Source organism: Impatiens glandulifera, chromosome 7 (genome assembly GCF_907164915.1).
Source record: "Impatiens glandulifera chromosome 7, dImpGla2.1, whole genome shotgun sequence".
Taxonomy (NCBI): Eukaryota; Viridiplantae; Streptophyta; class Magnoliopsida; order Ericales; family Balsaminaceae; genus Impatiens; species Impatiens glandulifera.
This window is the reverse complement of record NC_061868.1, coordinates 39,827,815-39,971,993: the sequence shown is the minus strand read 5'-3', so window position 1 is coordinate 39,971,993 and position 144,179 is coordinate 39,827,815. Positions and strand designations below refer to the sequence as shown.

General features: G+C 30.5%; 14 protein-coding genes across 18 annotated transcripts; 9 read left to right on the top strand and 5 right to left on the bottom strand.

Annotated features, from left to right (window-relative positions):
* Positions 1–9,574: 9,574 nt before the first annotated feature.
* On the bottom strand, positions 9,575–13,326 carry LOC124910640 (uncharacterized protein SYNPCC7002_A1590). Its single transcript, XM_047451310.1, has 7 exons — positions 12,981–13,326; positions 12,709–12,899; positions 12,581–12,626; positions 12,019–12,101; positions 11,808–11,924; positions 10,266–10,361; positions 9,575–9,773 (listed from the first exon to the last, which is right to left on the bottom strand). The coding sequence occupies exons 1-6, from the start codon at positions 13,198–13,200 to the stop codon at positions 10,290–10,292; spliced, it is 729 nt and encodes a 242-aa protein (XP_047307266.1). The 5' UTR covers positions 13,201–13,326; the 3' UTR covers positions 9,575–9,773; positions 10,266–10,289.
* A 9,177-nt stretch (positions 13,327–22,503) lies between these two features.
* LOC124910526 (protein BTR1-like) lies at positions 22,504–27,337 on the top strand. Of its 3 annotated transcripts, none has more exons than XM_047451182.1 (9): positions 22,504–22,674; positions 22,759–22,874; positions 24,719–24,957; positions 25,037–25,140; positions 25,768–25,961; positions 26,383–26,444; positions 26,651–26,746; positions 26,820–26,881; positions 26,963–27,337. In XM_047451182.1, the coding sequence occupies exons 2-9, from the start codon at positions 22,778–22,780 to the stop codon at positions 27,048–27,050; spliced, it is 942 nt and encodes a 313-aa protein (XP_047307138.1). In that variant the 5' UTR covers positions 22,504–22,674; positions 22,759–22,777; the 3' UTR covers positions 27,051–27,337. The 3 variants fall into 3 exon arrangements, with proteins under 3 accessions (XP_047307138.1, XP_047307139.1, XP_047307137.1); XM_047451183.1 differs by having other exon boundaries at positions 22,505–22,674; positions 26,386–26,444; XM_047451181.1 differs by having other exon boundaries at positions 22,505–22,674; positions 26,323–26,444.
* A 1,675-nt stretch (positions 27,338–29,012) lies between these two features.
* Positions 29,013–31,828, top strand: LOC124946118 (probable small nuclear ribonucleoprotein F). Its single transcript, XM_047486683.1, has 5 exons — positions 29,013–29,150; positions 30,847–30,934; positions 31,028–31,065; positions 31,289–31,353; positions 31,572–31,828. The coding sequence occupies exons 1-5, from the start codon at positions 29,145–29,147 to the stop codon at positions 31,633–31,635; spliced, it is 261 nt and encodes an 86-aa protein (XP_047342639.1). The 5' UTR covers positions 29,013–29,144; the 3' UTR covers positions 31,636–31,828.
* A 1,006-nt stretch (positions 31,829–32,834) lies between these two features.
* On the top strand, positions 32,835–40,565 carry LOC124945866 (acyl-CoA-binding domain-containing protein 4-like). The gene is made up of 15 exons (XM_047486381.1): positions 32,835–32,933; positions 33,012–33,076; positions 33,992–34,132; positions 34,319–34,396; positions 34,473–34,583; positions 34,702–34,768; positions 34,849–34,910; positions 35,396–35,535; positions 35,619–35,745; positions 36,808–36,922; positions 37,007–37,095; positions 37,871–37,954; positions 39,073–39,399; positions 39,620–39,679; positions 40,219–40,565. Exons 3-15 carry the CDS (start codon positions 34,037–34,039, stop codon positions 40,381–40,383), a joined length of 1,521 nt encoding a protein of 506 aa, XP_047342337.1. The 5' UTR covers positions 32,835–32,933; positions 33,012–33,076; positions 33,992–34,036; the 3' UTR covers positions 40,384–40,565.
* Positions 40,566–43,221: 2,656 nt separating this feature from the next.
* LOC124945784 (NAC domain-containing protein 53-like) lies at positions 43,222–47,154 on the bottom strand. Of its 2 annotated transcripts, none has more exons than XM_047486278.1 (6): positions 46,910–47,154; positions 46,410–46,681; positions 45,877–46,083; positions 44,670–45,077; positions 44,464–44,584; positions 43,222–43,934 (listed from the first exon to the last, which is right to left on the bottom strand). In XM_047486278.1, the coding sequence occupies exons 1-6, from the start codon at positions 47,091–47,093 to the stop codon at positions 43,534–43,536; spliced, it is 1,593 nt and encodes a 530-aa protein (XP_047342234.1). In that variant the 5' UTR covers positions 47,094–47,154; the 3' UTR covers positions 43,222–43,533. The 2 variants fall into 2 exon arrangements, with proteins under 2 accessions (XP_047342234.1, XP_047342232.1); XM_047486276.1 differs by having other exon boundaries at positions 45,877–46,086; positions 46,910–47,153.
* A 6,056-nt stretch (positions 47,155–53,210) lies between these two features.
* On the top strand, positions 53,211–57,909 carry LOC124946137 (glycerol-3-phosphate dehydrogenase SDP6, mitochondrial). Of its 2 annotated transcripts, XM_047486703.1 has the most exons (7): positions 53,211–53,755; positions 53,828–54,301; positions 54,716–55,047; positions 55,519–55,679; positions 55,845–56,103; positions 57,146–57,444; positions 57,529–57,909. In XM_047486703.1, coding segments are annotated over exons 1-7 (1,905 nt in total). In that variant the 5' UTR covers positions 53,211–53,376; the 3' UTR covers positions 57,530–57,909. The 2 variants fall into 2 exon arrangements, with proteins under 2 accessions (XP_047342659.1, XP_047342661.1); XM_047486705.1 differs by lacking the exon at positions 57,529–57,909 and having other exon boundaries at positions 57,146–57,445.
* A 6,618-nt stretch (positions 57,910–64,527) lies between these two features.
* Positions 64,528–71,084, top strand: LOC124944744 (protein FLOWERING LOCUS D). Its single transcript, XM_047485082.1, has 5 exons — positions 64,528–66,431; positions 67,064–67,825; positions 69,818–69,863; positions 69,963–70,458; positions 70,711–71,084. The coding sequence occupies exons 1-4, from the start codon at positions 64,649–64,651 to the stop codon at positions 70,411–70,413; spliced, it is 3,042 nt and encodes a 1,013-aa protein (XP_047341038.1). The 5' UTR covers positions 64,528–64,648; the 3' UTR covers positions 70,414–70,458; positions 70,711–71,084.
* A 3,132-nt stretch (positions 71,085–74,216) lies between these two features.
* On the bottom strand, positions 74,217–76,756 carry LOC124910736. Its single transcript, XM_047451417.1, has 2 exons — positions 76,690–76,756; positions 74,217–75,857 (listed from the first exon to the last, which is right to left on the bottom strand). The coding sequence occupies exon 2, from the start codon at positions 75,855–75,857 to the stop codon at positions 74,400–74,402; it is 1,458 nt and encodes a 485-aa protein (XP_047307373.1). The 5' UTR covers positions 76,690–76,756; the 3' UTR covers positions 74,217–74,399.
* An 895-nt stretch (positions 76,757–77,651) lies between these two features.
* On the bottom strand, positions 77,652–85,473 carry LOC124944382 (2-methoxy-6-polyprenyl-1,4-benzoquinol methylase, mitochondrial). Its single transcript, XM_047484628.1, has 9 exons — positions 85,259–85,473; positions 83,743–83,869; positions 83,582–83,643; positions 82,261–82,419; positions 82,004–82,148; positions 79,108–79,179; positions 78,725–78,833; positions 77,907–78,012; positions 77,652–77,813 (listed from the first exon to the last, which is right to left on the bottom strand). The coding sequence occupies exons 1-8, from the start codon at positions 85,353–85,355 to the stop codon at positions 77,911–77,913; spliced, it is 873 nt and encodes a 290-aa protein (XP_047340584.1). The 5' UTR covers positions 85,356–85,473; the 3' UTR covers positions 77,652–77,813; positions 77,907–77,910.
* A 3,855-nt stretch (positions 85,474–89,328) lies between these two features.
* On the top strand, positions 89,329–91,110 carry LOC124909880 (ACT domain-containing protein ACR10-like). The gene is made up of 5 exons (XM_047450511.1): positions 89,329–89,482; positions 89,560–89,784; positions 90,077–90,182; positions 90,277–90,883; positions 90,958–91,110. Exons 1-5 carry the CDS (start codon positions 89,329–89,331, stop codon positions 91,108–91,110), a joined length of 1,245 nt encoding a protein of 414 aa, XP_047306467.1.
* Positions 91,111–99,523: 8,413 nt separating this feature from the next.
* LOC124945109 (protein SEEDLING PLASTID DEVELOPMENT 1) lies at positions 99,524–103,257 on the top strand. The gene is made up of 9 exons (XM_047485486.1): positions 99,524–100,114; positions 100,185–100,399; positions 100,628–100,778; positions 100,854–101,045; positions 101,691–101,853; positions 101,938–102,170; positions 102,247–102,423; positions 102,489–102,665; positions 102,820–103,257. Exons 1-9 carry the CDS (start codon positions 99,638–99,640, stop codon positions 103,066–103,068), a joined length of 2,034 nt encoding a protein of 677 aa, XP_047341442.1. The 5' UTR covers positions 99,524–99,637; the 3' UTR covers positions 103,069–103,257.
* Positions 103,258–104,469: 1,212 nt separating this feature from the next.
* On the bottom strand, positions 104,470–108,211 carry LOC124910572 (probable pectate lyase 5). The gene is made up of 4 exons (XM_047451243.1): positions 106,912–108,211; positions 105,702–105,893; positions 105,403–105,608; positions 104,470–104,770 (listed from the first exon to the last, which is right to left on the bottom strand). The coding sequence occupies exons 1-4, from the start codon at positions 107,776–107,778 to the stop codon at positions 104,533–104,535; spliced, it is 1,503 nt and encodes a 500-aa protein (XP_047307199.1). The 5' UTR covers positions 107,779–108,211; the 3' UTR covers positions 104,470–104,532.
* Positions 108,212–127,284: 19,073 nt separating this feature from the next.
* On the top strand, positions 127,285–133,736 carry LOC124945822 (amino acid transporter AVT1C-like). The gene is made up of 12 exons (XM_047486323.1): positions 127,285–127,499; positions 127,648–127,968; positions 128,383–128,684; positions 129,231–129,445; positions 129,907–129,930; positions 130,065–130,245; positions 130,333–130,552; positions 132,033–132,168; positions 132,249–132,414; positions 133,118–133,161; positions 133,269–133,331; positions 133,428–133,736. The coding sequence occupies exons 2-12, from the start codon at positions 127,766–127,768 to the stop codon at positions 133,521–133,523; spliced, it is 1,650 nt and encodes a 549-aa protein (XP_047342279.1). The 5' UTR covers positions 127,285–127,499; positions 127,648–127,765; the 3' UTR covers positions 133,524–133,736.
* Positions 133,737–134,791: 1,055 nt separating this feature from the next.
* LOC124946064 (thioredoxin-like 3-2, chloroplastic) lies at positions 134,792–136,167 on the top strand. The gene is made up of 5 exons (XM_047486622.1): positions 134,792–135,246; positions 135,487–135,561; positions 135,645–135,711; positions 135,797–135,814; positions 135,917–136,167. Exons 1-5 carry the CDS (start codon positions 134,936–134,938, stop codon positions 136,013–136,015), a joined length of 570 nt encoding a protein of 189 aa, XP_047342578.1. The 5' UTR covers positions 134,792–134,935; the 3' UTR covers positions 136,016–136,167.
* Positions 136,168–144,179: the final 8,012 nt, after the last annotated feature.

Below are 144,179 nucleotides of genomic sequence, written 5' to 3'. Positions count from 1 at the left end.
TCAATTTATAGTTTATAAAATGATTATTTTAAAATAAATTCAAAATAATTAAAAAAGGACAAAACATAATTAAATGATTAATTTAATTAATTATTATAATAATTAAATCTTAATTAATTAAAGATAATGGTCAAGAAAAATAAATAAAATGATTTGAAATAAATGTTGTATTTATTTTATCTCAAATTAATTTTGATAAAATCAAAGGGATTAAAATAAATAATTTAAAATAAATATTGCATATATTTTATCTCAAATAAATTATTTATTAAACCCTAAAAATATAAAATAAAATAGTAAAATAAATGTCATATTCATTAAAAATATTTTATATATTTTATATATAAAAAAAATAAAGTCAAATAAATGAAAGAAAAATCAATTTCAAACAAAATCTTAGGCTGAAAATGTAACGTGATCCTGTTTGGCCGAAATCCAAAAGAATTGATGCACCAGACCTTGCAGTTGCTAGATGAGCGCTGAATTTTCATCAAACGCTTAGAAGCCAACTGCGTCGCCCGTTGCAAAGGCGAAAGACGCATTCACGAAGCAGTGGATCATCAATCAGTCACTCCAACGTCGTCTCATCTAATGTGGACGGAATGCTTGAGCGCTGACGGAACACGGACGAAACATTTAGTGTTGCGTGTGCCCAAAAACATCATTGTTTTGGCCCTCCCTCGACACTCAAATGCAGAAGCTCGAAACGACATCGTTTCACCCTTCGTCTTCCTCGCGAGGACGAACAAATAATCATTGACAACCATCTTTGATTTTTTAAAGATGGAACTTTGTCGTTTCTCCACCTTTTGACTTCGTTCAAAAAGTGAAATGATCACCCTAATTCGGTGATCATTTCTCCTATACTTAAGCGTATCATTGTTCCTATATCGGTAACTGACCGGAGAATAGTCAAAATACCATCAATGGTTGTTTGACTTATTCCGATCATTTGTTTCACAAACCGACTTCGAGAGGCTATAAATAGTCTCCCCTGAAGGTAAGAGAATCACTCGCAAGCCCTCAATCAAGCTCTGAAAAAAAATTGTCATTAAAGCTTCAAGCTTTTTCTAGAATTTTGGAAATTTTGTGCAAGGCCTTAAGGCTCTAATTCAGGCATTCAATAAGCTTTTCTAAGAGCTAATGAGTGTTCTCTAACTCCATGTAAGCTTCCAATCACAATCTATTTTGAATTACCATTTTGAATTGAAATTTTTATATTTCAGTTTTAACAATTTTGTATACTTTTTGGTTATTCGATTTCTTGATCGGAAAACGATCCTAAGATCATTTATGAGCTTTTTGTTGAAGCCAAACCCGATCAACCACCTTAAATTAGAATCCCCTGATTCTGAATTTGAAAGTTTTCAAAATTGGGTTTTTTGTTATTAAGTTATTGCTCAAGAAGAACAACCTAGGAAGCTTCCCAACATGTTTATAATGATATTGAGAACATATTTGGATCACTTCAAATCCATCATAATCATGTTTGATCAAAAATTAAATTTTTTATAAAAAAATAAAAATTTCAGTTCGTGAATTGGTCAAAACGAAAAACCAATGTTCATATTTTGATTTCATTCAACCATATGAAGCATAATGAAGTTATTGACAAACTCCTTACTCTTCATTAAAATCTCAAAACCAAAATCACGTTTTTTTGTACCAAAATAGTTTGGTTTAAATAAAACCTCTTCCCGATCAAATGATACATCAGGAAAATGTTATAAATTATCTGGGATCTATTGAAAGCTTCTCATGCCCTTGGATCAAAGGATTCAGGCCTCAAACGAAAATATCAAAACTTGCAGTTTTGATGTTCTTGAGGACCGCAAAACATAGTCCAGGTTTAGCCTCGACCGAAGGGGTCTAATTGAGGACTCCAACGCCCCGACCGAGAATCTCTAAACCTTGACCGAAGGGGTCTGACCGAGGACTCTAGCACCCAGGACCGAGTGTTCTTCGTACCAAAGACTAAGGAAAGTCAACACAAGGCTAACCTAGTTATGAGAATTCCTAAACTTCGATCGAGGTACTCCAACACCCCGGTCGAGGAACTCTAGCGCCCCGATCGAGAATCCCCGAACCTTGACCAAAGGGGTTCCGCACCTGACCGAGAGTTTTAGCCTCGAACCAATGAAAATCACACATAGGACCGAGAACACCGGTCTTAGAGTTTGTTTGGTTCCACTTTTTAATTTTCAAAATGATTTTTTTTAAAACCCAAACCATTTTCTAAAAATCTGAAAAAATATAAAATGATTTCAAAATATTTTTAGAATATTTTCATAAAAAATATTTTGACAAGGCCTGTTTGAGATTTATTTTTAAACCCTGATGCCTTTAAAACTAATATTCTTTAGGTACATTTCTCTTTAATCACCCCACGATCCCCACCAAAGTAGCCTAGTGGTAAGAGTCGGCTTAAAAGACCAAAAGGTCCGAGTTCGATTCCATCTGAATGCGCTTTGAGTTTAAGCAGGGAACCATGAATGTGGTGTGTCATACTAGTTCTCTTTTAATTCCAAAAAAAATATTTCTCTTCAATCAACATCATCAGCTATAGGTACCAACATTTAAATATTATTGTTACAATTTTGAATATACGAAAATTTGTGCATGTTTAGGACCAGAATAATAATTGGTTAAATAAAATGTTATACAACCAATTTTCGAAAAACCAAAATTTTATAAAGTAGAGACCGTTTTTAAACTATCTTTCCCGAATATCATTAAACTATCAAAAAGAGACTCTAGTCAAAAATACGTTTGTATACGTATAAATTTTATTGATTTTTAACTAAAATTAATTGACGACTCTATATCAAATAAATAATCTCGTAAATTAATTATTTCTAATTAAATTAAATACATATTTCTAAAAATCAAATTTTAATTTGATTATTTCAATAAAGTATTATTTGAAATTTAATCATAAATTAATTTTAAAAAATCAGAACATATTTATAAAATTTTAAAAATGATATTTTATTTAAAAAGATTTTAACACGTAAATCGATGTTAAAATTTAACCTCAAGATTTTTCTGAGAATACGAGTGATAACTCCCTAAATTCAAACAAATTTATATGTTAAAAGAATTAATTAAAAACTACATAAAAAATGAATTATTTTGTTATTTTGTTATCACTTATATGTTTAAAATTAGTATAAACAAATGCTAATTAGATTGAATGAATACATTACTTCCAATATTTTTACATAAGATTCAGGTCCTTTATGATTTTAATTATTTTGTTTTACTTCTTGATGAATGTTGATGTACTTTCAAATTTTGTTTCAAAAGATAATTATTAAATAAAATAAATCAATAGAGCTTGAACTCGGGTACTATTAAATACCCCAAACAAACTATTGGGCCACCTCAGCTCAAACTTAAAAATATTCATGAAAATATCTAATAATTTATTAGTCTCATTATTATAAAAAGTTCATATTTACTATGATTTCTAGAGACGGGACATTATAATCTCTCCAACTTAGTCATGTGACGTTTTTGTTGCGATTTCATTCGTAGTCTCAGTCTCCCTCGGTTAGAACTCTAGAAGTGACTCACGTGTCACTTTGTTCCTGTAGGATTCAAGAGATGTTCCTTCGTGACACTTTGTTCTTACCACCTAGTCGGCTCTGACACTACCTATAATACCCCTAACCCGAGTAGCGTTACACGTGAGAAAATAGATTATAAATACATTCGAGCAAACTATTAGACCACAATACTCAGGAAGGTATCAATATTCAATAGTCTATTAGACTCACTTTTATAAGAATAATATAGTTACCGTGATTTTTCGATCGATGTCGAATATCAAAATTCAGATAAAATATAATTTAATAATAATGCAATTTAAAAGTTTTATCTAATAGATAAAAAAAATAATATAATGTTCGTTTCCAATTAACAACTTGTGTTGTTGAAATAAAGAGACACATGTGATAGTTTTAACTTCATATCCACGATGCCTTACCTTTGAAGACTTAATTACAATAAATATTTGGAATTGAAATTATAACTCCAATGAAATTGAATACTTGTAATTTTTCAATTTTGGTTCCACCCTTCTTACCTTATAATATTATAATAACAATTTTTATCTTTATTATAAAGATTGTGGTCGGATAAGTTTGTCCACATCACAACTAGTTCTAGTTAAAATTGTAAATATTTGTTTAATTTCTTACAAAGTTATAGATTTCTCAAATGAGACTAAATTGTCATATTTACTTTTTTTTCCCACTTATTTCACTATATTTAATTTAAATTAAGAAGTTAAATATCCAATTCACTTGGTTTGAATGACTTGATCATGTTTTTATAGAGCAAATGACAATTTTGTAATCAATATTATTTAAATAAATCAAGCTGCAACCCAACAAGCTATTTCTTAAGTAGAAATGTATTATTGAGTCATACATTTATGTCCACATCTTGAAGGGGATAGTAGACACAGTTATCTTCTAGTTAAAATGTATATATTGGTTCTTTTGGTACATCATTTTTTTAAAGAGAAAACAATTATAATTTCATATATCATAATAGAACGATTTGAAAATATGGTATAATATATTGAATACCGTCGAATAAATTGGATATTACAAAGAGATGTGACTAAACAATAAATAGTTTATTTGGATTGAGCAAAGTTGTATATTATTTAGAATAAGTATCATTTGACTCTATTGTGTTAAATTACATTATTAAGGTGCTGATAAACAATAGTATTAATTGATGCATATATGAAGCATGGATCTTAAGACAATTGAATCTAGACTACTTGATTTTGATTTGACATATTGCATGTCTACAAATTAAATATTTGATAGTCACATGCATTAAAAGTATTAAAAGCTAATGAAACTATTAATAGGGACAAGTCAAAAGCTAGTATTAATTGAGAAGATGGCAAAAGAATGCATGGTAAGATGTCAAAAGTAAGAATTAAAGCTCAATACGATGCTTCGAGAGGTAAAATGTAAGAGTCGTGTTTTTCAATTCTTATTAAGAACGTCTCACATGGCGAATTAGTTAATTAATTTCTAATTATTTTGTTACTTTCATTTGTAATTCAATTAGATTAGTTTAATAATACAATTTTCAGTTTCAAGCCAAAAATAGGTGAAGAATATATAATAGCTTAGAAGTGTCCATCAACATTGTGACAAAGGCATTGGGATGAAGAAGAAGCATTCATGTATTAGGTTACCTGTCATTCCCCATTCAACTGCAATCTGCATCCATGTTTTTATGTACCCTCTTTTTTCTCACACACACACACACCTTTTAGGGTTCTTGAAGAAAGCTACAATCCCTACAAGTTAAAAAAACATCCATATAATTACATTAAGGTGGCCTACCAAGGACATGTAAAATTATACAAGAAACCTCATTGATACATTTGATGTATATACTCGAACTAATCAATCTTGATTGTCGTTAATTAATCATACGGTAAAAATGGCAAAACTATTTGTATGTGAAATCGTTGTTATACATAATTTCTAAAAAAACAAATTAGAACAAACTAAAATAAACAAATTAGAACAAACAAATTCATTTTTAAATTGAATATGTTGATTAACTAGTTTCAATGTATGGGTCATATTGTAATTTTTTTATAAAATGACATAAATCGTGTGCTACGATACGAGACAACTAGAGATATGTCAAAATTTGTTGGCATTTATGGAACATGTCACATTGTCATATGATTCTTGGTTTTGAAAAACTTACAAGATGGGTAATGGAATCCCATGTTGGACATAGGGACAAGGGTGGGAGAATGTTTCCAAATAGATTTTTCCAAGCATTGATGCACAATACATTATAATGTCTAATTCTCTTCAATTAGAATATACATCGAGTCGAGTCAAATAGTCATATTCTCACCTAAAATATACAACACTATTTTCTTCATATACTATCCGTCTTGTTGTTTTCTTCTTAAAAAGTCGTCAATTTGGATCCAACGAGAAGAATTGTCACATTGAAGTTTTCTCCATCACATGATAGGATATGATTACTTCTATGTGTTTTCGCTGTAACATAAACGAATTTGCATCTCATTTTTATATTGTTATTTTCTAAACTTTTTTCATGATAAACATAAGTTATCTTATCTATTGGTAGGCTTGTATTCTTTCCATTTTTTAGAGTTTAGTCATTTTTTTCTATAAAGCAATCAAGAATAGTTCTAAAGTGCATATTCTTCCAATTGATCAAACAACATTATCATGATAATGATAATAATAAATATTATATAATATTATATTATATTATATTATATTATAATTTATTTATTGTAAATATACATTAATGTCTAAAGATTAACTTAGTTCTTAAGAGATGAAATTTAATTAGTTGAATTAGTATTAAGTCTTTTTATATTTAAAATTTATAAAAATAAAATAAAATATTTAAATTGATAAATTGAGTGATTAAATCATTAAAAAAAATAAGATATGATACATTAATTTTTATAATAAAAATAATAACATCCCGAATTCTTAATCTTTGAAAATGAATTTGTTTAGGTCTTTATATGTTAATAAAAAAAAAAGTAAAGATATAAAATGTCTCATAATTTTTGGAAACTCCAAATCAAGATGTTTAAATGAATTAAAATCAACTTCAAAAATAACAATCCTTTATGGGTGCATCACATTCCTATATAAATCTAATTCTCTTATTCACAGTTAACTGTATCAGTATTTCACCGATTAATTAATCGGGTTTTGGTTAAGTTCGGTTTTATCTCTTATTTTACAAGCTGGTTAACCGACCAATATTGGTATCGGTTGACCAGTTTGGATTTAACCGGGACCGATAATTAAATTTTTTAAATTAAATATTAAAATTTTTAAATAATTTTTTTTCAAAATTTTTATTTGTATCGTCTTATTATTATGTTATTCTCCATATTTTTGTTTGTTATAATATATTATAACAATATAATATATTTTAAAAGTCTTTATTTTTAAACTAATATCTATATAAACTAAAAGAAAAAAAATTGTATTTAAATTATAATTTAAAATTAAAAAATAACTAATATATAAAAAATATTAAAATTATTTATAATATATCTAATATATAAAAAAATAACTAATATAAATTATAAAATATGAATATATAATTAAATTATTACCGGGTTAAATCATTAGAAAAATAAATCAACCGAAAATCAAACTTTTTTTACCGGTTAACCGGAACCGTTAGAATCGGTTAACCGATAAAATAAAACTGGTAAGTTATCGATTTTATGTGGGTTTTTTTTAGCTTTATTATTTTTTAGAATTTTATAAATTTTCTTTTACTATCATTCTAACAATTAAATCGTTCCTTTCATCTCTATAAAATTTTAATTTTAAATACAAAGGACGATATAATAACTTAACAAACTCAAATAACATGCTTTTGTATCGAATAATTTTTTTGTAAGACAAAATCCTCAAATAACCAAAATATAGAACAAGCCCCAACTAAACCTTTAAAATATTATTGTTCATTTTACATACAATCATCACCGTCCATTCTTGTCTATAAACTATTATTACATCAAGTAGTAGTAGTAGTTCCTTATTTTATACAAATTAACTTTAAGAAGGAAAAAAATAAAAGAGTTAAGAAGAAGTAGGCTATGCAATTATGCCTTATTTGTGAATGTCTATAATGATGTTAGGGCAATAATCCAATGCTTTTTTAAAAGGATATGTTAAGCTTATTAGTGACGAAATAAATATTGAAAAGTCTCATATGAATATTGAAAAGTGCATAATAATAATAATAATATATACAAGAATATACACTAAATGATTCCCTATAAAGAAAATGGAACTTTAAGGTCCCATTAAGAGCCTATAGCTTATCTTATAATTCAATTTTAAAAATATATCAAATTATATTTATTTATTTATATAATTTAATATATTAAATTTATTAACTAATATAATTAATATATTCGAAATATAATAGTTTTGTTATGATATTAATTTTAAATATTATCGATTGGTATTTTATTTAGTTAATTAATTTTCATCTTTAAATATTTAAGTTGTTTATAATTTAAAATTCAATAATGTGATTAATTAGGTTTATAAACTTAGAGCTATTTTTCCCTTATTTTTTTTAAAAGAAATTAATTTTTATTAATTAAAATAAGGAGTTACCTCAAGAAAACTAAATTATGAAATTATGTCAATAAATTCAAAATAATTAAATAAAATTCTATGGATTAAATAATATGACATATTTATAATAATTAAAATTTTAATGAAAAAAATCGAACATAATTATTTTAGTGTGACTCCAAAGATATGTAACGATGAATGATGAAGTAGAACAAATCGAACAAACTGATCAAACAGTGTCGAAATAATCTCTACCAAATATTGTCAGCGACAATAAAAATGATAAAGTTGATAAATAATGTGAGAAAAAGTTCTATAAAAATTGACTTTTTATTGAAAACTTATATAAAAAAATAATGATACTTACAAGGACCTTCAACTAAAAAAAGTTCAGAATTAATTTTGTTCCCCTTGTGTTCATTGACTTTTTATTATTGAAAAAAATATAAGTCTAAAACTAACAAATTTGATATCATTTATATTTTATAATAAATTTATATTTATTTCTTCTAATAATATAATATTTTAATATATTAAACTGTATATTATATAAAAAATAATTTTAGAATATAATATAAACTATCCCGCAAGAATTTTCTTAAACATCCGAAACTATACTAGTTTTGAACCCCTCAATCATTCCTCATAACATAGAATATAAATCTAATATTTTAGTTTACATTTTTTTAATATAGTAAATGACAAACCATAATAATGACTTTTAATTATATTTAATATGAAAATATTTTAGTTTAATTTATTATATATAATATTAATACATCAGGTTGTAAGCCTGCCTAGACGAAAACAAGAGTACACTAAAACAATCAAAGCTTGAATAAAGTTTAATTTATTATGGAAGCTGGTTTTGACTTATTTATAAGTTATATTTTTATTGTAAATGATTAAAGTGTTATTTAGATGAAATGAGGTTCTAAAATTTATTTTAATTATATATATATTAACAAATTTAATAATATTTGTTCGTTCAACTTCAACTCCAGATTTTTCCTAACCCGCAAATATATTATATAATGTGGATAGAACTAATTCGATTATTTGAATAAACTATATATCAAAACATTATATCTATATAAAACTCTATAACCAACAAATCAGATATTTTTCAGTTCAAATCAAGAATTTGAATAGTTACCCCTGGTCTCAACCATTCCTCAAAATAAGTTAACCAGTTGTAACTTTCACTTTTAATCAGAAAGGGTATTATAAAATCAATTCACAAAACCAAATAATCCAAAACGAATTATAAAAATAAATAAAGTAAACAATACAAAAAAATAAAATCCTAATTCTAGTTTTAAAATGATTATAATTATATGTATTATTGTAAATGAACTAAACATATTAACATTCATCAATTTAACTTTATAATTCATTTCTTAAAAGAGATAAGAAAAGGTAAAGCCCAATATTGAAAGGAAATTAACTCAAGTAAAACAGATAATCAAGACACAAGTATGGAATCGTGTCTATAACTTCACCATTTTGGATTTACACACAACCTAGAGTAGAGTTGCTAAATGGGAAAAGTAAAATAGTTCTTGTTCATACCTAGATTTCTTATGTACAAAATGAACACTTCAAATAAGGGTAGGTCCATTGCTCCTGCCCAAAAAATATGTAGTTTAATTCAATGTTGTCTAAGGTTAAGAATAAATAGATATTAATGAAAGTGATGATCGAATTGGAGGAATAGTGATGACAATCTAACATTCGTATTATTTGATCCACCATGCTAACTCAAGTGGAAAGAGTATTTCCTAAGAGACCAAAGGTGTTCGATTCTCACTAAGATCGCCATAAGTTGAAGTGATGACAATCTAACATTCGTATTCACACAAAATGACTTTCTATTTAGTCCACTATGCTAACTTAAATGAAAGAGTATTTCCTAAGAGACCAAAGGTGTTCGATTCACACTAAGAACATCATAAGTTAAAGTGTTAAAGTGAGGATCATGCTATCTTCCTAAAACAAACATATAAATAAATAAATAAACTTTCTATTTGCCAAATGAACATGCATTGTGAGATGATACAATACTACATATTATAGTCGAATGTGGCAATGAATAAAGATATGAGAAAATAAACATACTGAAATTGAACTCAGCCATATTATCTAGATCTGGCCAGTTCCAATTGGCTGTCGTGAGGTATCACCAGAAGCCCACACTTTATAGTCTTTCACCAGCTGCACAACCACCATAATAGCAAATATGTATTAAATATCCTATAGACATTATGAATTGACACTTTTTTTAAGTGGGGACAACAATTGAGATCTTGGCACACTGGAGATAAGGTTCTAGAGAAGAACCAAGCAATAAAGAAGCAGTTTAAAACGAGGCATGTTGAGATATAGCCTCTTGAGACTAAGCAATACAACTAGAGGTGGAGCTTTATTACAATCAAAATCTTTTCAATTGATTTGATGAAAAATTTCATGGTCCCTCTTTGTGATTTTTTAACAAGATTACCAACACCATCAACTTCCGCTAGCATGCTTTCCACTACCATTTGTTATGAATCCGATTGCTTGAAACAAGGCTAAAGTTGTTTAGAAGCTTAAGAGCGCTCATCTTAAAACGAAGCAGAACCTAAGCAAGATTGCATCCAGGCAGACAAATGTAATGGTTTTACGGAAGGACATAGAAATGACTCTAATTCAGAAAAGTCACAAAATCTGGATGGACATAGTCCTTGGTTCATTTTGGGCATTGTTTGCATGTCCAAAATACTTGACATCATCACTAGTAAGAGCTGCTAAGCAAATTTGGATAACTTAGTAATTAATCACCACGTTGAAGATACCAATTCATTAAGTGAGCCTAAAGGGATGCTTGTATTATTGATTGGACTAAGTCACATATCATATTACCTAGGTTCTTCCATCCATGAGATAACCTTGAGCATATTTGGTATGAAAGTTGGCATGAGGTTTACTCTTATATAAACACATTTCATAGCTTTAGATTGAATCTGAAGATGGTTATTACACATGATGTTAATATATCATGTAGCGCTTTAATTCAAATTGTGGGCATGAGATGATTATATTACCAATAAGGCCCATTTTAGCCAAACTACTAAGTGTGCATGTGCTAGAGCAAAAAATAATAATAAATAATGGTTTTAAAATCTTGAGAACCATCTGCATCATGGTTATATTAGATCATTAATGAATTATGAGAGAATAAGAATTGAAAGGCAGTTTGCTTGTTTACTATGAAAGAACTGAAAACTAGTACATATCATATGGGACTCTCTAGTTCAACATGAGCATTGGAAATCCGATGCATCATCAAATCCATTATGTTTAGTTCAAGATTAGTTAACTGCTCCACATTTGTCCGTCAAAGAATCTATAAGGATTATAATACAGACAAAAAGATCTGTCCATGTTCACAACTAATAGGATAAAACATCCACCAAGAGGATATTAGGATAACCATATTAATCGCACATCACAGAAAAAATAATCTACTAGAACATCAAGCAAGTAAAAATTTGCAGCTTTTTTTGGGCAAGGGGAGCTTAGTCAAATTTGATTATTAATCACAGAAAATCATAGGAGTAGCCAAATTCCCTGAAACAACCTTGTAGATTGAGGATGCAAAGACCAGAAGGAATTACAAACCTGTGCCATGAAGCGAGGAAGCATAATCCTCAGTATTTGGTCTAGGACCTGGGTTCCTGCTGACTCAATTGCTTGGACTGGAAGTGCTCGGAAAGCAAAAGGGATATCAATGCTCACCTGAAATCAGTAGGAAAGATTGATCACGAAACTCAGTAAAATCTAAATCATTTGAGAAGGCATAAACCCATAAAGGACCCAAATTGATGTTCACCTCTATTACAGCATCAGAAACAAGTTCTCCCATCAAAGAATCACCCACTCTATTATTGCATGATATCCTATTCACCATTGAAGCTGCATTCCTATACCAAATCAGTGATAAATTACTACTGAAATCATCATTAGTAACTATATTCAAAATAGTTCTTCATCAGTACATAGAGAAAAGGCATCCTCCGCAATTTTTTTAGTATTCAACTGTGTTGTGTTTTCAATATTTATAAGCATGTCACAACATATAGATAATACAAGATAAACTAACAAATGAATTAACAATTTCCTAGGTAGAGATCAATGAATATTACTTGGGAAGACAAACAAAACTTGTTTGACGAGTATAATCATATTCTTGCAAGATAGTGATGAAAAACAAATCGTTTTGTGTTCTTATCCAAGCAAGCTCTTAACAAATTTCATGGTACTACTTAATAACAGTTATGGCATCCTTCCTATTTAGCTAGTAAAGAATCACCAAGAGAATGATACTGAAAGCTACTACAACCTTTAATTAAGCTTCTAAAACCATAGTATACAAACAAGAAGCTGGTTCTTACCACCAAACTTCTCGTTCTGTGCAGCGACAATTGGTGATCCCTCAAGCTGTCATAAACAGATTTAAACTACACTCAAGTAAGAAAAAAAAAGGAAATTTGAATACAAGTAAGAAAAAAAACTAAATTACCTTGCAGGACAAGAGCTTAATAACACAACCATTTTCTTGCTCTTCAACTTTCACCAACAAAACAGGACACACCTCAAAAGTGAAGAACTTGAATCTGTAAACATAACACCTGAATGTGTTATCATTAATCCTCTCAATCCTCTCAGCATCCAACACGGAGTATTGACTCGCCGGCAAGCTCATATAATCCACTGCAAGTATAATTGATTTATTCAAGAAGAAAATAACAAATTATACAATATGTTGTTACAGGTGATGTTTAACATACGTACCGAGAGGACGGCTGAGTTGTTGAACGGAGACGGACTCTGTTCGGCGAGCAACGAATCGAGCTTTTGGAGTAGAATCGGCGGAAACGCGAAGAGAAGGTTTGCGAGATTCATCAGAAGATGAGGACAAGGTGAATAGTACACGTCTAACGGAAACAGAGGCTATAGGGTTTTTTCTAAACTGAAACAGCAATTCTTTCGGAGAAGTTGAGACCATAGCCATTGTATTCTAGTACTGAGTTTGGATATCTTTCCTTCTCTCTTTTTCTTGTACGTACGCTACAAAGGAATCGTAGAAGTCATGACAGAGCTTGACGATGAAGTGTAGTCTCAAGATAAGTGGCTCAGAGAAGAAGAAGAAGACTACATTAATATCGGGTGTTCATTGCGTTCTTTAGTGAATATCCCTTACTCTTACTAACATACGCACTTACGCCAAATATGCTTACCAGTTTCTTTCTTCTTTTTTCACCAAAATTTTGTGTATTAGTGATTGAATCATATAATTTATCAATACAAATATTAAAACACGCCTACTTCATTTTTATCAATTTAAATTTTAAATAAAAAAATATTTTAATAATTCAACTAATTAAAACATAAATAATTAACTTTCTTATAAAGAAATTTTATTTTTAAAACTCAATAAAATTTCAAATAATCTAGAGTTAAATGCTTAATAGTCCTTGAAGGTTTGAATATTAGACTATTTGATCCCTGAAGCAAAATAATAGAACCCGTTAGTCCATGTCGTCCAAAACTGTTAGTCAAAAGTCTTTTGACTGTTAAATAATGACAATTTTGCTCTTACCTTTTTTTAAATTAAAAACAAATTAAATTAAATTAAAACCTAACCTAAATCTAATCTAACATAAATCCACAGTCGCCCAGTCGAGATCGCACAAAGAAATTAAGCTACCTTCTTCAATCAATATCCCCTCTGCCGGAGAGGAGCCCTTCAGTCGTCGGTGGTTCGTAGGAGCGTTGGATGTCTAATATGAGATGAAGAAAACCAACTCCATTACTTTCTTCTTCTTTTTCTTCATCACCACCTACGTTCAAGCTGAGAATGTAACACCAGTAGACCCATCTCTCTCCTTCGAAAATCATCGACTCCGAAATGCATACATTGCTTTGCAAGCTTTGAAGCTCGCCATTCTCTCAGATCCTCTCAATCTCACAGTCAACTGGGTTGGATCTAACGTCTGTACATACACCGATGTATACTGTGCACCGCCTCCAGACAATCCTTCCATAAGAATAGTCGCCGGAATCGATCTCAACCATGGTGATATTGCCGGTTATCTATCGAACGAGCTTGGATTACTTACAGATCTTGCATTCTTTCATATTAACACCAATCGTTCTCTTGCCTCAGTCGCCCAGGTCATCGTCAAATCCCGATTTGGGAGAAGGAGTTCGACTGGCTTCGACGGGAGATCTCTTTGGTTTGTTTGATTTTAAATCTCGATCGCTTGCACTGTGGTTAGGTTAGATTAGATTTAGGTTATGTTAGGTTTTAATTTAATTTAATTTAATTTGTTTTTAATTTAATTTAATTTGTTTTTAATTTAAAAAAGGTAAGGGCAAAATGGTCATTATTTAACAGTCAAAAGGCTTTTGACTAACAGTTTTGGACGGTAAGAACTAACGGGTTCTATTATTTTGGTTCAGGGACCAAGTAGTCTAATATGCAAACCTTCAGGGACTATTCAGCATTTAACTCAATAATCTAACAACAAACAAGCTTACAAATTTGGAAATGGATTCTTCTTACCCAAAAAAAAACTATTTAAAATAATTAATTAAAATTAATTATTATACTAATTAATCAAATTAATTAAGAGTTAGGGCCAAAATAAAAAAAAATAAAATTATTTGAGATAAATATTTTACATGTATTATCTCAAAATAATTTTAGAAAAAAAATTAAGGGACAAAAATAAATAATTTAGAATGAATTATTGTATTCATTTCATTTAAAACAATTATTTATTTAACCCTACAAATATAAAAAATAATTAAAAAAAATGGTAAAATAATTGTCATATTTATTTAATATTTGTATATTTAAAAATATCAAAATTAAATACTGAAGGGTGAAATAAAAATCAACTTCAAATAAACCCTTAAAGATTTAATAAAAATATATATTTGTGATCAAGTGTGACCAAAACTAAAGAAATTAATTGCAGCGCACATCAGGACCATCGGATGAGCATTGGCTCCTAGGAAATAGCCACGTAGTCGGTTGCTTTGCGCGCCTGGGCCACAGCGAAATGGCTAACGCCCCGTTAGCTAGGACGTTAATGGATCGCCCAAACACAACGGCGTTGGACGAAAAACCAACGGAACGCCCGAAGTGCTCAAAATGACGTTGTTTTGAGCGCCACCTTCGTCTCCAACGCGACGCCAGAGTGGATAAGCTCTGAAGATCCGTGTTAATCTTGTCTTTTTGAAACTCGACTATTGATCCACCAAATTGACCGATTCAAAGCCTAGAATGATCACCTTACAATGGTGATCATTCCCCTACGAAAGTAGGACTTGTCACTGCCTACTCCAGCTAGTTGACTAAAGACAGTCAAAACACCATTAATGGTTTTTGGCTGATTCATCCCACTTTGTTCCTCTAACTGACTTTGGACAGCTATAAATAGCTCTCATGTAGGGATGGCAATGGGGCGGTTCGGGGCGGGGAATGCATTTACCGTCCCCGCACCGTTTTAATTTCGGGAAATTTTTTAATATCATCCCCGCCCCGTTCGGTTTTTTTCGGTTTCGGGGAATCCCGCGGGGCACCGTTAATAATTATTTTTATTTAAAATAAAATAAAAATTATAAAATAAAATTATATAAACAAGTTTTTTAATATAATATATTATAATATATTAAAATTTATATTATTATAAAGAAATAACATTACTACTCTTATAAAATATAGTGAATAAATAAATATATTGATAATTTAATATATTTAATTATGTTTATGGTGTTCGGGGCAGATTCGGGGTAGATTCGGGGTGAAATCGGGGCGGGTCGGGGTGGGTCGGGGCGGGTCGGGGCGGGGGACACAAATACCATCCCCGCCCCATTCCCATTCGGTTTCGGGGAAAAACCATCCCAAACGGGGCAATTCGGTTCGGTTTTCGCGGGACGGTTTCAAATTGTCATCCCTACTCTCATGGATCATTTTAAAGCCAAGGAACCAACTCATACTCTCTAATCAAAGAAAATCAAAAATTTGCCATTAAAGCTTGAAGTTTTTAGATTTTTCAATTTTTTTTTTGAGGCCTTAAAGCTTGGATCTGAGCATCCAGAAAGATTTTATAAGAATCAAAGGGTGTTCTTCAATCCTTAGTAAGGTTCAAATCACCCTCTAATTCATATTTACAATTTTAATTTGAAATTTTTATATTTCAAATTACATAAGTTTGTATGTTTGCTATTTATGGTGTTTTATGGTTAAAAATTCATCCTTAAATGATTTAAAAACTATCGGGATAAGACATAACCGATTAATCAATCTAAATAACAAAAACTCAAATTTGAATTTTCAAAATAAAAAAAACGGGCTTGTTGTTCTTGGGTTAATTCTGTTGAATCACAGCCCATAAATCTTTCCAACATGATTGTAATGATATTGGACAACTGTTTGGATCATGTTTGATCCATCCCGATCATGTTTGCTCAAAAATTTCAAAATAAATTAAAAATTTTAGTTCTTGAATAGGTCAAAATGAACTGTCAGTGTTCTTATTTTGTTACCAATCAAGTATATGTAGTATAAGGAAACTATTGGGTAACTCATTGCACTTCAAAACAGCTTTAAATCAAAAACCCAATTTTTGATCACAAACTATTTTGAACAAATTTATCATCATTCAGGTCGATTGATACCTTGAGATGATGATCAACGTGTTCCTAAGAGCTTTGTGAAGTTACCCAAGCTTTTGGATCAAAGAATCGGAGCTAAAAAAATGAATTAAAAAAATATACAATTTAGTTTTCTTTAGGACCGTGGCTTGTTAGCTTAGGACCGAGGAATCTGACCGATGATCCTTGGTCCGGATCGAGAAACCAAAAATGAAAATCTTAGCCTAGGACCGTGGAGTTCGACCGAATATTTCATTAAAACCGTGGAGTCCGACCGATGTTCTTGAGTTAAGACCGAGAGGTCCAACCGAGGATTTCTATCAAGGACCTATGAACTTAACATAAGACCGATGACCCCTTAACTTAGGACCAATAAACTTAACTTATGACCAAGGATCCCTTAGCCTAGGATCAATGGGTTTATACACCCAGACCGATGAACCTAACCTAGGACCGAGGACCGCCTTGACCTAGGAACGATAAACTTAACCTAGGACCGTGAACCCCTTGACCTAGGACCTGTGAACTTAGCCCTAAGTTAACCTAGGACCGATGGGTCTATGCACCTAGACCGGTAAACCTATCCCCGAGCTAACCCGAGACCGATGGTTTATACACCCAGACTGAGGATTTAAGCCAAGGATCGAGCAATCCTTAACACCTCGATCGAGGGATCCCGGCACCTAGACCGAGGATCCCGAGCCTCGACCAAGAGACTCCTTAACCCGGATCGAGAGTTTTTTGACCTCGGCCGATGAAAACGAACCCGAGGCTTATGCCTCCGGTCCTAAGGCCTGTTTTATTCTACTTTTCAAAATCCAAAATTATTTTTTGTAATTTTGGGAATCCAAATCATTTTATAAAAATCTCAGAAAATTAGAAAATATATTTTAAATATATTTGAGATATTTTCACAAAAATATTTCAACAAAGGCTTGTTTGGTAATGTTTTTAAAAATGACTAATATTTTTCAGGTATTTCCTCCATAGTTATTATCTGCAACAGACCAGCATTTAAATATTCATGTTTCAATACTTTAAATAACGTTAAGCCTAGAAACATAGCTAGGACCAGAAGAATAAACGGTTAAAATTCAAACCTTATACAACCGATTTTTAAAAAGCCAACTTTATAAGTAGAGACCGTTTTTAAAACGGGTACGGAGGATGAAGCGTGAAAACTCTTTCTCGAGTATCACCAAACTACGAACTAAAATAAAACTCCGGTCAATACGTTTGTATACGTATGCCAAATTTTATTAATTTTCAAAAATTAATTGGCGACTATATTTCAAAATAAATAATATTTTAAATTAATTATGTTTAATTAATTTAAACTAAAAGATTTTCCAAAAATCAATTTGTGATTTGATTATTATAAATCTTCGATTTATTTAAAATTAAACTCTAAAATTAATTATTTTTAATTATTTTCAAAAAGTTGTCAAGAATCAGCAACATTTTTTAAAAATAATATTTTATTTTAAAAATAAAATCTTAACATGCAAACCGATATTAAACTTCTCGAACTTCGAGTTTTTTACCGACCCAATACAAAGACCTGATACAAAGGAGTTTTTTTAGGGATTACAAATTTAACTATCAAAATTATATCCTTTATTTTTTTAATATAAATTAATTATTAAATATAAATATAAAGAGGAAGGAAATTTTGGTAAAAAAAAATTAAAAATCAATTTTTTCTTAGTTTTAATCAAACAAGGTTTGTGAGAAAAAAAACAAACAAAACTCACATTAACCATTTCTTAAAAAAGAGCTCGATAGAATTTCGGTTCTCTAACTAAATGAGTTATTTGAAAAGTAATGATTTGTGAAATTTTAATAAAAATATATTTTTTTATAATTTTTTTTTTGTGAATTTATGTATATATGATAAAATAAAATATTTTAATTAATAAATTGTGTTAGGTAATAAATAAGGAGTGAAATGATGTTAGATTTTTTTTTTAGAAAACGACATATTATCATTAAATAAAAAGACTCAAAAAGGGTAAATGATTGTAAGAATTCATAATTCAGGTAGAACAAGTTTTTGTCAAAAATGAATTAACCAATAAGATGAAAATAGAAAAAACAATCCGAAAATAAAAGTGAATGACACAAACAACGAAGCTTATAGCGCATTTAAATCAATAGTAAGGGTGACTTCTCATATGCAATGCTCCATTTTTGACAAATCAACTAATTTTTTTCATAAGTGGAATTCGCATTCACGTTTGAATGAGTGAGTTTCCATCATAGATAATTCCATTCCAAACAAACTCCATATATCATTTTGAATCCTTAAAAATATTATTGCGTTCCTCTCCATCCAAATATGATAAGCAATGTTTGCAAAAAAGTACTTGAAGACATTTGAACTAAAAGTCATTACTATTTGTTTTGATAATTATAATTTTCTTGATATCAGTCCATTCTTTTGGAAAGTTAAGGAGACTCATTGATGTGGAGAATTTACCCCAAAACAAGGAAGAAAATGGGCACTCCCCAAAGAGATGGTCAATGATCTCCTCATTTTTTACAAAGAAGGTAGTTGGGATTCGAGATATTCATATATACTTCTTAATTCAATCACGCGTATTAAGTCTTTCACGGAACGTCAACCACAAAATGAATTGGTGTCTAGGAATAAATTTTGTGGACCACATTAAATGTAACCATGGAACCACCTCCCCTCTATTGCGAACAATATTCCATGTTAATCCCAAGTCAAACCTACCTTCATTTTCAACACTTCAAACTCGAGAATCCTCACAATTATTAAAGTGACAGGAAGATAGAGTATTAAGGATTTTTGTACATTCTGGAATTCCCCTCAAAAGGTTATTCCATCCCCGTTTTTTTATTTGTTGGACAGTAGTCAGTTGACATTTTCGTCTTATTCGAATAAGAGAGAATACACTATTATGAATAATAGGGTGATACTCAAATCAGGGGTCATGTCAAAATAAAGTTCGATTTCTATTTCTAATTTGAAATTTGATCATCTTATCCGTACTATCTTTGAGTTTCAAATTTTTTTTAAGAGAATATGTCATTTTCATATTGATCTTGTCCGTCCACGTTGGAAATGATATTAGATTAAGTTAAATTATTAAATAGTTTCAACCCAACAAGCCTTAAAGTCTTCAATTGACATAACCTATAAACTATTAATAGTTTATTCTAAAATTAATTGATTAAATTTATTTATAATAGTTGATTTTAAAAAGTTGTTTATTAAGAAATTGTCATATTTTGTTCAATAGATCAAATTTGATGGTCTGAAATTAGTAGACGACTGGTTAAAAGTTAAAATATGCCTCTCGATTAATAGACAGACTAAACCAAATAACTTATAACCTTAATTAAAGTGGTGAAAAATAATATACTAATAATTACTAATATATTAATAAAGTTAAGTGTTTCCTAAACACATATGTTATTGACATTATATAATAGATATTGTCCAATGGAGACCAATACCACTCCAACACAATATATTAAATAATTTATTTCAAATAACACACATTAAACAAGAAACATTAAATAAAATAAATAATTTATATCTCATTAAAAAAGACAATATCAAATTCCAAAATACTATTATTGTAATTACTATTTATTCATAATAAAATAAATAGGGGTAAAATGATTTTTTATCATAATAATAATAATCAATATAATATATTTACCAAAACAATATTGTATATTATAATTTAGAAATAATTTTAATTATCCAAATAACTTAAAACCAAACAAAGCCTAATTAGTTGTTAAAATTTCTTGAATCAGATCTAATCCTATAAAGTCAATGTTTAGGATAGGCTATATAAATAATAAGTAGCCATCAGTTTTGAAATCAATAAACTCTAAATAAAATTAAATTATTTATTTTGTTTCTAAGTGTCAACTCTGATTCCGTACATAATTTTCTTATTAAATTGTTTTATTTAAATTAATTTATTAATAAAAAAAATGGTCTAAAGATTTTTATTCAAAACCTATAAATTAAAGCAGAGGATTATTAATACTATGGATAGTGTTAATTTTTTACATTAATCTCTACACAAATATTTTGAAACAAAAAAAAATTACAAAGTAGATTAAATAATAATGTAGTGATTTCAAATATCTTCAAAACATTATGAATATAAATTAAAATAACAAAACTCATTTAATAGCTGGAGTGACAAAAATAATGTTTAAGAAATTAAAAATTACAATTTTCAATAAAGCATAAAGTATTGTAAACTAATATTTACTTGATGACTAATTATGAACTTTATCAAATTAAAACAAGTGGAATTAAACATTAAATGCTAAGAAGTATTAAAGTCTTATAGAGAGTTTGACTTTTTTTTAATATATATATTTCTTTTTGTATAAGAACGTGGTTAAAATTTATTTGTTGAATTATAACTTAAATTATAATATAATATTTCAATTAATATGATACACATATTATTTTAAATTATCATCTATTTTTTTTTTCAAATTAAAACAAGTGGGATTAAACATCAAAAGATGCTAGGAGATATTAAAGTCACAAAGAATTGTAAAAATAGTTTAGTGAATTTGAATTTTATTTTTGTGTAAGCACGTGGCCAAACCTTGTTTTTTAATTATAATATAATATTTCATTTAATTTTCTATACATAATATTTTAAATTATCATCTAAATTATTTATTTGACAAATATAATTTTTTAAATAATGATTCAGAGATCCGTGATTACATTTATAAAGAAGTTACTTCATTTATCATATATTATACAAATTGAATAATTTTTTTAACTTTTTTTTTGAAAGACTTCTAATTTGGTCAAATAAATAAAATTTAATACATAATTTCTTAAGGCAGAAGTGTGAAATTGGGAAGTTAAATTCAAATTTTATACATTTTTTTTAAATCTCACAATCTGAAACTCTTTATTATTAAAGTTATACAAAACAAAACTAATGGAGGGTTTTGAGTATCAAAATTTTAAAGAATTCATAATCACGATAAAATTATAGCTAAATTAGTAACATAATTTTTATTTATTTATAAATTTGGATAAAAAATAAATTAACGTTGTTTAAAACACTTAAAAATAAGGGTTTAATTTTGTATAATTTTAAAAATAAAAAGTCCAAAATGAAAGATTCAAAGAAGAGATCCAAAAAATCTTAACTGATGGAATACAATACAAAGTCTAGAAAACAATTTAGTGTATTGGTTTATTCTCAATTTAATTATTTATCAACTTAAACAAAAGCAATTAAAAAAATATTAACATAATAATAATATATATATTTAAAATTATTCTTTACCATATTAATTAATATATTTAAAGTATAAATATTAAAATTCTAAAATTCAGCTTAACATAACACCACATAGTAGTCATGGTCCCTGCTTCAACTCAAAATACGTTTTTAGATGGAATCAATGACATTTTTAGTTTTTTAAGTCACACTAAATTTTTATTTTAAATTATTAAACTATTTTTTATTTATTAAAATCCAATCTTCTATTATATGAATAAATGGTATTTTCTGTAGAATTTAATGTTTAGAGTATTAGATTATTAGAGTTTTATTTAAAAGTAATAAATGGTTTGAAAGGAGACGGATAAGTATTTAAATAAATTGAGCAAATTTGGATGAATCTGAAGTTTGAGATATTGAGAGTAGTAGTCAAAGACTCTTTCGAAGAGCAGGGGGTGGTTGCAGAAGAGAGAGAGAGAGGCTAAGAAAACCGGCACAAGAGAGAAGAGAAGAGATCGATCCAACCACATTACGCGGCACAAGCACCACCGAAAGCCGAACTCTAGCTTGTTCGTCATCTATCTCTATCTCTATATCTCTCTTCAGGCATTCACTGTGTTGATTTTCCATATAAACAGATTATTTTCTCTCAGGTTACCACCGATTGTTTCAATGGCAATGGAATCACCGGATTCACGTCAGGCGTCGTCTACCGATGCACCACCACCACCGCCTAAGCGATCTTCTCCTGTTAGTTCGCCAACTCGAGGTGACTTTACACGTTTCTCTCTTTCTCTCTCTCTCTCTCTAAGATCTATTGGTTCCTGATCTGTTGTATTCATTCTGTTCTAGATAAAATTAAGATGTATGTAATTCTGCATTGACAAGGAATTATTATTATATATATAGCGATGTTTGTTAGGAGAGCAGTGCAAATTGAGAGAAATTCCAGTATATTCTGTGACTATAGTGCGTTGTTGCGGAATTATCTGTATGTTCATTTCCACTTATGTTTCTCAGATTTGACCTCAGTTCTCGTCAAGTTTGATTCGATTGGTTGCGTTTTACTATTGACTAGTGCGATGATGCGTAATTATCTTCTTTCTGGATTCATTTGGGGGAAATTTTGTTTTTCTGTGTTTTCATCTATTTTCCTTTGTATTGAATGTCTCCCTTAGCTTCGATTAATGAAAACGATGTGTAAGCTTATTATTAGCCATTAGGTTGATGTTTTGGTGTGGTGGACCTTTTTTAGGGCAAATATGTCTGCATCATTTAGTATCAGTGATGGAGGTGGAGGCTAGATTATTAGATAATCACATTTGAGTAGTATGTATAGTTGGTTGGAACCTAACAAAGGTGATTTGTGTTATGATAGGTATAACTTTCAAAGCTTATACTAAGAAGCCTAGTTGGAATCTTTTGTGCTTGTTACTAAATGTGTTTAAATTTAAATTATAGAATACATTGATATACCTATATGATGAGGGTTTTAAATATGGAAACTGTACTTTAAAACAAAAGGCAAGGTCTAACCCCAAAATGTCTTCCTTTAAGCTGACATACCAAACATTTGAATATATTTGGCAGACAAGTACATCCACTGCCTTTTTCTGCTGATTTTAAAATACCTTATCTAGTTCTTAATCACTTTTAACATTCCTTTATTTGTTTTTAAAAAAACTAGAATTATCATTACAATAAGGAGAGTGGTTGTCATGATTTATATCACTTATACATCAGAAAAGAGAAATACAAGAGAAAATCAAACGATCAAAGATAAACTTGTATCATCATAAATTCAATGGTGGACCCTCCAACACAACTCCCCCTTGCGTAGTAGTTAATGTTTAAAAAGATGTGGCATTCCTTTCTTTCCTGTTTCAAGTTTTCCTCTTCTATGGATTTCTCATCTCCGTGTCATTCCTTCATGGCTTCTCCTACGTTCTATAAGTTTCTCTACCAAAAGTCTTGATATAATATTTGTTCCACATTTCTTGTACTTCCAAACCTCATTGCATAACATCACCCTACATTCTCTGTCTTATGATATAGGAGGACCCATCTGTGTATTATGCGTTTTTATGCACCAATGGTTGTATTTCCAATAGTAAATTTTAATTATATAGTTGCTTGGAATTTAATTTCTGCTGAGTGATTCGATGAAGTGCCTTTAATTCTATTGACGACTTCATAGACAAACAAATTAATTGGTTTTGTCTATCATTTAAGCATCTAAAGAACTAATGCATACCAAACAAGGAAATGTTATTGTTGAGGTGCTTCCACATTGTTCATTGCAGGTCGTGGCATAATTACTTTAGCATGATTTGTGGGGTGTGAATAAATGATTTCTCCTGAAAATATTGTTGCATAGAGACTTGTGTTTTTCTCCTGATTTCTCCTGACTTTAGCATGAGTTGCCCGTCTCAATTAAATGTAATCAAGTTTTTTGTGCTTTTCCTTAGCTTTAGGATTACTTGCAGATTGTGATATATATTGTAAGGTTCTCTCTAAGTGTTTTACTATCTTCTGCATGAGACCATTTCTTGTGAAGCTTGTATTGTTAAAACTGCACGAGTAAAGCTTGGATGTATTTCTGTTTGCTTGCAGAAAATGTGGAGAAGAATCTACATCTTAGGTTCCTTGTGTCTAATGCTGAAGCCGGGTCTGTAATTGGGAAGGGCGGTTCTGCAATTAGTGATCTTCAAACTGAATCTGGAGCCCGCATTCAGTTGTCACGCAATAATGAGTTTTTTCCTGGAACATCTGACAGAATAATTATGGTATCTGGAACATCTAATGAAATACTCACAGCTGTAGAGTCTATTTTGACAAAGTTGCTGAAAGAGGTAAGTCTAGTGTTATGGTCGTTAGTGACTCACACTTTTGATGTTGTATTAAATCATCTTTCCTGTACTTTTTGTCCAGTTCTATGTAGAAGAGGAAGAGGCTGACCCGCACACAAAACTCAGGCTAATTGTACCAAATGGATCTTGCGGTGGTATTATTGGAAAGGGCGGTGCTACTATAAAGTAAGTATAAGATCAACTTCACATTTTTGTCTTCTATTATGTGCTTAATTTGATATTTCTTAGCATACTTGCATGGCCTTCTCCATATTGTTACATATCTCTGTCTCTTCTAGCAATTGTATCTCCATGTTTTATTAGAGTTTCAAATAAAATGGAAAGAAGGGATGATCTTTTGCTAGATGCCAAAATTATGCCTATAAAATACAGTTTTGTTTTAGTTTAATATATAATTTCCCCCCCAAAGACTGCTATTTAATTAAATTAAATAGACAGTCCACGGGTATAGAAGACCATCATAGCCTTACATCCAAACAAAGCTTGATAGCTTTTTCTCTTCTAGAAAATCCCCCAAACTCGTTTAATCATCCCTCCCGACCAATGGTTTGATATTACTAACAAGCGGAATAATTCTTCAAGACCGATGGTATAGCTTAAATGGTTAGATAGCTTCCTATAGGAAAAGAACCATGGTCTAAAAAAATTAAGACATTGATTTTTATGCTTCAAAAGAAACCCATTATGTCACTAATCATTTCATTCTTTGCCTTGAAGCCAAATGATCTTGATAATGGTCTCATAAGATTCTTCTATTCATTTAATTTTTTATTGTTGATGTTTCTTGAGCAGGTCATTTATTGAAGACTCTCATGCTAACATCAAGATATCCCCTCAAGATATCAATTTCCCAGGGCTGAATGATAGGCTTGTAACACTTTCAGGAACCCTATATGAACAAATGCGTGCTAATGAATTGATTCTGTCTAAGCTGGCTGAGGATTCTAACTATATCGGCTCTTTCACTGTTCCATATCCTTATGCAGGTAGTGTAATAAGTTCTTCTCATTCAATCTTTATAATGTTGATTATGAAACACTTAAAACAATGAATGCGGTTCCAACCTTCATTAAATCTGAGGCTTTTTCACTGGCCTGTAATGTGGAACAACAATGAATTGTTGAAGCTTGGATTTGTCTTTCTCATATAGTATATTCTTCTTAAACTATTTTTTTCATTGCCAATGATATTAACCATCTCACGGGAAAAAGATTGTCTTGCCAGTACTACTAACATATTCTTTCTTTAGGTTAAGACTATGGTTATTGCTTGTAAAGGTGCTACATATTGTAGAATGATACTGGGAAAATTTGATGCCTTGTTAGTTTCTTTAACTTGAATTTTTAGGTATTTCCTTTGCTGGTTTTCATGGTGTTCCATATGCGTTTGTACCTCCTTTTGGAACAGCAGCATACCACGGGACAAACTATGGAGCGAATGGCAATGGTGGAAAGTTTCAGAATAACAAGGTTTTTTTCTTCTCCTAATCCTTATTTTAATAACTTGTAAATGCCCTGATTGCATCCATAAAATTCCTATGAAAATTCTCAAGACTCGTTTGATCTACCTGATTATTTCCAAATAAACGATGTGATTGTTGTCATCTCAAATAATCCACATCAAACAAGGCCCAAGATTTACAATGACTTACAACACTAGTGGACTATTGATGTAGGCAACTCCATCTACCACGACCACCATAGGTGTAGCGGATGAACATATTGGAGTTGTTGTTGGCCGCGGAGGGAGGAACCTGACAGAAATCAGTCAGGTAAAATAAATAAACCAAATCCCTAAAAAACGTAATTTAAAAGCAATGGAATCTGAATTGTGGTTTCTTGCAGGTTAGTGGGGCTAGGATAAAGATATCCGATAGAGGCGATTTCATACCTGGAACATCGGATCGGTAGGAATTAGACCTTTCTTGTTGCGAGTATTAACATAATATTATACTGAAAATGCTGTTATTTTTTTCCGTTATTGGCAGGAAAGTGACTATCACTGGTTCACAAAGGGCTATTCGAGTTGCAGAAGCTATGGTTTCGCAAAAAGTTGCTTCTGTTGTGGAAAGGTGATGGGTGCATTTTCTTTGCATGCTTTTGATGGTTAGGGGTCTGGGAGATAGTAAATTTGTTTTTTTATATTTAATTTAGAAAAAAAACCACAAAAAAAAAGTTAAAGAAGGGAGATTTCATTTTAGGGCTGTTTTATTTTATTTTAATCTTTTGTTGTTGTGATGCAAGTTTAACTTTCTTGGTGACTTTCTTTTGTTTGATCCAATGGAATAGTAAGTAGGGGGTAGTAGTGAAGGATTTTCATTTTGGATTTTATATACAAGCTTGAGATGATATGTTTTTTTTTTTATTATTATTTATATTTTATTTTCTGTTATGTAGCTTGTCAAGTTCATTTAATTGAATTATTGTTTCTTGAGGTTCTTCAAAACTTACATATTAATCAATGATAATGGAGAAGTTAATTTCCAAACATTTCTCAAAATTTTAAGCTATCAAAAAGGTGAAAACAAAAACATTTGAAGCTTCTTTGATTTTGTGTTATTGTGATTTTTATTAAAGGTTATTTGTGTTTTAATTGGTTAAATTATTATAATATTATTTATTTATTTAAATTTTATAAACTTAAATAAAAGTATATTAGTGAAAGAATAGAGTGATTAAATCCTTGGAAACAATAAAGATGTAATATTAAAAAATTTGGTGAATAAAAACTCAATATCAAACTGCCCTTTAATGATTTACAAACAAAATTCATAAAATTATTATATATTTTTAATATAATATAAAATTAAATAATAAATAAGAATAATTGTTTTTTTTAGACCCGATATTGTAAGCTTATAATATATATATATATATATATATATATATATATATATATATATATATATATATATTTTGAAGAGTAGTGATAGAGAACTAGAATTTGGTGTATACTGGGAATGATGTACCAACACGTGATTGAATTTAAATATATTATAAAAGATCAATTTTAATTTTCAAGTTTAACCATGAATTGCAATATCATTTTCAACACCATTTATAACATCAAATTTCCGCTATTTATAATTACTCATATATCAAATGTGTAAGTATGTCAAAATAAAGCTTATTGGATTTTATTCTTAGCAAATACGATAAGTTTGACAAATTTACCTATGCATGTTGATAGTCTCACATATTTGGGTCATGAGAAGATATTATGTCCAACAATTTCATCAATAAATCATTCCTCTTAATCTTATCTGGTAGATTTATTCAATGAAATTATTTTATTTTTTTTCCTACATATTGTATAAAATGGATAATGTATGTTAATATTTCATTGAAGTATGTCACATTTATTCAATGAATTGTTGTTTTTTATGTTACAAGTGCATTTGCCACCACCACAAGTAACCTTTCCATTTTCCACTCCAATTGTCAAACATAGTAACCTTAATGCTATTAAATATAGGATTATTATTGAGAAGGTTATATTATTTTGTACCAAAGATCTAGTCAAACAAATGTCTTTACCAAAATTTTACAAGATCAAACTAAAAAAATCATGTATTCTTAAACTTAAGGATAATACCAAATATAAAGTTGATATGAAGAGTTTTGATGTCATTTGTTTTAAAAATTGAAATTTAAGATAAAATATGTAAATTAATGATACTTTAAGGATAAAAAAAAATATAAGAACGGTAGACATTTCTAAAAATATAATTAATTTATTATTCAAAAAATTATAATCACAAGTATTTAATTTAAATTATAAAATAAGTGATGCAGTATATAAATAATGTCATATAAAAAAACTTAATGTATTTCATTAAATATTTATTTAAATCAGATAATCTTATAAAATATAAGTTAGACAAACATTTTTTTTTTCTTTTTTCTAAACAAATAATTAATTTAAATAAGGAATTATATATAAAAAATAAATTTATAAATAATAAAGTATGAATTTTTTTTTATTGATTATTTGTTTTAATTAATTTTTAAAAAGTAATTATTATTTTAGCAAAAAGAGGATTATTTGAAAATGAAATAATCTAGGTATGTGTCTGAAACACTTTCCCCGTTGATAAAACCCTAAACCCTGCTGTGCTTGAGAGGCGGCCCCGAAGATTTCCTCCGAAATTCACAAATCATACTGGTTGAATGGCGGTAAGTATTGCTAAATCTCTACGAGTTTTGTTTTCTCTCTTGATGATGCATTGATTAACCATTTTTTATCACATAAAAGCGAACAAAATCTAGTACGGCAAGATTTTCTTGGTGAATTTGTGAAATGGAAGTTCTTTTCCGAAGTTTATGGAAGATTGTAATAGCTATGCAGGGAAGTGCATTCAATTCAGGGCATAACTTTCTACTAATTTATCCCTAACATGTTGATTCTGCTCTCGTTTCCAAAATTTGGTATTAAGAACATTTGGACTTCCTTTTGCTACGACCTCCAGTTACTTTTGTTGTTCTTTGAACTGGGTGTTAGCCCCTTAGGGTATCACATGTTTCTTTGAACTGGGTGTAAATCATTTTTCTACAATCAATCCAAATTGGTGTTTTTCAACTATTAACAATTTATACCGCTAAAGAAGTCATGGACTTGTATATTTAGAAATACAATCCATTGTTTAAATTCAAACAGCCAAAGTTTATGGTAAAGGGCCTAAAGAAATAGGGGGGTAAGAAGACAATTTCCATACTTTAGATAAACAGAAATCCAGTTTTACAGTAGACTGTGATTAAATTATCAACACTACAGGAGCATAAATGAAAGCATCGAATTTTGGAATATTTGCGGTATTGCCTATGTTAATCATCTTAATGTGGTCATCCTATCCCCTCTCCTTCAGCTACCTGCAAATCTTTCACAAGAACTCATCTAATTTATGTGATTCTTTTATTAGCTTTGCTCTCCTCAATCTATATTCCTTAGACATTTGATTTGGTGGCGGTGCTTGATGTATATATACTAAGTAAACTCTGCACATTGATGGCATTTCCTAACCACACATTAATCTCCGCTGATGTCTTATGCTTAACAAACATGCAAGGTTTTTTCAGTGTGTTTTGATATTTCATTGTCATCATCTCTTCTACGAGATTATAGATAGGCATTGTCTTACATCAGTAGATTCAGTACTGGGTTGTTTTGTCCTTTCTGATATTTACTGTGTTCTCAGTAGGAAAAGAGAGAGTTTTTTGGTTGTACATGTGTAGTAAATTTTATTTCAAATTCAATGTTTAGTCAAGGTTTAATTGTGAGACTTGTTCAAATTAAAGACTATAATTTAATGTTGTTTTATATTTATGGCATGCTTTTAAACTCGAGGCAAGTTGAAGTGTTTATGTACTGTACTTGTGGGTTTTCTTATTATTTTGCTTCATCCTTTCTGATCTTAACAAGTGTTCTCGATAGGAACAGAGAGAGTTTTGTGGTTGTCCTAGTGTAGAAAATTTGATTTCAAATTCGATGTTTAGTCAAGTTTTAATTTTGAGACTTGTGCAAATTTAAGGTTATAATTTAAAGTTGTTTGATATTTAGGGCATGTTTTGAAACTCGAGGCAAGTTGAAGGGTTTGTGTACTTAGGGGTTTTCTTATTATTTTGGGTCATGTTTCATTTTTTTAGAGTTAGCTTACATCATTGTATGTAAGTTCTATAGCTTAACAGCTCATCTTCTATTTTTTTCACTATTCGTATTTTCTTTATCCATGTGGATATCTAATGGTGTTAAATGAAGAGTGCTAACTTCCATTATAGCTTTGCGTCTGGAGTCAGTTGATGACTCAACAATTCGTGAACGAATTCTCATAACATTTATATATATTTTTCTTACACAAAAACTACATAATTGCAGACTGTACCTGTAAACCCGAAGCCTTTCTTGAACAACTTGACCGGGAAGAAAGTTATTGTAAAATTGAAGTGGGGAATGGAATATAAAGGTGCTGCACATTTTACTTCATGTTTCCTCTTTCTTAATTTTAACTATCCCGTGTTATTAACATTATGTGCCATCTTTTTTTATGGTGTCTCAGGTTTTCTTGTCTCTGTTGATTCGTACATGAACTTGCAGGTAGTTCTGAGTTCCTTCTCTAATTTATTGCTACAATATTGCATATTGTAGTTTAGAAGTTTGTCTGGATGTGGCTTATATTCAATCTGAGTTGTGCAGGAGACTTGGTTCAATATATGATTCCCATTTGTAAATGTCTATATTTCAAATGTGTAGACTGTTTAATCATTTGACAATATTTGATTGAAGTGATAACCTTGAGCTAACTTAGTTTTATCTGCAGTTGGCAAACAGTGAAGAATATATTGATGGGCAATTCACTGGAAACCTTGGCGAGATTCTGATCAGGTAATGATGCTATCCACTGTAACCCTAGATTGTTTTACATCAACAGTCTGCATATTCATATTTCTTCGAATTTCTAGTTGTTTTCAAGAATGAAAGGGTTTATAAGATTTAACTCTGGTGATGAAGTAGTTTCTCATTGTGTTTTACCCACTTTTGTGTTTCGATAGTTGTAAGATGTAAAATAAAAAACTGTGTGTTTGTGGTGTCTATCTATCTAGATGCAACAATGTTCTCTATATGCGAGGTGCTCCGGAGGATGAAGAGGTAGAGGATGCGGAATGAGATTATTGATTGAACAGAGATGCTGATGATCTTCTTCCCATTCTATGTTTGATCTTAGCATGCATAGGTTGAAGATACATTATGTTTAAGCAAATAGATTATTGATTCTCAGTTCTGTAAAACCTTTAAAGCATCTATGTGATTTGAGAATGATAAATAATTTCTAATTATATTTGCTTCTTTTCTTTGTTTAGATCTCATTTATTTATTTTTCATATTTTATTAATGTTTTGCACAGTGTGGTAGTAAAAATAATCTTTCAAATAGAACAACAAAGAAATTGTCTCATTATCTTCATTCTTTTCCAATATATATATACAATATGTCATCCATTAATGAGGACATTTCTCTTTTATCACTAAAAGGAAATTCATTTTGTTAAAATAATTAGTGATAAATGTTTTATGAACACACCCAAAAAAAATTATTCATTCTGATTTTATCACTATAAAAAATTATTAATTGACACTTTATTTCTTCATCTCGTTATTAATTTGAAAGTTTGATACCTCATTAGTTATTTCTTGCATATTAATTCATTTTTAATAAATGCTACTAATTTTATTTTTGAACAGTAACACTTTTAAATCTCTTTTCATATTATTTAACTGTTAATTTATACTTCTTTTACAAAAAAATTATTAGTTCTTCTTTCAAAAAATGTTTAAACTTTAACCCATTATTTTTATAATATATATATATATATATTAATTCAAATTTAATTGTTTTATAGGACAATGATTTGTTCTTTTAAGTCTTAATTTGCAATCTAATCAATCTTTAATTAGATTAAAGAATTCTTCTAGATTTATTTGATTTGTACGGTTAAAAAAATATCTTATTTTAATAAGAGTCGTAATAGGGTCAACAAAGTTGAGAATGAAAACAAATTTACGAATATGACACGTCACTTATAAATGAGTGAGAAAAAAAATCATGCTCTTTTATGTTTGAAAAAATTGACACGGATACAAAAATGTTCCGAAGATGGTAATATTCGGGATAAAAATATCCTGAACATGACTATTTTCACCGATATTTTAAAATTTATTATTATTTTTTAGTTATTTATTTATTTTACGTACGTCGAATTTTGTGTCATTTCTATAGTTATATATATATATTTTTAAATGATTTCTCTTTTAGTAATTGAAGTATAAGTTGAGGGGGTTATTTGATCTTTATTTTCTGATTCAGAACTGAACTTTAAGTGAGTTGTAAACTGACGTTACGTTTGTTGAGAGTTTGAGCTTGAGCTTGAACTCGACAGAGCATCCCAAAGAGAACGACGACGACAGGTTAACTCATCTTCCTTTCTTCTTTTCTTCATTCATACATCTGTAATCCTTCCTTCCTTCCTTCCTTCCTTGTTGCAGAATTTGATTTTGCTATCGAACGAACTTATTCGTATTGCTTCTTCCTTTAATTCAAAACAATCGAGGTACACACACATCCTAAATCTATACGTCTTAGCCTTATGGATGAATACTTATTTCTCTTCCTATTTTTCCATGTTTGCTTCTTTTCTACTGCTTAATTCTCTTTACGATGTTGGCGATAGATTTTGTTTGTTTTTGTCGGAATGAATATACTGAATTCTGCTCATTAAAGAAGTGATAAACATCTTCAAATGGAGAATTCACTTTACTTTACTAAGGCTACTTGATGCTTCGGACAAAACTTCATATTGTAACTGTGATCAATCAATCTGATCTTCGAAAAAAAAGTAGATTATTGAATGAAAAGAAAAACTAGAAGTTGTGTTAAAATCTTCCTTTTGTATAGAATAGTTTCAACTTGTAAACTATGATCTGTTGATGCTTATGGCAGATATATTTGATCATATACTGCTATAACAAGTAGATTTTACCTTAACACCTTTAAGGATCAATTATGTGGGCATATTAATCGCAAAGTAAAATACATGAACTGGAGTGATTTTGTTGTATTACGAAAGCTCATTATTCTCTATACTGTAATTACTGTGTTCTGAAAGAGTGTTGTTGGTTGAGGCCAGTTTATAAATGAACTCGTCTGATTTTCTTAATGTGCATAATTTCTATTAGTGTATCTACTGTCATCATCTGGTGCTACAATGGTTTCCATGAGTCATTCCCTGCGGGAAAGAAGTGCAAGATTATGGCAGTTCTTTGGTCATTATGATTATACCTAGAAAAGGAAATTGTTTCTAGATGTTTCTGATTTTTTTTTTGTTTTTTTATTTCTTAGCTGATTGCTCCTAAGAGTTTGTGGAGCCAAATTATCTACTTTTTGTGTTATAACACTCTTTTCATTTGGGGCTTATTTGTATTCTTTTAATATTTATTTTCCTGTGTTTCTTTTGTTCCATTATTAGATATATAGGATCAAGTAAAGTCTAGGCCTCCATAGAGAAGCTGGTATGGGGGAAGAAAACAGCAGCTGGATTTCTGAATTATCCCATGATCAGTGGGTTCCTCTATCAGTTTCTGGTCCACGTCCATCAGCTCGATATAAGGTTTACATTTTGGTTTAATCTCATCATCCTCTACCCAATTTCCACTTACATTTACCCTAGGACCACGTGAAAGTGTTTCCTATGGCTATAGCCTTCAGTTTGTAATCGTATTCCCCCCTCGACATTCCATTTCCATAACTCGTACGAGTTCTCTTATATTACCCCACATATTGTCTTGTAATGTAGCATGCAGCTGCTGCAGTAGATCAGAAACTGTATATTTCTGGTGGAAGCCGGAATGGAAGATATTTATCTGATGTGCATGTAAGAAACATCTACCCAATATTATCATTCATATATTTTCTCGCTGTATAATTCGCTACTTGTGCTTTTTCTAAAGGTGTTTGATCTCCAAACTTTGTCATGGTCAAGCCCACCTCTTACGGTAGAATTTAATGCTGAGGCCAAAAGCTTGCAGGAAAATCTTCCAGCTGCATCAGGTCATAGTATGGTAAGAAATGAAATGAGTTTATGTCCCATTCTACTTGGTGCTAGTTCATTCCTTATGATTCTGTCTCCTTTTATTACCACTAACATATTCCAATTAAGCCTATAATTTCTAAATGCAGATTAAATGGAGAAACAGGCTTCTTTTAGTTGGTGGTCATTCGAAAAATGCATCAGACACTTTAAAAGGTTTGTCTAAATTCTGGTTTTTTATTTGTGTAGATTTCTCATCCATGGTTGAATATTACACCTTGTGGATCAACTTGCAGTATGGTTTATTGATCTGGAATCACTACAGTGTGGTGTGCTGGAAACTTCCGGAAAAGTTCCGGTAACTGACTTTAACTACCTCCTAATCCATTTTTTTTTGTTATTTGCATTCAGAAATTTTGATGTAAGTTGTTGGTTCATATGCATGTTGAAATTTGGTGTATTTTGTTGTTTTATTTATATTAAAGGTTCAAACCTAAGTTAAGAGTTGAGCTTCATGCTAACCACAACCTGTTTGATTTAGAGATTTGTGTTCTTTGTTTGGAATCTCCTCCTTTTGATGTTTGTTCATTCTTGATGTGTTTTGATTAACTAATGACAAATGATGTAATGACATTTTATATAAAGGTTTTCTTTTTTCCACGGTAAATGTGACTTTCACGTAATCGTGAATCAATGAAAAAAGTCTCACTTTTTCAAAAATATTGAAACCTTAAGTCCATCTGATCAATAAGCAGAAGTATTTTTTTGCATCATGCACTTATTCAATTTTGGGGGAACCTAATGAGTACCTGGTTACTTTTTTTACTTATCTTTTATTTTCAGGCATCTCGTGGTGGACAATCTGTAAGTTTGGTTGGATCTAGACTGATAATGTTTGGAGGAGAAGGCAAGAAACAACAATTGCTGAATGATGTCCATGTACTTGATCTGGAGACATTAACTTGGGAGGTTCTTGAAACTGTGTAAGTACACTGTTTCTTTGTGCTATTGTTATAACAAATTTGTTTTTCTACATGGTGTTCACTTCTCTGTTGTCCTTCTATAGGCAGGCACCTCCAACTCCCCGATTTGATCATGCAGCTGCTGTGCATTCAGATAGGTACCTTCTAATTTTTGGTGGCTGTTCTCATTCCATCTTCTACAATGACCTTCACGTTCTGGACCTACTAACAGTAAGTTCCGACTATTCCAGTTATAGTATATTGATACATCCTTTGTCCTACAAAATAAGTGGTGAAATTTTCTTAACCAAAATAATTTCCCTTTTCAAGGAACATTCTATTTCCTCATCCTCTTTGAACTGTTTGACAAAAATCTTTCAATGTTTTTTTTGTAATCAAAAGGACTCGCATAATTATGAGTTAGAGTATATAAACCATTGCCAATTTATGACACAAACATGTGTATAGTCTCACAAATGGGTCTATTGAAATTCTCAAAATTTAGTAGACACTATTTTTGGGCTTATTTATGCACTTTGTCAGCAATACAAATTATTACCATGACAAAACATGAATATAATTTAGAAAACAAATTTTCATTAATTATGTTATTTAAATGTTAATAGATTTAACATGATCTAGCACGAATAATTAACATGGAACACACTCCGCATGATATAATTAACAGTTAAGTTTTGAGGGTCTTGTAGTAAATGTCATAGAAGAAGATGGAATAGATAAGGTCATTGATTAAAAGAGAAACAATTGCTTGCTAGGAAAAATATGATGGCAAGAGTAAAACAAATGAGGATTATGTCTTGGCATACTACTCTCCAGCTCATCCAATCACTGATTGGCAGCGTGTTACTTTTGATTGCTTTGTTTGGATACTACTTTCTCATTTTCAGTCATTAAGGGTTTCTTCTTGTAGTAATAGATGTAGGGTTTCAGTCACATGTCCTATGAGAATGTCAATAAAAGTAACTATTTCTTCGGAACATTCTTTCACTACTGGTTCTTTTACCTATCCTATGTGTTATAACTTCAGAAGACAATTTCAAAGAGGTTGAATTCACTGGTATGGGTAGATATGCTTTGAGGGATATATTAATGCTTGAGTCAATAATACTCCAATTGACACTAATTGAGGAAGACTTCAAAGATTAAGTCTTAAAGGTTATGATATAAATGCTACTTAGTGAGGTTCATCCCTAAATTTTGTGTTAGTTTTTTTCTTCCTTTTTTTGAAACACGGAACTTTATTTTCTATGAGCACTAATCTTTATGTTGCAGTTGGAATGGTCCCAACCACAAATTCAAGGTGACTTGGTGAATGCAAGGGCTGGTCATGCTGGGATCAACATTGACGGGAAGTGGTACATTGTTGGTGGTGGAGACAATAAAACTGGTAGATGCTGTTAAGTTTTTCCATGATTTCTTTTGCTTGATCTCAACTTAATTAATTGATTTAATTTCATTGAATGTACCTCAGGTGCAACAGAGACTCTTGTACTGGATATGTCTAAGCTTGTGTTATCATTGTTGACAAGTGTGAATGAAAGAGATCCTATTGCTAGTGAGGTTACTAACGTGTCTAATTTTATTTGGATATTTTCTTCTTCTTTTTTGAAAAAAAATGAAAATTCATTCATAACCACCGACTATGATCGAAGATAAACCAAATAAGTACAGGTTATGACTTATGTAGTCATGAGTTCAGAAAGGACATTCAAATACATCAGGAATACTTTCGAGAAAACAAAATTATTTTCTAATGTCATAATTAACTCCTGAATAATTCTCTTTGCTCTGGTTCTAAGCTCGTCATCTCCTTCCTTTTGGCTTTTGTTTTCTCTTTTTTGTTCTTGTCCTCAATGGCAACATGGAGGCGTTGATAGTTTCTATTAGCACGGGGCTTGCATCAGTTTCTTAATTAACAAACACTTATTTTTAGGTCAAATCATTACATCTGACAATTTCCAATATACTCTTTTCCAATAATATATGGAACACTTCTCACATTATAAAAAGAAGGGCATTTTGTATCTCTCCTAATCCAGTTTATTAAAGTGTGAAAAGTAAAAAATGGGATGTTAAAAGTATTTATTATATGAAACTATTGAAGTCTAAGATAGTTCCTGAGGCATGTGTCAGTGTCATTGTGAAGGTGTGAGGTTGAACCTCATTTAAATGCATTATTTGAATTCTACCATATACAATATAAAGAATAATCTTTTCGGGTTTGTTTGTTTGAATGCATCTTATACCACTTTAGACTGTTCTTTCTTATTAATATCTTAAGTTAGTAATTATCTTTGTTTGTATGTTGATTATTATGCTTGCTTCTTGGAAACAGGGTCTTAGTCTTTCTTCAGCCTTAGTTGAAGGGGAAAATCTTTTGATTTCCTTCGGTGGTTACAATGGGAAGTATAACAATGAGGTATTTTCGAAAACTTAATTTTGTTGTTATAAATCCTATTGTTTCGACAGGGACTCTATGTTTTGGGTAGTCAATGTCCAAATTGTGCATAAAACTAAGTCATTCTTGTATTTTACTCGCACTTGTTCAATTCTCTAAAGTAGCATGGTTGCAAAATTTGTTCCTTTGTTACCCCACAAAATATGTATATTGTTTAGCCTCCAGTTAAAAAGATCATTATGATTAGCTTAATAGTCAATTTTAGAGTGGCTTAATCAATAACTTAACCTGGTGGAATTACCCAACCAAACTCTATGCTTAGAATGAATAGTTTGTAAGAGCTTGTTTGTTGTGGGTTATCAATTCTTCAATAAATCATTCAAATCTTCGATCAAAATATCAAAATACCATGTCCTTTATTTTTTATAATATTTTGGTCATTTTATCCAAATAATAAACTTTTACATCAAACAAGATTTTTTCCAAATAACCCAAGATCAAAAGACCTAAGTATTTCATGAAAGCATTTAGCCTGGTCTGGTACTGAAATTACTGGACTTGTAGTATAATTAAACTACAAGGTGCCAATAATTCACCTTATGGAAAATGTAAAGAAACCTGTTACTGAAAATACTGAGTGGAATTTTATTGATAGCGAACTTCTGTGTTTTACGTGTCAAATCCATGCTGGTATTAATTAGTGTGAGCTAATCATTGGTTAAGGAAGATCTTTCTCTCGTGGACCTTTTAAACATTCATGTCTGTCGACTGTCTCTGTATCTTCTGTTAACTTGTAGCCACTTTGTTATCACATTTTTTTTATCCGGAAAAATCTAAATTTATTATGTTTGCTAACAGTTGCATTAATCTAGAAATTAATCTAGACCATTATTCAAAGTATAATTTGCATAACAACCAAATGAAGCCGTTACAATCTCGCAATAATTTGGATCATGTTTATAAAATAGTTTGTATACCAAATGAAGTAAAAATAACACTTGAATCTGGATCATGATCCAAAATAATTTGTATACATAAACATTGTAGTTGTGAAGTTTCCAAATAGGCTATTAAATTTCCTTTGAAATGTTAGGTATTTGTTATGAGATCACATTACATTGTTTCCTTTGAAATGTTAGGTATTTGTTATGAGACCTTCAGAAAAAGGTGCTCCTCAACCCAAGATGTTGAAATCACCTGCAGCAGCGGCAGCAGCTGCATCTGTCTCGGCCATGTATGCTCATGCCAATTCAGAGAAATTGGAGTTAACCGAGAGAAACAACACAAGTATCAAAGTCTTACAAACCAATAGTAGCGTCCAAAGGGGTCAGTTAATGGAAGATCCCAAAGCTATTAGAGAAGAACTGAAGTTACTGGGGTCTGCCCTTCAAGATGCCCGATTAGAAAGTTCTTGTCTTAAGGAAAAGGTCGATGAAACTTCCACTATATATGCTGATTTGTTGAAGGTATGTATGTATCTTGTGCAATATAATACACTCGTACATTTTTAGTTTATACAGCGATTACCAACACAATCACTTTTGAAAATTGCCAAAACGAGACGTGAAAGGTGATTTTGTTTGCATTTGGTATGAAATATTTGATTCAAGTTTCTTTTTAAATCATATGTTTTGGGCGAAAAGTCTAGTACCAAAAGAACTTAAATATGTTTACTGTTTGCTCCAGGAACTCCAGTCAGTCCAGGGTCAGTTAGTTGGAGAGAGATCAAGATGTACTAAACTTGAGGTTTGTCTTTTGCTCTTTCTAATTTTGTTTTTTCAAAATGAGAGTCGTTTAAACCTACCACAAAAGCAATACAAAAACACCCGAAACACAACGGGATTAATAATCATTTGAGAAACAACAATTAAAACGCAAGTCAAAATGCTCATTAACGAACAAATACTCTTTCTAAATTTCTCAGCTAAAATCTTACTTTCTGTCTTGTCTTTCATTTCATATAGATAATAATAATGTTTATGCCAATTTTATCACTTCTTTCTAATCAGATCAAATTGTTTTCATCAGTTCTATATATATAGACCATCACTTTGTCAAGATCAAGATCTCATTGAAAATTATTCAAAGTTCAAATTGACAGTTATTTTTTCTAAATTTTGTTTATTATGAGTTCATATATATATATATATATATATATATGGTTTACTTTTATTGTTTCATTTGGTATACAAATAATACCCAATTTAGCCTTTGCATCCACAAAAAATTACGTTTGTATCGGGTAATTTAGAGTAAATTTTGGTGGGCATTTTGGGTACAAACAGGGACAGATTTTGGAACTTGAGAAGATGCTTGAGGCATTGCCATCTATAGAAGAAGAGGTTAAACTTCTTAGGAGCCAGAAATCTACTACTGAAAGAGACATGGATGTTGCGGCTCTGCACAAGCAGGCTTCGAGTGGTGTTTGGAAGAAGTGGATAGCCGGCTGATTTCAAGAAAAGATGGTAACTATTAATTAGCGTGTTTTAAGTATAACGATAAAAAAAACATCTACATAATAATAAAAAAAACTTTAATCAACTACATTATTAGAACTGTTGTTGTTTGTCTATGAATATTTTTGGACAAATTACTTTTTCTTTTTCATGAATTGATCAGATTAAGTTGATATGTTTACCTATTTAGAAACGTCCGAGTTAGACAAAAAAAAAAAAAAAAAAAAAAAAAAATTTAAAACTTTTTTTAACTATCTTATTTGAATATTGATTTTTTGAAATATACTTTAATGATATATATATTAACAAATTTAATAGTATTTGTTTATTCAAATTGAGCTTAACTCTAATTCGTAGGCACGGCAGAAGGATGGCAATGGGGCGGTTCGGGGTGGGGAATGCATTTACCATCTCCGCACCATTTTTATTTCGGGGATTTTTTTAATACCATCCCCGTCCCGTTTGGTTTTTTTCGGTTTCGGAGAATCCCCGCGGGGCACCGTTAATAAAATATATATTTTTTAAATAATAAAATTATCCAATAAAATTATATAAATGGATTTTTTAATATAATATATATTGTAATATATTGAAATTTTAAATTATTATAAAGAAATAACTTACTATTCTTTTAAAATATAGTGAATAAATAAATATATTGATGATTTAACTATATTTATAGTGTTCGGGGCATAATCGGGGTGAAATCGGGGCGGATCGAGGAAGATCGGGGCGGGGGACACAAATACCATCCCCGCCCCATTCTCGTTCGGTTTCGGAGAAAAATCATCCCAAACGGAACAATTCGGTTCGGTTTTCGCGGGGCGGTTTCAAATTGCCATCCTTAGGCAGAATGGAACGACGATTCGGGTACCCTAAGGAACCGATCGGTTCGGGTATTTATTTTGTAGTTTGTTTTCGGGTTATTTCGGGTCGGAATCGATCGGTTCCAGGTACCGATCAAAGAACCGAGACCCGATCTGACATTTCAAAGCTGAGAGAAATCGGATATCTGAGATTTCAATGCTGAGAGAGATCGCAAAAGCTGAGATTTGAAAGCTGAGAGAGATCGGATGATCATGTGATCTGTCAATGGCAGATTCTATCCATGGCGGATTTGTTATCACTTATCAATGGGTTTGGGTTTAAGAGAGAGAAAAATAAACCTGTGAATTAATTTTAAGTTAGGACTTGTTTGATTTTATTTTTTTATAAGTTTATTTTATTTTATAAATATAATGGATTCATATGCCCTAATATATAGAAAACAGCTACTCTCAAATTATAGAGAAATTAATTTTGTTGTCTCTGTTTCACTCTTTTCACATCAAAATATCTAAATTAATTTATTAAAGAGGAGTGATAGAGTAAATGAATTTAGTGAGGGAATTTGGTGAGGGAATGACGTGTCATCACCTTCATTGGTTGGAAAATGTAAAAGTGAAAGGAAAAAGAGAAAAAAGAGAAATTTTTTGATTTTTCAGCGAATAAGATTATGCCACATCATTCCCTCACCAAATTCCCTCACCTAATCATTTCTCTTTATTAAAATAGTTTAGTTAGTTGAAAAAAAAAATATAAAATTATGAATTGAATAAAATTAGATATATTAAAAAAACATAAAAAAATTCTGAAGTTCTAATTTTAAATTTCGGGTCAGTTCGGATACCCATCGGGTCGGAACCATCAAGTTCGGGTAAATTGTGGACTCGATTTTTCGGGGCAACTTCGGGTCCGGTTCAGGTCCCCTAAGACCCGGACATTTGCCATGCCTACTAATTCGGTTTGCTCAAGAACCGAATAATTTTTACATGAGAAGTTTCAAACCTTCAATTTAAACCCAATTTTACTATCTTCATTTATACAACATAGTTATAATACCTAATTGTGATATACTATAGAATTTAAAATCACACAATCTCTCAAATGTTTGGTTGTTTTTATATAATGAATTTGAGTAGATTTTAACTGTTGTGTTTTTTATTCAAAAATGTTGATTTTGATTAAAAAATAAAACCGGACCCAATGTACATTTCTTGCTCATTGAAAAAAAAAGTTGTGGATATAATAAAAATGAGGTGGGTTAATTATAACGACTAAAATTACATGAAAATACAAATAAAAGGAAAGCAAAAAGAGCACTTATAGTGTCTATTCTGATGTGAAAAAACTTTCAACAAAATAAAACCATTTTAATAAGAAGATCAATAAATAAATCATTAACACAAAACACCATAAGAATGGGAGGATATCTCATAACCCTTTCTTTTTGAATCGATCTATCAAACCGAACCAACAAATAAATCAAAACCCACTGTTTAAAACCGAACCCAACAATATTTATGGTTTAATTATACATTTTAATATGTAAACCATTCAGACTGGTCTTATTTAATCAGAAGCAAAATCTTCAAAATGAAGAATGTGTACCAATGGTCAAAACATTGAATTGTTATAGTAAAACAAACTTTTAATTAATTCTAACAAAATATCTTAATGAAAATAAAGTCTATATATATATGATACAAAAAATGTTTAAATAGTATATATATTCATTTTTATAATACTTATACTTTTTTCAAGACTACAAAAAAAAACCTATCAAAGTCTTTGAAGATAAAGATCATTCTAATATGTAAGACCCAAATCATAAAAGGAAGTGTAATAAAAACATGATTCATTCAATAATTATAATATTAAAATTGTGGAGATTAATATATATTAAATTTATTATTAAAAATATGAGTACCACTATACACCTTAATGCAATCTCATCCTAACAAATAAAGGCAGATTTAATCACATCAACATTAAAAAAATATATATCATATAATTTCACCTTTAGGATTATTATTATTTTCTACAAAAACGCACAATCGAGTTCAATTGATGCACAAACTGTAATAATCAGTCCCAATCTGCATTCTTAGTAAAATAATAAAAATAAAAATAAAAGTATTGATGATCATGAGTAGAGCTAGTGGACCAAAGCAACAGTTCATAAAACAATATGAACACTATAGCCAAACCCTAGCTACTACAATCGGAAACACAACTGCATGATTTCAGTCGCACATAACAATACCAAAGTTAATTTTTAGTTTGTTTGTTTCTTATACCCATGTTCTCTAAACATAGTTATTATTAAGCCTTACCCGAATAGATGCAGGCCCCAATCTTGAAGCTCATACTAATGATTATTAGCCAAACAAACATCAGATAGAACACACCCACATTCGATGATGAAATGGTCAATTGTTGTTTTCCTTGATTTAGTGGTTGTGGCAAATTGAAAGATATTAGAATGTTGACATTTGTTGTTTGCTGCTTTTCGAGTGACCAGTTTTCGTAAGACCCATCATCACTTGACATTGCATTTATTTGGATTATACCAGTAGTTACACGAACCACAGAGCTTGTAGAAGAAGAAGCGGAAGCAGCAGCAGAGTTTAGCTTTGTAGGGAACTCTGCTGCAAATGCAGGTGGTGCTGGGAAGCTCTCCAACATCTTACTTGCTTCATTCATAAATGTTGGATATTTAACTCCTATATAAAATAATAAAAAAATGTCAAAACAGATAGTAAATATTTGATGAAGTGGGTTATTTAGATTTAATCGAAATAACTTAACCCATTATCCCACTATTCACCACTTCATTGGTCAAACCAGAAACTAAAATACTATTCCTTTAGTGATATTTTAAATATTATATACAAAGTCTTTAGGGATTTTGATTTATTCAATACAGAACAAAGTTTTTATTTTTCACTATGTTAGCTTGATATGTATTCGGGATTGATTTATTCAAAGTCTTTAGGGCTCAGGGTCGTTTTGCTTGGTTCTTACTTTTTTTTAATAAAAATATATGTCACATAAAGCTTAACTTTTTTACAAAACATATTTTTAGTATAGTAAATGAAGTTTTAAAGATAACTTTTGGCAAACAAACATGTTCACCATTAACCAGTCAACATAAGGCTTTTGATTGACTTGAGATCAAATAGTTATGATAAAATTGATTTATTAACAATCACAGACCTGGAAAGTAAAACAAAACTAGGAAGAGTTTCGTACCATTAACCAGCTGCATTTTGGGGTTATATTTCTCTGCGAATGGATCAACATGTTGGTTATTAGGCTCTATCACTGACACTTGGCTTGCCTCAGTTTGTTCCTTCCATTCCCCATCTACAGGCTGGTCGAATTATAAGCAGTGCATTAGATTTCTCAAGACTTAACATCATAGGTATAAATAATATCAGATTAAAATATAACATTACTTCCTGAACAAACGATGATTGTCCAAAGAGGGGATTATCATCTGCCAGCATAGGGGATAAGAAGTCTTCATCTGCATTGAAGTAAGTAAGGTATTCTTCAATCATGTCAAACCCTGATGGATCCGCATCAAAATGGTTCAATAGATCATTAGTTTCCAAGAAGGATCCATCATCAGGCTGGAAAATATCAGAAGCATCCAAGAAACCATCGCCTTGTAAATTATTGTTGTTTGCAATCTTGCTTGATTCACCCATGTATTCATGCTTGACTGAATTTTCTTGAGTGTCAAGCTGCTGAGACAAATCAGATAGCTTCTCAACGGGAGGCTGCTCAGGTTCAATTATGGTATTGCTGAAGTTTTCTTCGGGAGCAGAAGAATTAACTGATGGAACTTGGGGAAGAAGAATCTGAAAAACAAAACAAGGTATCATCATTGTGCAGTCAATGCTTCATGAATGAGACTGGTCATGTTTTTATGATAAACAGAAGAAAGAACAGTCTATATGACTTCCAAAGTATGCTTCTAACTCAGGTTTGAGACTATTGTGGGCTGTTTGGTTATGGGAAGTTTTTCAATGTAGTAAACAAACAAACGAAAAAAAATCTACATTTGGCTGAAAATTGCGATCACTAAAATTTCTAGATCACAATCCAAATTTTGGTACAGACTTGGGCCCATTCTTCTAAACGTTCCTTAAATCCAGAAAAATGTGATTTGTCCTAATTACCCATCTTGTCATTACTCCACAAGCCTCAACCCTTTTATAGTAAAGGTACAATGCAAAGAAAGGATAAAAAGTTGGACAAAAAAATTATACAAAATGCCAAAAAAAATCACTTAAACTTTTTCCATTGGCCGTTTTCCAATATGATTGTGACAACATTCCAATTTCCAAATAAGCTAACATGTACCATATGTTGTGTTGCCTAGCATTAGCATGGCATGCTAAACAAGCTTTTAAGCTAGGTGCTTAATTTAGAACTATATAGTAAGACCCTATTTTAAGATTACAAGTACTAAAAGAGTGTATATAAACCTAAAGCATAATATGTTAAATATACACATGAACTTCTTAACAGAAGCATATATACATATATATATATAAATTTTGAGAGTAACATTGCTACTTTTGCAAGGAATGCTAAGAGTGTAGAACAACAGATCAACAGAACACCATAGACAGTCTACTAAAATAAATAACAAACCTGTTCGACATCATGTTCATCAAGATATGCTTCATCACCAGGAAATGCATTATCACTGACAGCCACAACTTCTGCAAAATCCATTCCAGGAACTACAACCAAGTCATCATCCTCCCATTCCTCCTCAAGGAGAGGTGCACCATACTGCTCCCCATTTTTGGGCCCAGGACCACTCTTTTGAAATATTCTGCACAATATACATGCATCCTTCTAGACAGAATAAAAAAACAAAGAGAACAAAAACATCAGAAAGTTATTCATGAGTGCAAGAACAATTGAAGCACCAAAAAACAAAAAGCTACTCTTTTAAAAATAAAACCCCGATGGCAGGGGTACCTCACTCAATCGGAACAGCCCCATTACTATCTAGGGAGGACAAGAAGAATTCCTTCCAGTGTTAATAGGGGCATTTCCTCTGATTTTTTTCCTAATTTCTTGCTGACAAGTCCAATGATGATAGATTATGATTGCTATAAAATACATGTAGACAAAGAATCATATGCATTAAACTCGCAAAGAGGATAAAAACTCACTTTTCCATTTTTCTCAAACTCTTCACCAACAAGCTTGTACTCATGCATAACCCAGTTTGTCCTCTCACCACGTGGAGCCCGTCCAAGGTGGTAAACCAGAGTTTTCTTCATGCCAACAGTATTTGACCTATGCAGGACAGGTCGATCTTTACCTGTTGTCTTCCAGTAACCTTTTTCAGTAGCCCTATTTGTCCTCGAACTAGTCCCATACTTTTTATCAAGATAACTAAAGAAGTACCATTCCATGTCTCTTGTCTTCAACCTAGACATCCCTAAACCATTCACACATAACAAATCCATCAACAAACCACATATACATCCAGAATCTCAACATTTCTTGAAAGCTTCATGCCCAAATGAGACAATTAACAACGAAAGACTCATCATTAACAACAATTCATCAAAAAGAAATGAAATTCAAACAGATCAACTCAGTCTAATCATTCACTCAGTAAACAGAATCATAGATATTCAACAAATCATAATATATGTAAAGAGACCTGGTAAGTCCCATGGCTCGAACTTGTAGACGTCAATTTCAGAGATGGCGTCGACGCGAAAAGCCTTACCGAAGACTTTGCGTTTCAGATAGTACCAAATAAGTTCTTCATCGGTCGGGTGGAATCGAAATCCAGGCGCAAGCGAAGCTGCAACTGGATTCTTAGAAGTTGATGCATGATCCATGAAAGATTCCAACTTTTGCAGACAAGGATTGATCGAAGGTCTGTCTGATTTTTCTGGGTCTTCTAATTCCTAGGGTTTATAAATGAGAAGAATAACATTACCACCTAACCATTTCCCTTCTGAAAATCTAAATTCACTCCTTAACTTATAAAACATAATACAATTTTGATTCAAACTTTATTTATGTTTTTATGTTTTTCATTTCTTAAATTTGTTATTATATATATAAATTGAAATAAAACTTTTTTTTAATTAAAATACAGGAAAAAATATATAAATAAAATAATTTGAGAAAAGATGCATACCTTTTATCTCAAATTAATTTTAAAAGATAAAAAATAAAAATAAATAATTTAGGAATGAAAAAGGTCAAGGAAAGAAAAATAAATAAATTTTGTAGCCGTCGAAAGAACTTAGTGCGTGCAGCAGATCCTACCGGATGAATGCTGGAATATCATCCAACACTCAGCAGTTAACCGTATCGTCCGCTACAACGGAAGAAACACGCATTCGCGAAGCAGCGGAACAACTAATGCGCGCCTTAGTGTCGTTAGCCCGAACGCTGATGGAACACCTAAACGCAACGGAACGCACAAGTGTTCGCATTTTAGCCCAAAACGATGTTATTTTCGTTCAGGTTTGTCTTCTTCCTCGCGACAAACATCAATGACGGCCAAAACTTTTAATTTTTCAAAAGTGGAACTAGGCCGATACTCACCAAATTGGCTGATTCAAAAGTTGAAATGATCAACCTAACATGATGATCATTTCACCTATGATCATAGAATTCATTATCGCTTGAACGATAAAGTTGGATGAAGAACAGACAAAAGTCATTAATGACATTTTGTCTAAAATTCAATTCACTTTATCGATCAACCGACCTAAGAGAACTATAAATAGCTCTCTCTAGACAGACCGAAGGGGAAGAGAATCTCAATCCCTCAATCCATTCCATATAAAAACCCGTCATTAAAATTTAAATTTTTTTCTTGAAAATTTTGAAACTTTGTATAATGCTATAAGGTTCTATTCTCGGTAATCATGAAACTGATAAAAGAGTTAATGAGTGTTCTCCAATTCACAGTAAAATTCTAATTATGTTGTAATTCAATTTATGAATTTAAATTCTTATATTTCAGTATGACTAGTTTTATATATTATTTGTGTATTCAATTTCTTATTTGAAAAACGATTATGAGATTATTTATAAAAAAAAATTGTCGAAACTAATTTGAATTTATCGATCAAAATCAAAAGTACCCAAATTTGAGAAGGATTTGAAAATACTTTATTGTCTTATTTGGATGAGAAATTAGAAATAAATAGGTTGTGATCACAATTTTTTTTTATGATAACTTGGAATAATTTATATATTTTTTCAGTCAGTGAGTTTTTTTTATTCTTTTGGGTCAATTATCTTGTTTAGATAGGTACATGTTAATGTTATTAATCTGATAACATCTTTAATTTATTAATTTATTGATTTTTTTTATATAATTTTATTACTATTAAAGGAGTGTTTGACAAGCAATGAGTTTTGACTTTTTTTTAAGGTTTGAGAAGTAGGGATACACTTGTCCTCATAAAAGCAGTCAAATGTTATCTTATTTGAAGATAAGACTAGACAAGAAAAAAAAACAGTGGATCTTGTTTAACTTTATATTAAACTAGTTGTGTTTTTGGTTATTTAAATAATTCAATAAAATTTAAATATTATTTTATTTTATTTTTAGTTTTTTAAATCACTAAATTCATAAATGAAAATAAAAAATAAATTTTATTTTAAATTATTATTTTTTTTTATTTTTAAAAATATATATATCAATTGTAAGTATAATAAAATTTTATTTTGATAAAAAAAAATCTTATTATCCTCACAATCAACATCAATCACCATTTTTCTCTTTCTCTAATATATTCAAATAATCACGGGCCTCGAATTGGGGTTATGGTATATCCTGAATTATTTAAAAAGAATGATTGACATTAATAAAAAGACCTAATAGTATTAATATATATAATAATAATAAAATAAAATTTAATAATTTAAAATAAATAGTATTTTATTATATTGTTTAATTTTTAACTAAGGAAGTCTTATTAATTATTTTTGAGATTCAAAATATATTTAAAATAAATGTAATTTTTTATTTTAATTTTTTTTTATCATTTTTTAAAATATTTTTAATCTTTTATTTAAGTTCTCTAATAGATAAATAAATATTAATTATTTTATAGTCCAAATTAAATTAAAATAGTGTATTAGTTACATTTTATATTAAAATTATCTTACTCAATTAATCGAATATTATTTTATTTTTCTTCTTACACATAACATTATTTAATTTATTAACTAAAATATTAAAATATCTTATATTTTAAATTATTAATTTAATTTTATCATTATATATTGATACAATTTTAAATTTTTTATAAAAAAAAAATTACCTCTTCAAAAATTATTATTATTATTTTTTAATAAATAAGTTATTTTAAAAAATCAGCAATACACACGTAAGGAAAGGATATGACGTGTAAAGATGATGAGTCATCAAATATCAGTTTGGCGATCTACCAATATACTGCTCTCCACGTGGACCAATTGTGTCGCTCAACTTGGCAATTGCTCATTGGTTGATTGCTTCCCCTTTGACCAGGCTGCCCAATATCTATATGAGCTGTTTAATTTATTTTTCTCAGCAAAAGTCACACGATGAAATTTATTTTTAGAAAATTTGAATGGTAATAAATAATAAATATTTTGTATTTAATAAAAAAAATTAATAATTGCATTTGAAAATATTATTTATCATTTTATTTGGCAAAATAAAATTATACACTCAACATTTATTTTTGGGAAGATTTTTTTTTTTTAAAATGCTAGAACAATCCCACCGTTATATATTCTATTTATTTAAATAAGTGTTTTGAGATGGAATTCAAATTTAATGGTGTCTTAGATAATAATATTTTTCACTTTCTTGAGCATTTCAACTTATGAATTGGTCATAAGTTATTCTATTTTTGTGTATAAATTTGACAGACAATTAAGTTAGTTACACAATGTAACGTATTTGAAAGTTGTCTCTTTAACTAATCTTATTTTTTATATCAAATTTAAATATGTATTAAAGTAAAATAATAATAAATTTTGATCAAAGGACAACTCAATGACTTAATAAATTTCGATTATATTTTTACAATTCTAATCTTAGGATTTTTATGTTAATTTCCTCTAAAGTAACTCATTATAGATGTTGTACCTTCTTTTAAGTGCATTTTTCATTTCTTGTTTTACTTAAAGATCGAACAATTACTTCTTCAATTTACTTTTTAATAGGTAAAAAACTACAAACTAAATTGAAGATCGACAAAGTTACATTCGCCTGATGACACTTCTATTGTCGTCATATACCTCGTTATGAAATTTGTATGCCGCCTTTATTAATTTAGTTAGACTTTTGACAAAAAAAAAAATCATTTTACCTAGATTAGGTAAACAAAATCCTAGATAAAATCTCCTCAACCATACTATCACAAAAAGTTACATAATACCCCTAATGCAAACCAAGTAATAAAATGCCTTATTGCATAGCCCAAATCAAAGGAAATTAGCTCACCATGAGCTGTACATGCGTGCATAAACATAACTTTTCAAACCTTACAACTATTCACTTCACGAGCCTATTTATAGCTTATTATATCCCATCCTTCTTTTAACTTCCATTCATAACAAACAATTGCAAACTCAAACCAATTCCATCTCTTCCAATCACCAAACAAAAAATGTCCAACAAAACTAGCTCTCTTAGCTTCACCATCATGCTCTTCGTCGTCCTCCTCCTTTCTCCGGTTCTTATCTCAAAGAAGGTTATCGCCATAAGACAACTAGAGCCGATAGGTCAAAGTCACACTTCATTCAAGCCTAATGTAGGAAAACATGACGCAATCTATGGAAGTGGAGTTATCGTAGATTGCTTACCTAAAGGTATCCGACGCTCTTCAGCTCCTAGCCGATACACAAATGATCATAGTTTTGTATCGGAGTTATGTTCTTCGCATAAAGATGTTTCCACGAATGGGCCTGCACCATGAAAGTTTCTAGTTGTGCAAGCATGTGGTGATGAAGATATACATGCCTCTTAATATTTTATAGAATATGTATTTGGCATGTATTCTAATGTAATTGTTGTTGATTATGACACTTTGAAAATAATACAAAATAGAATATACTTATATACATTAATTGGTATTAATTAGGTATGAAATTGAGTTGGAGAGTTTTCATTTTATTAATTTTAAAATTTAACTTGTCACAAACTAATTCATTGGAATTGAACCTATCGAAAACCATTATTGATCATAGTCTCAACAATAATAAAAATGACACGAAACAAACAAATAAAGCCATTTAATCCCTTTCAAATTTAGATTACATAATAATAAACCAATAAATTTTATTTTCAAATGTTTAAGAATTAATTTAGTAAATGTTTGTTTTAAATTAAAAATATATTGATAGTTTAGTTTATATTCAATTTAATAATCCATACTTCACTATTGACTAATAAACAAATAATAGAAAGATAAATAAAAGATAATAATCAAATAAAAGAAGTAAGTATAACATAATTTTACAACTAAGTATAAAGCAATTTTTTGAAATTTTATTTCTAAAATTTTGCAATTAATTACAACATAATTTAAATTTTGTTTTGAAATATCAATACTTCAAAGGAGCACATTTTGAGTGTTGTTAATCTTGTTCTATTTTTTTATGATCTTAACTATACTAAATTTATGAATCTCTTTCAAATTAATCTCATCTTTACTTGTAAGTTTGAAACAAAAGCTCTTAATTACATTTATATGACACCATCCATTTTCATAGATTAAGCTTAAGCTAAATATTCACAATAATGTAAGAATATGAAAAAGGGAGTTGGTGATTTGGTGATTAATGTTTTTTTTTTTTTTTTAATTTTGATACAACGAAGTTATTCTTGATCGAACTTGAATTTGCCAATTCAATATTTCTAAGACAAGATAGCAAAAATGTGAATAAGTTTTTATCTTTTGAATATTATTACTAATGCAAAATTAACTTTGTACAACTAATTGTTATGAGAACTATCTAGACCATTTTTTGAAATGATATGAGACAAGTGAGATTTGGATAATATGATAGTGCTTTTTTATAATTTATTGTTTGTTTCAATAATTTTTATGGGTTTCATGAAAATTTGGATAATGGAATGATTGGATTTGTAATTTGTTTAGGAGATATGATTGAGATTTTGATTTATATTATTATGATTAAGATTTTGGTTATATTATTATGATTGAGATTATTTAAATTGTATTGTTTGTTTGAAAAGTTATCTTGTGATATTTGTTATTTCACATTAATTATTATAAAATATTTAGTATAAATGTATTTTTATAGCCTTTATAATAATATACATTTTAAAATTAGTTCATATATAATAATTAATTTTAAAAAAATTATATATTTTTTGTAACTAATGAGATTTGAAGTGCATTTTACAAAATAATTGTTAATATGTTAAAAATAATCATAGAAATAATTATTATTAATAATAATTCTTAAATAAAAGTAACATCATAAAATAAAGATAAACACTTGGGACTAATTTCTACAAATAAATTTTATTAGTAGCATAAAATCGATATTTATCACAATCTTATACAAACAACCAAATATATATCTTTTAATTCTGATAATATTAATTATATATATACATTAAGATTATTTCATATGGGTTATTTATGATTATTATAATATTTTTTATTTTTACAATATTTTAAAATATATTATTAAGAATATTTTGATCACAAGATTCTTTTTAAATTAATTCTAAAATTATTTAAATAATCTTACTGGCCAAATTATTAAATTAGATAGGGTTAATTGTGATTTGACCTTTCTTTTAATATCATAAATAATTTTGAAGGAATAAAATAAAAAAGAACTTCACCGAATATGGCGAATATTCCGCATAGAAGACACTAGAGAGAGAATTATGAACGCCGTTATTATTTTCCGAAAAGTACTAACGCCGTAAGAAGACAGCCGTTAGCAAAATTAAATATGAGTGGCATTATATGTAAATATACGACCGCGTAATCTAAATCGAAGATTTTTCCATTCCCACTTCCCAATGCAAATCTCTCTCTCTTCTCTCTCTCTCTAGAATAATAAATAAAATTGAAAAAATAAAAATAAAAAAATCCCAAATTCCTTCACGTTTGTTTTCCAATGGCTTCCGCCTTTATTCGCTCCAACCGCCTTCGCGCCACTGCCGCCACCTTCGCCATTGCCGCCGGAGCAGGATCCTATCTCGCCTTCCGTGATTCCTCCGTCGCCGTCGCCGACCGCTCCTGTTCACCCGCCCTTAACGCCGTTCAAAGGAAGGTCGCCGATCCTTTAGCCACTGTTCCCTCGAGGTCTATCCAACAATCCGCCTTGATCGCTGCCAATTCTTCCAATCCCCTCGATGTTCTTGTCGTCGGTGGCGGTGCTACCGGATGCGGCGTTGCTCTTGATGCCGTAACAAGAGGTCTCCGTGTCGGTCTTGTTGAAAGAGACGATTTTTCTTCTGGAACGTCTTCTAGGTCCACAAAACTATTACACGGAGGTAAGAATTTCCTTAATTACGATAAAAAAACATCATTTAGTTAATTGATTTTGTATTTATTTTTGTGGGTAGGTGTTCGTTACTTGGAGAAAGCTGTGTTTAATTTGGATTATGGGCAGTTGAAGTTGGTTTTTCATGCTCTTGAGGAACGTAAACAGGTCATTGAGAATGCCCCGCATTTATGCCATGCTTTACCTTGCATGACCCCTTGTTTTGATTGGTTTGAGGTGGTGTATTACTGGGCGGGTTTGAAATTGTATGACCTGGTCGCTGGAGCGAGGTTATTGCATCTTTCAAGATACTATTCTGCACAGGAATCTTCTGAGTTATTCCCTACTCTTTCGAGGAATGGTAAAAATGGAAATTTGAAAGGGACAGTTGTTTACTATGATGGACAGATGAATGATTCTCGACTTAATGTCGGGTTAGCGTGTACAGCTGCGTTAGCTGGTGCTTCTGTTCTTAACCATGCTGAAGTGATTTCCTTTCTTAAGGATGAAGTTAGTGACAGGATTGTTGGTGCTCGTGTTCGAGACTGTCTTACAGGTTGATAAGTTTTTTTGATCCTTTATTATTCTTCCTTTTCGAGAAAAGGAAATTACTTTTATTAAAATTAGTAGTACAATTTATTCAACTTGATCCAAATTTCAACAATAGAAAGGCATTTCAACAGAAGATGTTGAAGTGTTTCCCTTTCACCTTTGCACAAGGGACATGAATCATCTTCAACCAATTTTAATGTATTAAACTTATCTTTCCTTGTGAACTTTTCAAGGAACGCTAGCCATAAGTTGAATGGGTGTGTATAAACCAGCTCCCACAACTTGAATGTTTCTCCCTTGTTTCTGATTAAGTCCCATGCTTTTGAAATTGAATTTATTATCATTTTTTATTCTGATTAAGTCCATGCTTGCAATCATTTTCCTTCTCTGATTGTACATTTACTATTGTTTCACATAGGTAAAGAATTTGATACTTATGCAAAGATTGTCGTGAATGCTGCTGGGCCATTCTGTGACTCTGTAAGGAAAATGGCGAACAAGGATGCAAAACCAATGATTTGTCCAAGCAGTGGTGTTCATATTGTGCTACCTGATTATTATTCCCCTGAAGGCATGGGGCTAATAGTTCCCAAGACTAAGGATGGCCGTGTTGTCTTCATGCTTCCTTGGTTAGGAAGAACAGTTGCAGGGACAACTGATTCCAATACTCCAATTACTATGTTACCTGAACCTCACGAGGATGAAATTGAATTTATACTGGATGCCATCCGAGATTACCTCAGTGTTAAGGTCAGCCCGTTGATTTATAACCATGTTTTGTAACTCTTTGTTTAACAGTTCATATGAAAATGTTTCTTTAAAAGTGAAAAAAAGAAACAGAGTCACAAGTTTGTATAATAATTCCCACTAAAACCTTTTTCAGTAGTTTGTTTATTGTCAATCAAAACCTCCCTGAATCATTATATAGTTTGATCCTCCAACAATGTAGAATCCTTAGAGATGAGTTTTAAGAAGAAAAAAGAGACTGCTCTACATTTGATTTATCTACAGTTTGGGAATTAAAGGAGAACTAGCATGACACTACAAAGTTCTGAGGTTCAATTGGTTGATAAGTATTAATATATACAAGTATTGTGTTAATCCGTCCTTTTGATGGTCATATTTCACGGGCATATTTGAGCACTTCTAATTTTATATTTGTCCATGGGTCAATTTTTTTTTTTTTTGCATTTTACAATCCTTAATCTGGTGTAAATATAGGTACGGCGTGCAGATGTTCTCTCAGCTTGGAGTGGTATTCGCCCACTGGCTACCGACCCTAGAGCGAAGAGCACCGAAAGTATTTTAAGAGATCACATAGTCTGTGAAGAACATCCTGGTCTAGTCACAATTACTGGTGGAAAGTGGACTACCTATAGAAGGTAACATATTTTTTTTTCACTACTCATCTTATCAATGAGTGTTTGATTAAGTTCAGTTTTGGAATGTGATTTCTTGATCCACATATTGTTGAGAGATATGACAGAATTTTTTTTTTCCAAATAAACGAATTTGTTTGTGTTACTTATAATAAGAGTTGATTACAGCATGGCAGAAGATGCTGTTGATACAGCAGTCAGATCTGGAAAACTGAGCCCGGCCAATAAATGTTTGACCCATAATCTACATCTTGTTGGTGGAGATGGATGGGAGCCTGCATCTTTCACTGTGCTTGCACAACAATTTACGCGCATGAAGAGTTCACATGGGGGTAAGGTTGTTCCGGGGGTTATGGATACTGCTTCAGCCAAGCATTTGTCGCACGCATATGGCACTCTGGCAGAACGAGTTGCCACCATTGCACAGGTTAGTTTTGTTAGTTCTTCGTTATTGCTAAAGAATTGGGGTATATATACTTTTTGGCTTGATGCAAATTTTATATATTGAGCCTAATTGAAAACTGGTATTTTGTCACAATATATTTTTTACATCATGATCTAGATTATAGCATATAAAAATCATGATCCAGATTATAGCGAATAAAAATCATGATCTAGATTTAGACATTTTCTTCTAGACAAATATGATTTTGAAAAGCATAACAAATGTTGATTTTTCTGCTAATCCAATCTATTAAAACTGCAAGCGATTTTTGTGGTACTTTCTTTTGTGGGTCTATTAAGTATTTACGAAATCAAGTCATCTTTATTTTGAACAATGTATCTGCTTTTCTTTCTCTGATTTGTATCACTTATTTTTAATTATATTGATAGAAGCTTTCCTGAAACAATTGAAGGTTGTTTATTTTATTTAGAAACACAATTATGATTAGATGTCTGTATCCAGATGGAATCACATTTGAGAACTTTTTCTGTCAAATCCGGATTCAGAAACAAAGTGTTTTTTATTTATAGATGGTACTATTATATAAAAATAATAGCAAATGCCTGCAAGACAAACCAGCTTACAATAATAAGTAACAAACCATGACCTTAACTAAGATAACACATGCCCTAAACCCTTGTACAATTTGTAGACCCGACATCTTCACCTCGATATGGTCGATCTCCACTCCTCCCAATATGATGCTAATCAATTGAATTTTATGACACAAAATCACTTTCATGTAAAACAAATTACAATGTGTTTGCGATCTTTTTTGAGTCAAAAGACCCAAACAAAAATGTTTCAAATAAGGCCAAATGACTATAAACCCCTAGAGACAAACTTCATAAATGCTTATCCATGCTCAAATACCAAGAGTCCTGAGGTTCGATTCTACTTAAAACACCTTGAGTCTCAAAAGAAAAAAAATGCTAATGCAATGGCTCTATCTTTTGTGTTTAGTAAAATGTGCTCTAGTTCTTGAATTTATTAGTAAGGATGTGTTGTATCTTGTAATTTACAGGCTGAGAACTTGGGGAAACGTCTAGCTCATGGATATCCCTTTCTAGAAGCAGAGGTTGCATACTGCGCTCGCAGCGAATACTGTGAATCTGCAGTAGATTTCATTGCAAGAAGATCTCGGCTTGCTTTCTTGGATACTGACGCAGCCAGCCGAGCATTGCCTCGTGTAGTGGAGATATTAGCCACTGAACACAATTGGGATAAGTCAAGGCAGAATCAAGAACTAGAGAATGCTAAAGATTTTTTGGAAACTTTCAAATCCTCGAAAAATGCTCAATTCCATGATGGAAAACACAGCTAGTGAGTTGCTACCATAAATTAGTTTATATATATATTTTAAAAACATGCATTTGATCGTCATGTGTTTTTCTTTTTTGGGGTCAGATCGTTAATGGAATACTTGTAGAGTGATGCTCGACGATGAACTACATTTTTACTTTAGATTCTGGAACCGAAAAAGGTACCTATGTTTTTTTAGGTTTATATTCGGTTTTAAGAGTTGTCCCAAAATAGGTTCTTAATTAAAACAAATAATTCAAACTGTTCATATCGGAACAGGTATAATTTCACTGTGTATCGATAAAAATAAATTTTGATTCGACTGTTGTTTATTGGCATCCTGAATACAAGGATAGACTATTTATTTAAATCTCGAAGGAGATCAGTCATTTTTTTTTTCTTTAGATTTTGAGTTAACTTCCATGGCTTGTAGTCTATTATTTGATCTCAATATTAAGTTGCATCTGATATATGGTATTCCAATGATTCTTGTTTTTTCTTGTAGTCCAGTTAATTTTTTATCTCGCAAATTTCTTCGAGTTTTGCATCTGAAATTTCTTATTTTATTTTTATTAAATTTAAATTTCAAATACAAAAATATATTTTAGTAATTAAAAATCTAAATAATTTAATTTTTATTTATAAAAAAAAGATTAAATAACTCTAATTATCATCTATTGTATCATCCAAATATATCTTCACCTAATACTATCTCAATATGCTTATTATTGAAATTATTAAACTTTTTAATTGGAGGATGCTAAAATTTACTTATCAATTCTACTTTTTCAATTTCCAATAGTTGATTTTTCAAATTTTCAATGGTAGATTGTTCCTTCAATAGAAGGATCAAAGTAATAATTCCTTAACACCACTAATAATTCAATTTTTGGATGTGAAGATTGATGAATACTACGAAGTTTATGTTCTTTTATATTTGTTAAGTTGTATGTGTTGTATTTTTTTTTTGTAATGTTATTGTATTTGATTTTTTATTTATTTTGTGTCATCTTATAATTATGCTAAAAATAATAAATTTTCATTTTATTAATTTATATAATTCTAAGGTCTTTTATTGATAATCACAAATATTTATGAGATTATTATACAAAATATTGTCAAAATCATTTGCAAAAGGCTCAATAAACAAAAAAAATAAATTATTCATGATAAACTTTTTCGGTTTAACAATACAAAAGTATATGGAACTGGACTGCAGAACTTTGAGCTTAGGTTTCGTTCGGTTTGGGTTATTAAAATAACTCAAACAAAAATTAACATCATTTTACTCCTCTCTCATTTATCACATTACTCAATTTATTAACCAAAATACTAAAATAAAATTTATTTTAAATTATTATTATTTATATATATACCAAATACTATTCTTTTTATCAAAAATAATCATTACAACCTCAAAATCATTAACAATCATTATTTTTTCTCTTTTCGAACAAACTCTTAGAGTTTAGAACCTAGAGTTTGGAACCAAACAATATTTAGGGTTTGAGTTCACGATCTTAAATAAATACATTATTTCACTATCTCTTGTCCATTCAATCAATCAATTCATTAACCAAAATATTAAAATACTTTCTATTTTAAATTATTATTTTTTATTTTATTTATATATATTAATAAATTTTACTAAAAAAACATCTCAACTCTTCAAAATTATCATAAATAATCATGTTTTCTTCTTCTCTAGATTATTTCACTAACCTCGACGAGACACGGCCGATTAATAATTCTGTTAAAGAACGTTGTCAAAACGGTGTCGTTTTAATAAGTTGGAACAGGATGTCCGAACCGGGTCGAGTTAATCAAAAAGGGAAATTTGACGAAATGACCTTGCAAACTTGTTTATTTGACCTGGTGGAATTTTATAATTTTTTTTTGCGCTCGTGGTGTTCTATTTTTTTTTATACGATTTTGCCCTTGTCACGAAACGCTAAGTCACTTAGCGTTTCGCGAAGTGGATTAGAGGTTTGTATAAATACCCAAATAATTTCATTTCCCTAAATTTTTTTCTCTCTCTTCCTCCAATTCTCTCCTTCACTCACGGTGGCCGGCGACGACGGCGGCCGGCGGCGACGACGTCTCCGTTTCCTCCAATATCCATACAAATCAAACCCGATCAGAGCTCTTCTAACCTAACTAATTCATTTATGTTTATCTATTGCCGATTTCTAACCCTAGATCTATTTTGCATGCAGGTTTCTTATACTAGGGTTTATGTGAGTTCTCCGATTCTAACTATTTGAACGGCGTCGATGTAGATCTTCATTCTAACAGTTATGTTCTTGTTTACATTTTCTTCATTTCAAAAACCTTTTCATATTTCCTTTATGTCCATCATTTTCTCCGTTTTGTTGATTCTTATTTCTTATATGGTTCATATTGGTTCATGTTTGAGCATTTCGTTAGGTTATTATTTGTTATCTGTTCATATTTGCAGAAAATCTCTGTCTGATAAGAGCGTATGTGTTTCCGTTTCAGATCTGCTTACCGTTTCGCTACGGACTTACCGTTTCGCTACGGACTTACCGTTTCGCTAAGTATACCTCGCGATTCGCTAAGTATCAAGATTTTTTGTTATTTATAGTTAATCATGAACTTCATTTGACAAGGTATTTACATCACTTCATGGTTATGAAGAGAACATGTGTTAACAAAACAAACCTTCTAATTTTACATTGGAAACATTTAGATTCTTCAGAAAATGTCTTTGAAGAATCTATCATTGACCTCCAGATAAGCAAAGATTGACTGACTTTGATTTCGTTAGTCGTTAAGCTAAAGAAATAAATTTCAAACAATTTTCTCTTATCTGGAGTTCAACGATCGCTTCTTCAAAGACTTTTTCTGAAGAATCTAAATGTTTCCATGTAAAATTATAGGGTTTGTTTTGCTAACACATGTTCTTTTCAAAACCATGACTTTGTTGTTGATACCTTGTCAAACGAGATAGATTACCTATGAAACCAATAAAATTTTTTGTACTTGACGATTCGCTAAGTACTACGAGCTCCAGCTAGGAGAATGGTTTGAATTCGATTTCGTTATTAAAATATAGTAGCGAAAATTGACGATGTCTACATGCCAGTGAATATTAACCAGAAACACTGGATTTTGTGTGTAGCACGTCTTCAAAAGTACCGCATTGAAGTGTACGACTGTGATGTCTATCTTTATAAGAATCTGGATCCTTATTTGAAACCCTTCTGCGACATGATTCCAATTATATTCGCCAAAACAATCACTCCCGGTGAGAGGGTAAGGTATCCTAATTTCAACTTCGAAGGCCCCATCCAACCAATGACTTACAAACGGTTTCCACACCCCAAAGTGAAAACCGCTGCTGCTAAGGTTGGAGAAGTCCCACGGGCAACAGAGAGCGGGGACTGTGGGGTCTTCACGCTAATGTACATGGAACACTTGACCGCTAATCAACCCGTGCACAATGTGACCTCAGAAAACATGGGGTTTTTTAGGCAGAAGATGGCGGTCCGGTTATTCCATCAGATTATGGAACCTTAAACATTATTTTGTGTAAAAGTGATAACTTATTTTGATGTATTGTAAACCTTGATGAATATTTTGGAAGTTGGATGATGTATTGTAAATTATTTTGTGTAAATTGATGTATTGTAAATTGACCCTTCAACCTACAAAAAAGATAAGTTAGTAGCCTTCGTTTCGCCAAGTATTCTTCGTTTCGCCTAGTACTCTTCGTTTCGCCAAGTACTTTTCGTTTCGCTAAGTTAGCACTTTTCGATTCGCTAAGTCCCTCCCGATTCGCTAAGTCCCTCCCGATTCGCTAAGTGCCTCCCGTTTCGCTAAGTTAATACTCATCGTTTCCCTACTCATATACTACTACTACTAGAACATACAACATAAACATTAAACCTGAATTAACAACATACTAGTACCATAGTTCAATTAACAACATATATTACAACATAGTATCTATCAAGCTAAAGGTTCATATTGTTGAGATGATGAGTCATGCTGCTTAGATGATGAGTCATGCTGCTTAGATGATGAAGCTCGTGCAGTAGATGGTGCAGGCATAACTGCTTTGCATGTTGCCCTATTATGTCCAAGCCCAGCACATGAGCTGCATCGTCTCGGGATCTTACGGACCTCACCCTGGGATGACCTATGCTTTGTTTGTGGCCTGCCTTTCTTAACCTTCACATTTGGTTTAAGACACGAACGTTGCTTGATATGTTCGGGAACATCCCAATTTTCTTCATCACCGGGAGGATAACATGTCTCGGCATATGAATTTATCCAACACTCAGTTGTGTAATACCTGTGTGTAGGGAAAATATAACGAATTATTAATTGGTTAAACAGAATGAACACGTGAGCTAGATATTAATACCTTGAACAGAAGTCATAAGAAACCAAATTCCGACTACGGGCAGCAGCCATTGCATGCGTACAAGGAAGTCCCGAAACTTCGAATACTCTACAAGTGCAGTTCATGTCTTTCAAATTGACTTTGAAATGAGACTGATTGTCATGCACATAAAACTCGAATCGGTTAAGGGATTGGACTGTATAGAATCTGGCCTTCTCGAATCCCTCACGTAACACCTTCTCATAATTTGGAGATAAAACTTCTTCGTGATTAGACGCTCTTTCTCTTCTATCGTTAAACCATTGTTGTATTGTGAATCTTAAATACTCAGCCATTTCTGAAATGGGATACTTTCTGGCTTCCCTGCTCTGACTATTGAAACTCTCAGCATAATTGCTTGTCAGTTGATTGTATCGCTTACCGGGAAAAAATGCTCTACTCCATCTTGGGAACCCAATTTCTTCCAAATAGGCAGCAATCCGGTGATCTTTAACCTTGATTTTCTCAAACCAACGATTAAATTCGTGGACAGTGTATGCCCTTGAAGCCGAATCAAACTCCGCATGACACTTATCACTTTTGAATTTGGCCACAATATTCATCTTTATGTGATATGTGCACGCACCGTGGTCTGCTTCTGGGAAAACAGCACACAAGGCATTAGCGATGCTTGGGTGTCTGTCGGATACGAAGACGAGATCATCAACTAATCCAATTGCGTCTCTCAGTTTTTGCATGAAATAAGTCCACGAGTTATTATTCTCTGAATCAACAACGCCGAATGCGACATGATATAGTTGCTCATTCGCATCCAATGCAATAGCCACCAATAATTGACCACCCACCTTGTGCTTAAGAAAACTAGCATCAACACATAATACAGGACGGCAAAAGGATTTGAAACCCCTAATTGAGAGGCCTAGGGACATGAACATATACTTGAAGTGACCGAGCTCGTCTGTCTGTATGTCAGTTATGGTACCAGGATTACACTTCTCCAACATGTAAAGGTATGATGGCAGTATTCCATAAGAATCCTCTACCGTCCCTCGCACCGCTATTAAAGCATTTTCCCTTGCCCTCCATGCCTTATTATAAGTCAAAAATATCCCATAAGTTGTCTGCATGTCTTCAATTATTTTCTTAGGCAAGTGGTTATGATGATGGTCCATGTACTTGCTCTTCACGCACTGCCCAATAACCCATGCTGGTGTTTGCATTTTTTTCTTGGGCCTCGACAAAGTTGAGCATGAGTGTTGATGCTCAAATGTCCGGATCTCAAACATCTCAGAAAACTTACCTTTCACAGCCCGCAAACTCCACTTGCATGTCTCATCCAAACATTTGAGTTCCCAAAGATTTTTTCTTGACTTCTCCACTTTGAATTCAAAATGATTGGCCATCGCATATTTATATAGAGCAAGTTGAAGTTCTTTTTTATTTTCAAAGAACGAACCAACTTCCAATACGGTTTCACTAGTTAATGCCATCGCAAATGTGGGGTCTGGCGGTGATGTGTCTGTCGGGTCTGTCGATGGTGTACCCATTGAAGATCGTCTTGCACTAGATGGTGTACCCATTGATGATCTTCTTGCACTTGTTGGTGTACCATTTGATGCCTTTCTTGCACTAGTTGGTGTACCCAATGATGATCTTCTTGCACTTGGTTGTATAGGTATTGATGCTTTTTCACCACTATTAACATGCAAGTCCTGAGTAAGTGGGATGTGAGGCAAAGAGGTTTCTCCGGCTTCATTTTGACTTTCAACAAAGAATTCCAAGGGTACAACAGGTGGAACAAATTTCTGAGTAAGTTGTGGTGGTAGTATACTTTCTTGAGTTGGGTATGTAAGTAGTGATATCTTTTCTTTAGTAAACGCTGACTTCTCCACTACAGATACACACAATGGTGACACTGTTCGACCCAAAATCAAGCGTGATAGATATGTGTTCAAATCCCCATCATTATCAATAAAAACAGGTTTTGGATTTCTGATATTCGGAATATCATACTTCACTTGGAGCACTAAATCGTATGCTGATATCTGGAGATTAAGTCTATCGTAGAGTATATCAAGTAATTCAGCATAACGAGTATTTTGGGGTAGATCAAATGTTTTGATTGAAGATGCATCAAAATACAGTATTACATTAGCATCAAGTTTCCACTCTCCATTATAGAAAACGAAAACTTCAGCTGCAATATAAAAACATGATTTGATTTAGAGACGGATAATTAATACTTCGCGAATCGCTATGAACTTAGCGAAACGGGAAGGCCTTCGCGAATCGTAAGGCACTTAGCGAAACGAGAAGTCCTTCGCGAATCGCTGGGCACTTAGCGAAACGGGAAGTAAACCCTAATCAATCTCAGAAAACGAACATCAATAAAACATGCTTCAAATAGACGTACCTATTGGAACAGTGCTCGTGCACGTCGTCGAGCTCATAATGGATTTCGAACGAAGTTCTCCGCCGAGATCTCCGACGAGATCGCCGCCGCCGCCGCCGGAGTTTAGAGAGGTTATATTAAATAGTAAGGGCAATTTGGACATTTCACATGTCGTCACTTCGCGAAACGCTAAGTGACTTAGCGTTTCGCGACAAGGGCAAAATCGTCCAAAAAAAATAAAATCACCACGAGCGCAATAAAATTATCAATTTACCGTCAGATGAAATAACCGCATCTTATTTGATCAAATTTCCCATCAAAAACATCCCCAAAATTTGAAGAACTAAACATGTCTTGAAGAGGGAGAAACAAAGCTGTTCCTTTTTTCTTCTTCTTCTTCAATTGATAACAAAAATTAGTACAGAGAAGTAAGCAACAGAGATTACAAGAAGAAAAGGGAAAAGATGAACCTTTCCGATCAACACAACCATCAATCATCTTCATCCACTCCTCACTCTACCGACCGTCACCACTTTCCTGCACTCGCACCCATCCCTGATCAACACTCTACTTTCAACCCTAATCCCTCTTCCGCAGCACCACCTTCAAATGCCGATACAAACTGGGATGACAATAATACGTATCACTTTCCTTCAGTTTTCGTTCCCAAAAGACGAAGACGCGGCAGGTCCCGCAACGCGTCTCAGAATAATAATAATAATAATACCCAGGTACTCAATTTTCCATCTTTTCTGAATGGTGTTAGAGGAAATGGACATTGGTCATCTATTTCATCATCGCCGGCTTCATTTCTCAATTCGGAGCCCACCCCAAACCCAGAAAAAACACTACCCGATGTTAGTGACGACATCATCTTGATCAACAAAGAAACTATGAACGAGGCAATGACTGCACTCTCAGCTGGATTTCCAGCTGATATCCTTACCGATGAGGAGAAAGATGCCCGGGTTGTATCTTCCTTTGAATCAATTGAACAGGTCAATTACATTGTTATAAGAAATCACATTATTACTAAATGGCGTGAAAATGTTACCAGTTGGGTGTCAAAGGAGATGTTTTTCGATGTTATACCTCCTCAATACAGGTCTATTTTAGATTCTGCTTACAATTATCTGGTTTCTCATGGTTACATAAATTTTGGTGTAACACCAGTTATAAAAGAGAAAATTCCATCAGAACCTACAATGGCTAAAGTAATTGTGCTTGGAGCAGGACTAGCCGGGTTGGCTGCTGCACGTCAATTGATGAGATTTGGTTTCAAGGTGACAGTTCTCGAGGGTAGGAAACGTGCGGGTGGCCGAGTTTATACAAGGAAATTGGAAGGCTCGAATAAGACTGCTGCAGCGGATTTGGGAGGAAGTGTATTAACAAGTACTTTTGGAAACCCTCTAGGGATTCTGGCTAGACAAATGTCGTATAGTCTTCATAAGGTGAAAGATAAGTGTCCTCTCTATGGAGTTAATGGGAAACCTGTTGACTCTGAAACTGATTCAAAGGTTGAAGAAACATTTAATAGTCTATTGGATAAGGCAAGCCATCTTAGGCAGTCAATGGGGGAGGTTTCTCAGGATGTTTCACTTGGTTCAGCAATGGAGACATTTTGGGAGGGAACGGTTGAAGAGACTAGTTTATTCAATTGGCATCTTGCTAATTTGGAATATGCAAATGCAGGTTTACTTTCTAATCTTTCTCTTGCGTTTTGGGACCAAGATGATCCATTTGACATGGGTGGGGACCACTGTTTTCTATTTGGAGGGAATGGGAAGCTGATCGATGCATTGACTGAAAATGTCCCAATTCAATATGAAAAGACTGTGCATACTGTCACTTATGGTACCGACGGAGTGCAGGTTATTGCTGGAAACCAGGTGTTTGAGGGTGATGTGGTGCTTTGCACGGTTCCTTTGGGAGTTCTGAAGAGTGGTTCTATCAAATTTATCCCACAGTTGCCACAAAGGAAGCTTGATGGGATTAAGAGGCTTGGATTTGGTTTGTTGAACAAAGTGGCCATGCTTTTCCCTTATGCTTTTTGGGGGACTGATCTTGATACATTTGGGCATCTTTCCGATAATCCAAGCGATCGTGGAGAGTTTTTCTTATTCTATAGCTATGCAACTGTAGCTGGTGGTCCTCTCTTGATTGCTCTTGTTGCAGGAGAGGCTGCACAAAGATTTGAGAATATGCCTCCGCCAGAGGCTGTGACTAGGGTTCTTCTCATTCTTAGAGGTGAATTTTACAAGTAATATCCAAATGTATCCATTATATATGTATATATCAACTTTCTCTTAGGCCTATACTGCCCTATTTGGAAACACTTATGTTTTTTTAATTTTGTACCCGGATCTGGATTTGAAAGAGAAACTGCCAATGGATTTATGAATCTGGGTCAGACTAAGTTCAAATACATCCTGTTTTCAAATGCGATCTCATCTGGATCCACACATTAATGAAAAAAATCTGATAGAAATGGTGTTTTCAAATGAAACCTCAATTGAAATCACATGAATACAAAAATTCTGGATCCGGAAATGAATGTGGTTGGAATTATGTTTGGAAATTAAACTTAGTCAAGCACATATTCACATATTTATTGGTTGTTTCTCATCTGGATCTGGATACAGAATAAAAAGTTATGAGTGTGTTTACATTTCTAATAAATTGAATGTACACTACTATTGTTTCTATTCTTGTTTCATGTTATAGTAAACTGCAGTTTTGTTATCTCAATGTTCAAATTGATGCAATCAGCATAAGTTTCATTGACTTGGTTAAGATCCATGTTATTTCTAAGATCAACAGAGTAAGTGTTATGATAAGTTCTGACAAGAATCTAATTGCATGTGTTTTATGCACTACAGGAATATATGAACCTCAAGGAATCCAGGTTCCAGATCCAATACAAACTGTTTGTACCAGATGGGGCGGTGACCCCTTTAGCTTAGGTTCTTATTCTAATGTTGCGGTTGGGGCTTCAGGAGATGATTATGATATCTTAGCAGAATCTGTTGGCGATGGAAAAGTTTTCTTTGCAGGAGAAGCAACTATGAAACGCTATCCTGCAACCATGCATGGGGCTTTTCTTAGCGGGCTTAGAGAGGCTGCAAATATTCTTCAGCATTATAGTGGTAAAGGTTCGAGGGTGAATGTAGGGAAGAACACCCTAAAAAATGCTCATTCTTGCGCTTCCCTTCTTGCTGATTTATTTAGAGAGCCTGATTTAGAATTTGGTAGTTTTGCTGTAATCTTTGCACAAGAGGATTCTGATCCAAAGGCTGCAGCATTTTTGAGAGTCACATTTGGGGATACAGCAAAGAGAAATAACGAAGGTTCAAAGTCAGATCAACGTCACAATAACAAATTGCTTTTCCAACAGCTCCAATCACATTTTAATCAGCAGCAAGAATTTCATATTTATACTATGTTGTCAAAAGAACAAGCCCTAGAGCTAAGAGAAGTGAGAGGGGGCGATGAGATGAGGTTGCATTACCTTACGGAAAAGCTTGGAGTAAAGCTGATAGGTAGAAAAGGTTTAGGGCCTAATGCAGATGATGTTATCGCTTCTATTAAGGCTGAGAGGGGGAAACGGAAGTCTTCTTCAACCTCTCAGGCTCTTAAATCTGGTGAGTCCTTGTTTCCAGACACATTAATATTAGTTACATGAGTTTGATTCTGAATTGATTTATCTCTCATGTAGAAGTGTAAAATCTTGAACATTTAAAATTTTTTTAGACCTTTTGTTTTCTTAAAAAGTTTACATGTTAAAAAAGCATCGTTTAAGCACAAACGACAAATATTATGAAACAGGGAACTCAAGAGCTTCTCTTTTGATCAAAATAAGGTAACCCTGAGGATCAAGGAATGTAGTATGCAGTCAATAACTTGAGTTATGTCTAGACAAATATCGAAGCATTGTATTTGTTAGTTGGAATGATAAATTAATTATGAACCGGTATACTTCAGAAATTTTGTTGGATTAATTACTACTTAGGACACAATCAGTTGCACCTTATCGTGAATAGGTTATAGAGGAAATTTGTTTAGAGCTTGTTATCCAAAAATAAAACCTACAACTCAACATCAATCACTTTTTCTATCAAATCATCGGCTTAAAGAAACTACACTCAACATCAATCACTTTTTATAATATTTTTAAATATTAAATACCAAGGATATTTTAGTCATTTTACCAATATAATCCAAATAAACCACTTTATATCAAACAACTTTTTCTTTTAAAAAAAATGATTTTATAAATAGAAAAATTCACATCAAACAAGCCCTAACTCCAAGATGCCATTCATTATTTTGTTTCTCTTACTCTTAGCCATTGAGTACCAAAATAATTCCCACCTGCAAGGGAATGAATCTTCCAATATCAAAATCAGCATCTTTCCATGCAAATAACTGGTCACTGTATGGTAATAACTGCTGGAAATCTCTGGCAGTTAAGATGGTATTTAGGGTTCAGTAACACTGTACCTTACTCTGGCCTCATTTTGGTGGAGACGCCAAGCACTATAGTGACTTTAAGAGATATTTTTATATGGATCTTGAAGATTGTAGTTTCTTACACTTGCTAGCTAGCAGAGTTAGTACCTATACTAATATGATGTAATTGATTATTGCAGTAAGATATGTAGCACTTAAAATTGGAATCGTATTTCATTTGGGCTTTGTTGTTTGATCAATTTACCCCTACTGAACTCAATGAATAAACTTTTTCCAATGAATTGGAGCTGTTTACACAAATCCTATATCTATTAAGTAATATCATGACATTTCTTTATCAACCTTTTGTATAGGCGTGAGCAGCCCTACCCGAACCAAAAACATTGGATTTGCTGGATATAGGGTCCAGACTCCAGAGTATAAACTAAACCAACCAACCCGATCCGTGACTACCCTAATTTGCACTCAAAATTGGCTGCATTCAAAATATATTAATGTTGAGATGAACAGATAATTTTTTGCACATATAAACCACTTGAAACTATTAAAGCATATAATATTTGTTCATATATGTTTATAAATAATATTCATTAACAGTTAACTTCTTAAATATTGAATACACTTTTTGTATAAAAATAAACATGCCCATTAATAAAAAAAGTTAGCTTAGGTATTATTACTATGTTATTGGGGAATGCTTATCTGCATTCAGTTATTGTACTATATTTTTACTTTTATGCAATTAGAAAATTATCCATTATAAGTTATTATTTGAAGTTAGTTCACAAGCATGTGTAATGTGAATTTGGGGAGGTATAAGGTCAGATATAGAATATTGACAAACAGACCTTATATATGATACATATAATCCTACGGATATAGGGTCTTGATAGAGTATAAACCGATCTATTAGGGTTGGATTAATAGCCAAATAACCGAACTAACCCAATCCAAAATATGAACCTCTACTTTTGATGTAATTTAGAATAAAATATAGGGGTGAAAGCCTAAACAATAGATATGTTGCTTGTGTTTAAATGCTTAAAGAAAAGTCTGGTTCTTTGTACTTGAATACTTCTTGAAAAATCTATGGAGTATATTTATATATAATAAAAATGCAGATTGTAAATGGAATTGATTTTTTGCATTTGTATTTTTTGCAGGAATGTCTATGAAAAACCCACCTAATCTAAAGCCAAAGTCCATCAGGTACACAATGTGTATATCCATAGGTCAATCCTCCTATATATATATATATATATATATGTCGATCATCTCAAATATGATTTTTTTTACTTGGGTTTTCAGGAAAGCTAAAATATTGCGCAATAGCAATGGATCTATTGTTCTTCCTAATATCGGCATGGGAGATAAAGTGGTTGGTAAATTGTCTGCCACAGCTACTGTTCTAAATACAGGACTTAAGAACAATATAGTTTCTAATGGTCACAACAATAATGTTGAAGTAGGGGTGCCTATTTGTGCAAATCTAAACATAGACTCTAAAGAGATAATTGATTCTGGGTTTTCTAATTTGGAGAGCTCTCTAAACTCCACTTATAAGTGGGATGAGATCATAGGTAGTAGTAGTAACAATGGCGGCTCTTTTTCTCCAATTTCAAGTTTGGCGGCAGAAGTGGCTGTCAGTGATATAAGTGTTTCTATTCCTCCATTGAATATTCAAGAAGACTCCATCCTGTTGCCTGCCTCTAGTTGGACAGACAATAATACCACAGCCTCAGCAGAAGAGCAAATGTAATGAAGAAGATACAATTGCTTGTTAGTAAAGGCGTGTTCATCTCAGGTGATTACTTTTATTTTTCAAGAAAAAATGCGTTAATAGATTTCAAGCAAAAGAAACAAACAGGAAAATAGAGAACAAAAATGACTGTTTGGATGAAAAAGTGGATTATTTGGGGGCGATTCGAGTTAAATGACTAAAATGTCATTTGTATTTAATATTTTAAAATGTCATAATGATTTTATTTCATTCATCACACTATCATTTTTAGTGGTCTCTAACTTTTCCATTGATTTCTTTTTTCTATTTGTTTAGATCACTCGAGCCACACCACAAATTGACATGGGGGAAGAATCAAGGACTGGCCAGAAACAAGGACTGGCTTATGGCATCAACTATTGTGAAGAATAAATCCTGTTTCGTGTCTTGCTTACACCTACTTCCAAGTTCTATTGTGAAGAAATTGACAAGAATTAGGTTTTTTTTTTCATTGAATTTTGGTGGTATCTTTGTTTTGTATTGATGTACTTTCCATATATGTTTAGGTTATAGGTGCTTTTCTTTGTTTTAGTTTTTCCCTGTGTTTTCATCATCCTTTAAAATTAGTATATATAATGTTACTGTAGGTTAATGTGTTAACATGCAAATATTGAGCTAGATAGATCTATGGTTTATGATGTTAATTGTTATTCTTCTATTTTTTTGGCTTAAGATTAAATCATCTCTATGCTAGAGAAATTTGTTCAAATGACCCTCAAAAAGAGGTCATTCCCATATTTAACCTTCAAAAATCCCATTTTTATTTTTAACCTTTTTAATAAAAAAATTTCAATTATACACTTACTATTTTTTTTCCTTTTTTTTCTTTTCTTCCTTTTCTTCCTTCCTTTCCCTCTCATTCACGGGTTGGTCCCCACATTTCTCTATTTCTCCAAACCCAATCACCTTTCTCTTCTTCCCTTTTTCCTTTCCACCGCGATCCCACCACCCAACTACCAGCCACCGAACTCCGAGGGAGACCCAACTGCCACCGCCGCCACCGCCGACGACACAGCTCCGCTGAGACCCAGCGACAATAGACCCAACTAAGACCCCGCGACGAGACCAACCGACCAGCATCTAAATGGTTACGTTCATTTCTTTCATTCTCATTTCATTCACGTTGAAATGCTGTCAAAATGTTACGGTTGAAATGCTGGGAAATGCTACGTTTGAAATGCTGTCAAAATGGGTATGTTACTATACGCCTCACGCCCCAAGCCCCACGCCTAAGCCTCACGCCCCACGCCCCACGCCCCAAGCCCCACCCCACCCCCAAGCCCCACGCCCCACACCCAAGCCCCACGCCCAAGCCCTACGCCCCCACGCCCAAGCCCTATGCCCCCACGCCCAACCATCACTTCCCCTATGAGGAATACATCCATCTATGTTGAGGAACCAATCCAGGTTGAAACAAATGTTCAATTAACCCTTGAAAACGGATTGGAAGTGGGTACGTTTTATAAGAACAAAAAAGAACTTCAATTGAGGGTGCATTGATATGCGATGGCTAATTATTTTGAATTCAAAATCGAAAAGTCAACAAAAGTTCTTTGGTTTGTGAAATGTGTGAATGAGAATTGCAAGTGGAGATTGCGTGCCGTGAAAGAGAAATTTCAAGAGATGTTTGAGATTCGAAAATTAGTAAATGAAACACACATGCTCAATTTTGACGAGGCAAGAGAATGTGAGGCAAGCACCATCATGAGTAATTGCGGAGTGCATCAAACGTAAGTACATGGACCATCACTATGACCACATGCCTAAGAAAATAATGGAAGACATGCAGACAAATTATGAGTTTAAGATACATATAATAAGGCTTGGAGGTCTAGGGAACAAGCCTTAATGGCGGTGCGAGGAACAGTGGAGGAATCATATGGAAAATTGTCATCATACTTGTTCATGTTGGCGAAGAATAACCCATGTACCATAACTGACATTTAGACGGATGAGCATGACCATTTCAGATATATGTTAATGTCCCTAGGCTGCTCAATCAGAGGTTTCAGGTATTGTCGTCCAGTATTGTGCGTCGATGCCAGTTTCTTAAACACAAGATTGGAGGTCAACTATTGGTTGCGATTGAATTGGATGCGAATGAACAACTATTTCCCGTTGCTTTTGGCGTCGTTGATTCGGAGAATAATAACTCTTGGACATATTTAATACAACAATTAAGAGTGACAATTGGATTAGTCCCGGATCTCGTCTTCGTATCTGGTAGACACCCAAGTATTGCCAATGCCTTATCCGCTGTTTTTTCCAGAAGCACATCACGCGGCATGCACATACCACATCAAAATGAATATTATGGCCAAATTTAAAACCGATAACTGCCACGATGAGTTTGATATGACTTCACGCGCATACATAGTGCCACAGTTTCATCAACATTTTGACAAGATCAAGACCAAGTACCCTCGGATTGCTGCATATCTGGAACAGATAGGAGTGGAGAGATGGAGTCGTGCATTTTTTCCTGGTTTTCGATAAAATCAAATGACAAACAATTACGCTGAGAGCTTTAATAGTCAGTGCAGAAATGCTAGGAAATATCCCATATCAACATTGACTGAGTATTTATGAATGACACTACAAGAATGGTTTAATGATAGAAGAGAAAAAGTTTCCAACCACATAAAACATTTATTTCAATATTATGAAAAGTTCTTACGTGAACAAGTCGAGAAAGTCAGATTCTACAACGTTAATCCACTTAATAGATTCGAGTTTCATGTGAATGACGGTGAACATGATTTTCAAGTTGATCTCCAAACTCGAACTTGTACTTGTAGGGTATTTGATATATCTGGTCTTCCTTATAAACATGCCTTTGCTGCTGCCCGTTCTTGGAAAACTATTCCATATGAGTACTGCTCAAGGTTAGAGAATAATTGCATTTTTTAATTCTAAGATTGAATTTATATAACTTAAATATTATTTTTTTTCAGGTTTTTCACAACTGAAGCGTGGTGCATGAAATATGTAAATACATATTATCAAATTTGCAATGAAGGTTGTTGGGATATTCTAGAAAATATCAAGGAAAGAGTTTGTCTAAAACCCCCGTCAAGGTTAAGAAGGGTCGGACAACAAAGCGTATGCCATCACAAGGTAAGTCTCGTAAGGAACAAAGACGGTGCAACTCATGTGGCGGTCGAGGACATAACAGGGCAACATGCAAAGTAGTGATGTCTGCACCATTTACTTCAAGACAACAAGTGTCACAACCTTCACAACCGTCACAGTTGGCCCATCCTTCACCATCTTCATCCTTGCCACATTCTTTAGACAATATTTTTTTGGTTAAATTGTATGTTTTTGCACCAACTGAATCAGTGACTATTCCAATGATGTTATATATATATATATATATATATATATATATATATATATATATATATATATATATATATATATATATATAGGTGGTGGTTTTGTGCAGGTGTTTGTTTTTTAATATATGTCATGTATGTGCAGGTGTTGGTTTTATATATGTGCATGTTAGGGCAACATGTGTGCAGGTATTGGCGTGTGCTTGGGCGTGGAGTTGGGCGTGAGCTTGGGCGTGGGGTTGGGCGTGAGACTTAGGCGTGGGGCTTGGACGTGGGGCGTAGGGCTTGGTGATTGAGCGTGGGGCTTTACATATTATTCTTTGAATTAATTTAAGGTTTTGTTATACATGGAAAATCCAACAAAGACAAGAATAATTAACTAATTTAAGAATGAAATTTGAAGTCAACAAATTAACTATTTATATTCAATTTAGATTAGGGGTCTACAATTTGATGGAATAACCTTACTGCCCATTTGTTTCTCCAAAAATTCATATTTTTAGTGACCACATTTGATATATTCAATGAGGCAATAAGGTATTCCAAATGCATAATAGTAAAACCCCACAGTCCCCACTTTTGGTTGTCTTTGGGACTGTTGGATATGGTATTATGGAATATGACATCCTATCTAATTTCAGCAAGTGCAACATCATTATTCTTCCTCTTCGTCCTCCTCTTCCTCTCAATATCAAGTGCAACAGTACCTGTCACTTCTTTTTCTTCTCCTCCACCATTCTTTTGTTCCTTTATTTTCCTCAATAATGTGATTATAAGTTGTTGATTCTCATTGATGAGCTTGATTTCAGTTTTAATCTCATTCACATCCTTTTTAATCTCATTCACATTCTTTGTCAGCTCATCAAGTTTAGCATCAGCATCAGTATGGGCTTGAGGAGACACTAGATTGGGTGCAGAAGATGTAGAATTGTGTTCATAAGTTGGAGGAGTCGTCGCAGAAGGGATATGATGAGAGCTGTCTTCGCTAGTTTCATCGTTAACTTCAAGGAACTTGGGAGTTGTCTTGGCTAGTTTCATCTTCTTGGCCGGCGACAATTTGGGAGTTCTTTCATGTTTTTCTTCTTCTTCACAAACTTCTATCTTTCTCTTCCTCTCATCAAATTCAAAGAATTCATCATAAATGTTGTTTGTCATATCTTCAAAGTCGTCCCCAGAGTACATCCGCTTCTCCTCCGCAGACTCATGAATTTTTCTTCGAACATTGCACTTCTGGATGGCTGTGGATACCTCAGGTCCGGTATAACTCCTCAAAGATTTATAGAGCACTATCCTTGGGCTTGTAGGATCATCTTGATCATCTTCCAGTGTCCTTTCAGCAAATTTGGGGACGAATGTATTGATAAGCTCATAGGTCCACACTTGGAATGCTAGTGCGAACCCATGTAAAGTATAAGCGACATCACATATGCCTTTCTTTTCCCAGCTTCTCTTCTTGGCGAGATATAACTCACGGAGGTGTTTCATATCTTTGTCAATACCCTGCAAGGTTGCTCTAAAGGACACCTTTCCCCATGGAAATTGGAGGAACATCTCCATGTCTTCCACCATGTGAAAGATTCTCAAACTTATCTTCCTCCTATTATCAGATGCGAACAAATACTGATAAATGAAAAATATGAGCCCCATCTTCCATGAATCCTCCTTATCAGAGCATCCGACGAAAATGTCTTCAAGCTCTTTCAGTCTAACATCCTTTTTACCCTTAAAATATTTGAGTACAAGGGGTGGACATTCTTCAACCTCCTCCACCAAAGGAAATCTGCCAAAGTTGAGGCCTGTCACCAATGCATAATCCTTCATGCCCCAACAGACCTCCTTACCATTGACCAAGAACCTTATCTCCTTCGAATTTGAGCTAATTTTTCTAATAAGCATCTGATGGAGTATGGTTCCCAAAAAATATAATGTCGGGGCTTGGAATATATACTGGAATTGGGTCTGCAAAGCCTTATCCAAAAGATCATGGTGAGTAAACCTCTCCTTTATCTTCGCCAAGCTGGAGCCGGTGGATTTCCATGAAACACGGCCATTAAAATCATTAATAAGGGGTTCGTTTGGTGCCATCTGCAAAAACAATCAGTAAAATCATATACACAATGTTTTGTGGATCAAAAACTGTAAAATTATATTAATAATTACAGCCACGCCCCACGCACTACCCCACGCCCAAGCCCACGCCCAAACCCACTCTCCACGCCCAAACCCACGCCCAAGCCCAAGCCCACGCACAACTCCATGCTCAAGCCCACGCTCAACGCACAACCCCACGCCCAAGCCCAAGCCCAAGCCCAAGCCCAAGTTCAATGCACAACCCCACGCTCAACGCACTACCCCACGCCCAACCCCACAACCCCCACGCCCAACCCCACGACCAAGCCCACGCTCAACGCATTACCATTCTCATCATTCACAAACTATTCTCAAACATTCTCAGCATTTCAAATATTCACAAACCATTCACAAACATTTTCAGTATTTCAAACTATATCATTCTCATCATTTCAAACCATAAACTTAAACTAAAATCCTAAAACCCTAAAACATTTCATACTCAACATGCAAATATACCATTCTCATCATTCAGAATAAGCAAAACATATACCAAATATTCACAAACATTCTCAACATTTCAAACTATACCATTCTCATCATTTCAAACCATTAACTTAAACCCTAAATCCTAAAACCCTAAAACATTTCATACTCAACCATTTGATCAAATTTCCCTTTGAAATCAGGATAAATCCGGTTCTTAGGCACCGCCACTTATTACTTGAACTACCTTAGGCGATTCAAAATCCGAAAGAGCATTTAAGTGTGCAAAGAGCATTCTTATCTATTCATAATATTAAACTAACTAAATCGAAAATGAAAAAGAAATTATTTTGAGAGGAACCTTGTGTTCGCCGGAGAAGGATGCGTCGGGGGCGTCTGGGGGAATAGAAATCTAGCTATCTGAAGAAATCTAAAATAGAAAACAGAACCAGTCTTGGCTATCGTCGGGGCTAGAAGCTTCGGGCTTGGGCGGGGGGAAGTGGGCGTGCGTCGGAGGCGTCGGGCGTCTGGGGGAGGGGAGAAAGAAGGAAGTGGAAGTGTAATGGTCGGGAGGACGGAGCGGGGGGAAGAATGGGGAGAAAGAAGGAAGAAAAGTAAATAAAATAAAAAAGAAAAAAGAAAAAAAAGTTATTAAGGGTAAAATTAAAAAAAAATTTAAAAAATATGTTAAAAATAAAAATTATTAAGATTAAAAATAGGAATACCCTATTTTGAAGATCATTTTATCAAATTTCCCCTATGCTAAGGTAACATCACATACCCTATTTTTTTTGTGTTCTGATTCTTAATCATAATGATTTTTTTTCATCTTTATTTATTTATTTTAAATTTGTACAGTTAGGGGATCAATTTGTTTTAAATCAAATCAATTTAGTTCCAGTTATAATTTTAAAATTTATCAATAACGTTATAATTTTAGTTAATATTTTGAACGTTAATCAAATTTATTTGGTTAATTGAATAGACTCAAAAGAATATAATGCGGACCATATTTTCACTACTTCAACATTTTTGAATAAACTAAAAAGTACTTGACAATTTGAAACACAACTAACTAAAAAGTACTTGACAATTTGAAACACAACTAACCGCGTTTATTTATTTTTTTAATTTAATAAATTAACAAACATTTCACAGTTTTTAGCCCCACTTTAAGTTGCGACTTCTTTGTGAGAATTGAATCTAAGAATTTTAATCTCTTAGACAAGACTCTTTACACTCAGCCCTTGAGAGTGCTGAACTAACCCACGTTTAGCTTCATTTGGAAACACAATTTTGATGGAATTTTTCATTTCTATATGAACCCAAATATAATAACATTTAGAAACTAAATTTAACTCCACAGTAAGATGTGTCGGAATTCGGGGAAGGTGAATTTGAGTTTTCACTTATGGATAGAGTATCATTCTCATCACCCCTTAATATGGGGACTACTTGTTAATAATAAGTTGGAAAAGCTGTGACCTGCAAAATTATGCAAAAAAAAAACCCACAAAATCAATACCAGCATTGTATGAGCACGATGATAAAACGTTAAAAACTCCAATTATCTCTTACGCTTCTAAAGCTTCAATCCAGAATGGATGGCCACCACACCGCCCACAAGATTTTCATATTCAACTTTTTGAAACCCAGCATCCGCGATTAATGAAGCGAATTTCTCCTGCACCAATTGAGACACAAGCACAATAATTAAGCCCAAGGCAGGTCATTTTCTCTCTTCTATTATTCTTAGCTGCAATAAATGAAATCTAAAACGAGAGAAATTCAAGTTATGAAACGACGATCAAGTTTGGAAGAATGTCCTCTATGAATTAGGTAAGTTTCCCAGCAGTTATCCCAATTGTTTACTTTATAAGGAGTGGGGATGATGTTACTTCAGATTCTGTTTTGCTTACATTTGTTTGCAATAAGTTGTACATGAACAGTTAGATTAGCAGCCTAAGGTCGAGTGATTTGATTTTGATCTCATCTTCTAAGGGTCGAGGTAATTTACATAATAAATTTTGACAAATATTATATAGAACCAGTCCTTGTTTAGCTGTTGTAAATAATTAGAAACTGACAAAGTAATTGTATAGAAAGTATAGTAGATATTAACAAAGGGCCTATACAGAATCACTAAGGGCTTGTTTGATCTAGCCTGTAAGTGGATTATTTGGGTCAAATGACCAAAATATCCTTAGTAATTGATATTTTAAAATGTTAGTTGATGATTTGAATGATGTCATATCATGGTGTGCAAATATGTGAAAACCGTATATAACTTTAAAACTACAATATCAGATTCCAAAAAGGAACTAAACTGAAATCTCCACCATGAGGTCGATGCAGCAAAAGTATTAGGGGTTACAGAAGAAAGCAAATGAAATAACCTGAGGTGGAAAACGACGAATACTCTCAACTAGATATTGATAAGAATCTCGGTCTCCAGCAACTAGCTCTCCTAAAGCTGGAATGACTGAGAACGAGTAATTATCATACCTGCACAAAGTACAATAATCCAACATCACGAGGACAGCAAAATCAAATATGAACACTTTCAAGTTTCAACCACTCTTAGTAGGACGCAAAATGGAATATATTTCACAAAAAAAACATATTTGGTAGAAATGCATATATGAATTGCGGAAACCGAATGTCCAATAATTTATTGGTAGATCAGAGTATCCTGCATTGTTAAATTTACCCAACAAAGAAGAGCTTAGAAAGGTCTGTATGAATTTTCTAAAAAAAAGGTTTGTATGAAGATACATACAATTCTTTAAAAACTGGAATTTCAACATGACTTAGTTCAAGACAAAGGAATCTTCCCCCAGGTTTAAGCACCCTGAAATGAACAAAAAATCAGTTAAATACAATTGGCATGAATAGAGTCTGAGTATCAACATTTCACAAAAACCAAGAAAAGAAAAATCACAGAACAACAAAACATTTCCAGTAATTTTTGTGTGTTTTGGAGATTAATAGATGTAAATTCTTTGTATGGGAAACACACAATGTTTTCACGGGCATGTCTTCTCTCTTTTAAGGGATGTCACATTCACCACCAGACATTTACATAATAAGATCAATTGATTTTTAATAAATGCCACATTTATGAAAAAAAGGTTAGCACGAGGCCTTCATCATATTTCTTCTTGTTTTCTCAAACTCCATTTATAACAAAGCTACAGTATTATGCATGCGAATTACTAAAACATTCCAAATGACGAGCTTGGGAAGTAATCAAAAAAGCAACAAGCTGTTTTCATCTATGGCTGTTATTGAAATGTTGCGAGCCAAAAATACAAAATTTGAGCCGAAATTCTGAATCAATATTTATCAGGAAGCTCCCTAGCCTTAAAGTTTATACTAGCATATTGGTTTTGAGGCAGGACATGTGCATTCATTTATAACGCTTTGGGAGAAAGCATCGCTTAGAGAAACCACGGAATTTGGAGGACATCACATGGGACTGGTATCCAAGGAGAGCTATCGCGTATATAAGGTTCCAGTACACTACACATATTTGGAGGTTGTCAATGGAGAATGAATGAAGTTCTGGCATCATGTCAGAACGCTTAACTTAGGTTGAAAGATGACATGTTTAAATTTCGGTCCCAATAAGTTCAGTTCATGGTTAAATTCAATTTCTCAGTTTACTGGTTTTTAGCAACCTCTTGGAGAATTTGGAACTTTCTTTTATGCAAACAAATATCTAAACTCAACTAGTATGCAGTATACATGACCTATCTTGACTAAATGAGAACAAAACGTGAGTTTATATATGGATATTATCCATTTCCCGTTGAATTTTATTTATTTGTACAAGACTATTTTTCTTAAAATTGAACTTTGTTGCGTTGAACAGTACAAAAAAGTAAGAGAATAACCTCTAGTATTAAGGGAATGCCGCATATTCATTTTACTATGTTCAGCTATGTAGTCCTCTATATATGTGCCATTATGTTGCTGCTAGTACTTCTACTTTTATTTTCACACATATCCATTGCAAACTTTTATTGACTCTAGTTAAAAAGCAGATACTCATAAATTTTAATTAAAGCACTTGCATATATTAATATCAATATTCAAAACTAATTCTCAATAAAAGTCTCATGTTTTCAAATAAGCTATAATTATCTCCAAAAACCCAAGGACTCTTTAGTTTGTCTAATATTCAAGAACAACCTGTCTATATTTTATAGGTTTGAAAACATGTGCTGGCATTCGCTTTTAAGGTGAAAAACAGTGATTTTTATATTTAAATCACCATTGCAGCAAAAAACAAACACATTAATTATCAACATTTTGCTTTGTGGGACTACAGTACAGTAATTCATAGTTTGAAGAGGGAAGAATCCATCGACCACATTCGACCTTGCCAAGAGCATGTGGACATCCTTCATTTCTAATGGGATGCTCCACCCAATATCACCGACTTTTGTGGATTCAAGCTCTAGCAACAACATTGTGGACAACTGAAAACCAATCCCTATCATAATGTGGTGGACGATTTGGAAATAAATAAATAGAACAGGTCTTCGACGGGAAAAACTATGGATTTGAACGACTCACAGGATTCATGTTGCACGCACTCGTTTCAATCCAGAGGGGACTTGTACAGGATGAGAATTCTTTAATCTTATTGGCATTTAAACTTATTTCTTTTGTTTTTGTCTATGTTTATTGTATTAGTCCCTCTTCCCCTTTTTGTAACGTTTGAACGCAACTTGCGTTCTTTTTAATGAAAAGTTGATATTTTTCAAATTAATTCAAGCTTTGTATTGACATATGTTTAGAGGTGTGTTCCAAAATTAAGTCTAAATCTAAAAGAAAATATGTATTTTACTGCAGAAAAAAAAGACTAAATCTAGGCCAGCTGTTATTAACTGTTACAAGTGGTTGTTGTTTGTATGTTTACTGTCCCCAAGCTTCATAACTCAAGACATCTTTCAAAGATTATATATAATAGACTCGTCTTAAATTCAATGAATGTTGTTCTTCTCATGCATTGGAATAAAAGATCTCAAAAGGGGTCAGTTTTTATTTTTGATATGTTCTATAAATCTATTAGTGTTGTGAGACTTATTCACTTTAGTTGGCTACCATGAGGATACTGTCTTCCTACTGAGAAACATCACATTTCATAAAGTGATTTATAATTTGAAAAACCCAGGTTTTTTTATGAAAGGTCTACGAATTTGGATTGGAGAGTATTAATAGATTAAATAAAATAATATCCTTCCAACTGTGAAGTTAAATTAGACACATATTGTTGGAGTATTAGAAATGATATCTCATAATGTAACATGATATGATTGTAAATAATCATATATGATTACATTTGATTAGGATATTATAACCTTAGGTTAATAGGTAGAATATCCTATTTATAAATGATATCTAACATGTAAGCACAATACATTTTCGATACTATTTCCTCATTCCAATTGGTCACCCTAAAACCTAATATTAGTAGTAAAGAGTATCAGCTTATCACCAACTTATCTGCTTTTTTTCTTTGAGATTCGAATGTCCCAAAATGAAGGTTTTATCATGAGGACCAAAAACCTAGTTATTTACTCCTTAGTTCAGTTACAAACTAAGTGAGGAACATATTTTGCAGCAAACATAATCAGCAAGTGAAATAATTATGTGCGAGAGATCACCTGTAAGCTTCAGCAAGAACTTTCTCTATATGTGTCACATTCCTGATACCAAATGCAATTGTATAACCATCCATTGAGTTATCTTCAAAATCAAGAAGCTCAGCATTTCCCTCCACCCATATGAGAGATCGATCTCCTCGAAGCCCTACAGTTTAAACAAGGATTTTCCACAAGACAAAAGCATATGTGCTTTCAGAGTCAAACCTATAGAGAGTAAATCTTCATAAAGGAAACTTACTTGAGTTCTTTATCTATACCTCTCTCCTGAGCTCTCTTTTTACCAACATTCAACATATTTGGATTGATATCACAAACGAATATCTTTGTTTCCTCATGAGTAATATCTTCAGGAAGAGTTTGCAGGGATCTACGGCTGATGCTGTTAATATTGTCTAAGATCCGAAAAGCAATATCCCCTGTATAAATAAATTAAAAATAAGGATTTAATACCAATATAGAAATATAAGCTAGAACATATGCAAGCAAGTCTCTCCTCTGACCGCGGGCAGAGATTACCATGCATATTTTCTTTTTGATGAATTTAGGAAGTTAGCACGAACCCTCACAGTCATGGTCCCCACTTCAACTTAAGACGTTCTAAATAAGAATCGAACCCGTTATTACTTATTACTATGCATATATATTATAGCTTATATTATTACCATGCACATATCTTATGGGACAACTGGAAGAAGCAATTTCTGAACCTCAAAGAAATTGAACTCGATGTCATTTTCATATATCATAGCTTGTATACTCGGTTAGAAGAATTTCAAATGCAAACTAGCATTTACTAAGGACATACTATTACAATCAGAATTACAAATAGACAAGATATTGCTTCTACCCAAATCTCATACTAAATGGTTGGCCACGTTTATTTTTCGTCTAATCGCCTCATGACAAATACCCAATATGTGTAATTGAGTAGATTAAGGCCAGCGCCTTTTAGAAATAAATGAAAACAAAGGTATCAAGTCCCTTCTGAAATCAGAAGAAACATAATAGAAGACCATAAACAATAAAGCTACTTAATATTCATTAAGTGGATTATCTATTTCATTTGGATTTGAGACAATGAATCTCAATCCTAGTGGCTGGTATCACCATAACTAGGCCGACCAAGTTTTCCTCCATCCCTGCCCAACTACATGATGAAAGAAAACATTTTTCACCTTATACTCAAATGGACCTTTATTTTAGTTTACACTCGTGGCACTATCCAAAGCCTTTAACTGCATTCTGGAGTACAATTTTAACCACCAACCAGGTAGTGTCAAAGATGCTTATAGAATATTTGATTTTGCTATGACGCCAAAAGATGTTAACCTAGTTAGCATGCTCCTCTTCTTGCCAATTTAATTCATAAATAGTGAAAGGTGTTTTTCCAAAATTTTGATTGCCTTGGCAAGGAAACCTACTTGAATTTGAAGGAGATGTATAAAATGAAGCCTAGGCATATTTACCATATAAACAAAGGAAGGAATATGCTTTGTATAAAGACAGTGTACCAACTTTCCTTTCCCGTTTCCACAAGAATAACTAATGAAATAAATTGATTTTACCTAACAGACTTACCAGTTCCACCAGCCACATCCAGATATTTCATTCCAGGAAATGGATTTAATTTGCAGACTAATCTGAGAATAGGCAAGACACCAATAGAACGCATTTTTATCAGAAGACTTCAAGAAATCATAAAATGTCAATGTTCAAATTGAATTAATACTGGGACTGGCCTATCCTTCCATAACCGGTGTAGCCCTGCAGTCATCACATCATTCATGAGATCATACTTGGAAGCGACGTTGGTAAAGACATTGCCAACCATTTGAATCTTCTCTTCTTCTCGTATTTGTTTGAAACCTGAAATTTACAAAAAAAAAAAACTAGGAATATCAAGATAAAAATGCATGACTCAAAAAGATCTTATGGAACAGGCAAAACATCTTAATGAGTTTACAAGTGGAAAAATCATCCATGAATTTGTCTACTCTTATTCTATCGATCTAGATGTGATATTGTATGTCATGAAACAAAGTACAATTCCATTATTCAAAAGGAGAAGTGGCAAAAAGGACTCTCCTTCTTCCATACACCTGTAGTTAACCATCTAATACTGGTATACCACTTTAAATACATCAGACATGATAAAGTTCTCCTATAAAAGTCTAACAATTTGAGAAGGGTAGAGATAAAAGTAATTGCTAATCAATGAAAAAAAATATCATGATTGACATTATTTCTTGCATCATCCACCGAAATAAATACATACTTTTTTATTCGTTAATTATCATTTTAATTCCACAAATGGGTGGAAAATCTGGAATGGGGAGGAAGTCACTCCAGTTATTTAAGATATTATTGCTCATCTTTAGGAGAGGATCCCTCACAGATATAATATAAGAACTAACAGTAGCTATTTCTTGTTTCCCTTTTCTCACGTTACTATCTTTATTGTGGTTAGGGTAAACTGCTCTAGCATAAGCTGACATGACAATGTTCATTCAGTTAGTAGTTAATTGCTTATCAATAAAATGGTTAGAGGACATATGAAAGGTCGACAAAGGCGGAAAAAGAAAGTTAGAATTACTTGAATCTTAACAGGTTCTCTTCTCTCTCTATCTCACCTCTCCAATTCAATCTGTCTAACCCTATCTCTTTCAATTGTAGGATCATCTACAATTGGAACTCTTTCCTTTCTCATCTCATACTCTGATCCTTCTACGACACAATTCATGTATTAATTAGTTGATTGATCTAGGTTTTGGCTCTTGTTCTAATTGCCATCATATCAGGTAGCTTCCTAGATTAAACTACATGTAAATCCAACAAACAATGCAAGTCAATAAAATCTGAATTATAGATTTTCTGAGAGTCCAACAATAATCGCATTATGATAATCATGCTCTATCCACAGAAGATATCTGACATCCCACGGAACACATACAAAATATTTTCACCAAGAAATGTAAAACTGTATTGCAAGTTGGAACTCCGACTAACTTAGTTATCAATTTCGTAAGCATATTAAGGAATCATGATGAGAATATAGAAAACTGAACTCGCTCCTCATCTTAATTGCAGCATTAGATGTTCCAAATTGATGCCTATAATTCATGTTCTCATTTATCCTAAATAATAGGTTATTCGTATGAGCATTGGAATCAATTTTTTATTAATAAATTTCGTAGGTGAACAGAGATTCATTATCTTCCATATAAATGAGGAATTTATGCAATAATTCTGACTAACCGAAGCTTGTAGCATGAGAATGTAACATCGATGCAGGAGAGAATGAAGAGCGTAAATTGCTCCTTAGAAGACGCCTGCTTATCGTTCTTAACGCCATGGCTACTGTTCGTCGCGGAAACCGTTCAGAGATCTAGCTAGCGTTCGTCGTGTCGTCCAGCCTTAGTTTCAAACTGGAGAGCTCGTCGCCGCTGGCTGATAGTCAAGTAGATCAAACAAAGAACCGAAACTGAAAAACAAAATAATAATAATAATAATTTTTAACCCAGGCCAAATCAGTCCGACCCGATCCGGATTTTAGTCACAGTTTCATAAATAATTATAAGTTTTTATAAAATTAAATTTCAAAATAATTTAAATAAAATTTAAATAACTAAATAAAAATTTAAATATTAAATAATATGACATATTTATAATAATTAAAATTTTAATTAAAAAATATCATACTAAGAGTATATATGGTTCGGTTTGGTTCTGACAGTTTTATAAATTTTAAAGATTTGAACTTTTAAAATATCGGTTTTAATCAATTGAAAATTTTATTAAAATATATTGAATATATATAAATAACAACATATATATTTTCAATGTATATAAACACATATCAATTTTATGAATAAATTAGGTAACATAATTCATATATCACCAACATAATTCTCAAAATACAAATATATTATACTTAACATTTGAGAAGTGATAGAGGGAAGAAATTGAGAAGTGATAGAGGGAAGAAATTTGAGGAATGGAATAGAAGAGGGAATGATATGTTAGTACATCACTAATTGAAAAAGGATAAAAGGTGAAATTTTGTTATTTTTTTGGATAATTAAATTGCGCCAATCATTCCCTCTCTCAAATTCCCTCTCCCAATCATTTCTCTTAACATTTTTCATTACACTAAAAATCTAATAATAATTAATATTTTTTTTTATAATCTACTATAACAAGTCTTAAGTTCAATATATTTTCTCATTATTATTAATTTAAATGTGTGTTATGACCTAATAGTTTTTTTAGAACATTGAGATCCGCATCTCCTTTAGAGTGCGACTAATCCACATGGGTTAAGCATATAGCTGACAAACACACTTGATCATATAACTAGACGAGCAAAACTTGTCACCTCGAACTTGAACTCAAACCCAGAACCTTAGGGAGTATGAGGATATCCACATTTTGTTGCCGCTAGACTAGAAGATAGAATTATGACCTAATAGTTATAATACATTACTCAATCATTGTGACCTAATATTTTATCGATTTGAGCGGTTTCAGTGACATTGAATTGACAAACCAAACCGTTAGGATCGACAAACCGAACAGTTAGGATCGACAAACTAAACCGTTAGGATCGACAAATTGAACTGTTAGGATCGGTTTGGTAAAAATGAAACCGTAATGAATTTGGTTTGATATTCGATTTGATTTAAGCAGTTTCGGTTCAGTTTGAATTGTTTGGTCGATTTACTACACCCTTATATTGAACAATCTTGTAATTTCTGGAGGGTGACTACAAAAGATCTATAACAATAATTGATGAAGTAGTGCAATTCAAACAAACTAATCAAACAATGTCGGAAAATCTTTATAAATATTTGAGTAGTAGTAAAAATTGTCTTTGACCGATAGTTGATAAATAATGCCAAAAACAATCGTTCTACCAAGTAATAACTGATCATCAATATATATACGGTAAAAATAAAAGTAGAAATTCATAAAAATAATGGAAATATAGTTTTAAGAGAGTCTTAAACTGAAATAATGGAAGAATACTTAAGAAAAAAACTCTAGATTTGATAATTTCATCTCATTTGCGACTAAGACGGGAACGAACACGGACTTGAGAAATGATCATCATTCACTAAGAGGATATGAGCAGTAAACGACCCACCAACTACTCAGGATATTATTCGGATTATAAAAATCCGAGATGAAAAATTCGATTCAACTAAATAAGATGTTGAATCGAATAAAACAAAATATCAACTTAAATCTGAGTGGTGTAAAGAAAAAACAAGACAATTTTCGATGCTTAAAAGCTATCCGAGTGAGTACGAAGAAGATAAGTTTTTTTTTAAAAAGACTTGAGAACTTTTGTAGAGTGTTTTTTTTAGAATTTATTATTTGTTTATTTAATATAATTTAAAATAATTCTTACTAAATTTATAATTTTTTTTTTGCATAGCATAATTGAATAAAATCATTTCTATTCTTTATTTTGACATTTTTTTAAAATAATTATAATTAAATTTTAGTATAACTATAAATTATTCCCTACACTTTAAATTATTAAATTCAGTTCAAACATTATTTTATGGATTTAATTAGTTTCGAATTTAATCTCTCTATATATAATTTGATCCATTTTATTCGTCTGTTCAATATACCATAGATGTAACTCATTAAATCCCTTAGTATTCAGACCAAAAAAATCTCTTGATATCATAAATTTGATTATTTAATTCAAAAAGAGTTGTAATAATATCGATATATCATATATATCTTAAAAATAAATTGTAAAGAAATTCAAATATAACAAACCTATTAATAAATATCAAAATAACTCATTCCTAAATTAAATATAAATTAATGTTATGCTATTTTTTACTAAATCAAATCTCTAGATCAAATTGTTACAAAATATATAAATATTATATATGATTATAAAAATATCTTATTGAGAATTATATTAAGTAGCATGTATCTCGTGCATTTTCACGAGTAATAATATAAAAAATCATGAAAAAAATATTACGGTAAAAATTTTATGGGCGGATCAACCCACAATCCGACCCAAGTATCTATTTACTCTCACATATATCCAAATTAACCACAGCTCTCGACCCGACAATCCGAACACTTTAAAAATTAAGCATCATTATATATATATAGATTAGTTAGTTAAAAAGTTGAACTTATATTGTTAAAATATCACGCGTTTATCAAATTTTGGGTTGAATTTAAAATATAAAGTGTTATTAGCCTAGTTTGTTAAAAGATTGTACTTGTTTTGTTAGGTTGCAAGTTCGAACCATACCTATAGCATTTTTTATTTTATTTTTAACGTTTTAAATTTATGGGCGGGTCAACCCACAATTCGATCCAAGTATTCATTTACTCTCACATATATCCAAATTAACCACAACTCTCGACCCGGCAATCCGAACACTTTAAAAATTAAGCATCATTATATATATATATATATATATTTACATATAATTGGAAGCAAATATATAAATCATGTACCGTTCCAAAGAGCTTGATCTTTGGGTTTTAGAGTTATTTTAAGTTATTTTATCTAAAATTTAACCGTCACTTCATGATTCATTTAATCACAATTTTATTTTTTTATTAAAATATTAAAATTATTCTTTATTTAAAAATAGAGAAAATATAATAATAGTTTATTATTTTTACCACAAAAACCTGGTTTTATAAAAAAAAATTATCAAACAAGTTTTTTTTCCATAAAATTCACTTTTTCAAACCATCTCTAAGTACTAGAAAATGCATCAATTACATTTTAAAACTGTAGTGACAAAGAAAAAGATTGTTAAAACCTAATTTAATATAAATTAAAATGACAGCACTAATTAGACTTTTTGAAAACGTCATTTTATTATAATTTTTTAAAGATGGTTAAAATTGAGTATGTTGTAAGTTATATTTGTATGAAAAATATGATCAGATTATATATAAAAAAATTAAGTAAATAATGATTTTTTTTAAAACAAATTTAGATCTAGGCATAAATATTTTTGCTGTAACAATATTTTTGCTAAATGGACTTTTATTTTTATATATTTGATAAAGTAAAAATATATATATATATATATATATATATAAAAAGGCTCTAAGTCAACTAAATTAAAACTAAAACAAACAAACTGCCACATCACATTCAAATGTTGAACAAATATCATTATTAGATCAATATTTCAATAAACATGTGCATTAATTGGAATAATTGGTTATTATTTTCATAATGCTATATATATATATATTATAATATTTTCAAAAATCTCTCTATAAATAGCTTATTTAGAATGAAAAGGATATATTATAAAGAAGATATGGCTATTGTATATGAAGATATGGTGTTGATTAAATATGCTGAGAAAGAAGGTGATAACACTTTGATAACTATTAGTTGTCCTGATAAAATTGGATTGGGTTGTGATTTATGCAGAGTTTTATTTCAATTTGGTCTCACCATTGATAAAGCAGGTATATTGGATCTCATTTTTTTAATTTATAAAGTTTATGCATATGATTTAGGTCGTTAATCGGTTGTTTTTATGTAGATTTCTCGACCGATGGAAGATGGTGTTACTTGGTATTTTGGGTTGTTGGTAAGCAAACAACACGATGGAGTTTATTGAAGGAGAGAATGTTGAATGTCTGTCCGATATGTTTACCGGAACTTTCTAAAATTTATTACTATAAATCACAGTTTGAGAAACCTACAAGTTCGAATTTGTTTCTTTTGAAGTTCTTCCTCAACAATGATCAAAGTACACTCTTACATGGTAATCTACAATTTCTATCTTGTTTCTTATTAATAATATTTTTTAGGAATAATAAGACAATTCAAAGAAAAAAGTGATAAATTTATTGTTTAATAAATTAACATTTAAACAAATTATTATAATATAAAACTCTAGTTGGACTTGTATGATATATTTTTTTTAAACATAATGATACAATATAAAATTGGCAATTGTAGCAGCTCCGACACCGATTGATTTTGCACCTTCTAACATATCTTTTTTAGAATTTAATCTTAATAATATAAATTTTCGTATTATAAACTATTTTTAGATGTAACAAAGGTTCTTAACGAGTTGGAGCTCACGATAAGAAGAGTTAAGGTGTCCACTACACCGGAGGAGAGGATCGTGAATCTATTCTTTGTTATTGACACTAGGTATATTATTATTATTAACATGAACTAGTACTCTTCTAGCTAGCTTGTTTATAATTTGATTGTCATATTCTAAATTTTTATTGGTTTATCTTAGAGACGAGCTTCACACGAAGAAGAGACAAGACGAGACAATTAGTCTATTGAACGACACAATTGGAGTAGACATGATTACTTGTGAAATCAAACCAGTTGGTGCTGAAGTTTCAACATCCAATTCATTTATTCCTCGTGAGGAAGAGATGTATTCTCTCTTTTGTCTCCCTAACGAAATAGAGAAGAACGACGTCGGTTTATTTGTCTCTAGTCCCGTTTCTATAACTTTGGATAATACCCTTAGCCCCTCTCATTCGCGTATTCAAATTGTTTGCCAAAATCGTAAGGGTCTCGTTTATGACGTCATGAGAACACTAAAAGACAACAATATTAAGGTGTGTCATGGTCGATTTTTCACAAAAGTGAATTGCGAGTTTGATTTGTTGGTGATGAGAATAGTGGACGAGGATAAGCAAAATGAGTTGTGCTCACGTTTGAGAATGGAACTCCTATGTCCTTTGAGGATGGAGACGATGAGACGTGGACCTAACAATAACACCGAGTTGATTGTAGTTAATCCGGTTGAGGTTTTATCTAACCGTGGGAGGCCTCTAGTGTTTCATGATATCACACATGGATTAAAGTCTCTTGATGTTGGCATATTTTGGGTAAAAAAAAAAATTAGTGTTTGTTTTGTGAACATGATGATTATTTGAATATCACAAATGTTTTTCTTTTTTAGGTGGAGATAGTAAGACATAGGATTCATGATCAAGAATGGGAAGTTTACAAGATCTTACTTGATGATCATGATGATGATGGGGATGAAGACATTCCTTTCAGTAGGAATGTTATTGAAGATTGTGTTAGGAAGAAGTTGATGAGTTGGGAATGAGATCAGTAATGAATATATGATGATGACGGATCCAGGAATCCGAGTTGGGGGTGACTTAAAATTTTTTTTAAGGTGGACTCAAAAAAATAACGAGAAAATTATGAATAAAATGAGAGTGGATAAATGTAAGTTTTGTCTTTTTAAAAAAAATATATATATAAGATAAAAAAATAGTATATATATATATATATATATATATATATATATATATATATATATATATATATATATATTAAAAAAAGGTTCATGTATATTAAAAATGAAAAAAATTGTTTAAGCACAACGACAAAGCATGATATAAAAATAACAAATAAAAAATAAGAAAAAAATTATTTAAAAAGTTATCGAGCTCGTAAATTCTCGAGAAAAACGATTAACTCTCCGACAAACTCTACTAATAATTTTCCTGAACGAATCTCATAAAACATCATAATAGTAGCATTATGAATGATACACATCAGACGACTATGGTCATTGAAAGTTCGTCGATTTTTCTTCAACCAGATAGTCCATCAAAGAATGATTGTGATGTTAACCCAAATATGTAGGCTTGTTATATCAGCCGCATTAATCCAAACTTTCTCAACAACTACCTAAGACTCGGGCACACTCAATGAATCATAGTAATACTCCACAAAATGTTCCAAATACTAGTCACCCTTCGACAATGTAAAAGTAAATGAGTTGTCGATTCAACATTTTCTTGACACATACGACTAGCCATAATACAACATTTTTTCATAATCATCTGTTAAAATTTCACTATTAATAACGCTCCATCCAAAGAACGAGATATTGGATGGAATCTTTGACTCCCAAAGTTTTTTCCAATAAAAATTATATGAAATCATCTCAACGGACAACTTGTAGCAATGCCCCTACATGAAAACTACCGTATATTAAATTTAAAAAATTAAGAAATTATGAGGTAATATCACACGTAATAAGTGTCGGACCTGAGATTTCGAGGCCTGAGGCGAGCACAAAACTTGGTGCCCTCAAAGCTTAATATTCATACATATATTTTTTTATCGATTTAAATATAATAGTATTTGTAACATGAATTCTAGAAATAAAATATCATCAAAACAATATGTCATAAATAAATACTAAAAAAACAAAGAAATCCAAACAAAATATAAAATTCATATTCCGAACTAGTACATAGTCACTTGAATATTACTCGTCTCGCATTTTTTGAAGCGAAAGTATTGATCAAGTTTGCATAATCAACTTTCTCAATAATTTTTTTCTCGATAGATAACATAGCTAACCTATTTAGTCTTTCTTGCGACATAGTTGATCGAAGATAAGTTTTAATCAACTTCAATTTGGAAAAACTTATTTTTGCAGATGCAACAGTAACTGGTATAGTCAGCAAAACTCGATATGCGATATAGGAATTTGGATAACAACCATCCATTGTTTTCAAATAATTCAGCACATCAATCGCTCTTTTTGCTTCTCCGGGTAATGAATGTCTTAACAACTTTAGTTCTAGAAATAAATCTGATCCATCAATATCGGAGTGCCCATCATGTGTTAAAGAATTTTGAAGATTGACACATGAGCTCAATAGACCATCATCATCAATAGACTTCAACTTCTCCAAACTAAATAAAAACCCAAAGGTTTCTTCGTACTTTTAAAATTGCTCAAACCAAGTTTGAAGTGAAGAAAGAGCTTAATCAATTATAAATAAGAAATAATTAACTCAAAAAGATTCACCATGTTCCCGATCATTCAACTTATCATCGATGTCATTCTGGTTCACTTGCTCTACTATTTGATCGCTTGTGAAATATTTATTAAGGGTCCTACTTGGCTTTGAATTAAAGAATATTCCTTTTGTTTTTTCTTTCTTTTTTCTGCCCCAGACAATTGTTTTCTTATAGAAGGCATGCTTGATAAAACTCTAAATGCTAATCTGCATTAAAAATTTATAGATTAACCAGCATTCTATGAATATATGATTAACCACAATGTTGCACTTCCGCTATGCAATAATGCAATATACAGATTGTGAATCCACCATTCCACCAGACAAGTCCTCAACAACAAAAAATAATCAAGTAAATCGAACCAAAATCTCACCGAAATCGGAGGAAGAACTCTAGTGGGCAGTTGCGCAGTGCTGAGAAACAAGGCTGGAACGAGCGAAAAAGGCCCAAGAGCTCGGGGAAGGAGACGACTGAGTTTTCTGTTCCGATTCCGGTAAGCTGGAGGATCTACGACGGGCTTGAGGTTTGAGGAAAGTGTTTCATTTTCTTTTTCCAAAATGCTTGTTCTTATTTTTTTTTCTCTTCCCTTGATTTTGTTGATAAATGAGAATCATGCGATTCTTTTCTCCAAGTAAGATAGTGTTTTTTACTTTTATTTTTTTGGATACAAATTAAGTTAGGGCTTATCATTGATAGGTTATCAATTATTATTTATGGACTTTTTAAAAATAAGTCCATGAACATATCATTATAATTTTTTTTTTTGAAGATTTTAGTGTCCCAAAATTATTTGGACCTGAGGCAATTGTCTCATTTATTACTCAGCAGGTCCGACTTGAACGTAATATCACTTTTTTTTTGGGCGGGCTACATATGATCCGCCATCCTGCCTATGATCATATTATCTCTATTATTTTCTTTTTGAATCATTTCTACTACATATACCACAAATATAAATATTTCGCGTACAAATTAACTTCTTTTAAAGTATATTGTAAATGTCGCAAAATAATTATGTATACAAGTTATTTTCTTCTTATTTTTTCTTTTTCATTCTTGGCTTGACTAGATGGAAATTGTTCCAAAATCATAGATAATAGTATAATTTAGCTGTTCATTGTTTAATGTATTCATCACTAAAACGTGATACACACTCTTAATTACCTTCTTCTATGTACCTTGACTCTTAACTATCATTAGTTTTGGCTTTATTTGAAATTATACGCGTTTTTTATTATCAAAATTGTACTTCATTAATATAATATCTAAGTTATAATTAGTAAACTTTAAGCAGTCAATAATGATATCTTTCATGTTTATATTAAATTCTGTTTAAAAGGATAAAATATTTGATTTTTTTATTAATGTTATGTCAATGTACATGTACATGATTGTGGTTAGGATAATAATTGGGCGATTCGACGCGGGGAATGCATTTACCGTTTTCGTCCCGTTTTTTTTCGGAGATTTTTTACTACCATCCCCGTCCCATTCGGTTTCGTTGATTCCCCGCGGAAAACCGTTTATACCATATTCTCAAAAATAAATAATTTTTTTATTTAATCAAATTATATAAACAATTTTTTTAATATAAAATATATTGTAATATATTAAAAATTAAAATTAAAACTCTTATAAAATATAATAAAAAATAAATATATTTGTAATTTTATATATTTAATTACATTTTTAATATTTGGGGCATAATCGGGATGAAATTGGAGTGGTTCGGGGCGGGGGCACAAATACCATCCCCGGTCAACTATTGGTCAAACCGGAGAAAAACCGCCACAAACGAGGCAATTCTGTTCGGTTACCGGGGCGGTTTCAAATTATCATCCTTAATTGTGAGACCATTATAATTTTACCAATTTAAAAAAATTTATAAGTAAAGTCATAAGCCATAGTACTATTTTCCTTTACAAAGACAATTTTATTAATTTAAAAAATATATGTAAAGTCATAAGCCATAACAACTATAATTAGAACTCTTAGTTCAAATATATTTATATTTACAAATTATCTTTGATCAATCAACATGTATTCTTAATTATTTTCATAAAAATCATTTTTCACAACATAAATTATAACCAACCCACATGGTTATAAGCAACCCAAGTGGTCCTCGTCTTCATCTTAAAAAAGATGAATAGTATAGGATCGACGCGTTATCTCTTGAATAAGAAAATGTTTTAAAAAAATGCAATAAACAAACGACTATCTTCTTCCCCCATTGCTTTAGGATTGTCAAGAAGCAAATTATGAACTTTTGTAATGAATTGGTACAAATGTGATCACAAGCATCCATTTCAATTCTTACTTGGTTTAAGGGTTTGTCCAGAAGCAAATTATGAAATTTCACAACTCACAAGCATCCAATTCAACATTGTACCAAATGGGTCCACTAAAGAAAATATAAATTTTCAATGTAAAATAATCAAACCCTTATTAATTTCCACTCATTGGATGACACCTCTTCCAACGTATAAATACTTAACTAATTTAATTTAAGCCATAATATATATATAGCCAATAAATCTCTAAAACTTATTCTTGATTGATTATAATTTCATTAAATCTTCCCAACGGATCATATAGTTTCATTTAAATTTATCAAAAACAATAATCACAAACAGGACTTTAAACCTAGAGACTGACATATATAATGATCGGTTTAAATTTTTTTTTATTTTTTGGGGGGAAAACTACCAATATAAATAAAAAAAAAAAACTACATCAGTTTGGTATTAAGGAAAAACAAATATTTGTCTTAATTTCAGAATTTAACAACAAATGAATAATCTAAACGCGGAATAAAAGAAATGAATACAACAATCAACCACTCAAACAACAATTAGTGTATAATCTCGCCTTAAAAATACTAGGTTGCATGACTTCATCATAATCCATGTTTCAATTTTGACATAAACACCAATTTTACTCATTCTTGGGAATTCGTCTTCAAGTACAGATGAGGGAGCTGCAATTAGGGGTGAACATAATTTGAGTTTACCCAAATCCAACCCTAACCCAAACCCAAAATATTAATTTGGGTTGGGTTGGGTTGAGTATGGGTTATGTTTAATTTGAGTTGGGTTAGGGTTACCCAAATTACTCAAATTATATAAATTTAATTTAATTCTCTATTATTAATCTAATATAAATCAATCATCTTACAACTTTAAGTCGAACATGATTTTTATTTTAACACGTTTTCACACTTATAACACGTTTTTTCAGGCATTTAACACGGTTTCACGTTTTTGGCACGTTTAACACGTTTTCACACTAATAACATGTTTTTCACGTTTTTGTCACGTTTAACAAGTTTTGACATATTTAATACGTTTAACACGTTTTTCACAAGTTTAACACATTTTTCACGTTTTTGGCACGTTTAACACGTTTTTGACATATTTAATACGTTAACACATTTTTAATAAGCTTAACACGGTTTTACGTTTTTGGCAAGTTTAACACGTTTTTAACATTTTAACATGTTTAACACATTTTTGATATGTTTAACATATTTTTTACACGTTTAACACGTTTTTCACACATTTAACATGTTTTTCACGTTTTTCGCATGTTTAACACGTTTTTGACATATTTAACACGTTTTTCACACGTTAACCCGTTTTTCACATTTTTGGCACGTTTAACACGTTTTTGACTCATTTAACACATTTTTAGCATATTTAACACATTTTGGTACGTTTAACATGTTTTTCACGTTTTTGGCACGTTCTTGGCACGTTCTTGACACGTTTAACACGTTTTTGACATTTTAACACGTTTAACACGTTTTTGCACATTTAACATATTTTTGACATGTTTAACATGTTTTTTGCACGTTAACACGTTTTGACAAGTTTTAACACGTTTTTGACATGTTGAACATGTTTAACACATTTTTGACTCATTTAACACATTTTTAGCACATTTAACACGTTTTGGTACGTTTAACACATTTTTCACGTTTTTGGCATGTTTTTTGCATGTTCTTGGCATGTTTAACACGTTTTTGACATTTTAACACGTTTTAACACGTTTTTGCATATGTAACATATTTTTGACATGTTTAACATGTTTTTTGCACATTAACACGTTTTGACAAGTTTTAACACGTTTAGCACGTTTTTGACATGTTGAACATGTTTAACACGTTTTTGACTCATTTAACACATTTTTAGCACATTTAACACGTTTTGGTACGTTTAACACATTTTTCACGTTTTGGCACGTTTAACACGTTTTTGATATTTTAACACGTTTAACACGTTTTTGCACAGTTAACCTATTTTTGACATGTTTAACATGTTTTTTGCACGTTAACACATTTTGACAAGTTTTAACACGTTTTTGGCACGTTTAGCACATTTTTGACATGTTGAACATGTTTAACACATTTTTAACTTATTTAACACATTTTTAGTACGTTTAACAAAATTTTCATATTTTTGGCACTTTCTTGGCACGTTTAACACGTTTTGACATTTTAACACGTTTAACACGTTTTTGCACATTTAACATATTTTTGACATGTTTAACATGTTTTTTTGCACGTTAACACGTTTTGACAAGTTTTAACACGTTTTGGATATGTTTAACACGTTTTCACGTTTTTGACACGTTTAACACGTTTTCACGTTTTGGCACATTAAACATGTGAAAAACGTATTAAATGTGAAAAAATGTGAGAAATATGTTAAACGTGTCAAAACGTGCTAAAAACGTGGAAAACGTGGAAACTATGATAAACGTGTTAAACGTGCCAAAAACTTGAAAAACGTGTGAAAATGTGTTAAACAAGTCAAGAATGTGAAAACGTGTCAAAATGTATTAAATGTGTCTTAATCGAGAAAAACGTGTCAAACGTGTTAAACATGTCAAAAACATGAAAAACGTGTTCAACGTGTCAAAATGTGTTAAATGTGTCAAAAACGTGTTAAACGTGTCAAAATGTGTTAAACATGTTAAACATGTGAAAAACGTGTTAAACGTGTGAAAAACGTGTTAAACGTGACAAAAACGTGGCAAAAACACAGAGAATGTGGAAAACATGTGAAACGTGTCAAGACGTGCCAAAAACGTGAAAACATATTAAACATGTCAAAAACGTGAAAAATGTGTGAAAATGTGTTAAATATGCTAAAAACGTGTTAAACGTGTCAAGAATGTGAAAAACGTGAAAAATATGTTAAACGTGTCAAAATGTGTCATAATCGTGAAAAAACGTGTCAAACGTGTCAAAAATGTGTTAAACATGCCAAAAACATAAAAAAATGTATTCAACGTGTCAAAAATGTGTTAAACGTGTCATAAACGTGTTAAAGATGTCAAAAACGTGTAAAAAACGTATTAAATGTATTAAAAACGTGAAAAAATGTGTTAAACTTGTCAAAAACGTGTTAGACGTGGCAACACGTGACAAAAACGTGAAAAATGTGGAAAACGTGTTAAACATGTCAAAAACGTGTTAAACGGATAAAAATGTGTTAAATGAGTCAAATACATGTTAAATGAAAAAACAATTTGAGTTACTCAACCTAACCCATACCCAACCCATATTAGTAAATAATATGGGTTGGATAAATTTAATTTGGGTTGAATATGAGTTTGGTAATACGGGTTGGGTTTACTCGTTTGCTTACCCCTAACTGCAATCAAACGTAATGCTCCTCTAAACTTCATCAACACTACATTGCACCCTAGAAAATGCTCTTGAATTTCGTTCCGTCCAAACATGATAAACAAATAACACATTCGAATGGAATTGATCACCCCTTACTTTCATAATAGCAACTTCTTCATGTTCATCCACCTCTTAAGAAAATTAAGGAGAACCATGGACTTAGCAAATCTACCCCACAAATCCAAAGTAAACGGGCAACACTCAATCAAATGATTCAAAGCCTCTTTACTACTATCACATAAAAGCACCTCGTATCTGAAATGTTCATAAATCTTTTAAACTTATCACGAGTAGAAAGTCTTTCTCAAAATACCAACCACAAAATAAATTGATACCTAGAAATAATCTTAGAAGACCATACAACATGAGACCATCAAACAATATCCCTTTATCCCGAATTTAATTTATCCGTGGTTGAAAGTAATATCCCTTTATCATGAATTTAATTTATCCGTGGTTGAAAGTTAGTTTCTAAGGTTCTGATTTGGGCTAGAGTAGTTAAATATGGAATTTATCATTTAGAATAATAGATCTTAATTATCTTAAGATTAGGGATGACAATGAGATTGCATTACCATCACTCTCGTTTTATTTTAGGGATTGTTTTTACTAACATCCATGTCTCCCGTTCGTTCTAGGAATTCCCGCGGTATATTATTTATACAATATTCTTAAAAGAAAAAATTATATTATTAAGAAATAATTAAAATCAGGATAGAGTCGAGTACACAAATATCATCCGATCAAATCGATAAAAAAAGCACTCTATTTTAATCGAAATCATGACACTATAAACTTTTGATGAGAGCTTGAAATGATAAATTTTAAACAAAATTAAGCACTTTTCAAAGTTTAGGATGAAACGGAAGGTTTTGTATGGTGATAGTCATCCAGCAAATTGTAGCCACGTGTTTAAGAGAATCGGCATCTTCAACGGTCATCGATAGTTAACTGTTTGTATATCTCTTCTTCTTCATCATCATCTTCCTCAAGTGGGCCTTCTTTTCCTCCATTGAAGGAGATCCGAATTTCAAAGGAATCTCCTCTTTTCTTCCATAATAAACTCAAACTATTTCAACAGATCTAACGAAACTGAAATCATCACAACAAAATGAGAGCTCTCAATTCTCATATTGTCCTCATTGATCATTCTCTTCAATCAGCTACGCAAATCGCTTCCTCAAGTTTTTCCTACCTCAAAACTTCCAAAATATTCCATCGAAATACTCATAGACGTAACAGTAACAGTAACAGTACTACTATCTCGTCATCCGCAGTTCCAGTGCCATCGATTCGATCCCCAAACGTTCGTAGGCCACGCGATCGAACATCGCCTGGAAATGGACAGACAGCGGTTTCGGTTTCGTGGAATTCATCTCGATCGGAAGAAGTATCTGAACTGGAAATGTTTCTAGATCTAGTACCTTTAAGGATGAGGAATGATCTGTTCACGCATCCGGATGTTGGACAACTGATTGAAGTAGTAATGGATTTAGGAAGAAAGCCTTTGGCTAGGTTTCCTTTTGGCGATTGGATGATTTCTGAACAGATAGTGAAACCTGAGGATTTAGATCATGCTATATCGAAGGTGAGATTTATGAAATACTTTATTATACTTTATTTGAAAAGTTTTTGAGAAAGTATTGTATATTATTCAGGTTGGTGAGTTTTCAGATGATAATCGTTCAGGAATTAATAGTTCGTTACATCGTATAAGTGCTATACGAAATCGAAAAAGTCAAATCATAGGTCTTACTTGTCGAGTTGGTCGAGCTATTATGGGTAGTGCAGAGATTATTCGTGATCTTATTGAAGGAGGAGACTCGATCTTGGTTGTAGGACCTCCAGGAGTTGGTAAAACAACCTTGATCAGGTTATTGGTTGTTCTTAGTCAATCTTTTAAGTTCTTTTCCTAAATTTTGTTTGTTTACAGCTTTCTTTTTGTGCATTATTTATATGTTGGTGTCAGTATCAACTGGTTTGGTAATTATTATTGTAGTGAAGATGAAGAAGAAGATTCAAAATGATATTATTGTAATGATCTTGATTCTTGAATACAAATTGTTGCAATTAACAATCTAATTTCTAGAATATTTATTAGGGAAATTGCCAGAATGTTGGCTGATGAGCGGAAGAAAAGGGTTGTCATTGTAGATACCTCAAATGAGATAGGTGGTGATGGGGATGTTCCTCATTCTGGTATTGGTTTTGCTAGACGGATGCAAGTTCCTAACGTAGATATGCAACACAATGTAAGTGTTAGAATCAAGCTTGGATTCTCTGTTATTCTAATAGCTGATCTCATTTCTTGACTGATTATTAATTAGGTAATGATTGAAGCTGTTGAAAATCATATGCCTGAAACCATTATAATTGATGAGATTGGAACTGAGCTTGAAGCTATGGCCGCCAGTACAATTGCTCAAAGGGGAGTTCAGCTTGTTGCTACAGCCCATGGAATGACAATCGATAACATAATAAAGAATCCATCTTTGCAGATTCTTGTTGGCGGCATAGAGGTAGTATAAACCTACATTCCTTTCCATAGTTTACTAACTTCTTTTTTTATTAACTAACTCTCAACCATTCCATTAAATGTTAGGGTTCAAAATGCAACTTATTTTGGACCAATATCTTAATTATTCATAAGAAATGATGAAATTTCATGAATACTAACCCAAGATTGACTTGTTTACCTAGCTTGTTTTGGAAGAGTCTAGAATACAATATAAGCCTCCTCTAAGTTATTTTGGACCTTAATTTGGTTTATCATGAAATAGTAATAGTCTTGAATTAAGAGACTCTCAGGATTGATGCCCGTTTCAAGGAAAATACCCTAGTCTAAAACAAACATCTTGTTTTAATTCTATTGAATAAATTATAAGTATTTTTCAATCACTTGAAATTATAATCAAAACAAACAACCAGAAAAAGTTTTAAAAGAAATGACTTAACATTGATAAGAACTCAATTTTTATTACATTGATAAGGTAAAATTGAGTAAGCTGATACATTGTTAAGGTATATTTTTTGTAAATTCTATCCGAAGTGGTTAAGTTAAGTATGGCTCCAATTGATTATTGGGATAATGCTGGATTAAGTTGCTATTATAAATGATTAGAACTGCATTTCGCTAAACAGAATTACATTATTATATTGTGCAGAGTGTTACTCTTGGTGACGAGGAAGCTAGAAAAAGGAAAGTGCAAAAAACAATCTTAGAAAGGAAAGGACCTCCAACTTTTTCGTCTGCAGTTGAGCTGATTTCAAAAACCGAGTGTCGTGTTCACCACCGTCTTGATGCAACTGTAGATACTATATTAGCTGGTTTGTAGTTACTACTGTCCATAATCACATACTATGTCATATTTTAGTTTAACCCTAATTAAGTTTCCATTTTCTTGACTATAGGCAAGTCTCCTTTATTTGAAATTCGTTATATGGATGCTGAAACTAGTATATCATTGGAGTCAACCCCCTCAACATCTGAGGAGAAGCATATAGATGATAAGCCAGACGTGAGTGACAAGGAAGAGGAAAGACCCGAAACTGAATCTGAAACGAAAAATAGAAATGAACATTATGCATACAGTATCAAGAAATCAGACAACCAGAGCATGCCAGTATATGTTTACATTTACAAGGTGAGATCTAAGCATATGACACTAAAACATTATGTTACAATGACAATAATTAACACTACTACTATTATTACTGCAGCAAATCCTTGAAATGGATGTTGTTCAAGTTGCAAGTGTAATGGGGCTGGAGGATGTAGTTGTCACTGATGATATTGAAGTAGCAGATGCCATTTTAGTCTGCAGCTCTGAGTTGAAACAGAACCCGTGGATCCGAAGAGTCTCTAAATTTCACCAAGTGCCTGTATTTGTTATAAAGGTAACTCATCCCACCCCCCATCCATGATGACGGTTGGATTTAAATTTAATTTGAAAATTTTGCAGTCGAATACAATGGCACAAATGGTGAAGGCATTGAGGATGATCCTTGGAATGGATTCCTTTGCTTCTTCGACAACAAAACCGCCTCTCAAAGGTTCTAATTCCTTGGACATTGAAATCGAAGATGATGATACTCCTCCAAAGAGGAAACCTTCACTTGAGGAGATTGATGCCTTAGAGGTAACTAACAAAACCAACCGAGTTTTGACTCAGACCAAAACCAAATAAAAACAGAATGAAGAGAAGATTGCGATTTCCCTCATTTAGAGCAATTTAGAATGGTTGATTTTATATGAATCATTTTCATATACATTAATTGTTAAATTTGTAACAGGAGGTTCGGCTTGCGATAGAGTATATAGTGATTCCGGGTGGAGAGGCAGTTGAACTTCTGCCAAGGCGGTCTGACATTGTAGCACGACAGCTTGAGCTTGTCGAAAGCTATCAATTGGCTGCAGAGTATTCTGGAACAGAGGTTAACCCGAGGTTACACATTCTTCCTCAAAAACTTCAAAGCAAGTCTTCCAAAAACGAGACTAAAATGGCGGGTAACGATGTTGGTAAGCTCCCGTTATTGCCTTAAATACATATATATTTTTTACCAATTTACGTTGAATTGTAAATATTCATTCAACAATTGATCTCGATTTCTTCAACCTTTGGTTGAGGCATGTTGTATAGTCTTGATGTAAAACAATTCTCTAAATTATTATTTGTCAATATCAATTCTTATAATGTGAAAAAGATTTCAATTCATCGTGTTTCTAATTGTTAACTACCTTCTTCTTTCCAAAATTAAAGCTTGTGTTTAAATTATTGTCACTACTATACAAATGAGAGAATGAGGAACCTTCTAAACACTTTTTTGGAGCCATGGACTTTGAAAATGCTTTTTTATTTTTAATTTCTGGTCTGAATTTTGAATTTCAAAAAATTTGTCGTCAAACCTCTTAATTCGTTAAAATCCGATAACTAAATTAGTGACATTAATTTTTTATTTATAAATATAATGTAAATAATAAATTAAAAGTGATTGAACAATTAAAAATAAAATCTCGTTTAATATAATTTTAATAATAAAGAAACTCAAATTTTGAAGTAAAAAAAAAAGATTGAATTTTATTTAAATCCAATTTGACAATCTAACTAATAATAGTCTCAAATATAATTTAATTAAACATTCTTGACTATTTTTTATTTAAATTAATATTTGTGAATTTAATTTGAAAAAGTTTTTTAAATTGTTATTGAGGATAAATTATTAAAATGAATTTTTGTACTTACAATTGTATATTTGATGTCTTTTTATATTTTGTAATGGGTGAAATAATGATATTTTAATATATATAATATATATATATATATTAAATTAAAAAAACTCAATACTAAATGTTAAGTTTAAGATAGTATAGGGCCATCAGAGTTTTTATTTTTTTTATAAAGGAATATATATAAGTACATTATTTAAATAAAAACAAAATAACAATAATAAGTCAAACAATTGGGCCTCCATGGGCCCACTATCCGCTCCATTACATTATAGACTCCTAGATAAGCCATTTTCATTGTAGGGCCACCCAAATTATTCAAAATAGGCTTACAATTATTTCTTTGCGTCATTTATATTTATATATATATATATATATATATATATATATATATATATATATATATATATATATAAATATAAATGACTTAATTAGAATAAATTAATTGATATATACTAATAACACTTTAGGTTGAGGAAGAGTTGTGTTTTTCTCTATAATATTATAGTTTTTTAATTGTGTAGAATATCTATAATGAGATTCTTAATCCACGAAGATGTTTAAGTGATTAAAATAGTCATTAAAAATTCAAAAGTTATTAAATCGATTCGGATTCAAATAGAAAACATCCTCCGTCTCTTTGAAAAGCTCATTCAGTTGAATTTTCTTTCAAATGCCTCTCTTAAAAAAAATAAAATGAAAATAGAAACATTCAATTGCATGAATAAATGATATTTTATAATAATTAGGATAAATATTCAACTCGTTTAGTTTCTTTCTTATAACAATATCCATTTTAACAATCCACCCGTTGTAATTTCCAAACTAAAACAAATTACGACGGAGAAGACAATGGTGATGAATTTTGTCGGAGTTTTCGACGATCCTCCGTTCCCGAATACCAAGCTAAAAAAATCACCTTGGTCATTACCATTATTATTGTTACTATGACTTTTCGGGCTGCTATCTATCCCACTACCCGTGTATGAAGGGTATGTTTGGCTCGCACTTGTGTCCCTATTTAAAAAATATACACACATATTATTTATCTTATAAATGTGACTTAGCATCTTCTTAAAATCAAACAAGATTAAAAAAAAGTGGTATTAGTTGTCCAAACGTATATATTCTATCTATTATTTCTAATGGTTAATTATAGGAAGAGAATATTTCCTAAGAAGTGTTTGTTTTGAGAAAAGTGTATGTTGAGATTAAAAAAATGATTTAATTTTTTTTTAAGACCCATTGGTTAAATTTCACTTAATTAAGTAACTATATTAAATAAATAATTTATTTTAATAAAAGTTGAATCTTGAAAATTGAGTAATATGAAAAGGGTACTTGATTGGTTGTGTGATGTCCACTAAACTAAAAAATATCTTATGTAGGACCAAAAAGCATATTTTCAGGAATATCACTTTTTTGAAAGCTGGAAAAATCAATTTGTTTTTATATTTTATTATTAATGATTTGTAAGTTGTAACTAAAATATATATTATCCAACAAGGCTATACAAATAAGTCTTCTTCACTTTATTATTATGCATGTGTTTCTTTAAATATGAAAGTGATTTTGTCTAATTGAATATTGTATTATTAAATAAATCATTAATGCAATTAAATTAAATTAAAAATAATAATAATAATTACCTGGTTCCGCCGAAGACACCTGCGCCTGAGGTAAGTCGGTCGATAAAAGTAACCGATTTTGGATCCAAACTAGAGGCTTTAGCATATTGCGTGCTAAACTCTTGTCCCGAAGGAACAAAATATGCCCCGTTTACTAAAATGTCCCCATCGGTCCTCCAATTCCAATTCGACCATTTTCCTTCATCCGCATCTAATCGTCTCGTCACCTACGCGTACAACATACACATGTCCTCAATCGTCATTTCACAACAATCGAAATCAAAATCGTTATTTTATTCATCTCATCTAAATATCCACACCTCCTTCGCATTAGGATCTGTTGGGGCCATGTAACGATTGCCTTGACTATTGATTGTCGGTGAAGCACTCCCGCCGATGGCGTACATTTGCCACTCCGTAAAATCATTGTTGACTACATGAATATATCCGAATCGACATCTCGGCATCCTTTGCACTAATCCCTTCCCAAAGTGATTGAATGCTATTGTCACCTATTAAATTGTGTTTTTTCGTATCATTCTTAGTATAAATGATTTTTTAGACATTTGAGAAGTGTAACTTACAAATAACCATAATTCTTAAATACTTGTATTACAAAATATGATAATGAATAATATTCTTAATGTTGGCCTCATTATAATATTCTTAATGATTGAGTTATGAGTACCAAGAGAAAAAGATATATGAAAATTAGAAACTTAAAAAGAAAACAATGTTGTATGATAAGCCTAATTATATAATTTTAGTTGTAAATCTACACTATTATTTAGATAAAGTGTTAAAAAGTGAAAAAAAAAATTGACTATCAAAATTCTTAGCTTGATCATCATTAAAAGAAATGCACAAAATTGAAGTGATTATAAATGTAGTCATCATTCATAGCTTTTTAAATAAAATAAAATAAATAAAAAAATTATTTAAAAAAAAAGTATATTATAAAAGTCAGTACCAACCAAAGCTGGTTTTATCTTGTTTTTTTTTTATAAAAATATATCTTTCATAAAATAAAATAAGAATTTTTAATTAATTTAATTATTAAATTTAATAAAATAATTAAGGACTTGTTTGAATTTGAGTTTTTTTTAACTTAAATTATTTAAAAAACAACATTTGTAAGTATGTAGTTTTTTTTTAAAAATAAAATAATTTAAAAAATATTAATATATAATAATAAAATAATAAATATTTTAATTAATAAATAATAAATAAAATAATAATCATTATATAAAATAATACATAATCAATTAAAATACCTTTTATTTAAAAAAAATAAAAATTATATTATTATTATGTATAAAATATCTTTCAAATATTTTTTTAAAAAACCAATCCAAATAGGTTTATCGATTTTCAAGTTATTCGAGTTTTTATATTCGATTTCTTCGAAAATAAAATTCGAATTCGGTTGAATTTCAATACAGACCAAATATTAAACACTCCTAAACCCGCCCACCAAATATTTTTTAAATTAAAAAAAAAAAAAAAGTTTTAGATGGATTAAAAAAAAACCTGCATTCCTGAGTCTGGAAAGTAACGATCATCATGACCCAACAACATAACTTCATCATGATTCGAAAAATAGCAATTCGAAATCGTAATCGCAGTCGACCCCATAATCGCATCGATTAACCCATCAGTACAACGAGACAAGCTACAATGATCAATCCAAATATTCCTCGATGAAAATATCGATATCCCATCTCCATCCGATCTCCCTCTATGTCCAACATGACTCGGACTCGATCGAATATCCGTATTCCCAGTCGGAACACAATTCCTAATTTCAATCCCATGAACAATCACATGATTCACATACTGAATCGTCAAACACCCACCTCCAGTAATCACAATCTCAGCCCCCCTACCATCAATTGTCTTATAACTGTTAATTATCAGTTCGTGTCTTAATCTGATTAACATATTAGCAGAGAAGATAATCCAGAGTGGTTCTTCTTGAATCACGGCATGTCGGAGTGTTCCCGGAGTTGGGTTTGCGGCATCTTTGTCGGAGGAATCTGTTACTACGTAGATTCGACCGTTTTTACCTCCCATTGCTGATTGTCCGAATCCGATTCCGCAATCGGCTAGATTTTGACGGTTGTGAGACCAGTTTGGGTCGCATCTCCAACAATCGTCAATTGGGTTGCCTGTTAGACAATCTGGAATGTTGGTATTGGTGATTTTGGATTGTTCTATGATTTGTCTTCTTGAAATTGAAGCGTTTAGTTTGTTTTGAAGATCTTGAACTACATGTTCTGGGTATGGGTGTTGGTGAGGGAGAGATAGATTGAATGAAGAAGAAGATTGAATAAGAATTGGGAAGAGGATTGTGATTGTGATGATGATGATGATGATAATGCATTGGGTTGGAAACATAATGGGAATCTGGGTTTGAGAAATGTTTGGTTTTAGTAATTGATATTGATGGGGGGAAGGGTATAAATTGATTGTGAAAAAAGGGTTCTTGATTTGGATAAAATTTGTGAGGAGAAAAGGAATGAGTAGGACAGAAAGAAAGGTTTTTTTTTATGGATAGAAAAGAAAAGGAGAAAAAGAGAGAGTTTATGAATGGAGAAATGTGTGTTTTGGGGTATTACTTTCTTCTTCTTGTTGAAAGAAAATTAGGGTTTTGATGGATATGGCTGATGGGGAGAGGGTTTAAAGATTCTTTGCGGCTGGAGAAGGTGGCTTTTCTTTCACTTTGCACGTCTTGGCTGCGTGTTTATGTTTGTGTGTGTATTGTGTGAGAGAGAAAGATAATTGATTGGTGATGGAAGCAAGTTTAGATTTTTGAAAGGCTCGCCAAGGAAGAAAACTTTTATTATTTTAAGTGTATAATCTTTTATATAAAAATTAATATAAAATAATTAAATATACACATAATAAAAATATTCTTGTCACTATTTTAACTAAGCTATCGTTTAAAGTTTGGGGTGTTCAAGTAGACGAAATGCCACAACCATGCCCGCCTTCGTATTCTTCCTTGACGATGGATAAGAACAACCGAGTTATTGGACAAGTCAATGGCTATCTCCGTGATTTCTCGACTAATAAAAAAAATTTGAAAAGAAAAATGATCATAATAGTTGTGTGATCATTTCCCCTATAACCCTAAGTTGTCTTACTAACTAAGAAGATGAAATTCAACCAATCAACTGGTCTTTTATCTGAAATTCGACCAATTTAGTCTGGTCTTTTATCTGAAATTCGACCAATTTAGTCAATCAACCGCCCTGACCAAAGCAAATAGCAAGAACCCAACCTCATATCATCAATAAACCTTCAACAAAAGTTTGTCATTGAAATCTCTTCAAGCTTTCAGTTTTAGAATTCTTTTTGTCTAAAATATCTAAGCTCGGTTTTGATTAATCCAAAAGATTTAACAAGAATTAAAGAGTGCTCTCCAATTCAGTTTATTCATGTTGTAATTCATGTTATGAATCAAAACATATGAGTTTGTGTGTTCTTCAATATTATAAGATTCATTGATTTTTTTTTTATTTAGAACTGATTCTAAAACCGTTTATAACTTTTTGATGAAGCCAATTTGAATCAATTCTTAAGCAAATTAAATTATATAATAAAAAAAATATAGTGGCTCTTCTTGAGCCTATCTCAAGAATGACCATTTAAAAAGCTTTCTAACATATTCTAAATAGTGTTATGAACATTTTTAAATAATTCCGAAGGGTTTGAGGCATTTTTTTTTCAAATTCAAAATCTTTCTAAAAATGCCTCGGGTTTGAATTTTAAAATGGTTAAAATATGTAACTAGTTGTGTTTAAAAGTTTGGTTTTAATTATAATGGATCATAGAAGCTTTTGGTAAGCTCGGAATTCAAGTTATAACCATAAATTAAAAATTGAATTTTCCAATGGTAAAATACAATTTTTTTCGGAGCTCCGTTGATACCCTTGTGACGAGTTGAATGACGACCTTAGAAGACACGTTCTAAATGTGGAGACGAAGCTCCCCATGTCTTTAGAATCACGAATGGAGGCTCCTAACATAAGACCAAAACGTGTTGAGGTTGAAGACGAAGTTAAACTCTGCTAAACCGACTTCGAACATGAGTCAACCGTGATTTACCTAGTTCACATGTGCGCGTCTTGCCCTGTGTTGACCAACGGCTGAATCGCATTGACACCGGCTCAGACCGCTCCAGAACTGAGGTCCGCAAACCGACTATGCCCGATTTGGGCCTCCTTAGTCATGTTTGTTTCATCTTTATTATTTTAAATGTTTTTTATAATTAAAAAGCTCTAAACTATTTTTAAAAATAGTAAACTCCATTAAATTATTTTTTAAATTTTGTTAAAAAAAGTATATATTATTAAATACTCATTTGAATTTATTTATTAAATATAACCCATTTAATTGACATTTCTCAGATACTTTTCTCCACAATTTTCGACCTCAAAAGAAGATATCAATATTTATTTAGTATTTAAAAAATTAAAATTTCAAACTTAAAGAAATGTCTAGAATTTGTAAAATTTGTAAAATTTATGGGATAAATAAAACATAATAATCCAATTTTCTAAAATAGCTAAAATTTGGTGAAGTAAAAACCATTATTTAACTGACACGGAGGACATAACACGTAATCCTTTTTTCGAGTTTCATCAAATATCGAACTCTGGAGAAGAATAATGCAAAAAAAGTCAAAAAAACCATGTCTATAAAGAGAAAATCTATTTGGACAATATATAGACAAAAGTGGAGGTACTGAATTCTTCATTTGAATTTAAATTGTCTATTAATGTAGAGAAAAACTGTATGTAAGAATGAGAAAATGTAGTTGTGGGAAACTACATAGGAAAAACAGAGTATCATTTTTAATTACTAAAGAGACATTCTTGAAGCAATGAGAAGGAAAAGAGCTGGAGAAGATTTCAGCAAATGTCCATGATCTATATTTCCTTAAATTCAAGAAATGATCTAATTTGGAAAAAATTCTAGGAAATTGACATACATATATAGGATCAAACTGTATGAAGTTGGAAAAATGGTCTGAAGACTTGAATCTATCGAGTAAGCCAAAAGAAATTGCACAAATATGGTTCAACCTCTGGAATATACCTGCACATATGTACAATTCTGAAGCCTTAGTCATTTTGCAGGTTTATTGGGTAGACCATTATACATTGACCCAATTACTGAAGGAGGAGAGAACTTATCATTTTCTAGAATTAACATTGAAGTGTATCCTAAAAGCACACTACCAAAAAGTATGACAGTAGTAGACAGAAAAGGAAAACCTACTATCATGGAAATTACTTATGAGTGGAGGCCAGACATATGCTCTTTCTGTAATACATTCCAACAAGCCCAAAATGTGATTTGACTAAGGAAGAAGATAAGAAAATTCATAAAGGTCAGAAAGTAAAGATGAAGGAAAATGAAACATAGGTGCATATAATCAAAGAGAAAAATGTGGTTAAAGAACATGAAATAAAAGATAAAGAAAATTATGTACACGAATAAAGTAGTACGAAGAAGGATGTGGAACCTTAACCTAATCATGTTGAAGGTATAAATGAGGAATCGCAATCAAATCAAGTTGAAGTAGTTGCTGATGAAAACAGAAAAAAAGATACTCAGACTAATCAAGAGGAAGAAGAGAATTTCAATGTTAATATAGAGGAATCCAAAGTTTTTTAGGATTCCAAAGCTGAAATTGAAGGAAATGAAAACAATGATCTAGAAATTCAATTTGAGAACAACAAGGTGAAGAACCCGGTAATTCTGAAAAATAATTATTTTTATCAAATCAGAACGAGTTCATATAAAGAAAAAAATCAAAATGAGAATAGCAGTATTCATCAACTTTTTCAGTTCATCCCCCTTTCATTACAAGAGAAAGGGGAAAAGGAAGGACAAGAGGAAGAGGAAGACAATATGATGGTATTGAAATAAAAATCCTAATTGGAATAATTAAGATTTGATATAGTTTATAATCTTTGTTTGTAATCTCTGTTTGTATATTTGATTGTTACTAATCAGGTTATTTAAGATCGTTTGATTGTCATCTTTTAATCATAGATAGTGTTTGTCTATCTTTGATATTTGACTCTCCCACTTTTGGAATGTTAATGAAATGTTTTAACCGTTTTCTCAAAAAAAATATCGAACTCGGAAAATATCTCTAAAATTACATTTGTAAACGTAAAATATTTTGCTTGATTTTTTAAAATTAAGTGACGACTTTAAAAATCAATAGGCCCGACTATTTTTAATTATTTTCTCAAAATTATTTTAAAATTTCTTTAGAAAAATCTATAATTTCGATTCCTATTTTTTTACAAGATTCGAGAAAAAATAAATTACGAATAATTTTTTTTTCTTCAAAACACCACTAAACATTGGTGACACGACTTCAAGACTCTTGAAGTTGTTAAAAAAAATGTCTTTAATCTTGTAGATTCCAATCAAATTAGTTTACATTCTCTTATATTTTAAAATATTAAATAGGTGTAAGCCTAAGTCTAATCTTCGAATAGAATAACTCAAGCAAAATAGGATATCACACTAAACAAAATATCAAACTAATACAAATATGAGTGGCTCTAGAAACAATGAAACATTATCAAACGGTTATGAGATCGTGATAAAGAAAGAAAAAAAAGTTGAACATATTTAGAAAAAAATAATCTACACCAAATATTCAAATAATTAGGATCCATGATTGTTACTGTTCCCTAATAAGGGAGGCAAAACATTAAAATTTATTTATTTATAATATGACTATTTTGCCCTTTTCGGAAATAATTGGGATCCTAACTTATACTCAAAATCCTTTATCTAGACCACCTAACCGAGGCAACTTTAAGATGGAACATAACAATGTAACCTCAAAATTGACTACTTTGGTGATTAGTTACAGTAATTATGTGGTCCAAATTGAGGAATAAATTTATAACATACATTGCATTATAGAATTAAAATAAAAATAATTTAAAAGTATTTGTTTCCTCGACCAAGAATATTCTTAGTTATAAGAATGGAAATGAAAGAACATTAAATTAAGTATGACTTACAAAATTACTCTCAAATGATAAAAATACTCAAACTATTCATATAATATATAATAGTAACTTCCTAACAGCTATTTCAAGTAATTTCTATTTTTTCACCACTTAAATTTAAGTTTGTTTATGTGTATTATTCATTGTGATATATTGTTTAGTTGAATCTAATTTGTTTTATTGTCACAAATTATATATATATAAATTGTCATTTAACAAGACAATTTTCGATGATACTTCAATCCTCCACTAAAGATAATTTTTTTTTATTGTTGCTCATCATTATTGTTAGGCAGAGATTCTTTCTAACATCATTTAGTTTATTCATTTATTTTATTTTATTTCATCATTAATTGTTATAAACTCAAATAAGTTTTTTTTTTCTAGAGCTATCATCAAGAATTTTCTTAATTGTTATTGAATCTTTTCTATAAATTTGATAAAGAAAAATCTACAAATTTATCATAAAAATTTTACCTTAATTTTATTTTTATATATTTTTAATCACAATTTTCATGCTAAACAAAAACAAAATTACTCAAATATTTTCAAGAGTGGGTGTAATTATTATGAGTAATGATAGGGGAAACGAAAAATTTGTAACAAAAGTGCAGCGAACTGATGTGGAAGGGACATGATGACTCAACATTTCAAATTTTTTTATTTATCTCTCCGTTCATTAATAATTTATCTCTCTTCTCTTTATTAATCATTTATTTTTTATCTTTTCTTTAATTTTTATTAATAATTTATTTTTATAGTTAATTTGTAAATATATATTTATATATTTTATTATTTATATATTTATAATTTATTAATAAAAAATATATATTATATTTGATAAATTAAGATAATAAAAAATTAAATATAAAAATTCTTAATTTTTTAAAATTAATTATTTCTCCTCTCCCTATATATAATTTATATATTTATTTGATTTTAAAATGAGTTATAATAGGGAAAATAAATAAATTAAATATATAATTTTTAAAAATATATATATTTTCTTACTTAAACTTTTTAGTAATTGTTTTTCCTTTTTTCTCTCTTTAATTATTTTTTTATATTTCATTTTCTTATGAATTATATTATAAACTTAATTAATTAACTCAAAACAAAATGTTATATATTCTTTTCTTATATTACCGGGTTAACTCTTATAAAAACATTTTTATTTACGATTGAATATTAATATATCATAGTTTGAGTTATATTTATTTTGAATATTAGTATGATAGTTTGAGTTATATTTATTTTGAATATTAGTATGATTTAATTTGAGTTAGTTTATTTTACAATTTTTTATTTTCTATTATAACTCATTTTAAAAACTAATAAATAAATTATATATATATATAGAGGAGTGATAGAGTGAGGGAATTTAGTGAGGGAATTTGGTGAGGGAATGACGTGGCATCACCTTCATTGTTTGTGAAATGTAAAAGTCAGAGGAGAATTTTTAACAGAGAAGAAAAATAATTAATTAAAAAATTGAGAATTTTTATATTTAATTTTTAATTCTCTTAAATATATATTTATAAAATATAATATATATTTGAATATATATATTTTGTTATTTTTTATTTAATTTATTATTGTCTCTATTATTATTTTAAATTTTATAAATAAGTTAAATAATAAAATATATAAACATATATTTACAAATTAACTATAAAAATAAATTATTAATAAAGATTGAAGAAAAAATAAAAAAATAAATGATTAATAAAGAGAAGAGAGAGAAATTATTAATTAACGTAGAGAGATAAATAAAAAATTTGAAATGTGAGTCATATGCCTAGTCAGCCTTCCACATCAGTTCGCTGCACTTTCGTTACAAATATTTCGCTCCCCCTATCATTACTCAATTATTATAGGGTCGAATTGTTAGATTGAGACTCTTATTGAGATTTCAGACATTTTCTTTTAAATCTTATAATTTGAGGCTTATTATTGTTAAATTATATAAAACGATCTTAACAATTACAAACATCCATGTTACTAATTTAACTACTAAATTTTAGAAGATTGGTAATCAAAACTATTAATTCGTTAAAATTCACTAGTTAAATTAGTGACATAATTTTATTTATTTATTTATAAATAACACGTTGATAATAAGTTAACGGAGTTTGAAATTGTTAAGACAAAACTTCATTGTGTATAACATTAATATTAATGAGTCACAAATTGTGACGTTTAAAAAAGATGTTTGAAATCTAAATTGCCCTAATAAGGCATCCCAATTTAACAATAGTTAGGGGTGAGTTTAAAAAAATAATGAATTTTTTTTTAAAAATTAGTAGATAAAGATAAGTTTTATAATTTTTTTAATAATTAGATAAAATATAGTGAATTTTATTAAAAAATGAGGTAATGTCACGTTTTTACAATAATTTTTTTTTGAGCTCATACATAAATCCGCCCCTAGTTATAGTTATAGTAACAAAATACTAATTTTCAAATAAGTAATAGTTTGTTTATAATTGCTCCAATCAAATTAATTTTCATTTCTTTTATATTTTAAAATATTAAATAGGTCAAAAATTTAACTGAAGGATAAATTTAGTGCAATCTAATTATAATATGTGGCTCTACAAAAAAAATGAAACATTATCATACAATTAAGAAGTCATTATAAAGAAAAAAAATGTTGAACATATTTAGAACAAAAAACATTCCAAACCCAATATTCAAAAGCTTTGGCAAATTCTAAGTTGGCTTCCAAATATCTGGACCACCTAACTTAGACAACTTTAAAGATGAAACATAACAATGTAAACTCAAAATTGGCTACTTTGGTGATTAATTATTCTAATTATTTGGTCCAAATTGAGGATCTTTATAACATACATTGCATTATAGATTTTTTATATAAATAATTTAAAGTGTTCTATTCTTTGACTTGGAATATTCTTAGTTATAGAAATGGAGATGGAAGAACATTAAATTTTGTGTCATTTTTTACCCATACTTTAATCTTTTATTGAGTCAATGTCTATCTATCATTGTTACAGTAACAGAAAAAATGAAATGATTTGAAGTTATTTTTCATACTATTAATAAATAGTCATGATAATTCATTTTTGTATCCTTTCTTGATCAATTATTATTTGTCAGCATTTTTGTTTTTGTTTTATTGGTTTTTAATAACTTCAATTGAAGATAATCTTTCGATATCATTTAATTAATTACTTCAATACTAATCGTGAAACATGAATAAATAGTCAATTTTAAAAAGATTTATTGATTACCTCAATTCTGCTAATTGTTATGAGTTTCAGGGTGACCGTCGTTTTTAGTTGTTATTGAATCTTTTTATTGAGATTTTTTTAATAGATAAAATTTAATATTTAGATTTTTTAATTAATTATTTTGATTGATAAATGTTATTTTATATTATTTTTACTAATAATAAAATTAAATACAACTATTCGTATATGTACAATTCAGGTCCCTATAATTTTATATTATTTAATATGTTCAAATAATGCAGAAAATAAAGGAAAACAAAAAATATCTAAATATATCCGTAGAATATACTGTAGAAAATAATATATATATATATATATATATATATATATATATATATATATATATATATATATATATATATATAATCTTTAATATAACTATCTTTCTTTTTAAAAAAATAAACTCTAGAGAGGTTTATAGATAAAATTTTCTTAATTCCTTCTATGATTTTTTTCTAGTATTCCGAAGTTTTATTTTTTTTATCCGTCACTTAAATTTGAGTTGATTCTGCGTTTTGTTTTGATCCGACATTCTATTTAATCAAATCGATTTTTCATTTCGAATTTTTATAGTCCGAATAATACTCTCAATCGTCGATAGGTCGTTTGTTGTTCATACTTCTAATTTTGTTGGTGATTTTTTCTCGAGTCTGTATTCGTCCCCTTCTTAGCAGCAAAGAAAATGAAATAATCGAATTTAGAGTTATTTTTCATTTTTTTCATTAAAAAACTACACGATTTGATCTTTTATATGGAGGACCTCTTACATGTATCTTCCCATTATTTGTATAAATTTCTCATTATTTCAGCCATATATGTAGATGATCAATTTTCATTTGGCATGACATTTTTTGGTATTACTTACCAACCATCGGGTAAGGATAATTTTAAATGTGGCTCATAATCTTTGGTAGATATTCTTCAGACACCGTTTCATTGGTTCATTTGGTTTGCTCTACTACAATAACTCAATTGAGTCCGTCTTTAGAGAAATACTCAACAAATCGCATAATCGTTGAATAATTTTAAATAAGAGTTTTATTCTTGTAAATTATTTATACAATTTAATATTTAGATTATCAATTTTCTTTTGTGGACAATATATTTATCTTGTATTATTTACTAATTAATTTTGTATATGTAATTTTTATTTGAATTTAATATAAATTAATTACTTGTAATTTTTTTTATCTTTATTCATATTAAAATTCCATTTTTTTTTCATAAAAAATGATTACGGTCAAATATAATACTAGTTTGAATACATTTTTTTTCATATTAATTTTAGTCAAAAATAATATTAAAATTTATAATTTATGAGTAATTGAGTTATATCCTAGACATAAACTTATAGAGCTAATATTCACACAAATAGTATTTTCCAATAAACTCAGTAATGTTTGAAATAATTAAATTTTCAGATATAAAATTAATTTATTATTAGTAATGATAGCATAATTAATTAAGTGATAATGGTAGTTGGAGCAAGTGGGAAGAATTATATTAGATAATTATGTTCGTTTAGAAAAATCAATTATGGTGGTTATCAAATAATGATGATAGAGACCACTCACTATTTTTGATTGGCAACTAATCGACAAGTCAAAACGCAGCCGCGGTGAGCGGCCGCGGTGGGCCTTTCTCCTCACTAAAATCATCAAATATTATTAATTAATCTATCTTATTAGGTCATGACCTAAGATTTTTCTTCAATTCAATAATATAAACATTTATAAATATCAAATAATATTATCTCCATAATTTTAATTAACTTATTATAAATTTTAATTAATAATTTTGACTTTTTTTCCTTAACAAAATTAGTTCTTTTACATTTTATTTTTTCAATTTCAAAAATATACATAAATTTGACATTTTTAATTTTAAAACATTATACCTAATATTGATGTCGAAAATTAAAAAAAATGGTACATGTAATTATGATATAAATAAGTTAAATTTAAAAATAAAATCAAACGGGTCCTTAATAAAATATTTTTTTTTTTGAAAATATTCTAAAATATTTTAAAGTCATTTATTTATTTTTTTATATATATTTTTAAATAATTTATACCCTTTAAATATTGAAAATCATTTAAAATCTAAAAGAATTAAACAAATAGCCCTAAGTGAATTGGACCGGGTGCCAGGTGGACCATCGGTCGAAGGAGAGTGGTCTGGAGTGCGTTGAGCCGACTTTCGATGCGATTTGAGTCGTGGTCAATGCAGAGCGAGATGCGCGCCAGTGGAACATGATTCGAGTTTGGCCGAGTCCACTTCATCTTCAACCTCTAGACAAACCAAAACTATAGGTTTTGGTTTTTGACTAGAAGAATTCTATCGCGATTCTGAAGGCATTGGGAGCTTTTGTCTCCCCATTTAAAACTTGTTGATGAAGTCGTCATAATTCAACTAGTAAGGGGTCGATGGAGCTCTGACAAAAAGTGACAAAAAAAAAAATGATTTGTATGTTTGGGACTTCCAATTTGAATTCTAGTTATGCTAAAAGCTTTCTATTGGTTTTTAGGGCAACTCCAACGGGTACGCAAATCATATTATGTGTGTCCTTTTTTTCTCCAATCGGACGTCATTCGCAAACGCATTTTGCGTTTGGATGTCTCTCCTCGGGTCAACGCATATGCGTATATGCGTTGACACTATTCATTTCCCATTTTGGTCATTTTTTCAAAATGGCCCTTAATTTATTTATTTTTTATATATATAAACTTATATATCTATAATGCAAATTGATCCTTTAACTTATTTTTTTTTACTTTTAAGATAAAAGTTATAATATTTTTAAATGTATAATTAAATCATTAAATTATATTATATTTAAAATTTTATCTAATTTATTTATATTTTATAATTTATTTTATATTTTTACGTTACGAATAAACATATATATATATATATTTTATTAATAATGTTTTTTTAATATATTATGTTTGTTTTTTTAAATGTATTATTGAATTATTTTGTTGGGTATGAATTATTGATATATAATTAATTTCATCTTAATTTTATTAAATGAATTAAAAAAGATTGAGATTAAATATGTGAAATTGATAAATATATAGATAATATTAATAGGTTAAAAAGTAGTGTAAGAAATGAATATTTTAAAAATATTTTTTTAGTTTAGAAATAGGTTTTGAGTTGGAGATGAATTATTGTTTTATGTGATTTTTACTGCATTTTGAGTTTAAAAATGAGTTTGTGGGTTGAAGATGGTCTTAAGTTTGAAACCAACACTTTAAACTCAACTACATACACATTTTATCCATTATTAAAATTAAAAATCAAAACTTTTTGGAAATTTTTAAATTTGGACAAACATGCCTTAAACTTCTTGGGATTGATTGAAAATAATCACATCATTTGGAAGATTATTAAGATCATTGTTATTGAACTAAAACTCAAGAACAAATACTTTTGCTTTTTTATTATAAAAAATCAAGTTAATTTCGATATAAAGTTACTAAATGATCTTAGGATCATATTCAAATTAGAAAATTGAAGAAGAGTGCAATATTAAATAACACATGAACTTAAATATGTAAGTTTCAATTTTGATTCAAAAACATGAATTACAACATAAATGATAGTTTAAAGTGGGTTGGAATAGACTTTTATGCTCTTGTAAGCTTTTGGATGGATCAGAACCAAGTTTAAAATCTCTATACAAAGTTTTTTTTTAAAAAAAAGCTTATAATTTTAATGGCGGATTTCTTATAGACAAGACGGACCCATGATTCGGAGGTGGGGAGAGCTTGAAAAAAAATTATGGTGGACTTAAATAAATAACGATAAAATTTTGGATAAAACGAGTGAATAAATATAAGTTTTACTATTTTTTTACTAATTGGATAAACAAAATATTGAATTATATTGGATTTTTTTAAAAATAGAGGGGTAATGTCATATTTTTACGGTAATTTTTTTTTTCGGGGTAAGCTTCCGTCCACTCGAGCCCGTACATAAGTCTGTCATTGCTTATAAAGATTGATTGATGACTTGAGATTGATTCCTTATTGTTCATCTTCGTCCGGGGGCGTCTTAAGTCAGTTAATGAACCAAAGTAGGCTGAATTAAAGGCTTTTGTCTTGCCACAACCGTAGGGAAAATGATCGCACATCTTGGTTAAATAATGATGAAGTTAAACTTCATCATTTTTCAAGGAAGTCGTCTATTCTTATATAAGTGTCGCGAGGAAGAAGATAAGGCATAAACAAAACGTCGTTGTTTCGTGCTTCCGTGCTTCCGTATTTGAACGTTAAGGAAGGTCTGAAACAACGTCGTTTTGAGTCAAGTACGGACGCTCCATCCGAGTTCTATTAGCACTTGGCGACGCACGTCTTGCCTTTGCAGTTAGCTCTCCTGACTTAGGCCATCTCCAACCCAAATACCTATTCTCAAACCCAAAATGCAGTAAACATCCCATCAAACAGTAATTCATCTCCAACTCAAAAACCCAAACTCAAACTCAAAAGAATATTCTCAGAATATTCCTTTTTATAATAATTTTTAATTTTTTCAATATTATCTATATATTTATCTAAAATTACAAATTGAACCCATAACTTTACAACAACTTATTAATTACTTTTAAATTCTAATTATAAACCAATTATTTATGCAATATTGTTTATTATTATAAATTTATAATATTTAAAAAATATAAAATATAAATGTAAACAAATTTAAATATAAATTAATCATATAAACAAATTAAAATTATCATGAATTAAACATTTAAATAAAGTAAAATATAAATAAATTATATAAATAAATTAAAATATAAATAAATTAAAATATAAATAAATAAAATAGGTAAACAAATTAAAATATAAATAAGTTACGTAAATTAATTAAAAACAAACTAAAATGACTAAAATGAAAGTTTTGAAAAGTTTTGAGTATGTGAACAGTGTCCCTACAAATTTGGGTATGGAGGAGAGAGAATTTGCAGAAAAACTCAAAATGCAGTTGAGTTTGCAGGTGGGTTGGAGGACTAAAACCTATTATGGAGATGGGTTTGCAGGTGGGTTGGAGATGATCTTATGTTGATTGGCCTAAGCTTTTAAGCCTAGTTTGATTTGGGTCAAATAATTTAGGCCATTACCTTTTTTTTATATACCTGCAAAATAAACAAAAATAAATTAATAGACATAAAAAACATATTTTTTTTTCTATTTTATTTATTATATTTTAGACTTTTGGGAGTTTTATTTTTAATAATTTTGAGATTTAAATGATTACAATATTTGTCTATAAATATTTTATTTAATTAAGTCTTAAATTTAATTAATTTGGGATTCATGGATACAACATTATTCGAAATAATTATTTAATTTATTTATGAACCAAAATTTTAACTATTTTGAGATATCTTTTATCAAAATTATTATTTAGTTGTGGTTCAAAATTTTGCTGCATTTACTTTAATTATTTTGAATTTTAATTAATAGAATACTTATCCAAAATATTTATTTAATTTGTGTTTAATCATTTTAGATTTATGAATACAACATTTTTCTAAAATAATTATTTATTTGAGAATATTTTAAATAGAATATTATTTAAAGACTTCAAATTTTATTAAATTACATGAATTAAATTTGAGTGTCTATAATAACATTATTTCATTTAATCAATATTCAAATATAGTATTTATATATATAAAAAAACTGTTTTCAAATAAATTTTTATTTGACAGAGCTTAATTGATTGTTTGGACAACAAAATTTTATCCTTATTATTGACAAAATCTTAAAGATTTGAATGAAATTTTGTAAATGTATTCTTATCCCATTAAAAGAATGCAATGAATATAAAATCAGCCAAAAGTTACAAATTTTATTCTCATTGAATGAGAACATGTAAATATATTCTCCTATTTAATAATTCAATGAAAACAAAAAACAAGTAAAATTTTCAAATTCTATTCTCATTGAACAACAAGATTTTGCGATGAATAGGTTCCAAAATTCAATAATATTTTTCATTGTTTCAATTATTATAATTTCTTAGAATTTTATACAAAAATAGTTAAGATGTGAATATGAGATATATTTTATTGTATTCCACCAGCATTGTAACAAAAATTGAAATAATGAAACAGTTTGAATAATAGTAATAATAATATATGTATATATTGTGACATTTGAGCTACCATATATGCAGAAGACAAATTGAATGACATAACACATGCTAAAAGGTCTCCCACATGAATGATGATGATGATTTTACACTAAAATATATATAACCTTTCATTTCAGAGGCAAAAAAACACATCCACCAAACTTTTCTTCAAGGTGAAGATTTCTCAAATTATTCCTTTTTATATTCGTCCTTCACGATTATATAATCTTTAATTAATTAAGTAATGTTATCAAATCTAAAATATGGATTATGGAATCGATAGTCCTATCCGGGTTATTTCTCTCCTTGTTTCATAAAAAATTCCTTGGTTGATCTGAACGGACACTCACCTCCCATTATAATTATTGGACTTTCAATGATCACGATTTATGTGTTTACTCCAATTAGGTATTCTCGGAAAAAAAAATCGGTGAAGACGTTCGATAAACTTATTAATCTTCTTGATGATATGTTTATTTAGAAAAAAAAAATGCGGAATTTATTTCGTTTTAATATTTTAATTTATGTTTTTATAGTATTTCTTAAAATAATCTCCTTGGAGGATTTTAGGTGTGTTTGATCATCGTTTGACTTAATAGTGCAATTTTTTTTAGGGGAGATCCATTAAGGGGCTACTTATTAGACTCACCTCAAACTTTTTTTTTTAACCTCTTAATTTTTTTTATAATTTAATTCATTATTTGTTTATTAAATTTTAATAAAATTGACAAAACTCACATTCATCCATTTATTTATTAATATTTTTTTAAGCTCACCACACATTATTTTAAGTCACCGCAACTCTAATTCTTGAATTCATACTTATACTTTTATATAAAGTAGATGAAGTTCGATAGGAAATTGTAACAAATATTAGAAACTCAATGTTATAAGTCAATGCTATAAGTTGAATGAAATTTATATCACATTTCTATGACTATATTATTAATTATAAATACTTAGATGAAAACACACAAATAAAAAGCCATCAACGGGTTACAAAAAAAAATAAAGGATCCCTTTTCATTTGTCTAAGTCCAGAAAACAATAAAAGATGGATTTATGAAATTCAAATTTTATATTTCTTGATTGACCCATTTGTTTCGTTTAATGGGTTCAACCATGTTGGCCCATGGAGCCTATCTAGAAATATTTTTTTTTTTAAATTATATGAAAAAACAAGATTTATGACCAAACAAAAATGGACAGGTTCTCTTTTGTTTTAAGAAAATGCATATATATATATATATATATTTTCATTCAAATAAGATACGTCAAAACAAATTAATTTTATATATAAAAAAAATATTATTTAAGGCATTTATGAAAATTAAATCTGAAACTTATGATTAAAAAAAGAATTTCTACCATCTTGATGAGTTGCTTATAATATATTTTATTTATTTAGTTTGAATTATTCTACACATTTATAACTCTCACTTCCACAAATGAAAAAAAAAAAAAGAAAAAAAAAGACTAATATCAATTATATATTTAATGAGTTTATTTTTATTTTGAAAATGATCAAATTAATAAAATAAAAATCCTTTACACACAACACAACAATAAAATCATAAATAAATAAATGTTTCAAAAAACGAAAAAAAAAAAAACATAAATGCAATTTAGTTAGCTCAAGGCCTTAAAAAAAGAGTAATAATGTATGCACACGAATCTTCAGATTTTCTGAATTTAATCTCAAATATCGTCGTAATAATGATATTATAAATAATCATTAACAACCTATTTTATTATTAAATATTCTCTGATTTATTTCAATCCGTATTTAATGAGTATTTAATGAGTTCATTAAGAGTTTATTTATAATAAAATCTTAAAAAAAACATATATTACTTTGAACTATATTACCTATGTTGTTAATTTATTAGGCAATTCTTCTTTACTCTATATACTCAATTTCAATTAAATATATTTTCAAATTTTATAATAAAAAAAACAACTTTCTTCTAAACTCTTTTGAGTTCTATTAAATATAATGATTCCTCTCGTGACATTGTTACAAAAGGGCAATGTCAGTTATTATTTGTTATACAGAGTCTCGATTTAAGCACTGGCATACTTAAGATATTAGAAAATAATTAGGTTTACATCATGGGGTTATGACTTGAGGATAAACATGAGAGTTGGCTAACATCTACACCACAATTTTCTTCAAAAAAATATTATTTTTGTTCAAAACGTTTGTATCTTTCTCAGTTTGTATTCTAAACAAGATCGATTTAAAAAGTTGACAGTTTTTCATTAATATTTAATGTCATGTCTTAGATTCATTAAAAAAAATGTAACATCATATAACATTAGCAAAATGAAAGAGTTTAAGCGATTATTAAACTAAAAAATGTTATATGAGTTATAATGTTTGATTGCTTCAATCAAACAAACCTAGAAATTTCTATTAAAAAAAAAGTTTGTGCTTATCAACAAAGATTGAGAAAAAAAAAATGAGCTGTCCTCCCTATTATATATAATATTAGAGACATTATTGATGTGTCCATCAAAAGATAGAGCTTGTCCAATTACAAATTAAGAAGATGGTGAAGCTCTAAAAATTAAATAATATTCAATTTGGGAAGGTTTGTTTAATACAAATTTGAAATCTTCTGCAATATCAAAATGTATTGAGAAATAAGAACAAACACACTAAGGTAACAAACACACTAAGGTAACTTAATCGAAAATAATGGTTTTAAAAAAACATTGTTAATACTATTAAATCCAACTACTGCAAAAGAATGTTGTTGATGTTTAGGCATCATCGACAATAATAAATCTCGTCATTAATACCTTTAAATTCGACTGTAAAAAATGTGGTTCCACCACCAAGAAGTTTGAAATTAGTCATATACCCTTAATTAGTTATAAGATGACAAAGTAGTTAAAGCTTATTATATAGATTGAGATGTATCATGATCACATGCTATATCATAGATTAATTAAGTACATTATGCTTTAGACAAGTGTGTGGCCTAATGTCACATAAATAAGATCATATATATAACTTATTAATAAATTGATATTTTGTTACAATTATAATGAAAATATTTAAAATAAAAATGATTAATTATTTGCTATAATTTTATTTTGTGTGAGATAAAATTATTTATCTATTTATGCATTAACAAATTATAGTTTAAGCAAAAAAAGAAAAAAAACATATACAAATCAAAAAAAATTATTACAAATCAATCTTTATTGATGGAATGATGTAATCATTTTATTGATTAATATATAAGTGCAATAGAGCTAGCATTATATGGAATAAAATACAATTCCAATTGATAGATAATTCATACAAATCACGACAAGAATTTTTATGAGTTAATCAAGAAATAATATAAAAAAAGTTACAAAATCATTCAACATTATGAACATGAACACACAAAAGGCGCTCAAACTAAAAACGATGACTAATCGAGTTTCTTTACAAACAAAATTCCTTCCTTCCTTCCACCTAACAATCTATTCACAATTTTCTTCACATCTTGTACTTTGCATTTCCTAACACTTACTATTTATGCCTTGATGAATCATATTCCTCAAACAAAACAAGCAATATCCAAATCCACCCTGAGATCACATCACATTCCTAACCTATAATACAACTAACCTTCCTCATGTCCTATTTTCAAAACATACTAGCACAAGCCTAAACTTCCTAACTATATAAAGCACTACCAAACTATTTACAAATTAAACATTTTATCAATACCCATAAAATACGATTTTATTCTAAACAATTAAAGTTACTATGATTTTTACGGTATCATACATTAATTAAAAACAATATTATTTTTTCAAGAAGTTACTCCATTCATACTCATTATCTCCAACATGTTATTTCCTCAATTTTCTTAATTTTAATTAAATATGTTATTTGCCGAAATTAACTCAACATTCGATTCTCGTTAATAACACTCTAATTCAAAATTTAAACATCAATGATCAATCTAGCAATTCCAAAAAAAATGTTAAGACAAAGTGGCCTCCTCGAATCTTGGATCTCAAGTCCTCCATTGTCACTATGCATGATTCCATTCATTCGATCACATGTCCAACAACATTGATTCAGTCAATTGTTTTTAGTGATTATAAATATTTTTTCTTTATTTAATCTTAGTATATATAAATATTAGAGGAGTGATAGGGACGGAAATTTAAGAGAGAATTAGAAAGGAAATGACTTTGTATCACTTTATTGAATGAAAAAAGAAAAATAGTGGAAAAAAATAGAGAATAAGAAAAAATTATTTGATTATTTAAGTCATTAAGTGCCACATAATTTTCTTATTCACTCAATCAAATTCGCTCCCTGTCCTATAAAATATTAGTTTTGTTTTTGTTTTAAAAAAAGTAAATTAAAGTAGAAATATAAAATTTATAAGATTATTTAAATAATATAATTTTTTTTATTAAATAATTTATTAATTAAAATACTAAAAATATTTTTAATTATTTTTAAAATTTTTGTTAAATAAATATCACTGAAAACCATAAAATACAGATAAATAGATAGCTATATAGAGCCTATTAGCTGACCCGTGAACCTAAGCTAGCTACTGGTTTTGTCGTTTAGAGGATGGACATATAATACTGATTTTATGAAGTACTAAAATAAATATTTTTTTAAAATTTTTATTTACACAATCCCATTAATCTAACACTCAAAATCATTTTAAATGATAATTGACAATATTATTACTTGTGAACTTGCAAAACAAAATCAATAAATTTGAGAAAAATAATTTGTATATAAATAAATAAATAAATTCAATTTTAGCCTTAAATGATGTGAAGCATATGAAGGGGGATTTTTTTTTCTAACTTTAGAGGTTTCTATTTGAGCTATTTTATGATTTGTACATAAAATTCATATATTTTGTAATATTTCTAAATATCACGTCATTATATTTATTAATTAAAATATATTTACATCTTTTTTTTATAAAATTTTAAAAAAATATTATAATAATTCAAACAATTAAAAAAAAAAAACTTAATTTCATAAAATAAAAAGTGAAAACTCATAACTATACTATAATAGAAATCCTCCTTACCATGAGTTAGAATTTTCACATATCAACTATTTACAACAAAAAGAATAATAAAACTCTATTTTCCACCGCAAATTAAAAGTATTTACTCTTCAAAATAATTTTAATTTTTTTTTCTCATATTTGATAGAAATTGACACTGTTCAATTAATTTAATTTCTTTTCTTTTGAATATTTACAATTTAATTTTCTATAATAACTTCTTATTTAAATTAAAGAAAAATTCCGCCTAAAAATCATGATGTTAGGGCCAAATTGAATTACTTTTCCTTTCGGTCCCGCGGCCGTATGAATACGGTTAAAGCCATCATTATCATCGATCATATCATACACTATCACCATATAAAACAATTGGGACCCTGAAGCTTTAGATATATGATTATGGTATTTGCACTAATCTCTTCTTCTTCTTCCTCTCTCTAGCCCTGTACTATACTCGCGCCATCTCACTTTTAGTTGAAATTCTACACAGAGCTCGAGCTTCACTGTAAACTGTAAGAATTTCATCTTTTCAAATTTACTCATCATCATTACACTTGAAGAAATCTTATCAGAATCCATGTTACCTTCTCAAATCGAACTGGAACTGCCTACGTATCGTAAGTACTCGGCCGATACTTTCAGAATCATTTATTTAAGTCGTTTTCAGTGTTGGAGAGATATACGTTTGTTGATTCTCTTCTCTGATCTGTTCTGCTAATAGACTGAGTCTCTGAGTTTTATTTTATATTATTTGTTTGCTTTCAGGTTTCCAGCAAGGCATACATAATTTGATTTGAACTTGTTGATTGATCATCTAACTAAATATATATATATCATATTTTCACCGGGAAGAGAGAAAGGAGAGGAGAAAATTGATCAGGAAATGAAGAAATCGATTTCAGATCATAATTTCTACATTAACAGTGAAGATGAAGATGCGGAGGAGGAGAGGGATTATAACAATGATGAAGAAGTTGAAGTTGAAGCTGATGGAAATGATTCTGATAATTCTTCCAACTATTCCAATGTTAACCGCCAGGAAAGCAGGCCAGGTTCCTTCAATCCTTCATGGCCTCAAAGTTATAGGTAAACATCTAACTTTGGATCTGGATTTTGATTTTGATAATTGATATGATGGCTAATTTTCTTGTCCTCTTTTAGAACATGTGGATGTGATTGACAGGGAAGAAAAAACTATTCATTATGAGGTTGTTTTGAGATTGAGAATTATTTATAAAATATTCAATAGATTGTTTTTTTTTTACTATAAGTATTTAGTTAAACAGTGTTATTGGATTTTACTAATTGGGTTACAATAATAAGGGGATTATTTTGGGAAAATTGAGATTTGTGGTGTTTGTATGCTGCTCTATGTGTTTCCCTTTGAGCATGAATGATGAATATCACATAATGATGATCATAACTTCAACAAACAGAGAAGAGATTAACTGGAATCAAGAACTTTTTATGGTTTATCATATCTGGTGTTTGATTTTTCAGGCAATCAATGGATCTCTATAGTAGTCCAAACATTACATTCTTGGGCACACCATTGTCAAGAATAAGCAATTCCTTTATTTCATCATCTCTGACAAGAAGACACACTCCTGAAATATTACCTTCATTATCTAAGCCTCTTTTACCATCACTAGAAGATGAACATCATCCACCTCATAGACGTAGCTCTCATACTCTGCTTCCTCCAATCCCATCAAGAAAGTCATCGTTTCAAAAAATCGTCGAAGTTTCACATGAACTTCCAGCTTCTCGTCGGAGCTCATTTAGCCAGGCTGTGCTAAACGGTAATTTCTTTTATTAAGTTGAATTTTAACTTGAACAATTGTGTTTATTTTGTATTAGATGGATTGTTTCTAGTTAATCATTGACAGTATTGACCTAGTGATTCTTGTCTGTTAAAGGAGTATTTTAAAGTTAATGCAGGGACCAGTTGTTCTTAGGGCCACATTCTGACATCATATGAACAAAGCTTTTTTAGACTGAAGAAGTTTTATAATTTTTAATCATGAATATAATAACAATCAGATGAACCAATGAGATTCTACTGACCTCTGTTGCTATTTTAATAATATTGTATTGAATATGCTATTGAGTTAATGTTCATACATGTGAGGTGAGGGTTTTTCTAACAATTGTTTTCTTTTTTTTTTTATGAAAATCAAGTTTATCTTCTAGATGATGTTGATATATATGTGAGTAAAATCTCTTAAGCAAAAACAATTTTATTTCTTAGAACTAAATTATTTATCTTATGTTTCATTAATCGCGTGGAATCCAAAATAAATGACTGTGACCATAACATCCATAAACAATCTTCTGGATTTTTATAGGTATGAATGTCTTATGTGGAGTTGGAATCCTTTCTACTCCATATGCTGTGAAAGAAGGAGGATGGTTTGGGCTCTCCATATTGCTTATTTTTGCTGTCCTCTCCTTTTACACTGGGATTCTTCTGCGTTACTGCTTAGATAGCCAACCCGGGCTAGAGACTTACCCAGACATTGGACAGGCTGCATTTGGCACTTATGGACGTTTTACCATCTCTGTAAGGCCTTGTTTGATTAAGGGTTGTCCAAATAAACCTTATCCATCATCAATCTCATCATCAACTAAAATACTAATACTCCTACATCAAAATAAGCTATAAGTTTTTCCCAAAAAAAATAAGCTACAAGTCTTCTCAACTATATGAATAACTGAGTACCATAGATGTCCTTACTTTCTTATGAAAAGAAATGATGAATATAAGTACAATGTCCTAGCAAGTGCTGTTTTACAAAAATATTGTTTTAGTATTTCTTAGGCAACTTGTAGAATCTATTATACATCGGAGTTGGGTGCATATCTGTATTTTTTTCACTAGTCACATCTGTAATTTGGCCTTTTCCTCTTTGGAAGTTTTTCCACTGTTAAATATTCACAAATGAATCCCCAAATTTCTATTTTAAAAAATTCACTAATTGTTCATTTTCTGACCATTGATTTTCTTTGTTTATGTGGCTGCAGATTGTTTTGTATCTGGAACTATATGTAAGTATATCATGGTTTACTTAATTTGTGCATTATTCTAGCTCACCATTATTTGATTACTTACCATCATTATGAAAATTTTATGATGGAATATTACTTCAGAGTTGCAGTCAATTCAACATTGTATCGTGCAGGCATGTTGTGTCGAATATATCATTCTGGAGAGCGATAATTTGTCATCATTATTTCCAAACGCACATTTAAGCGTAGGAGGATATGAACTAGATTCGCATCACCTGTTTGCTTTGCTCACCACCCTTGCAATTCTTCCAACAGTTTGGCTTCGAGACCTTAGTGTGTTGAGTTACATCTCTGGTAATTCCAACTATATATTTTTTTTGTATAGTCAAATCATCAATTGATCAATTATTCTTAAGTTCTGTTTTTTTTGTGTTCTGTCAGCCTTTGGTGTTCTGGCATCTATATTGGTTGTTCTCTGCTTGTTCTGGGCTGGTTTCGTGGATAAACTCGATTTTCATAGCAGGGGCTCTTCACTAAACCTGAGTACTCTTCCTGTTGCTATTGGTCTTTATGGTTATTGCTATTCAGGACATGCAGTCTTTCCCAATATCTATACATCAATGGAGAAACCAAGCCAATACTCAGCAGTTCTGTTAACTAGGTAAATATACCTTTTCTAATAAGATCAAGTTTCATTCCTGGGTTCTTTCTCTGCTTCCTTTTGTGCCTTAATTTGCCAATTTGCACTAACAATTCAGGTCTGATAGGTTTCAAAGACTAAAAAAATATATAGTAGAAAAAATGTCTTAAATGTTGTTTTATTTCTGTCTAAATAATTAATATCCAAAATTGTGCATTTTTCAAATGTGTAAGTAAATGATTTATGGATTATCTGAGTATAAAAAAGAAACAGGAACTGTGATTTTAAAGGCTTTATTTTTAAACTTTTTTTTGCATATCGAAAAATAAACTAAGGGCTTGTTCGGATTGAGGTTTTTTTAAAAACCTAGAGGGAGAAAATAATAATAATTGGTGATGATTTTGAGGAAGTGATGATTATTTTTGGTAAAATGACTTAAAGAGTATTGATATATATAAATAAAATAAAAAATAATAATTTAAAATAAAGGGTATTTTAGTATTTTGATTAATGAAATAAATGATGTGATTGGTGAAAAGTAATTGATTGGAAAATTAATTTTTTTTTGGTTTTTCAAATAACCCAAAAAGAACACGGCCCAATATTAAATGAAAACTTTACAAGTTGGGCATTAGACAATTGAGAAATTAACTGCAGTTACAAAATAAAAATTATTTCAATAGAAGTGACGGATGCAATTTTTTATTTCTCTCCCTGATTTCTAGTACAATTCACTTTTGTCCTTTTTTGTCTGCTTGTTGTACAATTCTACTATCTAATCATTCGATCTAAGAGCTTGTTTGTTTGATTTTGGGTTTTTTAGGTTTTATCACTTAATCTTTTTAAAAAAAACTAGTTTTTTACAGTTTAATGACCATTTTATTTTGTAAATAGATAAAATAGAAAAATGAGAGAAGGTATTAAATAAAGTTATTTTGGTATTTAGATAGATAAAAAGAGTAATGAGATAGATGAAGTGAAATGATGAAAAATATTGAATTTTGGATAAAATTCCTAAAAAAAACAATATCATACAAGCTCTAAAGCTTATTCAAAGTATTGTGGAAAATATATTCCCAACAGCATTATACCATCATATCATTGTTACTATGAGGAAAAAAACTATCATTGTTGTTTCAATGTATGAACAAAAAAAAAAAATGTCACCACATTAAATTTTTTAAAGTCAATTTGAAATGTTTTACATTTTTTCCAAAGCTTCTCATGCCAATAATCTAGGGATAGGATCCTCTGTCATGTGGGTTTCCTGTTTCCGTCGCATGAAGGGTAAAACAGTCATTTTATAAAAATTACTATTTTGCCCCTCTTTGAGAGAAAACAGGGACACAGGACAGACAACCATCGATGAATCCCAATAATATACCTCTTTTGTGGTGTTGAGACTTTGTTTTTTCTTCTTTCTTTCCTGTTATTTTCTTTGTAAATTGTCGATAAACAAAAAATTTCATGTTTTGTCATAATAATTATATTCCGTTTTCAGTTTTTGTATATGTACAGTGATGTATGCTAGTGTTGCGGTAATGGGGTATATGATGTTTGGAGAATCTACATTATCTCAATTCACTCTCAACATGCCTCAGAATTTAGTTTCCTCCAAAGTTGCTGTTTGGACAACGGTGTGTTTAAGCTTGCAGTAGTATATATCCCAGATTTCTCAATCTCAAAATTCAAAAGAAAATCTTTTTGTCATTTGCAGGTCGTAAATCCATTAACCAAATATGCATTAACTATGACTCCTGTGGCTCTGGCTTTGGAGGAATTGATACCTTCAAACCAACTCAAATCTCATGTTTATGCTATCTGCATTAGGACAGCTTTGGTCATCTCTACTCTGTTGGTGGCTCTCTCCATTCCCTTCTTTGGTTAGTTTCTCTTATTAACATTGAATTAGTCAATTTGAAATACCTAAATTTTAAGTACTTGGTATGAGTGAGATCTAGAATAAGATGAGAAATGATAGAATTTTGATGAGAAAGATTACTAGTTATTACTATTGAAAATTGACCAAATTGTCAAACCGAGGCTTCTTATTGGGACAAGTGAGGTTTTAGACATCTTCTTTCAAATTTTACAATTTATGACTTCTTATTGTTAAAATTATACAAACCGAGATTTTGTTTTAACAGTTTGAAACGTCGTTAACTTATTATTTATGTGACATTTATAAATAAATAAATAAAAAATTTATGTCACTAATTTAGTACTGAATTTCATCGAATTAGAAATTTTGACTATCGAATTTCAGATAATATCACTATTTATACTAATTCTAACTAAACTAATAAGTATCATAAAAGAAGCTTGAGTCCAAACTTACACAACCAGCCCACATATCAGGAAGCTTTTTGAAAAGGTAATATTTTTCAATAAACAAAGTATCACGAGATTGATTTAATAAAATATGAAACTAATGTCAACTAATTAAAATGTATAAAGATTATGTTACCCTGAAGTTAAAGTTATTTTTGGACGCTCTTTATATATTACCGAGTAAAGTTATTCATAATTTATCAGGTTAAATATAATCGTTTAAATATTTGGTTATATCTCTTTATGGTTTGATAGGGTTGGTGATGGCATTGATTGGATCACTACTCACAATGCTTGTTGTGAGTTTTCTTTTTTTCTCTCATATTATACTTTTATTGTTTAGTCTGTTTTGACCAATTTCCTTCTTTATTTAAAAACATGTATGCATTTTATTTGGTTATTCTAGACCTTGATATTTCCATGTGCCTGTTTCCTTCGGATTTTGGGACAGAAAGTGAGTCGATTCCAGGTATGTCTTTAACTTCAAACACGATTCTCCAATTGTTTTGATTCCGACCTTCTATTTTCGTTAAGAAAAAAATTGTTTTTGTTTTGTCGCAATCAGGTTGCAGTGTGTATATTTATCATTATTGTAGGCGTTGTGTCGGCTGTCTTCGGTTCTTATTCAGCTCTTTCACAGATTATTGAGAATTTGAGTTGAAAGTATTACTTGGGCAAACTGTATAATATGTTCTTCTTTGTTTGTCAGTGGCATCAAGATATCTTTGAAGAACTGAGCTTTAAATAGATTTTATTTTCAATATTTTTGTAGTATTTTTCATGATTTGTATCAGTGTGAATTGCTAAATTCTGAAGTTTTATGCTTCTGATTTAAGCTGGGATTTCAATAAATGATCCATAATCCAAGTTTGGTTATTTGTTGTTTTATGCTTTCATTTAAGCTTTAATTTCAATAAATGATCCATAATCCTAAGTTGCAATTTATTTTGCTGCTTCTTGTATTTATATGTTTATTATATGTATAGATTTAAGTGTTCATAGCTAGTAAATACTATTTTTGTTAAATGATCAATTATATTATTTTAATGTAAATACTCTATTATATTTTTGGGACAATTTCTTATCCGAATTGTGTCATTTGAGATAATTTCTCTCTAATTTAATTTGTAGTGGTGTGATATTGATATTTGTGACTCTCACAGTCCCACTCCCACCACATAAATTTTTAATATATCATTTTATATAAAAAAAATTAGTTTTATCATTGAAAATTTATTTTTCTTTTAAAATATATATAAACTGTGGCCAGAAATTTTTAGATCCAAATGGAACAGATTTGTCTATTGTCATTCATATACTCAATTTCTTTTATTTTAATTTTGTTCAAAAACTTCCTAATAAAAGTTAATTAACTATACTATATTAATTTTTTATAATAGTTTCCTTAAAATAAATAAAAAAATTATATTAAAATAAAATGATTATACTTCTATAGCCGTAGAGTTTGAACTAAGTTTGAGTTCGAGCCCATATAACTTGTTCGATGTTTTGTTGAGCTCGAACTCATATAATTGTTCAATCATTTTCTCGAACATGATAATATATAATATATTTATTTATTTATTTTAATATTAAAATATAATATATAAAACAAATATTTTTTTTTCACCTCTCTTCAAAGTCTATATTGTTAAAAAACAAAAATTTAAAAGTAAAACCCTAATCTCTTAATGCATTATCATAACTTATTCTTAAAAGGTTATTATACAAGTGTATTAATAAATATTAGAGGTTATCATACAAGTGTATTAATAAATATTAGTTTACATTCAAGATGGAGATTCCGAACTTGGTAAATAGTGTAATCGAGTTAAATTTCTTACTTAGATTGCAATTGGATTGCATTTAATTATTTTTATATACGATAACATATGAAAAAAATTAGAAACAAAAATGTATAAAAAAATAGAGTAATTGTTTAGGACCTACTCCTCCTCCTCCAAGCTAAAACCCTACAGTTCAAAGATTGAAGTATAGTTGAAAGATTGAAGAAGACCCGCAGTCCCCTCTTATCAAGATTCAGACTTGTTTATATCAATCAAATCACCACGAATGTCTGCTTCCATACGAATCTCTCCGTACAACTTTTTCCATCCCAAGTCCAGATTAGAGTTCACCGAATCCCCCAAGTTCGCGCTTCTCAGAGATGGAAATTCAATTTCATATTTCAAAGGAAGACAAGCGATAATCGGTGTCCGTCATGCAAAGGTATTGACTAATTACAGCGAAGACAAAGAAACGATCCAAATACTCGACTCTTCTTCTCCGATCTCTATTCAACTTCAACAAATAGATAGCGATTCCCACTTTGATCAAGTAATTGATGAAGCCCAGAAGATAAACCAACCGGTGGTGATTCTATGGTATGTCTAGGTTTTCCCTACTACCAATTGGAACCCATTTCTGATCGATCTAAAATTACTCATTCACTTGTTACATTTAAAATGCATTTGATAGGGGAAAAGAGATTCATGGGTTTATAAGAATCAGAATCATTATTTTCTTTTTGAAGGTTTTATTTGCAGCTTCATTGTGTGAATTCTTTCATGGAGTTCATTCTATCAAACTGGATTTTATCTTAAACAATATATGTGGATCTACAGGATGGCTAGTTGGTGCAGGAAATGTATATATCTGAAACCCAAATTGGAAAAACTTGCAGCAGATTATTACCCAAGGTTGGAATTCTTCAAGTATTTGTTCAAGTGTAAAGTAGTTTTGTTACAATATTATTAACCTATGTATGTATGTATGTATGTAGAATAAGATTCTATTCTCTTGATGTCAACAAAATTCCTCACAAGCTGGTGGTTAGAGCAGGAGTTACAGTAAGTTCTAAGTTTGAAAATCTTGTGATTTTTTTTGTTTGTAACTGATCATATCTTCAATTTTGAACAATCGGGGGATTAACAGAAGATGCCAACGATTCAGGTAAATGAATTTCATGTTTAGTTTGCAACAGATGAAAACTTGTTCTTCCCATTGTTTGTTTGTTTGTTGTTGGATGAGGAATGGATTGTGTTTTTGTGACAGTTATGGAGGGACTGCGAGAAGAAAGGAGAGGTGATAGGAGGGCATAAAGCTCATCTTGTTATCAATGAGGTGCGCGATATGATTGATAACGAAGAATGAATTCAAGTAGCTCTTACTTTTTTATTGAACGAATTAAGTTCATTTTTCTTTAAAAGATGATAAAGAATAGTTATTTACAAAAGAATACAACAAATGATGGTTCAAAACCCCCAAAACATGGAACCTATATTGTTAATGTTAGTTGCTTTTATTCACTCTTCTTCTACTGATATGTTTGATTCGATAAATGAATAGCACAAGCAAATTCCTTTTCTTTCCTTTTGGGTTTTCAAGTTTTTCATCTGATCTGACTTGCGATTTGCGAATTACTTTGGTAAACTTTAACCCAAAAATATATGGAGAGTAAATCATAAAAAGAAGTGTTGTTGATCTGATTGAAACTAGTTAGGAATGGCTGTCGCCTGTTCATGAACTCTAATTGCAACAATTTCAAACTCTTCAATTTGGAATATAATTTGATATTTGTTGGAGTTTTGGAGCGAATTCTTGTCAAAATTATCTAAATCTCGATTTATGGAAAAGAAAGTGAAAAAGTGATTTGGTTCGGCGTGGCCAGTCACTCACTATGTGGGGGGCAGCTTATGGTGTGGAGACACGAGATGGCTATAATCGTTTTGGTAAGTATCAAGTCTACAATGACGATGTGGATGACCCTGATGCAGATTTTCACCACGCACAAGTAAGGATGATGAGCCCAATTGCATTATTGATCGACCACTGAAGAATGAAGGGCTTATTTTAAGTGCGAGATTACTTTTGGTGCACATTTGACCCTAATTAATCGAGCAATCCACCAAAATCGATTGAACTGCATCCGAAACAACCCTTAATCTGTTTAAACGAAGCTAAACCTATTATTTTAAAAATCAAAACGAGTTTACAGGTTCGAAGTTGATTGACAAATACCATTCATATGGGGTGAACTACTAATGATATGGGGTGAACTACTAATGTTTTGTTTTATTTTCAATATCTGATAAATTCAATCTGTAAGTAAATTCGTATTCAACCCAATAAATAATATGGGTGGAGAATAAGTTAACTTAAACTAAATTTTAGTTTTTAACACTTTTATTATGTTTTTTACTGTTTATTTTGTTTTTGTTCGTTTAATACATTTTTTAACATTTAACGATTATTTGATTTATTTTGTCACATTTAATACATTTTTTTACTGGTTCGACACCTACACTGTTAATCTTCTTATTATGCTTGTGGCCTATTTAACACATATTTATCACATTTTAGTCTGTTTAACACGTTTCAATAAGTTTAATACGCTTTTTTATCTCTCTAACACAATTTTGACAATTTTGATTCGTTTAAAAATATTTTAATTAATAAATCAATTGATAAATTAAATAAACAATTCCTTAGTTATGTTATTTTTACAGCTATTATTTATTGTTTATATGCTGTAAGAGTAATGATCTGTTTTTTTCTCTGAATAGACTGTACATAATAAATATGCTATTAATCAATTTTCAATTTTGTCCCATTTGAATTTAGGCCCACTTATTTTGTTTCCCTCTACTAAACGACAATATATTTAAATATTGGAATTGAATGATCTGTATTTTGGTGATGAGAGATAAAATAATTAAATTTATTTAATTTGGTAACTAAACCAACCCAACTAATTAAATTTAATTTGAAATTAATACAAACCAAATTAATTTATTTTAGAGGTTTGAGTTATGCTCGTAGTTTGAGTCACCCAATTCTCAATATATGATCGCCCATAGGAAATATTATAAACGAGGATGAACTCACCCTACTAGAAAATTATTCCAAAAAAATGAAGAAAAAAAATGTTACTAAATCTTAAGTTTGAGACTAGACTAGAAATGATATCCGCCGGATAATGAAATACTTGTTCCTTTCACCGATTTTTATTTTATTACCTGACTCCGACCATAAACTCAATGAATATTTTTGTTTTTTACCCGATGCTCGACAGGTACCTCATTATTTGACAATAATTTATATTTTACTAAAATAAATTAAAAAAAAAACATTTAAAAATAACTAAACAATAAATAAATTTAAAATAGTAATATCGAAATATAAAATATAGAAACATTATTTACCTATATATCTATATTATAGATGTCGAATAATATAACAATTTTGTTATTACTATTATTGAAAAAAAAAATAGAATAAATGTTGAAAAATATTAAGAGACGAAGATGAAGAGGTGATAGAGAGAATATTTTATAATTGAAGATGAAGAGATTAAAATAAAAGAGTGATTAAAATGAAATAAGTATTTTATAATAAAAAAAAAATGTTGGATATAATGAAGTAAGAATAAGAGTGAAGTATGAGTAGGAGTGTAATATGGATAAAAACAAAATAAATTATGTAATTATTATTAAGAAGACAGTGATGAAGATGTGAAATGTTACATCAATACTTAGAAAATATATATATATATATATATATATATATATATATATATATATATATATATTAATATAAATATAGTAGGTATGAGTATCGGACTATACCCGACCCTAGCCCAAAGACCATTACTCGTAGGTACAATTATCCATTGTTATCCTTAAATTGGGCTTATATGATTCACAATCAGGTTAACTATGATTGGGAAAAAATGTAATCATCGACCTCGATCTATGTCTTTTCGATCGAGAGTCATATTTATGTATCTTGATTAGTTTTTGAATGATTTTTGTTTGTTCTTTATAACCATTTATTACAAATAATGTCTAACTTGTTATGAAATTAGTTTTGTATCAACCCTCTAACTTTCTTCAACATTAAGAAAATAATAACTTTAAAACAAAATAACATTTTAATCATAAGTATCTGTTATATCCTCCTCAGGTCATGAAAATTAGCTTAGATTGTGTTCTTTTATTTATTTAAATTTATTTGAATAACTATATTTTGAACAAGTTTGAATAGTTTTCATCACAAGTTTGTTTGATCATGAGTTTCTTAATATTTTCTTGGTTTTTTTTTTTTTTTGTAAGAATTGTTTTTTTGATAAAATAATATGTTATTTGAATTTGTTTATGATAATTATTAAAAAATTATATTTAAGTATTTTAGTATTTTTATTAATAAATTAAGTGATTTGAAAACTGATAATTTAAATACCTAATTTATATATTTTAAAATAATTATTTTTAATAAATAAAATCAAAATCATTAAAATTAAGGCCAAAAACACAATTAAATGGTTAATTGAGTTAATTATTGTAATAATTAAACCACAATTAATTAAAAAATGACAAAAAATAAAAATAAATAATTTAAGATAAATGTTGTATTCATGGTATTTCAAATTAATTTTAAAGGGTCAAAAAAATTAAAATAAATAATTTAATATGAATATTGTATCTATTTTATTCAAAATAAATTATTTATAAAAATCTAAAAAATATATAGACAAAATAAATATTATATTTATTAAAAATATTTTGTATATTTTGTAAGTAAAAAAATGGAGTCAAAAGTGATTGAAAAAAAATCAGTTTCAAATAAACTTCAAGGCTGAATAAGGACCGGAATCTACAACTGCCGAAATAAGAAGAATTCAGTGCAGCGGACCCAAAAGCCATCAGATTAACGCTCAGACTTTATCCAACGAACAACAGAGGACCGCGTAGCCCGCTGCAACGAAGGAGAAGCGCTTCTGCACAACATTTAATCAACTAACGCGCACGAGAACGTTGTTAGCCCAGACGCAACGGAATGCCCAAGCACAAACGGAACACAAACGGAACGCCCAGGCATCCATGCTTTGACCATAAATGACGTTGTTTAAGACTCCCTCAACGCTCAAACACGGAAGAAGCAAACAACGACGTTTCTCTTCTAGTTTGTTTTCTTCTTCGCGACGAACAATCATGATGATCGATCAAAACTTTTGATTTTTCGAAAGTAGAACTCGACCGATACACAACCAAAACGACTAATTCGAAAGCTGAAATGAGCACCCTAACACGGTGATCATTTCTCCTACAACCCTAAGCTTCATCATCACCTACATCGAGCAACTAGATAAAGCATAAAAAACGCCTTTAATGGCTTTTGACTGAAATTCGATCCACTTGGTCGATCAACCAACCTTGTGAGACTATAAAAAGTTTCCTCTAGGTAAACTAAAGTCAAAGAATCCAATCTCAGGCCCTCAATCAATCCCAAACGAAATATGTCATTAAAACTTTTAAGTTTTTCTTGAAAATTTTGAATCTTTGTGTAAGGTTGTAAAGCTCGGATATGGACATTCATAAAACTTCTAAAAGTGTTCAAGAGTGTTCTCCAACTCACAGTAATCTTTCAATCATAATGTAATTTAATTAAAAATTCAAATTTAAATTGAATTTTTTATATTTTAGTTCGACCAGTTTTGTATACTACTTGATTGTCCAATTTTTTGATTGTCCAATTTTTTGATTGAAAAACGATCCTAAGATCATTCACAAGCTTTCTGTCGAAATTAAACTGAATCAATCAATCTAAATCAAAAGTGCTCAAATTTGATTTTAAAATTTTTTAAAATAAGGTTTTTGTTCTTGAGTTATTAGCTCAAAAATAGTGACCCAAAAACCTTTTTTTATCATGTTTCTATAAATATTATGTTTTCATAAATTGTTCTTCTATATATAATTTTACTATAAAACATGTCTAATTTGTTGGGAGATTAAGAAACAAGAATCGACAAGACAAGACAAAACAATGTTAGACTGGATTATAATTTTACTATAAAACATGTCTAATTTGTTGGGAGATTAAGAAACAAGAATCGACAAGACAAAACAATGTTAGACTGGAGAATCGTCACACAATTAAAAAAGATGAATGCAATCACAATGTCTTCATCGAGCGATGCCGCCATAGGTACTATGATGATAATGGAGATTCAAAGGGTGTAAAGACATGGTTATATTTAGTCAAACATATGTGAATACAAACAAAAAAATTATCTACTCTTGATGTATTTTTTTTGAATTGATTCAATTCTATATCCTTGATTAATTTGTAAGCTCATATCTATATTATATTGACAGGAATGAGTTCATTATTGGTTTTGCCTTAATGATGATAAACTAGAATTTTATTATATGAATACAATCTTCACTTTGACCTATTTTAATAATAAACATACAAGTTAGTATCTTATAAATTAATACATATAAAATGATAAAATCTCAAATGTTATTTTTTATTTTTATGTTTGTTATGTTTGTCATGAGACAGATTTTACATTTCACAAAATGTTGAGAGAATTGTCTACTAGTGCAAGCAGTTGGATCCTTATATTTGAGGCTATTACCACATTAAGAGAAATTAAGTTAGGTAGGTTCCATCCCATTGAAACCCGATGTTATTGCATGTTCGGTAAATGCTACTTACAACGTATATTGTTTCAAAAAGTTCTCACACCCAAACACAATTTATTCTATCAATAAACATTTTTGTTTTGTTTTGTAAATCTCTAAACGTTTTGATCGGTTAAAAAACTTATTTTGCTTATAAGTACATTATTAGTTTTGAGAGAATTAAAGATGAAAAAAAAAAACATTATAAACAATGGCGGCTTTCACACAAGAATTAAAAAAAAAGGTACTGATATTTCAGTCAATGAGAGAGACACATATATTGGTGACTTAAATTAAATTGAAGTTTAATGATAATCAAAATTCTCAATTTGTATAATTTACACTAAAAATTATTTGTTTTTAGTAAAATAAATGAATAAATAAAAATTGTCCTTATAAAAAGTGATATATTGTTTGATAATTTGTTTCTGTCAAAAATAAAATAAAATTAGTTTTTGATTTTAATAGTGAGATATTTAAGGAAATAAAAAGGTCCTTTTTATATCAAGATCATAAAATACTATTAATTGGAAAATACACACATAAACTAAATAACCTATATGTAATATAAAAATATTAGAACTGATAATAAATATATATTTTAAATATTTAATAATTAAATAATTATATAAAATAGTTTTATTTTGAGCTTCTCAACTTTCTATCCTTATGAGTGTTGAAGTTAAATAATTATTTTATAAAAAAATTGTAATTATATATATATATATATATATATATATATTTATTTATTTATTCTTTGAATGTATTTTTTATGATATTATTTTTAAGAGTGGTAAAAATGTGATTTTAAGCCTCATAAGTTTTATAAATAAAATTGAAAAATAAATTATGAAAAGGTTTAATTATCATGATTAGCTATGGGTAATTTGACTTTTTATTTCTAAATCATAAAAATAATATTAATTGGTTATACACAAATACAGAATGTGATATATTTCTTGTAATTTGGAGTTGAATTTTTAATATATATCATCTCAATGATTGGCTAGCTATCATCATTTAATTTATTTTATTATATATATATATATATATTTGTTTTCAATGAGAAATAAATAATGATTTCCAAATTATAAGAACAATATTAATTGGATATACAAAAAAAAAAATCGAATGTCAAATATTTTGGTAATTTTGAATTTTTTTATTCAATCTAATTAATATATTTGACCAAATATGTAGGAAGATTTGACTCATTAAATAATTTTTCATATTTATACTATAAATGGGCTTATACAATCTTAGATATAGTCCATATATTTATATATAAAGGGAGAGTCCAATTACATAGATATTTATATATAAAGGGAAATCCTTCACAATCTAGATTTTGTTATTGATTCATAACCCTAAAAATTTAGTCTAATTTGAATAAACTCATACAATGAATACAGAGTTATTAGATGACCAAGTATGGAGAGATTTGCTCGGCTGGGATGAAATTTCATATTATCAAAACTCTGATAGGTTTGCTTTTATTTTGTACATATACAAATATTCAACAATGTGACAAGATCATGGTGGTGTTGAAAACTTATTTGTGTTGTGAATTTTTTCTTATCACAGCATGAGCATGGAGAGTCTACTAGAAGACGACGTTTGGAGCGAGTTACTCGGGTTGGATAAAGATCAGCTTCAACAATCTATTGAAGCTATCTCGGTTTTAACTCATCTTTTAAATACTTTTAATCCATTTTTTTTACCTAGAAAACATCATTTAACCCTCTTTTACCCCAATTCTATATATGTTTCTTGATAACTTGTGTTTTGTATAGTTTTTTATGGGATAATACAAACATATTATTGGAAGAGGAGTGATAGAGTGAGGGAATTTAGTGAGCGAATTTGGTGAGGGAATTTGGTGAGGGAATTTGGTGAGGGAATGACGTGGCATCACCTTCATTTGTTGGAAAATGTAAAAGTGGGAGGAAAGAGAGAAAAATGAGAAATTATTTGATTTTTTCAACGAATAAGATTATGCCACGTCATTCCTTCACCAAATTCCCTCACCTAATCATTTCTCTTATTAGAAAAAAAACTTTTGTAATAAATCAATTCATGTTTGATTATTTATTTTAAGTAAAGAAGTAAATTATCTTTTGAAATTCCAACTCTCTAACATCTCTTAAATGGATTTAAATGATACATTATATTCTCATCGTGTTATCTTTTTTTTTTATAAACTTTTATTATGATAATTTTTCTATAAAATATAAATATACAAGAAAATAGTGATTTAAGGTTTAATTTGAATCCCTAATATTCTCTTTAAATTGTTGCTAATTATATTTTCAACTACATGTTTTTGTTAGTTAGGATCTCAAGAAAAAAAATTGATAAAACAAGACAACATTGAAACTAAAGAATCATCAACTCAGTTAAAAGAGATGAAAACAACCACACTGTCTTCATCTAGTGAGAAAGTCATTAGGTTCTATGATGATGGCGGTAGCTCCAATGAGGAATGGAGATTTAAAGGGTGTAAAGAGGATGTACATATATTTGGTCAAAAGGAGGTGAATACAAGAAATTACTTATCTACTCTTGATAAAAAAAAATTTGTTGGCTGTTACAACTTTCAATGCCTGATTACTTTGTAAGCTCTTGTATTATTTATGTGTAGGGAATGGGTTTGGTATTGGTTTCTGCCATTGATGATCTTGAATTTTATTACACGAGCGCATTGTTCACTTTGGTCTACTTTAATCATAAACATGTGAGTTAGTAACTTATAATTTAATTATGCAGTTAATTCTTATAAAATGATCAAATCTTATATATAATTTTATAATTGTCTATTTGTTATGTTTGTTATGTTGTTCAACAGGAAT

Bases quoted from the DNA above. Each gene is read 5' to 3' on its own strand.
- LOC124910526 (XM_047451181.1), top strand. From the start codon at position 22,778: ATGGCAATGGAATCACCGGATTCACGTCAGGCGTCGTCTACCGATGCA. The intron at 25,141-25,767 runs GTAAGTATAAGA...TTTCTTGAGCAG, and splicing joins AAGGGCGGTGCTACTATAAA to GTCATTTATTGAAGACTCTC. The intron at 26,747-26,819 runs GTAAAATAAATA...GGTTTCTTGCAG, and splicing joins ACCTGACAGAAATCAGTCAG to GTTAGTGGGGCTAGGATAAA.
- LOC124945866 (XM_047486381.1), top strand. From the start codon at position 34,037: ATGGGGGAAGAAAACAGCAGCTGGATTTCTGAATTATCCCATGATCAG. The intron at 34,584-34,701 runs GTAAGAAATGAA...TTCTAAATGCAG, and splicing joins CTGCATCAGGTCATAGTATG to ATTAAATGGAGAAACAGGCT. The intron at 34,911-35,395 runs GTAACTGACTTT...TTTTATTTTCAG, and splicing joins AAACTTCCGGAAAAGTTCCG to GCATCTCGTGGTGGACAATC.
- LOC124944744 (XM_047485082.1), top strand. From the start codon at position 64,649: ATGAACCTTTCCGATCAACACAACCATCAATCATCTTCATCCACTCCT. The intron at 66,432-67,063 runs GTGAATTTTACA...TATGCACTACAG, and splicing joins GGTTCTTCTCATTCTTAGAG to GAATATATGAACCTCAAGGA. The intron at 69,864-69,962 runs GTACACAATGTG...TTGGGTTTTCAG, and splicing joins CTAAAGCCAAAGTCCATCAG to GAAAGCTAAAATATTGCGCA.
- LOC124946118 (XM_047486683.1), top strand. The intron at 30,935-31,027 runs GTGCTGCACATT...ATGGTGTCTCAG, and splicing joins GTGGGGAATGGAATATAAAG to GTTTTCTTGTCTCTGTTGAT. The intron at 31,066-31,288 runs GTAGTTCTGAGT...TTTTATCTGCAG, and splicing joins ATTCGTACATGAACTTGCAG to TTGGCAAACAGTGAAGAATA.
- LOC124944382 (XM_047484628.1), bottom strand. From the start codon at position 85,355: ATGGCGTTAAGAACGATAAGCAGGCGTCTTCTAAGGAGCAATTTACGC. The intron at 83,870-85,258 runs GTTAGTCAGAAT...TGTAAATTTCAG, and splicing joins TTCTCATGCTACAAGCTTCG to GTTTCAAACAAATACGAGAA. The intron at 78,013-78,724 runs GTTATTTCATTT...CAATTGGTGCAG, and splicing joins TTCGTCGTTTTCCACCTCAG to GAGAAATTCGCTTCATTAAT.
- LOC124945822 (XM_047486323.1), top strand. From the start codon at position 127,766: ATGAAGAAATCGATTTCAGATCATAATTTCTACATTAACAGTGAAGAT. The intron at 130,553-132,032 runs GTAAATATACCT...TTCCGTTTTCAG, and splicing joins TCAGCAGTTCTGTTAACTAG to TTTTTGTATATGTACAGTGA. The intron at 133,332-133,427 runs GTATGTCTTTAA...TGTCGCAATCAG, and splicing joins AGAAAGTGAGTCGATTCCAG to GTTGCAGTGTGTATATTTAT.
- LOC124910640 (XM_047451310.1), bottom strand. From the start codon at position 13,200: ATGGCTATGGTCTCAACTTCTCCGAAAGAATTGCTGTTTCAGTTTAGA. The intron at 12,900-12,980 runs GTACGTATGTTA...TTATACTTGCAG, and splicing joins ACAACTCAGCCGTCCTCTCG to TGGATTATATGAGCTTGCCG. The intron at 12,102-12,580 runs GTAAGAACCAGC...ATAGGAATGCAG, and splicing joins ACAGAACGAGAAGTTTGGTG to CTTCAATGGTGAATAGGATA.
- LOC124910572 (XM_047451243.1), bottom strand. From the start codon at position 107,778: ATGTTTCCAACCCAATGCATTATCATCATCATCATCATCACAATCACA. The intron at 105,894-106,911 runs GTTTTTTTTTAA...ACAATTTAATAG, and splicing joins TTCCAGACTCAGGAATGCAG to GTGACAATAGCATTCAATCA. The intron at 104,771-105,402 runs GTAATTATTATT...TTTTTTAAATAG, and splicing joins GGTGTCTTCGGCGGAACCAG to GGACACAAGTGCGAGCCAAA.
- LOC124910736 (XM_047451417.1), bottom strand. From the start codon at position 75,857: ATGGCACCAAACGAACCCCTTATTAATGATTTTAATGGCCGTGTTTCA.
- LOC124909880 (XM_047450511.1), top strand. From the start codon at position 89,329: ATGGCTATTGTATATGAAGATATGGTGTTGATTAAATATGCTGAGAAA. The intron at 89,483-89,559 runs GTATATTGGATC...GTTTTTATGTAG, and splicing joins TCTCACCATTGATAAAGCAG to ATTTCTCGACCGATGGAAGA. The intron at 90,183-90,276 runs GTATATTATTAT...GGTTTATCTTAG, and splicing joins TTCTTTGTTATTGACACTAG to AGACGAGCTTCACACGAAGA.
- LOC124946064 (XM_047486622.1), top strand. From the start codon at position 134,936: ATGTCTGCTTCCATACGAATCTCTCCGTACAACTTTTTCCATCCCAAG. The intron at 135,247-135,486 runs GTATGTCTAGGT...GTGGATCTACAG, and splicing joins CAACCGGTGGTGATTCTATG to GATGGCTAGTTGGTGCAGGA. The intron at 135,562-135,644 runs GTTGGAATTCTT...GTATGTATGTAG, and splicing joins GCAGCAGATTATTACCCAAG to AATAAGATTCTATTCTCTTG.
- LOC124945109 (XM_047485486.1), top strand. From the start codon at position 99,638: ATGAGAGCTCTCAATTCTCATATTGTCCTCATTGATCATTCTCTTCAA. The intron at 100,115-100,184 runs GTGAGATTTATG...TATATTATTCAG, and splicing joins TAGATCATGCTATATCGAAG to GTTGGTGAGTTTTCAGATGA. The intron at 101,046-101,690 runs GTAGTATAAACC...TATATTGTGCAG, and splicing joins TTCTTGTTGGCGGCATAGAG to AGTGTTACTCTTGGTGACGA.
- LOC124946137 (XM_047486703.1), top strand. From the start codon at position 53,377: ATGGCTTCCGCCTTTATTCGCTCCAACCGCCTTCGCGCCACTGCCGCC. The intron at 54,302-54,715 runs GTTGATAAGTTT...TGTTTCACATAG, and splicing joins TGTTCGAGACTGTCTTACAG to GTAAAGAATTTGATACTTAT. The intron at 56,104-57,145 runs GTTAGTTTTGTT...TGTAATTTACAG, and splicing joins GAGTTGCCACCATTGCACAG to GCTGAGAACTTGGGGAAACG.
- LOC124945784 (XM_047486276.1), bottom strand. From the start codon at position 47,093: ATGGATCATGCATCAACTTCTAAGAATCCAGTTGCAGCTTCGCTTGCG. The intron at 46,682-46,909 runs GTCTCTTTACAT...TGAATGGTTTAG, and splicing joins CGAGCCATGGGACTTACCAG to GGATGTCTAGGTTGAAGACA. The intron at 45,078-45,876 runs GTTTGTTATTTA...TTTGTTTTTCAG, and splicing joins ATGAACATGATGTCGAACAG to ATTCTTCTTCCCCAAGTTCC.